The 122,190-nt window shown below is 49.7% G+C and overlaps 1 protein-coding gene, 2 long non-coding RNA genes and 1 pseudogene across 6 annotated transcripts; 3 read left to right on the forward strand and 1 right to left on the reverse strand.

The window, feature by feature from the left end:
* The first annotated feature begins 6,930 nt into the window (after positions 1–6,930).
* LOC308462252 (T-complex protein 1 subunit theta pseudogene) lies at positions 6,931–11,560 on the forward strand (annotated as a pseudogene). 2 transcript variants are annotated; one of them, XR_013991527.1, is made up of 2 exons: positions 6,931–7,127; positions 9,846–11,560. The product of XR_013991527.1 is annotated as a T-complex protein 1 subunit theta pseudogene (transcript). The 2 variants fall into 2 exon arrangements; XR_013991528.1 differs by lacking the exon at positions 6,931–7,127 and adding an exon at positions 7,140–8,156.
* A 38,452-nt stretch (positions 11,561–50,012) lies between these two features.
* EFNB3 (ephrin B3) lies at positions 50,013–121,675 on the reverse strand. 2 transcript variants are annotated; one of them, XM_080979962.1, is made up of 5 exons: positions 121,381–121,675; positions 72,458–72,750; positions 61,110–61,202; positions 57,886–57,990; positions 50,013–53,653 (listed from the first exon to the last, which is right to left on the reverse strand). In XM_080979962.1, the coding sequence occupies exons 1-5, from the start codon at positions 121,497–121,499 to the stop codon at positions 53,253–53,255; spliced, it is 1,011 nt and encodes a 336-aa protein (XP_080836088.1). In that variant the 5' UTR covers positions 121,500–121,675; the 3' UTR covers positions 50,013–53,252. The 2 variants fall into 2 exon arrangements, with proteins under 2 accessions (XP_080836088.1, XP_080836087.1); XM_080979961.1 differs by lacking the exon at positions 57,886–57,990 and having other exon boundaries at positions 121,381–121,635.
* Positions 69,327–72,038, forward strand: LOC308462416. The gene is made up of 3 exons (XR_013979132.1): positions 69,327–69,466; positions 70,041–70,169; positions 71,032–72,038. It is a non-coding gene; the product is annotated as an uncharacterized lncRNA (long non-coding RNA).
* Positions 72,783–78,303, forward strand: LOC308462423. Its single transcript, XR_013979140.1, has 2 exons — positions 72,783–77,453; positions 78,081–78,303. It is a non-coding gene; the product is annotated as an uncharacterized lncRNA (long non-coding RNA).
* Positions 121,676–122,190: the final 515 nt, after the last annotated feature.

The following is a 122,190-nucleotide window of genomic DNA, read 5'->3' on the forward strand; positions in this document are numbered from 1 at the left end:
GGAGACTCTTGAGAGTCCCATGGACTGTAAGAAGATCAAAGCTCTCCATTCTGAAGGAAATCAGCCCTGACTGCTCACTGGAAGGACAGATCCTGAAGCTGAGGCTCCAAGACTTTGGCCACCTCATGAGAAGAGAAGACTCCCTGGAAAAGACCCTGATGTTGGGAAAGATGGAGGGCACAAGGAGAAGGGGACGACAGAGGACGAGATCGTGGGAGAGTGTTTTCGAAGCTACCAGCATGAGTTTGACCAAACTGTGGGAGGCAGTGGAAGACAGGAGTGCCTGGCGTGCTCTGGTCCAGGGGGTCACGAAGAGTTAGACACGACTAAACGACTAAACAACAACAGCAACATACCACAACCTTCCCGACCTGTAAAGCAGACTCATTTTCTCCACCTAGTTTTGTATTATGGCTGCTTACCTGTGAGAAAATGCTCCATATAGTCCATCCCGAGGCAACGTGCCCTTCCTGTTCCGTTCCTCCCCGCCGGCGCCCCCCACCTCCAGCTTTCTTTAAATTGACACTTCTGCTCACTGATGAGACTGCATTTCCCTTCCTTTCCCCATGGTACCCTTTATTGCCAACTCATGTCCATCAAAGGCACACCACCGCCTGAGCAGCTTGTGGTGGCAACCGGAAGATAGGGACTTAATAACAGGGCTCGCTGGGAGCCTGCTGATAATCCAAGACCAGTGGCAGCTCCCGGGCCGATAAGACCTTGCAAAACATCCAGCTAATCTACCTTCCTGGCAGCGGACTGAGGATGCTATGCTACCTGGGAGTCACGGGTGATGCTAATAATGAGACTCCAAATGGATTCTCCTTCTTCCAGGCAGAGGTGGGGGGGGGGTTGGAGAGCAACAAAAGAGGCCTCACACACACTGGCAAGGCTGAGCCCCTTCACCCCAAAACAGCTGAAGGCAGTCAGCATCCCCAAGGCGTCCGCTTCTGTCTTTCAAAGCTCCTGGGGGGGGGGGAATCAAAACATTTAAAGGATGCATTGCAGGTTTATTGCCTCCAACTTGTGCTTTTGCTTAGGGCCGGGGGAGGTCTCTGGCTCTGTGCGAAGGCCTGCATAGCTTACGGCAGGCAGGTTTTCCTTACTTCACTCCATTTTGCTTTGTTTTGTTTTGTTTGCCTTGTTTATTACTCACGCTTTACCTCAAGGTCCCAGGGTGGGTTACAGCATCAAAGGTAGGGGTAAAGGGACCCCTGACCATTAGGTCCAGTCGTGGCCGACTCTGGGGTTGTGGCGCTCATCTCGCTTTATTGGCCGAGGGAGCCGGCGTACAGCTTCCGGGTCATGTGGCCAGCATGACTAAGCCGCTTCTGGCGAACCAGAGCAGTGCACGGAAACGCCATTTACCTTCCCGCCGGAGCAGTACCTATTTATCTACTTGCACTTTGAGGTGCTTTTGAACTGCTAGGTTGGCAGGAGCAGGGACCGAGCAACGGGAGCTCACCCCGTCATGGGGATTCGAACCGCCGACGTTCTGATCGGCAAGTCCTAGGCTCTGTGGTTTAACCCACAGCGCCACCCGTGTCAAAACACAGCATCAAAAGCCATTTAAAACAACTTACAACCATAAAAATAAGGAGGTTCCTACAAACATACCCCTCAAATAACAAAAGCAAAGGTGAAGAGGGGCACCTCGAGCATTCTCCTAAAGCTGTGTAATGAAGGTGCCAAGCGCACCCCTGTGGGGAGGGAGTTCAACAGCTTAGAGGCCACCACAGATAAGGCCCTTTCCCAGGTCAGCACCCACCTCTCTGAGCCTCTCAGGGCAGAACTACTACCAAAAGGACCCCCTATGTCAATCTCAGCACCAGAGAGGGTCTGTAGGGCTGGAGGTGTCTTTTAAGCTGCTGGGGGCCTAGGTCACCTGTTCTCATTTTTCTCATGGGGTATGTCACCTACTCTCACAGTAATGAACATGGCCCTCCATCCAACTTCTACACAACTTGCATTTCTGAATTCTGAGATGGGTGGAAAGAGCCATTGATTCCTGGAGAGCCACCACTGCCAGTCAGTGTAGGCAGCTAATGGATCCCAATGGCCTAAGATGGTATAAGGCAGTTTCTTGTAACAAATAGAGAACTAGCTATCCATTCCTTGCATGTTGCTCTCCTGTCCACCCACCTTGCAATTTCTCTTATAAAAACTCTTTGCCCCCCTCCTGCCCCCCAGTTGTTAGGAGCTGGCAACGCAACTGTGTGATACATTTAAAGCAGCGTCACAGCACTTTCAACAGTCCTGGCTTCCCCAAAATAATCCTGGGAGCTGTCATTTTTTAAGGCGCTGCTCAGAGAACCCTCCCAGGGCTACAATCCCAGAGTCCCTTGGCAAGAGAAATTGACCGTTAAACCACTCCAGGAATTGCGGTTCTCTGATGGGAGTGGGGGCCCCATAAGAACTCTCAGCACTCTCAACAAACCGTCATTCCCAGGATTATTTGGAGGAAGTCATGACTGTTGTAGTAGTACAGTAGTACTTTAAATGTACAGTGCAAGTGGAGCCTAGGTCTCTAGACTGGAAGCTGGAAACATGGGGTGCCCCATTCAGCTCTTTCTTAGCAGCCTGACTAGAGGGGGTTGCTTTGCCCCTGGCTGCAAGATCGGGCTAGCGGTTGCCCATTCTAGTCGCCAGATGTTATGTACTGAAGTTCTCACCCTGGGCCAGCAGGGGGATACTGTAGATAGTTTTCACTCTGGTCCACATATGCAAATAAGGGATTGAAAGTGACATTCAGTGATTGGATAGTTACAGAAAATGGTTACTGTTGCGTTGTACTGGAGCTCTATATAAGCAGGCTGGCTGAACCCTTCAGTTCAGTTCTGGCCTGTGAATAAACAAGAGCTGTTTGAAGAATTGCTGTGTTGTCTGATATGTTCACCCACAACTTAACACCAGAAGCTGCCCATTCTAAGACAGATTGGAGAAAGACATACTCCTGGATACAATCCTTCCTTCACCACCCCTTCAACATTTGGGGAACTCCAAAGCAAGACTCACTCAAAACAAGCCTACTGTGAATGCTGCAAAAATCTCATTTTAATTTTAATTTTAGGTAAGCCCAAAAAGCCACATCACCATTCATTTAGCATCATTTCTCCTGCGCCCAGCCCTGGGAGAGAACACCTCTTTGCAGGCCCAAATCAGTCTTCTCCACAGTCCAAGCAATTTCTCGAGGGCCGAAATCACTATTGCTCGGGATCCCCTGGGAGCAGAAATCTTCCTCCTGTCTTGCTTTCACTCACCCAACACATACACAGCAGCTTTTTTTAATTATTTTGAAATTCACTGCCCAAATATTTCTGGCAAAGGCATTATCATGTGAAAGAGGGAGAGCTACAGGAGGGCTGAGGGAGCGGGGGGGGGGGCGGACGACCGACTGGGACGGAGGGAACCAGAGCGATTAGGAATGCACCAGGGCAACATCTGGAAAGGAAGCAAGGGCATAAAAGAGAAGGCAAAGGTTGCATGGCCCTGGTGGCGCCTTCTAGGAGAGAGGGCCCAGGGTCAGGGGGTCAGATTTCGGGGGCCAGAGCTGCGGCAAGAATTTAAAAAAGCCAGGCCCATGGAGCAGGGGGAAGAACCCTCAGCTGGCGGGGGGGGGGGGGCAGTTGGGATTCCTGTGCCAAGGCTAAATCTGAGGCCACGGTTTCCGTCTAAGCAGGAAGTCTGAAGCTGTGGCTTTTAAGATGCACAGCCCAAGCTTAACCCCAGAAGAATCATAGAATCATAGAGTTGGAAGGGACCATGAGGATTCAATGCGGCATGTAACCCCCCCCCCCAAAAAAAAGGAATCATGGGTGTTAAGTTGTGGGTGAACATATCAGACGACACAGCGATTCTTCAAACAGCTCTTGTTTATTCACAGGCCAGAACAGAACTGAACTGAAGGGTTCAGCCAGCCTGCTTATATAGAGCTCCAGTACAACGCAGCAGTAACCATTTTCTGTAGCTATCCAATCACTGAACGTCACTTTCGATCCCTTATTTGCATATGTGGACCTGAACTATCTACAGTATCCCCCTGCTGGCCCAGGGTGAGATCTTCAGTACATCACAATGGGAACTGTAGTTTCCCCCTTGCAGAGCAAACTGCAGCTCCTGGGATTCTTTTGGGGGGAAGCTGTGTGCTTTAAATGTGCATTGGGTGTGCCCTGAAGGGGTTCAGCCCTCCCCTCAACGCCACCGCAGAACGAAAACAATGGTGCTAAGTTTTCCCAGAGACTTCGGATTCCTTGCCGTCCAAAACCCCCTGCGTTACCAGAAGCCGACTCGCTCTTCCAGCGCAGGGAACACAGGCTGTTAGTTTAGGCGTGCCCAGAAATTTCTCCTTGGACGCTAAAGTCGGTCCGGCTGTCTTGTTGCTACCCAAACAGTCCAGCTGCCGGCTGAGAAATTCACGTGGCCTAGATAAATGAAGGGATTTTTTTTAAAAAACCAAAAAAACCCAAAGTCATTAAAGTCTTCACACGAGGGGCATCATTAGGTAAATTGCCCAGTGATGACTTTCTAAGTACCCCATTACAAGCGGGTGGGAGAATGCCACCCTCTGACAAAATGCCAGGGCACAGCATGCTCTGAGGCCTGTTTGGCACACCCATCTGGCTCACCTCAGGGCGGTGGGAAGGTTCAGAGCAGGCACTGCCACCCAGTTACCCTTGCAGGGTAACATCAGGACCCCAGCGGTGTCTTTGTTCAAATCCATTTTGCTGGACTTTGGACAGATGGCTTGAAAAACAGTTATGAGAAGGAGGCTGAAATATACTCAGAGTCAAGAGTGGATTTCATGCTCTTTATTCAGTTCATAGTGGTGAGGAGGAATGAAAGTTTCCCGAAAGTATCTGCTTTATATACATTATTTACACCATGGGCTGCACGTGATTGGCTAATTCCGGAATTCTCCTGTAGGCCAATCAGGTTGTGGATTCACTTCTATCTGGAGCTGGATTGGGTGGCTCCTGCCGACCAATCATACTGCTGCATTGTTCTAGGACCAATCAGACTGCTGCATTCTGAATCCTATTGTTCTAGGACCAATCAGACTGCTGCATTTTGGATCCTATTGTTCTAGGACCAATCAGACTGCTGCAGTTTGGATCCTATTCAACTCAGTACATAACAGAGGCCATCCCAAACTATGCCTGCCCCACGGCAGAATCAGCACAGTCCCAGAGTCTCGCCATCACACATGCAGAACATCTAATCCAGGCCGTTCCAAAATGGCACCAATTCCTGGGGTGGCTCCATTATTTTCCTTATGGCTCCTCCAAAAAAGGCAATACAGTAGTAACTCTCTCCTCCTCAAACCCTGCCCTAAACCCTCAAAACAGCACCTTCCCCACATTCTATTAAAGACCAGGGATGTGAGAGATCAGCCAGCCCCAACTAGCTAATTCTTCCAGCTGCAAATCCATTTAGACAAATTCACAGAGGAGAGGGCTGTTGATGGCCACTAGCCACAATGGCTTGGCTCTGCCTCTGTGGCTGGAGGCCGCGATCTTCTGGGTACCAGTTGCATACCCTCCAACATTTCTCTGATGAAAATAGGGACGTAAAAAGGAAAAGCGGGACATTCCGGGATCAAATCAGAAACCAGGATGGCTTCTGTAAATCCGGGGCTGTCCCTGGAAAATAGGGACACATGGAGGGTCAGCAGTTGCTGGAGGGAGAGAACGCTGTTGAGCTCGGATTCTGTTTGTGGGTTTCCAGAAAGAGGCTTCAGGCTGGCCACTATGAGACCCCCTATGGCCACGGGCCTGATCCAGCAGCCTTATTTTTACATTCTTACAAGCGGGAACGACAAGCCACAGTCCATTCAACAGGTTTTCCACAGGAGTGTGTCGCAATGCGTTGCACCCCACGTCGTTCGTGAACAAAAGGTTTTCTTTTTTTCCTTTTATGAAATAAATCTTTATTTGATTTTCAAAAATATAAACATACAACAAAACCAATTTCCAAATCCAAATATCAAGATTACTCTGAATTTCCTGACTTCACCCCCCCTTCCATGGGTCCTATTGAGCCCATTTTCCATTGCATATCAATACTTCTCCATTTTTAAAAAATCTTTCTAAATTATCCATCGATTCTGTTAAATTACAAGTGTGTTTAAAACCCTGCCAATGTTTTAACCTGCTTACAATGATTTTGTATATAAATTATGAACTTTTCCCATTCTTTTTTGAAGTTCTTGTCTTCTTGGTTCCTAAGCTCCCCAGTTAATTTTGCCATTTTGGCATAGTCTATCAACTTGGTTTGCCATTCTTCTCTGGTTGGGGTTGTCTCTTCCTTCCATCTCTGGGCTAGTAGCATCCATGCGGCTGTTGTCACGTATGTGAACAGTCTTTTCTGGGTCCTTTAGGATCTCAGTACCTATAATTCCTAATAGAAAAGCTTTTGGGTTTTTTTTAACAAAGGTTATTTTAAACATTTTTTTCCCATTTCATTATATATCATTTCCCAGAATTTTTTTATTACTTTACAGGTCCACCACATATGATAAAAGGTTTTCTTTCTTTTTTTCTGGATCAGGTGCAGAAATGTCTTGGGACAACTCTGCAGCCTGTGACATCAATACAGTGGTACCTTGGGTTACATACGCTTCAGCTTACAGACTCCGCTAACCCAGAAATAGTACCTCGGGTTAAGAACTTTGCTTCAGGATGAGAACAAAAATTGTGCTCCGGCGGCGCGGCGGCAGCGGGAGGCCACATTAGCTAAAGTGGTGCTTCAGGTTAAGAACAGTTTCAGGTTAAGAACGGACCTCCAGAACGAATTAAGTTCTTAACCCAAGGTACCACTATAGATACGAGCGCCTTTGCACCTTTACGTCTTGTTCAGTGGCAGTCTACCCCAGCAGAGACGTGCTTTGTGCATCAGAAGCTGGGCTGGCAGTCGGCAGGGACACTGCACAAGGAGGGTTACTCTGTGCCTGGGTCGCCACATGGCCTCACAGGAAGGTGCTCTGTGCCCGCTGGAATGCGCCACTGTGACATCACCCCCCTCGACCTCCCACCCCAGAAGCAGCCGTTAAACGGCTGATTCTGCCAGCCGAGTCCTGGCACCTCGGAGCTCCCTGGCAATCTCCAGACGTCTCTTCTCGCTTTGCTCCAGTAGGTTGCCTCTTGATGCACGGGCAGAAGGTTGTAGGGGCAAGTGAAGGGTTTTCAGGCTGTCTAAAGCCCCAAGTCCTTAGAGAAAAGGGGGTGGGAATTAACCACTGGCAATCTATTTTCCTTTAAGGGAAAGCAGCCCACGGGGTTAAACTTGAGGCTTGACACAGCCATATTCTTAGCAATTTTGGGACGGCTGGTATAAGACCCACACATCTTAATCTGTATCGTGGCACCTGTGGAAAGTGTGCCGTTGCCAAAAATTAAGCGGGCAGTTCCCTGCCCGCAAGGGACCTACAATACGACAAATAACCCAAAGGAACAGAGGAAGGGGAAGGGAATGCAGGCAGCCATAAACAAGGACGAATCTGCAAGCATTACAGTGAAACTGGCACCAAATTTAGGATGGTTCCCCCATGAAGGACGCCGAGCCGATGGGGTGCAAAATTGAGAAGATCCATAACTGAGGAGATCCATTTGGGGGCGCCCAATTTTGGCCTCGCACAGGGTGCCACAGTACCAAAGTCCACCCCTGGCGAAACAGATGTGTTTTATTTATTAAAACCTTCCATCGGGCTAGATTTCAAGGCAGTCTGTATCAGCAGACACAAAATGAAAGCAGCAGGTAAAGCCTTAGAGCTAAGTGATAATATACATTCTTAGGCTCCATTTCAGGAAGGCATGGGAAGAAAGTGGTGGTGTTAAGGGGCTCATGGAAAAGGTGGGTTTTGAGGGAGGATGTGAAGGGGAAAAGAGGGGACATTGCACAGGGTTCCTGGGAGCCAAAACAGGAGCAGGGGGAAGAAATTCGATCCACTTCACATTAAAAAGGCAAATTTACTTCGTTCGCATTTCCCGAAAAGTGGAAAAAGAAGCCTATTTTCAGCATATGTATGGCCTCAGTACAGAAATTTCAAGATGTCCTTGCGATGACAAAACAAATGGAATCCGTGAAATGCTACAAAGATGGCGCTTACATCATGTTACCGGAAGCTGAATCTGTAGGGTTCACTGTCTGTATTTCATCAGGTGAATTTGCACATAAATGTACAGAAACAAATGCCGTATATATTTGGATTTTTAGAAAATGTTACATACCTTTAAAATAAGATCAAGAGAAGAAGAAGTGGTGGGACAAGTAGAACATATACAGTATATGTGGAAATACACACAAACCAAAACACAAGCCGTGCTTCGCAACGTGCCCTTCTTGGATTTTACCATGCCTTTTTCCAGCCACATAATGCATTTGAAAATTCATATGCTAAGGCAAAGTATCCATATACAGTGGTACCTTGGTTCTCAAACTTAATCTGTTCTGGAAGTCCATTCTAAAAGCAAAGCGTTCCAAAACCAAGGCGTGTTTTCCCATAGGAAGTAATGCAAAATGGCTTAATCCGTTCCAGACTTTTAAAAACAACGCCTAAAACAGCAATTTAACATGAATTTTACTCGCTAACGAAACCATTGATCCATAAAATGAAAGCAATAATCAATGTACTGTACTATAAAATAAATCAGTATTGTAGATGATAATTTTTTTAAAAAAATAATAATCATACGTGCACTGATGATAGTCATTGTTTGGATGAGAGGCTTTTATCCATTTCTGCAGTCGCACAATCAGTCAGTAGCTGACAATTAACCGAAAAAGCTTTAAAAACAAAAACGCCTTTAAAATAAGTAGCAAAAACAAAAGTGCCAAACATAATCCATTCTGGAAGTCCGTTTGACTTACGAAATGTTCAAAAACGAAGGTGCAGGTGCCCCCGAAACAATAGCCGATAGCCCCATCGGATGTTCAGCTTCCGAAAAACATTCAGAAACCGGAACACTTACTTCCGAGTTTTCAGCGTTTGAGAACCAAGGGGTTTGGGAACCAAGGTACCACTGTAAAAGCACAAATGAGTGAAAAAGGCGTACAAGAATGCATTACGTTTGGGAAAATCCGGTATACTGTATTAAGGAAAAGTGCTTTGCAAAAATGGATATGTTAGAAAAAATATTATATGCAAAACTTCATTACATCTGGGAAAATTGCTTTTCAACAGTAGGTGCGTTACTCTGTATAGAAAAATGGGTCTGTTGGGGTAAATTTTCACTAGAATGTTGAAGAATCTTCATGAGGATTTTGGGAGGCTGTGAGAGGTGCAGAGACAGAAGGGAGAAAGGGTGGATGGAAGAGAAGGAGGCAGAATAGTAATAGTAATTTATTATTTGTATCCCGCCCATCTGGCTGGGTTTCCCCAGCCACTCTGGGTAGCTTCCAACAAAGATTTAAAATACATTAAAATGTCACACATTAAAAACTTCCTTGAACAGGGCTGCCTTCAGATGTCTTCTAAATGTCAGGTAGTTGTTTATCTCTTTGACATCTGGTGGGAGGGCGTTCCACAGGGCAGGCGCCACCACCGAGAAGGCCCTTTGCCTGGTTTCCTGTAACTTGGCTTCTCACAGCGAGAGAACCGCCAGAAGGCCCTCGGAGCTGGAGCTCAGTGTCTGGGCTGAACGATGGGGGTGGAGACGCTCCTTCAGGTATACTGGGGTGAGGCCATATACCTGGCTCTGTATTTACAAAATGGCCCTGTATTTACAAAAAGGCTGCCATGGCTGGTTTCCCACATCCCTACATCCTGCCAGGGGCTGGGGATGGCGCTTTCCCATTGCCAGGTGGACTTCCCAAACACTGAAGGCCACCCTGTGCCTCTCCCTCCACAGGTGATGGCTGCCCACGTACCCCAAGCCCCCGGGCTGCCCCAGATGCTAAAGGCGGGCATGAAGTACTTCAGTGGCCTGCAGGAAACCCTCTTCAGCAACCTCACAGCCTGCAAGGCCTTGGTGCGCTCCTTGCGCACCTGCTACGGCCCCCTGGGCCGCAACAAGCTGGTGGTCAACCACCTCGGCAAGAACTTCCACACCTCCCATGCCGCCACCATCCTCCGGGAGCTGGAGCTGGAGAACCCGGTGGCCTGCCTTCTTCGCACCGCGGCCGAGACACAGGACGTGGAGACGGGGGACGGGACCAATTTCGTCATCCTCCTGGCCGGGGCGCTCTTGGAGAACGCCGAAAAGCTCCTGCACTCAGGGCTGCCGGTGGTCCACATCCGGGCCGGCTACGAGATGGCCTGCAAGGAGGTCCTGCGGTTGCTCCCCGGCCTGTCCTGCTACGTCCTGAAGAACCCACGGGACATCGAAGAGGTGTTGTGGGTCCTGCAAGCCGCCGTGGGCAGCAAAGTCTTCGGCCACCAGAAAGCCTTGGCCAAGCTGGTGGCCAAGGCCTGCATCCTGGTGCTGCCGCCGGACCGCGCGGCCTTCAACGCGGACCTCATCCGCGTCTGCAAGATCCTCGGGGGCGGTGTGGCCGACTCCAGCGTGGTGGAAGGGGTGGTCGTCTGTGCGGAGGCCGAAGGGATCGTCCGGCGCATGGAGAGGGCCCGCATCGCGGCCTACTCCTGCTGCTTCGGCCCGTCTGGTTTCGAGGCGAAGAGCACCATCGTCTTCAACAGCGCGTCGGACATCAAGCTCTTCAGCAAAAGCGAAGAGAACATCATCGAGCAGCGGATTCTGGACCTGGCCAGAGCCGGCGTCACCGTGGTAGTGGTCGGGGGCAAGGTACACGAGATGGCGCTCTTTTACGCCAACCGGTACCGGCTGATGGTCGTCCGGCTGCGCTCCCGGATGGAGCTACAGCACCTGTGCAAGGCGGTGGGGGCCACGCTGCTGCTGACCGTGACCCCGCCGGCGCCTGAGGAGCTGGGCCACTGCCGCCGCGTCTACATGAGCGAGATTGGCAGCACCAACGTGGTCGTCTTCAGCCAAGACGGCATCGCTTGCCCTGTGGTCACCATCGTGCTCAGAGGGGCCACCACGGAGATGTTAGACTGTGTGGAGGAGGCCATCCACGATGGCATCAACGTCTACAAGGTCTTGGGCAGCGACGCCCGGCTGCTCCCTGGCGCCGGGGCCACCGAGATGGCGCTGTCGGTGCGGCTGAGTACCTTGGGGATGTACTTCCCCGGATCCGAGCAGTACGGCATCTTGGAGTTCTCCCAGGCCCTGAAGACCCTCCCGGCTACCCTGGCGGAAAACGCAGGCCTGCCGGTCAACGAGGTGATGGCCAAGATTGAGGTTCAGCACCAGCTGGGCACCCAGAACACGGGCCTCAGGCTGGCGAGCGAGGAGGCGGGCACCATTGATGCTGCCAAGGAAGGGCTGTTCGACCCGTTCTTGGTGAAGTACCGAGGCATCACGCTTGCGACCCAGACGGCTGTCACGCTGCTGGGCGTAAGCGAGGTCATGATGGCCAAGAAGAGTGGTGGGCCCAAGCCTAGAGGGGAGAACCCTAACTGGGACCAAGAACCAGACGCGTTGGATTGACGGCTTGGATACTAGCCAATGTCACCTTATCAATAAAGTACAATGGCCATGGTTAACTGGGTCTCTCTCTCTCTCTCACACACACACACACTCACACACACACCCCTCTGGGGTTGCCTATCTGGTTAAGCGGGCAAGAGAAACATTACTGTCCTATTTGCCAAGAATACGCTTTTCACGGACTCATGAAACTGTTGCATCGGAAGAGACCCCATGGGTCATCTGGTCCAACCCCCTACAACAGCAGGTCATCACAGCTGATTTTCTTTCCCGTTGACAAAAATGATAAATATGGATGCTGGGCGAAGGGAGCCCAAATTCTGCTCCATATACAGTGGTACCTCTGGTTACATACCTAATTCGTTCCAGAGGTCCGTTCTGAACCTGAAAGTGTTCTTAATCTGAAGCACCACTTTAGCTCATGGGGCTTCCTGCTGCTTCTGCGCCACCGCTGCACAATTTCTGTTCTCATCCTGAAGCAAAGTTCTTAACCCGAGGTACTATTTCTGGGTTAGCGGAGTCTGTAACCTGAAGTGTATGTAACCTGAAGCGTATGTAACCCAAGGTACCACTGTATTGTGCAAATTAGCTGAGATCAGTGTGTCGTTAAGGGGAGGAGATAAGACTAAGGCATAGCACTGAAGTTCAGCCCATTAGTTGCACAATACCCCGGCTGCTACATGCCCTGGTTGGACAGAGAACTCAGGAGAAAAGTGAGACCAGAATGCTTGGTGCAGAGCTAGAGGTTTTGGACTACAACTCCCATCAAGCCATGCTGCCTAAGGCTGATGGGAGTTGTAGGCCAAAACCTCTGCTTGGGCACCAGGTTCCAGCTGGGAGGATGGAGAGGAAGTTATTCCTGATTGGCTTTTGGCATTTGCACCTCCCACCTCATCCTCAAAACAAACCTGCAAGGGAAGAGGAAGTGGTTGAGCTTCACAAATGACCATGTCAGGATTTGAACCTGGCTCTCCCTGTCCAGCCCATGACAAAAGAAAAGAAAAACACAATTTATAAGTCGCTTGTAATCCGCAGGTCTCTAAGGAACTTGCATTAAAGAAAAATATAGGCCCACGCATAATAGCATAGCAGGAAAAGCAGGGATAATATAATACATTAACATTTCATACAGAATACAACTTACGGGAAAACAAAAGCAGCAAACCAGACCCGTAAACAGTAGCAAACAACATTAGCAGTATTCAAACACCCAGTAATTAGCAGATAAACAAAACCTCACCCTTCCCTTCACATCAAACCAACAATCTGCCCCACTTAACCTCCCACCCCAGATTTAGGGCTGTGCGGGTGGGGTATAGATAATAAAATTGTTGTTGTTATTATTATTATTATTATTATTATTATTAAGCCAAGGTGGCGTGAAATTATAATAAAACCTATATTTATATGAGAAGATCCATTAGAAAGCAGCTGCACCAAAAGGAATTATTGTAAAAATAAGAAATATTGGGGTGGATTTTGTCGTTGCTCAGGACGCCGTTATTACCAAAGTCCATCCCCGCACTCAGAAATCTGGTGTTAGGCCAGCTACTGCAAATCTGCCGTGGGTACGTCCAATGGGATGGTTCAGGGGGGGGGGAGCCTCCAGTGAGCTGTCTGTGCTGGGCCCAGGGGTAACCTGAGTAACGCGGTCCAGTCCCAGATCCAAGGGTTCCACGAGGAGTCAGTCTGACAGGGCTGAGGCAGGACACAAGGCAGGAAACCAGGCAAGGACAGGAACAGGGTCTCAGGCAGGTTCTAGCATACAGCAACATTGCTCCCACAACCTGGGGCGGGGTCCGACAGCCATTTATCTCTGTCGGGGTAACAGCCGGTCCTGATCCCCCAGTGACTCACCTCCCTGTCTCGCCCGAAGGAGAGCACTCCTCCTGCGAGTACTCAGGTCTCTCCTTCTCTCCGACCTCAGTCTCTGCAGCTCAGGAGACGTCGGTGGGTTACTAGACCCAGAGACCGCCTCAGCCTCCCCTGACCCAAGTGGAGCAGCTGTAAGTGATGGCCCAGCTGAAGGCAACGAGGTCATCCCCGCATCTGGAGCCAGGGCAGGATCAGGCCCCTGACTCGGCCCAGCTGGTGCTTGTTGCAGGGGAACCTGGGCAGACTGGGGCTCTTCAGAATCAGGCCCCAGACTAGGTTCGGATGCCGCTTGGGGCAAAGGATCCGGTGCGGACTGAGACTCCTCTGGCTCCGAGGCCGAGCCCGAGTCCCGGGCCAGCACACTGTCAAAAGGAAGAGGGAAGGGAGGAAGGCTGCTGGCAAAGCGGCACGGCTCCACACCTCTGCCCAGGAAGCAGCCCGCCATGGGTGACTCGCTCTGCCCCCATGGCCCCGCCTCTGCCCTGCCCAGCATCCCATTCTCCCAGCAATGCCCCAGGGGGAAGTGCTAAAGCAGGGTCCGAGCACAAGCGTCCTCTGCCCTCCTGCGGCCTCCCACAATTGGTATCTCTAAGCATGGCTGCCTCTGAGTGTGGCGGCAGGGCACAGCCATCGTGGCTGGCAGCCATGAACAGCCCTCTTCTCCAGGAGTTTTTCTAATACGCTTTTAAAGGTGTCCAAGTTGGTAGCCGTCACTGCTTCCTGTGTGAGGGAGTTCCACAGGCCCTGAGCCATGCATATTTCCTCTCTGGGTCTCATAATAATAATAATAATAATAATAATAATAATTTATTAGTTGTACCCCGCCTAACTGGCCGGGCCTCCCCAGCCACTCTGGGTGGCTTCCAACAGGATATTAAAAACACAATAAAACATCAAACATTAAAAACTTCCCTAAACAGGGCTGCCTTCAGATGTCTTCTAAAAGTCAGCTAGTTGTTTATTTCCTTGACATCTGAAGGGAGGGCGTTCCACAGGGCGGGTGCCACCACCAAGAAGGCCCTCTGCCTGGTTCCCTGCAACCTCACTTCTTGCACGGAGGGAACCTCCAGATGGCCCTCGGAGCTCAGTGTCCGTGCTGAACGATGGGGGTGGAGACGCTCCTTCAGTAATTCCCGCCATACCCTTTCTTTCTCTGCCATGCACCCCCCTTCTCCCCCCCCGCCAACAATTGCTCCAGGGGATACAGACCATGCTATCTCTTGTGCACCAACATTACAGCCCAGAGCTCCCCAGTCCCATCGAAGTCCTTTTCCAGAGCCAAACTAGGAAGTCTCCCTAGCTTGAATGTGTATTTACAGTCTTAAGAACATAAGACGAGCCCTGCAGGATCAGGCCCATGGCCCACCTAGTCCACCATCCTGTTCTCACAGTGGCCAACCAATGCCCCAATGGGAAACCCGCAATCAGGATTTGAACGCAAGACCCCTCTCCCCTCCTTCACTCTGCAGCAACTGAAATCCGGAAGCCCCGCTGCCTCCTCTGGGTCTGCTTATTCCCTAGATTTTCCCTGGAGGAGAGGATCTCCTGATTCGTAACGGGGGGGGGGGGGCAGGCGAAGGAGAAGCAGGGCTTCGTTCTGTGGCTCCCAACTCTCTCAGCCGCCGGCGCAAACCAGCCGTTCCAAAGGCTTCCCTGGCATAGCTGCACCTGCATCCGTTTGGCGGCGCCGTCCAAGAGCAGCAATTAGCGAGCGCGCTTCCCCCATCCAGGCGTAATTAACTAAATGGCCCCTGCAAATAAGGCCCGTCTCGCGGTAATCAATTATATTAACGCGCGGCTAACAGAAAAGGCTGCTCCATTTTGGGCGCCGGCCTGGGGACCCAGATGTTGGCTGTTTCGGCTGAGGCCGGGCGTCGGTGAGGCAAGCGCGGATGGAGATGGAAAAAGATGAGCTGCACACAGCAGGATCCCAGCGAGGTTCTCCTGCGCAAGCCCAGTTGAAATGAGGGTGGAAGGGTCTGGAAACCAAGCCCGGTGAGGAACAGTTGCGGTACCCGGGTCTGTTTCGCCCGGAAAAGAAGAGATGGGGGAGCCATCTTAATGTATCTCCCACCATGTGCAAGATGGTGGGCAGGACCCAAAGCGATGGGTTCAAATGACAAGAAAGGAGATTCTGACTTGTTAACAGAGAAATCTGAGGGCCCCAAACTGTTAACGGAGAAATCTGAGGGCTCCCTTGGACAAAAAACAAGGACACCAGCCAGGAATACCACAGTCTTTATTGAAGACTGTCGCGACAGGACTCCCACCTGCCACCAGGTGGAACAAGATGGAAGCCCCAAACAAAAGAGCCCCCCAAACTTTTATTAGCTGCTAATCCCCATGTTACACCCCCCCAAACTACATCACTCATACATCACGGTTACATCATGAAAGGGGAGGTCTGGTGGCAGTAATCTGAGCATCCTGGCCCCTGCCCCCTGGTTCTCCTTGCCCTCCACCAAACACCCATCAAGTGAAACAAAAAAGATATTTACATTTCCCTGTTTCCAAGCCAAGTTAATCCCACCCTTTTGTCTTCATCTGGGTTTGTTATTTCTGGAATGGCACTCAGGTATCAGGATGCCAGGGATTATCACTCAGGCAGAGGGGCTGCTGAGGAGCTGAGCTCACCTGTCTATATGAATTTCTGAAGTTTTCCCAGTGAGCCAGTACATAGATACATTTATCAGTGAATTCTTACATTTGGTATCGTGCAGCAGAAGGCCTTTGAATAGATAGGAAGAAACCGTGATGAAGTGTTTTGTGGGGACAAATCACAAAAGTCACAAAAGCGACTGTGCTGGTTTTGGTAATGGGCTGCATGTGCATGATATCTGCTGGAGGGGCAACATCCCCCCAACCTATACATAAATTCCTGCAACAGACTCAACATTAGGAAGAAATTTCTGAGGGTCAGAGCTGTTCAACAGGATGCCATGGTCCTGAACTGGCAGGCTCTACATTGGTACCTTGGTTCTCAAACGCCTTGGTACTCAAACAACTTGGAACCCAAACACTGCAAACCTGGAAGTGTTCCGGTTTGTGAACTTTTCTCAGAAGCCAAATGTGCTCTGTTTTGAATGCCACACTTCCGTTTTGAGTGTTACGCTGAGGTCTGTCTGTTTTTGCTATTTATTTTGTGTTTTTGTTTTCGCGGCTCTTTTTTTTGTGACTGTGTGGAACCTAGTTCAGCTACTGATTGATTGATTGATTGTGTGACTGCAGTACATTGTTTATTGCTTTCATTTTATGGATCCATGGTCTCGTTAGATAGTAAAATTCATGTTAAAGTAGGGTTACCAGACATCCCCGGTTCCCAGGGACAGTCCCCAGATTTGCAAATCTGTCCCCAGACAAATTCCTTCCCCACAATGTCCCCAGATTTGAAATCTGTCCCCGGGAAACGTGGCAGCAGCAGCCTCAGCAGCCCGGAGCCAGCCTGGTAGTGCAGTTGGCTCTGGCTGCTCGCTGCCGTGGCGCCCGCCATTTTTCCTCGCTGGAAGTCCCATATGATGTGTCTTCTGCCACTGCCAAAGGGGAACCGGGGACGTCCGGCGGTACAGATCTCCTGCCGCCTTCCCCCTTTGTTTTGACTGATTGAGGGAGGCTCAGGAGTTGAGGGCGGCGGGCCGTTTCCCAGTTTTTAAAAAACTCTGCGCATTTATGTTTCACAAAGTGAGAAAGAAGGGCTTTGCGCCTTGCCTGACAGAGAAACCGCGCACCTTGCGCCCCTCCTGGGCAACGCCCACCTGAGACTCCTGAGCCTCCCCCGATCTTTCAAAACAAAATGGAAAGGGGGCAGGAGATTGGCGAAGGCTCGGGAGTCACGGGCGTGTGGCACGCCGTTGCCCAGATTTTTAAAAACTGTGCGCATTTATGTTTCACAGGGTGCGAAAGAAGGGCTTTGCACCTTTATAGAATATGCATGTGTGCTTGGGCCCAGGGCCTTTTGCCTCACCATCCCCACTACTGACTCCCTGTTGCTACTCAGCTTAAAAAGAAAAAAAAAAAGTGTCCCCAATTTCATTGAAAAAAATCTGGTAACCATAGCGCCTGTTTTAGTGGGTGTTTTTAAAAGTCTGGAACAGATTAATCCGTTTGCATTACTTTCTATGGGGAAGTGTGCCTTGGTTTTGGAATGCTTTGGTTTTGGAACGGACTTCCGGAATGGATTAAGTTTGAGAACCAAGGTACCACTGTACTTAGGTTCTTATGCCTACCGTAGCTGGTCCTGGTGCACAGCTGTCAACGTTTTCCTTTTTTTAAGGGAAATTCCCTTATTCGGAATAGGATTCCTCGCAAGAAAAGGGAAAAGTTGAGGGCTATGTCCTGGTGACTTTGCTGGACCTTTTTATTTCCAAGCAGAATTGCTGAAAGTGTGAATGGTTGTAGTAGTCTGAGGTAGGTGTGTGTGTGTGTGTGTGTGTGTGTGTCAGCCTGTGTGTTCACGTGTGAAGTTTTGAATGTCTTGGCGCAGCTAGCTGCGAATGGGCAAGGGACGCAGACTAGTGTGTCCATGGGCTTTGGGGGGAGAATTCCTAAGGAGACAGGAAAAGAAGAACATTAAACGAATCTGCTGGAACAGGCCAATGGCCCATTTAGTCCAACCAGAATAACTTCGTGGCAGTAAGATCTGTTCGACAGTGGGAGAGGGTGGACTCTCCTTCCTTGGAGGTCTTTAACCAGAAGTTGAATGGTCATCTGCCAGGGATGCTTTAATAACAACAACAACAACAACAACAACAACAGAGATTGCTACATTGGGGGGTTGGACTAGATGACCCTTGGGGTCCCTTTCCAGCTTAATAATTCTATTATTCTGGTCCAAAGATCAAGTCATTGCTTACTGGGTTCCATGCTCAGAAAGGCGCCCTCTGGTGGCTGCAGGCAGCAGCTTTTGAGGCAAACCTGAACTTCTGGACCTCTGCCATTTTTGAAAGATGCTTACGAATTCTCTCCTGCTTCCAGATTTAATCTGTCAGGGTGTGGAGGACTGGATTGAGCCACATTTTTGGAACAACGACAAAAGGCGGAATAGGTTGTTTTTGTTTTGTTTTTAAATACATAGCATTTATTCCCCTGCCCCTGCCCCGCCCCAAACCAATTATGAATTTAAGAGAAAGGGGACAGGAATCCCAGAGATCAGCACAAACTCGGAACAAGTATTACTATGGTGGAAGAAGGGGGGGGAGTCTTGCTTCAGAAAGGAAAGGAGGTCCTAAACCTCCGTTACACCCACCCACAAATCCATAAGCACTATCTCACCTTTTAATCTCTTTGCAAATGCCGATTCCTCAATCGGTGCAAAAAATTAAATCAAATTAACTTTGTGTTTCCATGGGGAGCTAAATATAGAGCAGAAGGAAGTGTGTGTATGTTTGGAGTGTGTGTGTGTGTGTGTGTGTGTGTGTGTGAATAAATGAGGGGGGGGGGTTGAGACCAGGCTGGGGTGTGGGGAGGGGGAGGAGGAGGAAGAGGCGGAAGGGGTGAGAAGAGGGAGATGGGAGCACAGAAGAAGGTGTGAGGAGTGAGAGGAGAAAGAAAGAAAGAAAGAAAGAAAGAAAGAGGAGTGCACAGAGAGGTGGCAGGATGCAAAGAAGTGAGAACACCTAAAGAGGAATGGAAGGATGTGCGGGGTCCAGATGTGGAAGCCAGGGGGGCGCTGGGGTGACTTTCCGGCACGGGGAGACACATCTGGGTGGCGGGGAGCTAGGCCTGCAGGAAGAGATCTGGAGAGACAGCACTGGGGAGTTTACCAACTGCACTGGCTCCCGGTGGAGTACAGGGTCAGGTTTAAGGTGCTGGTTTTTACCTTTAAAGCCCTATGCAGCCTAGAACCCACATACCTACGGGACAGCCTCTCCTGGTATGCCCTGCAGAGAGGTCCACAAATGACAACATTTTGGAGGTCCCAGGTCGCAAGGTGGTTAGATTGGTCTCAACTAGGGCCAGGGCCTTTTCAGTACTGGCCCCAACTTGGTGCAACGCTCTGTCACAAGAGACCAGGGCCCTGCGGGACTTGACATCTTTCCGCAGGGCCTGCAAGACAGAGCTCTTCCGCCTGGCCTTTGGTTTGGACTCAGTCTGACCCTTATGTTTCCCTCCCCTTATGGTTTTGATGGGCTACTTTTAAAATGAGGCTGCATTTTAACCTGTATTTTAAATTGCCCCCCCCATTATGTTTTTACTGTAATTTTACTGGTGTTAGCCGTCCTGAGCCTGGCTCTGGCCAGGGAGGGCGGGGTATAAATAAAATTCATTATATTATTATTATTATTATTATTATTATTACTATTACTATTTCCTATCTGGCAAAAGGGGGCGCAGCTCAACAGCAGTGAGGCTGCTTGGCATGTAGAAGGTTCAGTCCCTGGCAGCACCTCCAGGCAGGGCTCTGGAAAAGACACCCCTCCCTGCTGCCTGAGATCTCGCTGAGCTGCTTCCCTGCCTCAAGTGGCGGGGAGTCCCTAAGGAGCAGGGTCCAGAGGTCTCTCCCCCTCTTCCTCTCCCTCCCAGGTAGGCAAGATCCTGCTTAGGTTTGCTCAGAGAGGCCAGGATTCGTTAGAGGCGGGAATGAATTTAGATCCGCTTAGTCCAGAAGTCCTCAGGGCTGGAGTTAAATGCGGCCCTTCAGACCCCCTCCATCAGGCCCCTGGGAGGGACTCTCCACTGGCTCTGCTTCGTGGTTTCGCTTCACCTGAACGGGTCCTCGAACCCTTGCTCAACGCCTCTTGCCGGATGGAGCACAGAGCGTCATGTGGGAACCAGCCTACGGGACTAAGGTAAAACTTGCCTCCGTTGCTCCGCCCACTTTTGCCTCTGGCCCCGCCCACCACGGGCATGTGGCCCCTGGAATATTCTCGCGAAGGGAAAATGGCCCTCAAACTGAAAACACACACAAACCCCCGGCATGCTTGTCTTAGAACAGAGCGGGTGACGGTCAAATCACACCAGGCGCTTTTAAAGTGCCATGACGCCAACTTTAAACTGTCATGGCTTCCTCCCCTCAAAGGATTCTGGGAGGTGTAGTTTGTTCAAGGTGTTGAGAGCTGTGCGGAGGCGTCCTGTTTCCAGAGCTATAATTCCCGATACGGCTTGATTATTAAACCACTCTGGGAATTGTAGCTTGAGGAGGGCAATAGGGGTCTCTGAAAAACCCTCAGCACCCTTAAGGAAACGGTACGAGGGCAAATTTATTCCCCTTCAGTAGTTTGCCACGTGGAACAAGAAGAAATGGGGTTAGGGAGTTAACTCATTGTCTCCCCAAGGGCGCAGTGGTACCACCCCTGGAAGGACAATGGGGTTCCTGGGGGGGGGGACGCTAAGAGGCAAGGGGGGCGGTCAAAGTGACTTTGAAAAGCTGGTGTCACTGGAACAAGTCCCTCCGTTTGGTTGAATCAATCAAACTAATTGCATTTTGAATAAACGCACAATTAATCCTTAACCGTTCTGAATTTTTGTGGCGTCGCCACCTTCCTTCGCGGGTCACACAAATGGCTGTCCGTTTTCGTAGGGTGCGGCGGGAGGCACTGGGAACGACCTCCAGCTGACATCTAACTCTACGGAAAATGTAAACCTGCAGCTTTTTTTGGGGGGGGGGACTAATTTTGGGAGGGGGGTTGGATAATGAACAAAGGCCAGCAGCCAGAGACCAAGTGAGCGATGACCTTTACGTGAGCCTTTGAGATTTGGCGCACCTTTCTGATGCTAAATCAATTCGCAGAGCAGGGGAGACACGCAGATATATATACTTCTTTTTCTATTTTTTTTTGGGGGGGGGTAAACCCTTTTCTTGGCTCATCGGCCCATATCTCATTCCTTTTGTCCTGGCTGCTTTATGTCCAGGCGGCCTTTCGCTTCCCCCGGCTCTGAGACAGGTTCCCACCAGAACTTCCTTTCAGGCTCCGACCTCCAGGAGGGATGACTGATTCTCCCCACTTGTAAGGCTTGAACTTTTCAATCCGTCAATATTTGACTTCTCCGTGGGGGCCGCTCCGTTCCGGCTCCGTCCTTTCTGCCCGTGTGCCAGAGGCTCCCCAAACCACACAGCCTCCCCGCCTGGCCAACACCAAGGTGTCGGCGGCTGGAATGTGGCCGGGTGCCCACGGGAGCCCGCTGGCCAAATGTGAGGAGGGATCGGGGTGTGTGTGTGTGTGTGTGTATGCGCGCATTGGCCTGTCAGACCCAGGACCAGCCTGGCACCGTCAAATGCCCAAGGGGAGGACTGCTGCGCTCCAGAGCGACCTGGCAAAGGAGCTCAAATCCAGGACGCAGAATTGTACCTGCCCTCTCCTCTTGTAGGGTCGATGGGGAAGAGGTTTGGAACAGAGGATGCTGGGAAATTCAGTAGGATTCTGGGAGGGGGCTGCTAATGGCGTCCGAGGAGGAAAGCCGCCTCTCCATTGCCAGTCCCAGGAACACGGGCTAGCAACAGCCACATGAGAAAAACTGCTCCCGTTCCTTTATGGAGTATCCAAGAGCCCATATAAAAGGGACACGGGTGGCGCTGTGGGTTAAACCACAGAGCCTAGGACTTGCCAATCAGAAGGTCGGCGGTTCGAATCCCCGCAACGGGGTGAGCTCCCGTTGCTCGGTCCCAGCTCCTGCCAACCTAGCAGTTCGAAGCACGCTAGTGCAAGTAGATCAATAGGTACCGCTCCAGCGGGAAGGTAAACGGCATTTCTGTGCGCTGCTCTGGTTCGCCAGAAGCGGCTTAGTCATGCTGGCCACATGACCCGGAAGCTGTACGCCAGCTCCCTCGGCCAGTAAAGCGAGATGAGCACCGCAACCCCAGAGTCGGTCACGACTGGACCTAATGGTCAGGGGTACCTTTACCTTACCTTTAAGAGCCCATATAGAGTCCTTAAGTGGGTTCCCTATTGGTAGGAGAAAATAACAGAGGCCAGCCAGAGTATATTGAGGCTGGTAATCCTGATCTTTATTAAACAGTTGCAACAGGGTCCCAACTCACCACACACAGGGAGGGAGGAGAGAACCCAGAACAAGCCCTTATACAGACTCTTGAAATTGCCCACCCTGTAGCCCAAGACCACCCCCCAAAACATCATACATACATCACAGAAGGAGGCAGTCTACAGCAGAAATCCTGCCTGCCAGAATACCTGATAATGGTCACTGACTGCATTACCTGGGCAGCCTGGCCATTCTTTTGTGACGGTTAATACTTTAGTTCCCGAGTCCAGGTCACAGGCTCACCCTATTCACACACAAATATGCCCTTAAGACAGGATTTGTGAGCCAAAAAGACAATGGGAAGGCTTTCCCCATTTGCCTCCCTTACTGCAGAGGAATATTTGAGGTCATTGGGAGAAATCAAAATGGCTTGAGGATTGCTCTTCTGTACTATTTCAGACACATGGTTCGTATATTTAGATATGTGTGCATTAAGGAATATTTATACTACGCTTGAGACTTTAGAATTCTTATAACACCACCACCACCAACTCATCCCAAGTCCGCCATTTTGTACAGGAAATGTACCCAAAGCAAAGCCCTTTGTGTAAGAAGGTCAACTGGAGACAGAAACAGAAGAGGTCTGAATTTGGGAAAAGATGGTCTCTGAATTTCCCCAAAGAAGGACCAGTAGGATGCAAACCACTTTGCCTCAATAAATCCCATTGTTTTGGGTGGGTGTGGTTTTTGTTTTTGTTTGCTTTTGCTTCCAGTTGCAGTTTGGGGTTGGGCAGGGTGAGATCTCATATTTGTTGGGCCTGGAACCAATGGACCAACCTGAATGGAAGTTGGGAGATGGAGCCTGGAGGTGGGAGGAGAGACTTCCTGGCAAGCCAGGGCTGCAGGTGTTGCAGGTAGAAATAAAGAACAGCATAACCTCCAACCTTTCTCCGATCAGAATAGGGACGTTCTGCTCCATAATAACTCCGTATAGTTAAAGCTATGCTTTTCCCAGTAGTGATGTATGGAAGTGAGAGCTGGACCATAAAGAAGGCTGATCGCCGAAGAATGGATGCTTTTGAATTCTGGTGCTGGAGGAGACTCTTGAGAGTCCCATGGACTTCAAGAAGATCCAACCTCTCCATTCTGAAGGAAATCAGCCCTGAGTGCTCACTGGAAGGACAGACCCTGAAGCTGAGGCTCCAAGACTTTGGCCCCCTCATGAGAAGAGAAGACTCCCTGGAAAAGACCCTGATGTTGGGAAAGATGGAGGGCACAAGGAGAAGGGGACGACAGAGGACGAGATGGTGGGACAGTGTTCTCGAAGCTGCCAGCATAAGTTTGACCAAACTGCGGGAGGCAGTGGAAGGCAGGAGTGCCTGGCGTGCTCTGGTCCAGGGGGTCACGAAGAGTCGGACACAACTAAACGACTAAACAACAACAACAGCTCCCTAATGATAATTTTACTATTTATACCCCACACATCTTAACTGGGTTGCCCTACCCACTCTGGGTGGCTTCCAACATACATAAAAACATAATAAAACATTCAACATTTTAAAAACTTCCCTATACAGGATTGCCTTCAAACAACTTGGGGGGTCAGATAACTCCATATCCTCCAACCTTTCTCCAATGAAAATAGGGGCATCCTAAGGAAAAGCAGGACATTCCTGGATCAAATCAGAAACCGGGATGGATGCCCCTGGAAAACAGGGACACTTGGAGGGTCTGGAACAAGAGCAAGGTGAGGTTTTCTCAGGAGAGCTGAGGTGAAAAGGCTGCATCAACTCCTTTTCTTATAAAATCAAAGCATTATCTGCTTCCCTGTTTCTTCCTCACCTAGAGTAAGGTAAAGGTAAAGGGGCCCCTGACCATTAGGTCCAGTCGCGGACGACTCTGGGGTTGTGGCACTCATCTCGCTTTATTGGCCAAGGGAGCCGGTGTACAGCTTCCGGGTCATGTGGCCAGCACAGTGGCGTAGCGTGGGTTGTCAGCACCCGGGGCAAGGCAAGTAATTTGTGCCCCCTAACCCATGGATTTGCACCCCCTAACCCGTGGATTTGCGCCCCCTAACCCTAACCCCCAGATGTTGCGCCCGGTGCGGCCGGCCCCCCCTGCACCCCCCACGCTACGCCACTGGGCCAGCATGACTAAGCCGCTTCTGGTGAACCAGAGCAGCGCACGGAAACGCCGTTTACCTTCCCGCCGGAGCGGTACCTACCAGTATTTATCTACTTGCACTTCATGCTTTCGAACTGCTAGGTTGGCAGGAGCAGGGACTGAGCGATGGGAGCTCACCCCGTCATGGGGATTTGAACCGCCAACCTTCTGATCGGCAAGTCCTAGGCTCTGTGGTTTAACCCACAGCGCCACTTCAAAAACATCCCTTTGCCTTTGTCTAGAACCAAAAAAGCACAAGATAGGAAGGTGCCGTATATGGAGTTGGATCACTGGAACATCTTGCTAATAAGTATTGTCAACAACGAGAACCTTGTTATTACCAACACACTCTTTTGACAGAAAAATAAATTTAAAACTTCATGGAGGCATCCTCGATCAAACCACTGGCACCTCTTAGACTTTGTTATTGTCATAGTTGTCAACGTTACCTTTTTAAAAGGGAATTTCCCTTATTCTGAATAGGATTCCTCGCAAGAAAAGGGAAAAGTTGACAGCTATGGTTATTGTCCATGTTAAAGATCGCTGTGATGTGCTCCTTACCAGAGCTATGATGAGCGCCGACGACTGCTGGACAGATCACCGACTAATATGCTCCATGGTGGCTATCACGATTATACCTCAACGCAGGCTTCAAGGAAGGAAATCAAGGCGCAAAATGAACACTCAAGCCCTTCAAGATCCCATTAAGCGGGATTGCTTCCAAATGACTCTCAAGGCCTATCTGCTTTCAGAATTCCCTGAAAACATTGAGGAACACTGGACCAAGTTAAAAACATCCATTATTGCAGCCTGTGAACAAACTATTGGATACTAAACCAAGAAACACCAAGACTGGTTTGATGAGAATGACACTAAGATTGAACGTATGATAGACAAGAAAAGGAAGGCCTTTCAGATTTGGCAAAGAGATAAAAACTGTGCCACTAAGAAAAAACCCTATGCCAACGCTAAGGCTGAGGTTCGAAGAAGAACCAGAGAACTAAAAAACGCCTGGTGGATTAAAAAAAGCTCAAGAGATCCAGCATTTAGCTGACGCTCATGATGCACAGAGTTTCTTCAAAGCCACAAAGACCATCTATGGGCCAATAAATCATGGCATCTGCCCCCTACGCTCAGCGGACGGCACCACACTTCTAAAAGAAACAGAAGCTATTGCATTGTGCAAAGAACATTACCAACATCTCCTTAACCGCAGCAATGGGTCGCCAGGATTTCAGAGGGGCTCCTCTCCCAACCTGGATATTCCATCAGGGATCGAACCCGCCTCCAAAAGCAGACTCCCTTCCCTCTGAGCTATAGCTCCTTCCCCCCCATCAGTGCGCACACTAAAAAAAAAAACCCGTAGAGAGTTATTTTTAAATTGTGCAGGCAGCATGTGAATCAATGTGCTTGAATCATCGAAAGCACAAGATGGTGGGCTTTCTGGCTGCTGCATCTGGGAAGTCTTCTGAGAGTGGGCTCAGGGGTCCAGAGGACCAGTGCGCCAATCGGGGGCCACATACTTTGTCACGCCGCTCATCCTCGGAGATGCTGTCATGTTGCCACATCACCACCTTGCCGGCTGGAAAAGCGCATTGAGGCAGAGGGAGAGGGCCTTGTGGGGCGTTGGGGAGAGCGAGGCTTTGGGTGGGGAGGAGATGGCAGGGAGCATTCCATGCAAACGAGGTGAGATCAGAGTTTATACATAAAAGGGAAATGTCATTAGCGTTGCTTTAAATGGAAATGCAATCAAAGGTTCTTCCCACTCCTTTTGTCTTAATTAGGGACTATTGATATGTATTCCTTCCTCTCCAAAACCAGGCTGGAAGGTGTCTGGGGATTAATAAAGTTCATCAGAAGAGCTCTCCTCTCCCGCCCCACTGCCAGCCCCCTCCAGCCCCAGTAGGGGGGCCAACTCATGCTTCTCTCCCAGGTAGCTCTGATCCCACCCCCCCTTGCTCTCCAGAGAGGGCAGAGGCCCAGATATAGGGCACCCGCGTCAGGAAGCAGAGCTGTGAAATCGCACAGTCAGGAGCATGGAAGCTGGCACCTCGGTGGGTGACAAATCCACACACACACACACCAGCCAGCCTCCACCTCACCTGCCACCATGCGCGCACACAACACACCCCGGAAGGTGGCACATCTGTCAGGCGCACGGAGGAGAGGTGGCCCTGCAAATGGCACAGACAGATGGGAAGGGGTGGCAGGAGGGGTGTGAAAGAGAGACCTGGGCCCGCGGAGACAGGAAGACACGCAGGCGCCAGGGATGGGAGGAGCACACGGCTCTCCGCTGGTGCATAGAATTTCATGCGCAGAGGGAGAGAGGGGGACATGCGCGCTTGCTCTCAGGCACAGAATAAACGCACGCACAGGTGCAATTCCTGGGGCCAAGAACAGGCAGGCAGGCAGGGCTCACACGGAAATATCACACCCTCGCACTCCTCATTAAGTGATCCAGCCGCTTTGTACTTGCAACCAGCGATGGGAATGTTCAGTCAAGCCAGAGGCCTCCATTTGGGTGGGGGGTTAAAGCATACTGTGGGGTTTCACAGAATTGTGGGATGGTAGAGTTGGAAGGGACCCCAACGGTCATCTAGTCCAATGCAGGAATCTCAACTGAAGTAGCTCTGGCAGGTAAAGGTAAAGGGACCCCTGACCATTAGGTCCAGTCGTGACCGACTCTGGGGTTGCGGCGCTCATCTCACTTTACTGCATGACTAAGCCGACTCTGGCGAACCAGAGCAGTGCATGGAAATGCCGTTTACCTTCCCGCCGGAGCGGTACCTATTTATCTACTTGCACTTTGACGTGCTTTTGAACTGCTAGGTGGGCAGGAGCAGGGACTGAGCAACGGGAGCTCACCTCGTTGCGGGGATTCGAACTGCCGACCTTCTGATCTGCAAGTCCTAGGCTCTGTGGTTTAACCCACAGCGCCACCCGCGTCCCATAGCTCTGGCAGATGGACACCCCAAAAAAGATAAAAAGGTAAAAGGACCCCTGACAATTAAGTCCAGTCGTGGACGACTCTGGGGTTGTGGCGCTCATCTCGCTTTACTGCCGAGGGAGCTGGCGTTTGTCTGCTTCCTCAGACACTTTTTCCGGGTCATGTGGCCAGTATGACTAAGCCGCTTCTGGCGCAATGGAACCCTGAACCAGAGCAGCGCACAGAAATGCCGTTTACCTTCCCGCTGGAGTGGTATCTATTTATCTACTTGCACTTTTTGGCGTGCTTTCAAACTGCTAGGTTGGGACAGAGCAACGGGTGCTTTCGAACAGCAACAGTTAGAGGCAGTAAATGCTTCTGAATGCCAGTTGCTGAACAACGCAGGAGGGAAGAGGGGTCTTGCGTTCAAATCCTGCTTGCGGGTTTCCTTCTGGCCACTGTGAGGACAGAATGCTGGACTAGATGGGGCCATTGGCCTGCTGGTCGTATTTTCTTCTTTTCTGACGTTCTTAGGAAATGGGAGTGATAGGGAGCAGCTTGTGTGTGTGTGTGTGTGTTGTATTTTTCTCCGCAAAGGTGCCCAGCTTGCCTCCACCCCTTTCCCTCAGTTCCACCTCAGCAGGGTCCCTCGTCTTCAATTCAAGCAAGACAAAACCCAGGCCTCTCTCGCGCTCCCCCTTTCGTGGAGGGGAGAGGGCCTTGGATGGGGTGGGGGGAAAGAAATCATGGTGTCATTTCTGCGCACCCTGGCCTGCCATTCTCCACCGCTACAGCTGTTCCACTATTCCTCCTTTCCAAGGACGGAGCTGTGGGAATGGGAAGACATTTGCTGATCTCCTTCCCTGGTGAGTGATTGATGTCGGTTTTAAATTAAAACCCTATATATTTCCCCTTCTTTTAATAAAAGTTGGTTTCTAGGAACCCCCCCTGCCTGTCCGCTCCTCCTGTCCTGACCACGCCACCGCCAGATATTTGATAGACGGGGTCCATTGTTCCCGAGGTTTGCTGAGCACACAGGTTTCCAACAGCGCAGGAGGGACGATTGCAACTCCTCCACCCCAAATGAAACCGCCTTCTGCAATCTGTCACTGCTTCTTTCTCTTTTTCAGGGAGGGAAAATGTGGGCACTTCGAATCAGCTGAAAATTCCCGCAAGCTCCTGGGGACGACGACTAAGACCTGCCTCTGAGAGCTTGGAGGCTGTAGGGAAGGGATAAAATTGTTGTAGATTCAGGAGGGGATCTATCAAGTTCTCTCTCCCTTTCCTGATCTTTTAAATCCAGTTCTTCGTATTTCTTTAGCAACTCGCAACTCTCCGTTAAAATTATCCTCGTGAAAGTTCACCAGCGTTGTTTTAGCGAGACTTTCCCCCATTCGACACCTTTCCGGACGCAGCTTTGAGTTGTGAACGCATTTTTGCAAGCCGTTTCCCCTTGATTTGGTACTTCGCTCTGATGAGTGGGTGTGTTTATTTGCACACTTCTACCCTCGTGTGTGAATTTTTGCACCCATTGCTCAGCTGGAGAACTGAGTTGCAACATTCGGAGAATTTTTTGGAGGGGGCATTCCGGGAAGTGCGAAACGCTTCGGGAAATGTGAATTTTGTAGGTTCCCCCTGTCAAATGCAAACGGAACTTAATCTACCCCCCAATCCCTTCATCAGAAGCCAGTCCTACAAGTGTGGGGTTCACCCCACAGAATTCTGGCTACTAAGGGGGCAGCAGGGGACCCCATTGCCAAGTCCAGATTGAACATAATCGATGGGTTACGGAGGCAGGAGCTGAGATGAAAACCGAAAGGGCCTTGCAACATCACTGTGTTGGGGTGGGATCCAGTCCATAGCTGTCAACTTTTCCCTTTTCTTGTGAGGAATCCTATTCAGAATAAGGGAATTTCCCTTAAAAAAAGGAAAACATTGACAGCTATGATCCACTCACAAATTCAGGGTGTGCAGTTATTGTCAACCAACTGCGTGGGAATTTTCAGAAGCCAAAAAATATTGTGATTTTTAAACATATAGTGCGAATTGTGAGTTTGAACTCATCACGCCAAAAATTGGATAAAGTCACACCAAAGACATGCTTGGTGCCCAACACCCAAACATTGACGAAGACCACTGCCCCCCACCCCCAAACCTCAGGAACCCCCAAGTTTGGCAGCAATCTCTGGAGAGGCGTCTGAACCCCCAGAGGAACAGATGGACGGATGGCGAAACCGCTTTCCAAAACATATAGAAGATTGGGAGGTCTGGTGCTGTGACAAATCAGGATGAATGCTCAATAAACAGGTTCCTTGGAAGCCAGGAGATCGAGATGAACTGAGGATTTGGCAAAGGTGCCCGAGACAGGAGAGGAGAAGCAGAAGAGAGAGCCAGTGTGGTGTAGTGGTTAAGAGCGGTAGTCTCGTAATCTGGTGAACCGGGTTCGCTTCCCCGCTCCTCCACATGCAGCTGCTGGGTGACCTTGGGCCAGTCACGCTTCTCTGAAGTCTCTCAGCCCCACTCACCTTGCAGAGTGTTTGTTGTGGGGGAGGAAGGGAAAGGAGAATGTTAGCCGCTTTGAGACTCCTTAAAGGGAGTGAAAGGCGGGATATCAAATCCAAACTCTTCTTCTTCTTCTTCAGAAGGATTGTGCCTTGCAGATGTGATTTCCCCGAAAGATTTTCAGGACTGGGTTCTGACTGATATATATATATATATATATATATATATATATATATATATCCTCGTGACTTTTATTTTTTATTTTTTGTATATTAAGCAGACCTACTTCATAGTCCAGGGACGTGGGTGGCGCTGTGGGTTAAACCACAGAGCCTAGGACTTGCTGATCAGAAGGTCGGCGGTTCGAATCCCCGTGACGGGGTGAGCTCCCGTTGCTCGGTCCCTGCTCCTGCCAACCTAGCAGTTCGAAAGCACACCATTACAAGTAGATAAACAGGTACCGCTCCGGCGGGAAGGTAAACTGTGTTTCCATGCACTGCTCTGGTTCACCAGAAGCAGCTTAGTCATGCTGGCCACAGGACCCGGAAGCTGGACGCCGGCTCCCTCGGCCAATAAAGCGAGATGAGCGCCACAACCCCAGAGTCGGCCACGACTGGACCTAATGGTCAGGGGTCCCTTTACCTTTACTTCATAGTCCCATCCCTACTTTGCTAATTATGGGGGTGAACCCAGGAACTACGAAAGCCATTGAAGTCACTCCCGGTTTTTTAAAAAAGATTTTTAATTTTATTTTATAATGCATATACACAACAGAGAGAGCAGTTATAACAGTAGGGGTGTGTGTGTGTGTGTGTGTGTGTGTGTGTGTGTGTGTAGGCCGAGGTGGCAACCAATCAGGACCTTAACATCACAAGTAGGCTTTATTTTTTCCCAAAGCATTAAGGCTATTAGGGCAAGCTTGCATTGGAAATTAAGGCAACGGAATAGCTACGCAAATAATTTTTCAAAAAACAAACCAACCGCCTAATTACAAAGAGCGCTCTTCTCGCCAGCACTCAGAAATGCCTGTTGTTATTTTTTAATTAAAAACCACAAAAGTGTCGGAAGATTTGCACGCAGCCGTTGCCGGGTGTCTGGGAAATGAGAGCCCTGCGTCTCAGGGAGTGGCTGTTTCAGATGAAGCGAGCGCTTGTGGGGTTGGTGACATATTTGGGGCAAGCGGGCTAAATAAAAATAAAAACCGGGGTGGGGTTGCACGTGGCAGAAAAGGGAGATAGGCTCTTGAAAGCCCAAATTTCCTTTTCCTGGGCCATTGGGCCCTGTACACATCCGGAAAGCACATTTCTTCCCTCAAAGAATTCTGGGTAATGTAGTTTGCTGCGGGTTGCTGGGAAGTCTAACACTGCGGGGGGCAAACTCCTGTTCCCAGGGTTCTTTGAGGGAAAGATTTTGCTCCAAATGCACTTTAAAGGTGCAGGGTGCGGTGCAATGGTTAGACACCATTTTCCAGCCTCACAAGGTTGTTGAGAGGATGAAATAGCAATGTACAGCAGCAAGAACGTTGATTGCACAAAATTGGAAGACTGGAGATATACCAGTTAAAGAACAATGGCAAGAGAAATTGATGAACTATGCAGAACTGGCAAAAATGACAGAAAGACTAAGAGAAAAAGACAACAGAGGCTTTGAAAAAGACTGGGAACCATTTATATTATATTTGCAGAAACAAATAAAGTCAATAGGCTTGATGGCAGGGTTTAAATAAACATCCACATTATTAGTATGAGAAAATGTTTAGATAATAGTGAAATATTATTGTGTATTTACTTTTATTTTTAGGTTTTTAGGCTTGATGTTATGTTATTAATAACTTTTTCTGTTAGGAGATAGCAAAGTGGGTGAAAACAGAATCAAACCGGAAGCGGAAGTTGAGGGAAGCCCTGGAGGGGAGGGAGGGAGGAATATATAATAAATGCTAAGAAATTGAGATGTATGTAATGAATGAAAGAGAAAAATGAATATTTTTTTATTTTTATTTTTTTAAAAAAGAGAGGATGAAATAGCGGGCGGGGGAGAACCTTGAGCTCCTTGGACTAAAAAGGTGGTATATCGATGTAATAAATAAATAAAATAAAATGTGTACACAGCCTTAATGCTGATCCTGCCATGATTACCTCAGAAGAGACTTCCTGGATCAATCCAGTGGGGCCTGTCTAGTCCAGCATCCTATTTTCCCGGTGGCCGACCAGATCCCTGTGGAAAACCTGAAAGCAGGACCCGGGTGCAAGAACACACTATAGTTCCCAACTACTGGAATACAGAGGCATGACCGACTGGACTTGGGAAGATGTGTTGAGGGTGCAACAATCCTTGTGACTTTTTAAAAAATGCATATTAAGCAGACCTGCTTCATTTGCCTAGTATATCGCCCCTGATTTCCTAGTTATGAGGGTGAGCCCAGGAAGCCATTGAAGTCACTCCTGTTTTTTGTAAAGATTTTTATTTTATTTCATAACGCATACACAACAGAGAGAGAGCAGTTATAACAGCAGGTGGAAATTAGAAGGTAAAGGCAAAACTATGACACGGGCAATAAGCGGTTCCATGTGGGTTAAAGTAAGAAAGTCCAAATAAACAATATTAGCGTTATCCGACTGGGCAGTATACTTCCAGATCTGCCAGGTTTGTGATCAAAAATGATGGTTCCATTGCATCTTACTTCTTTCCGCAGGGCGTGTAAGACAGAGTTGTTCCGCCTGGCCTTTGCCTTGGAATCAACTTGATCCCCTCCCCGTCTTTCCTTTCTTCTTCTGTGATGGAACTCCTATTTGGGGACTTCCCTGGCTTTTTTCTGGCCCACGTAGGACCAGTCTGGATAGTCGTCCTTGGTGAAGATTTGACGTTTTCATCCCCAAAAAGTTTTGAGTTTCTACTGAAATGAGGATGCATTTTAATGTTGTATTTTAATCTTGTTTTTAAGTTGTATTTTAATCAATTGTTTTTATACCTGGTGTTGGCCGCCCTGAGCCCGGTCTTGGCTGGGGAGGGCGGGGTATAAATAAAACTACTTCTTCTTCTTCTTCTTCTTCTTCTTCTTCTTCTTCTTCTTCTTCTTCACAACAAAGGAATGCCAAACTGCATTAAAAGTGCCTGGAGATTCTAGATATCCCAAATTATGCTCAATTCTCTCCATTTTAGCTCAGTGAGCGGCGCCAAGCATCCAGCTGGAAGTTTCATCCGGAAAATCAAAGAAACCCATATAAAGGTAAAGGGACCCCTGACCATTAGGTCCAGTCGTGGCCGACTCTGGGGTTGCGGCGCTCATCTCGCTTTATTGGCCAAGGGAGCCAGTGTACAGCTTCCGGTTCCTGTGGCCAGCATGACTAAGCCGCTTCTGGCAAACCAGAGCAGCGCACAGAAACGCCATTTACCTTCCCGCCGGAACGGTACCTCTTTATCTACTTGCACTTGGACGTGCTTTCGAACTGCTAGGTTGGCAGGAGCAGGGACTGAGCAACGGGAGCTCACCCCGTCACAGGGATTCGAACTGCCGACCTTCTGATCGGCAAGCCCTAGGCTCTGTGGTTTAACCCACAGCACCACCTGCGTCCAGCTCCCCATATACCTGCACGCTTTTTAAGCCACCACTTCCAGTCCTGAGGACTAGCAACTGGAATACACGTTGTCGGGGCTGGGTTAGATGGTCTTTGGGTAACCTCTGACTCAGTAGCTCTGTGGCACACACACAACCCCCCCCCAACACATCGCTGAGCTCAGGTGCTGCTTCCTGTGCACTGGCTGTCCCCGTCACCCGCACCCGGTCCCCTCCCTCCAGTTCCTGGCGTCATTTCTCACTTCTGTTCTTCTGCCAGCTGCTCCAGTCCTTACCCAGAGAGAGGCAGGCAGTCGCAACCCCTCTCCGTCCCAATTAACACCTCAGAGAAAGAGGTGGCAAAGGATGGCTTCGCTGACTGCGCCACCGGTGTGCAGAGACGCATGGCGAGGTCGTCTTTCAGCTTTCTCAATCATTCCCTGGCGGCGCACACAATGGGGTCTTTCCCCCCTCCCTCGCTTCCTCTGAAGAAAACCCCTCCGCTGAGGAAACGAGAGGCAGATTCGTTGGCTGTGGGCCTGTATCCAAGGGCCTCACAGCTGGATGGAGGACTCGAACTCCTAGCCCTGGGAGGACCCTGGGTGTCTGCTGAGGTCTTTAAACCAGAGCAATACTTAGGTCACAAAGGGTGTCCAAGAGGACTAAGTAAAGGTAAAGGGATCCCTGACCATTAGGTCCAGTCGTGACCGACTCTGGGGCTCATCTCGCTTTATTGGCCGAGGGAGCCGGCGTACAGCTTCTGGGTCATGTGGCCAGCATGACTAAGCCACTTCTGGCGAACCAGAGCAGCGCACGGAAACGCCATTTACCTTCCCGCCAGAGCGGTACCTATTTATCTACTTGCACTTTGACGTGCTTTCAAACTGCTAGGTTGGCAGGAGCAGGGACCGAGCAACGGGAGCTCACCTCATCGCGGGGATTCGAACCGCCGACCTTCTGATCAGCAAGTCCTAGGCTCTGTGGTTTAACCCACAGCGCTACCCGCCAAAAGCTAAAACATTCTCCCCACAAGCGACACCCTCCTGCACCTTCTGTTCCACTGGTTCCCAAACTTTTTCAGGCCCCGACTTGGTACCGTGGACCTAACCTACCCTATGAAAAGCACTTTTATTCTGAATCGCAGTTTGCATGACTCGCCGAGGAAAATAACAACAAGCAGTAATGAGCAGTTGCACATTTGTTCAGAATCCGATCAAAACTGTTTAGTTTAATTGAGTCGGAAAATTTAAAGAAATTGATCCGGCGATACCAGCTTTTCAAAGAAACATCTCCGGCGACTCAATGCTGGCTGTCCCTTTGCATTCCCCGACTGCCCTTCCCGGGAACGGCACCACCTCAGATGATGTGCCAGAGGACTAGGAATATGGCTAGGCCAAAGCGAAGATGTTGACCCAAGAAGCAACAGGCCCCCTGCCCCCGCGGGGTGAAGACATCTCTGAATGAGGCAAGCCGCCAGAGTCCATTTGGTGGGCCTGAAAGGGTCTGTCCATGCCAGCCTTGGCATCTCCTGGGAGATGGAGGTTGTCCGAAGAGACAATGTCCGTGCCAACTCAACATCTGGCTTATCCTTAGTCGTGCTTCCTGCCCAAAGACAAGGCTGCTTGTGGATGGGACGGGGTGCCCTGTCTGGGGCATCTGAAGACACAGGGCTGGACCAGCCTAGTTCCTCTCCTGAATCCCATCTCTCCGTTCCCAAGACTACAGCCTCCTTTTCCCCAGGCTCAGATGTATCTTGGGGTCCTTCAGACATTTCCCCAACCCCTCTGACCCTCTCCTGGGCACTCCAACTCCAGTTCCCAGAGCATCTCTCATAACTTAAAAAGGTGAAGGGACCCCTGACCACTAGGTCCGGTCGTTGCCGACTCTGGGGTTGCGGCGTTCATCTCGCTTTATTGGCCGAGGGAGCCGGCGTACAGCTTCCGGGAGGTCATGTGGCCAGCATGACTAAGCCGCTTCTGGCGAATCAGAGCAGCGCACGGAAACACCGTTTACCTTCCCGCCAGAAGGCACTTTGACGTGCTTTCGAACTGCTAGGTTGGCAGGAGCAGGGACCGAGCAACGGGAGCTCACCACATCACGGGGATTCGAACCGTCGACCTTCTGATCGGCAAGTCCTAGGCTCTGTGGTTTAACCCACCGCGCTTAGAAGGGCTTGTTTTAAAGATCTAGCAGCCTGTATTTCCATGCTTTCCTTTGCTGCGTATTATGTGGTTTTAAATCTCTGCTGGGGTCCTCTCACCAACGAGTACTTGCCCCAGTCTTGGATCTTGGCATCCAGGAATTCTCCTTTCTATCTTCATCTTCTTTGGCGATCCCTCGTAGCCGAGTAAGATTGTCTTCCATAAACACGGTTTTAACAGTGAGTCCGTAAGTGACTGTGGAGGCCAATTCTGGATCCGCCCGTCCTTCCACAGTGGGGACATTGGTTTCCGGGCGGGAGTTGATCACGGTGTGGATTTGCCAAGCGTGCCTTCCTCTTAGCATGTTTCTCCCTTGCGTCCTGAGTTCGAGTGTCTTCAAAGCCCACAACACTGTTCTCCAATTGGAGCGCTCGCAGGCAAGTGTTTCCCAATTGTAGGTGTTTATACTACATTTTTTTAGATTTGCCTTGAGACAGTCTTTCAACCTCTTTTGTTGACCACCAGCATTACACTTTCCATTTTTAAGTTTGGAATAGAGTAGTTGCTTTGGAAGACGATCATCAGGCATCCGCACAACATGACCAGTCCAGTGAAGTTGATGTTGAAGAATCACTGCTTTGACACTGGTGATTTTTGCTTCTTCCACTACACTGATATTAGTTCGACTGTCTTCCCAAGCGATGTCTAAAGTTTTTCGGAGACACCGCTGATGGAATCTTTCGAGGAGTTGGAGATGGCGTTTATAAGTGGTCCACGTTTCACAAGCATACAGTAAGGTTGGTAGTACAATAGCTTCGTAAACAAGCATTTTGGCCTCCTTTCTGTATACAGGTGGCGACCATTTTGCGCAGGGGTTCTGTTCCTGGCCCCCTCATGCGTCGGCTGTGCGCACATAAGCCCGCTCCACCCTGCCCCCATTCTGCCCTGTTCTGGGTCCAAAAGGACCTGCGTGTCGGTGGCCGCGCATCAATTGGACGTGCGCAAAATGGCCACCGCCATTTCCTTGTGTTTTTTTCCTTGCCAGTGGCACAAGCACTTACCCAGTGAGGGTTTCTGGCAGGTTCCGGCACCTTCCGCCCTGGCATTAAGCACCACTCTCACCCCAGAGGGAACCAGGGCGCATGAAAAGGGTGCCCACCTCACCCTCGACCAGAGTTGCTGCCATCTAGTCCTGGCCAAGAGGATCTCAACTGTGGCGTGTAGTGGTTAATGTGTTGGGGACCAGAACCTCAGGAACCAGGGTTCGAATTCTCTCTCGGCCATGAAACTCGCTGGGTGACCTTGAGGGCCAGTCATAGCCTCTCTCAGCTTAACGTACCTCAAAGGGCTGTTGCGAGGATAAAATTGGGGGGGGGGGGGAGAACTGTGTATGCCACCTCAAGCTCCTAGAAGGAAAGTTTGGATGTAAACGTAGCAAAATAAATAAAATAAATAGTATAAACCCCAATAGAAGGTTCCCTTCAGGAGCCTCCGTTTCCCACGCGCCGAAATCCAGGCACCTTGTTCTCTTTTCTGCAGCAAAGCGCACTAGGTTTGGGGGGCGCAGATCACTTTGAGGGGACAGATCCCGCGGGTAATGCACCGGGGGTCCTTGACGGTGGCCTGCCCCTCACCTCGGCCTTTTGTGGACTGGCAAAATGCGCTCAAATAAATCAATCTACCAACGCGGCAACAGCGCATGAAAGCAAAGAGAGCATCTTCCGCCTGCCGCCGAGGCCCTTTTCAAAGCAATTTCCTTGGCTAATTTTGAGTCCCTGTGGTATTTTGGATCTCTTCCCCCGTCACCGTAGCAAAACCCAAATAAGAGATGGTTATTTCTGATCCGTCTGACAAGCAGCTGCCTGACCTTTTGGGGAAACGAACTCGCTTCTGAAATGACAGAAATTCGTCAAGATTTCCCCCCCTCTCCTCCTCTGCCTCAGAGCTGGGGGGTGGGAAAGAGATGCAGGCTTGGCTCTCGCACAAGTACCCCATAATATCACTTCTCCCAAGTTTGAGGTGGGGGGCCCTGGGGGAAATGTATTATGGTGACCCCCAGGTGTTGTCCCTGCACCCTGGTGGGCTTATCTGGCTGAACTAGCAGAGCTGAGATGGGGTCTTTCTGAATTACCCACAATGCCCCAGTCTTCCCCAACCTGTCGCTCTCTGGATGGTTTGGACTCCAACTCCCATCAGCCCCAGCCAGCGCAGCCATTTTGGCCTGATGGGAGTTGCAGTCCAAAATAGCTATGTTGGCCTGGGGCCGATGAGAGTTGGGCCCAAGGGCCACATGAGCTGAAGTTACAGGGAGTTATAGTCCAAAATGGCCGCACTGGCTGGGGCTGATGGGAATTGGAGTTCCCAATGGCCATATGAGCTGGTTACAGGGAGTTATGGTCCAAAATGGCGGCACTGGCTGGGGCTGATGGGAGTTGGAGTCCCCAATAGCCACATGAGCTGAAGTTAATGGGAGTTATGGTCCAAAATGGCTGCACTGGTTGGAGCTGATGGGAGTTGGAGTCTCCAATAGCCACATGAGCTGAAGTTAATGGGAGTTATGGTCCAAAATGGCTGCACTGGCTGGGGCTGATGGGAGTTGGAGTCCCCAATGGCCACACGGGCTGAAGCTAATTGGAGTTATGGTTCAAAATGGCTGCATTGGCTGGGGTTGATGGGAGTTGAGAGTCCCCAATGGCCACACTACCTGGGGCTGATGGGAGCTGTAGCTCAAAATGTAGTCGTTTATTTATGGTGGAAGTATTTCCAATCCACACTTTTCATAATACTGTACCAAGGCAAGGAGCGTGACATGTGAATTGATCGTAAAATCAGCAAAAGCTTTCCATAAAACATCGTTAAAACATAGTTTAAACGGCCATGATGGCTAGGCCTGAGGGGAGTTGTAGTCCTGAAATATACTCGGAGTCGAGAGTGGATTTCATGCTCTTTATTCAGCTCATAGTAGGAATGGAAGTTCCCCGAAATGTCTGCTTTATATACATTATTTACACAATGGGCCCCACGTGATTGGCTAATTCTGGGATTCTCCTGTAGGCCAATCAGGTTGCGGATTCACTTCCACCTGGAGTTGGATTGGGTGGCTCCTGCGGACCAATCAGACTGCTGCATTCTGGATCCTATTGTTCTAGGACCAATCAGACTGCTGCAATTTGGATCCTATTCAACTCAGTACTTAACAAGTCCAAAACAGGCTGGTGCGCACCAGGTGTGCCCCACAGCAACACAAGGTTAAAAAATCTTCTCCTGATCTTACTTTTCGTAAGACCTTGCCTTTGATCGATCGATTGGTTTTTCAACTGATCGCTGCTCTCTTGGTTTGCTTTCCAATGGAGCCTGAGTTTTAATGCTTTCCTTTCTCTTTCTTTCTTACGAACAACGGTTCCACCGCTGCGTATTTCTGGCTCGTTCTAAAACAACAACAAAAGTTGACTCTTTAACACTGTAAATGTTTAATTTTGTTGGTACTTTCTGTGCTTCCCTTTGGCGACATTTGCAGGAAAGCGACGAACGGATGCTGTAAATAAAACAATGTGAGATTTCTGTTCAAATACCTACAATGGTGGCCCCCCCCATATGCCCCCTTAACTTGGGGGCATCAGGATAAAAAATGCTCCGGCGTGGAGTTGTTTCCCTTTTCCAGGATACTCTATTCCGTGCACCCTGCCACACCCCTCCCCAAGCAGACAGTTTTCTGTGGCTGCTGAGAATGGTCAAGGCACACTGTGTTTCCCCCCATCCTGTAGAGTTTTCTCTCTCTCTCAAATTCCCCAAACTTCATGGTCTAGCCCCCCGATGTCTCCTCCCTGGTACATGGGATGCTGCTAATTTAGAGTCATAGAACAGGGACTCCTAAAAGCCATCCAGTCCAGCATCATAGCTAAATAATCCCTGACAGATGGCCGTCCAACTTCTGCTTAAAAGCCTCCAAGGAAGGAGAACCCACCACGTCGCAAGGTAGTCCGTTCCATGGTCAAACAGCTCTTACTGTCAGAAAGGTCTCCCTGATGGTTTGTCGGAATCTCCTTTATTGTAACTTGAAGCCGTGGGTTCGAGTCCTACCCTCCGGAGCAGGAGAAAACAAGCTTCCACAGGACATCCTTTAAGATGTTTGATCTCCTCTCTCAGTCTCCTTTTCCCCAGACTAAGCATACCCAGCTCCCTCAACCGTTCCTCATCAGGCTTGGTTTCCAGGCACGGCCGCCTCCTCTGCGCACCTTCCAGCTTCTCAATACCCGTCTTAAATTGTGGTGCCCAGAACCGGACACAGGATTCCCGGTGTGTTTGGACACATGGGATGTGGGACGCGGGTGGTGCTGTGGGTTAAACCACAGAGCCTAGGGCTTGCCGATCAGAAGGTCGGCGGTTCGGATCCCCACGACTGAGTGAGCTCCCGTGGCTCGGTCCCTGCTCCTGCCAACCTAGCAGTTCGAAAGCACACCAGTGCAAGTAGATAAATAGGTACTGCTCAGGCAGGAAGGTAAACAGCATTTCCATGCGCTGCTCTGGTTCGCCAGAAGCGGCTTAGTCATGCTGGCCACATGACCCGGAAGCTGGACGCCGGCTCCCTTGGCCTGTAAAGTGAGATGAGCGCCGCAACCCCAGAGTCGGCCACGACTGGACCTAATGGTCAGGGGTCCTTGGACACATGGAGGAGAGAGCTATCAAGAGCTACTAGCCATGACAGTTATGTTCTGCTGTCACAGTCAGAGACAGCAAACTGCTGCGAGATCCAGAGGCCGGACTAGGCCTGATCCAGCGGGTCTGTTCTGATGTACTTAGATAGATGGGTGGCTGGATGGATGGCTTTGACCCAGATGGACTTCAACAGACTGTCTTCCCCATACCCCATGACTTATGAAGGCACATCACACTCCAAAATCACACATCCCCAAAGGATTTTCCCAGTTTTCCTGATCTTCTCCGTCCATTGCTCATTGCAGGTTCCCCCCCCCCATCCCAGATCCAGGAATAAAACCTTTGCACAAGGGTATCTGGTTCCCTCTCCCCTCCCTTGGGGTGTGGATTCTTAAGCCCTGCTTTCTCGCCTAGGGAACCCAGGCGTCCGGGCTGCCAGTCAACGCCTTCCTGGCGCTCCCTCTAAGAGGGCAGCCGTGATCCTCCCCGGCGGCTGGGAGGGTGTGAGTTGCGGAGGGAGGCAGCTAGTAAAATACAGCCACCCTCTTCCTCTCCAAGAGGGAGCCTGGGGGTCAGGGCATCTTGCTTGGCACAGTGTGCTTCCTGTCGCTGGGCAACAGGTTGCCATGGTTACAGTTGCTGTTGCCCAGGGCGATGGCCAGCAATAGGAACACCTCCCTGTGGGGTGTGGTGGTGGTGAATGGAGATGTAAAATTTCTTAAGGGGGGGTGGGAAGAGATGGAAGCATGTGAGGGAAAAAAACACTCCCTTTTCTTTGGTCTCTCAACGCCACCCCCCCACTTTCCCCAGGGGGTAACCCAATGGTGGTGGCTATATAAATAATAATAAAAAATTAAATATTTGGCGTATTTGCTTGGCTCTCCACCCCGAGCCAGGGTTATAGCTTCCAGGCTCAGAAATAATATCGAAAATGAACCCATCTTGACATTCTGATGTGTACAAAGGGAAACTGGTGTTTGCAGAGAGGCCAGGGAGGAATTAATATATTCAGGACTTTATTGTGGGAGAAAAAATTTGTCTCTTTCCCCCCCTTCCACATTTCCAACCAACCAGCATTTCCTCACCAGACTCTCTCTGCCTCTTTGTCTGCATGTCTCTCTCTCTCTCTCCCACCCCTTTGTCTAAAAGTCCCGTGCAAAAAAGAAAGAAAAAATAAGTATTATTTCCATTGCGTTTCATCCCTATTCTATATCATAATTTGTGAAGTTGGGGCGGACGGTGCATGTGAGTGGCATTATCCTGTTGGCTTTCTCCCGCACCCCCTGATTCCCCAACCTGGTGCCCTCAATATCTTTTGGGGGTGCAACACTCACAAGCCTCTTTCTGCCCCTTAACAAATTTCCCACTTTCCCCCAACCCACCTCGTTAAAAAAGGGGGAAACGAACAAACAAACCTGGAGCCTCAGCCACACCTCCGGGGGGGCAAGAATGAGCAAACCTTGCCCAGCTCTAACCCTTAGGCCTCGCTCCATCTTTGAGATCTGACGTTGTACCTCAGGGAACCACCAGGGGTCAGTGCGCTGTCACGGGGATTGCCATGCAGTTCCTGCAGCAGGCACCAGAGGGCGGTGCGTTCATCCCAGGCTTTAGAGTTTGGGGTGGTTGTTGTGGGGAGAGTCTTTTGGGAAAGGGGGGGGGGCATTGCAGAGGAGGAAGCGTGGGGGAATCCTGCTCCCCCTTGGCTGCTTCAGGCCTACCCTGCCCCATCCCTCTTTCTCTCTCCTCCTTGCATCCTCCAACCTCCCTGTCCCATTCTCTGGTTTGGGGGGTGGGCCCCATTGTTCCTCTGCCTCAAAAGCAGCCCTGACCCTCCCCAGCTGCAGTGGGGCAGGAGCAAGGCGGAGGGGGACGTTGATTGATGAGGGTCCTTTCTCCCCCCTGACAGCGCCGGCCCGGCAGCTGCCGCATGTTCCTTTCGAGAGAGGAGCCCCCCCGTCTGTCAGGACAGGAGGGGACCCCCTCCCCAACCCCCCCATCATGTGTTTGAGAGGACTGGGAGGTGATGGGAGGGACTGGGAGGCGATGGGAACAGGAAAGTTGACAGGAGGAGGAAGGAGGCTGAGGAGAGGCGATGGATGGGCCGCAGAGACCCACCACGGGCAAAGATGCTCCAGCAAAGCGGATCTCAAGCTTTCGGTGGCACATGGGTATAAGACAAGGCAGGGGGTGAAGAAAGAGGGCAGAGGGAGTGTGTGTGGGGGAATGCAGCCCCCTTTCAGGTGTCCCCCCCAGCCCTATAAGCTTGACGGATATTTTAATAACCTGCAATGCCTACGTATGCTCAGCTGTGGTTTTAATTTGTTTAGGGGTGTACTATGGTGATATTTAATTTGTTTAGGGGTGTACTATGGTGATATAAGGGACGCAGGTGGCGCTGTGGGTTAAACCACAGAACCTAGGACTTGCCGATCAGAAGGTCGGCGGTTCGAATCCCCGCGCCGGGGTGAGCTCCCGTTGCTCGGTCCCAGCTCCTGCCAACCTAGCAGTCTGAAAGCACATCAAAGTGCAAGTAGATAAATAGGTACCACTCTGGCAGGAAGGTAAACGGTGTTTCCGTGTGCTGCTCTGGTTCACCAGAAGCGGCTTAGTCATGCTGTATGCCGGCTCCCTCGGTCAATAAAGCGAGATGAGTGCCGCAACCCCAGAGTCGGCCACAACTGGACCTAATGGTCAGGGGTCCCTTTACCTTTACCTTATGGTGATATTATACTTGATTGCGCTCTTGAATTTAGAGAAGTTTTCCAGGTGATCTGCTTTGAGGGCAGGGGACTCCTGCGCGACAGCGTCTTCTCCCGTAAAAAATGAAACTGGGTGAAATGGGTGTTGCAGGGAAAGCGGCAGCAACCTCGCTTGCTCCGCAAGGAAATCAGCTGTGGGACCCCTGGTAAGACTTAGGAAGCATTGAAAGAGGTCCGTTCGTTCATTTTCACGGAGGATAAGGTTATTATTGATAGCTACTCGTCGTGATGTCTCAATGCTTCCTCCAGGATGAGAGGCGGCCCGTCTCCCAGGAGCTTGGGAGGGCGATGGTGTCCGCGACCCACCTGAGAGATTCCCACCGGCTGCCGTAGACTCTCCATCACGGGGAGTTTTCAAACGGATGGCCGTCTGTCAGGGCTTCCTCAGCTGCGACGCAGCAATAAAACTGCCGGCGCATTTGCAAAGCTAAGCGGGGTCCGAGGTGGTTTCAAATTGGATGGGGGACCGCAGGCCAAGATTCCTGCATTGCAAGGGGGTTGGACGGGATGACGACTGCGGTCCCTTCCACCTCTAGGATTCTAGATACGCGATTCCTGCTTTGCAGGGGGTGGACTAGATGCCTCCTGGGACCCACAGAATCCACCACCAGCCCAACCTTGCAAAGGGGGCCTGTCCTTGGTCGGGAGCCAGCTGTTGCCTTTAGGGAGATTCGGTCTGCTAGGGCGGATCTTGTTGGGGGGGGGGGGCTTCATAAGCTCTGTGACAGCCCACCCCCAGGATTAGTCTGGATCGGATCAGTCTGAAACCCACTAAATTAGAGAGGATGAATCTCTTAATGGTTGCATTAGGAGAAGGCCGCCCTGGAATCAATCTTCAGCGAAGGGCGGTGTGTAAATAATTTCCACAAATGAGCGAGGTAAAATGCACAGAGTTGTGCTAGGAAAATGGACAGATGGAGCGGTCAACAGAAAGAGGAGAGCTGCCAGCATATATATATATATTTGGCATTTTCCCTTTGAGCCCGAGTATGGGGGGGGGGTCCATTTCCCCAAACAGGAGGCAGGCCTTTGGGATCTACTTTGGGGTTTGTTTTTGCTAGAACCAGGCCCCAAAGAGGGCAGGGCCAGAAACAAAATGGCGGCTCCATGGCCCACGCAAGGAGGAATCGAGGCCTTGGACTGCGAGAGAACAGAGGTCCCAAGAGCCAAAATTGTGGCGAGGCATTGTGAGGGAGCCTCTCTCTTTTTTGCTGCTGCTGCTGTTACACAATCTGGCAAACGCATGCCAGGAAAGCACCCAACCCATCGCTACGGCGAAGGCAGGGTTGCACCGCGGCAGCGCAGCAGGAGCTTTTGGGCGCGGCGATGGCAGACGGATGCCGTCTCCTCTCCGCCCTGCGGGGCCTGCGTGGGAGGAGAGTGACAGGGCCTCGCTCCGTCCCGTCTTGCCCTCCTGCCTGCCTTGTTCCTCCGACAGGCCCTGCGCCTTGTCAGGGACAAAGGGCAGGCGAGGCCCTCCGCCCACGCCAGGGCAGTGCCACGTGGCCGCTGCAAAGGGCCGGCTCGGGCGCCGTGACCCATACCCGTCTGGGGCAGGCTCAGGAATCCAGTCGCCCGCCGACGGCGCAAGCCGTCCAGGCATTGGACTTTTTGCTGGAGTGCGACGGGACAGCCTTTCCTCTGAAATTGACCGTCGGTTTAGGCCAAAAGGGCTCCAATTTGGGGAAGGACAGCACTTGGACGGTGCTTGTTTTCCTATCCGTTACTCTCAGGCTCCCCCAGACGTATACAACCCCGAAGTTTGCAGAATCATAGCATTGGAAGGGACCCCCAAGAGCATCTAGTCCAACCCCCTTGCAATCACAGCCAAATTCAGCTGATTCAGCAGGAATCACAGCTGAAGAACCATTGGCAGATGGCCATCAGATCTCCGTTTTAAAACTGCCACTGTAGGAGAATCCACCTTCTGAGGGAACCCGTTCCACTGTTGAGTGGCTTCTACTCTCAGAAAATTCTTCCTAATACAGTGGTACCTCGGGTTAAGTACTTAATTTGTTCCGGAGGTCTGTTCATAACCTGAAACTGTTCTTAACCTGAAGCACCACTTTAGCTCATGGGGCCTCCCACTGCTGCCGCACCGCCGGAGCACGATTTCTGTTCTCATCCTGAAGCAAAGTTCTTAACTTGAAGCACTATTTCTGGGTTAGCGGAGTCTGTAACCTGAAGCGTATGTAACCTGAAGCGTATGTAACCTGAGGTACCACTGTATTTAGTTGGATTGGCCTTCTTATCTCTGGAGTCCACTGGTTCAGGTCCTCTCCTTCAGAGCTCGCTCCATCTTCCACGTGGAAGTATTTGCAGATAGCCATCATGAAACCTCTCCCTCTCCTCTTCTCCAGGCTAAACATACCCGACTCCCTCAACTCACTGTTCCTTGTAAGGCTTGCTTTCCAGACCCTTCTATCATCTTGGCCGCCTTCCTCTGCACACATTCGACCTTGTCGATGTCCAGGAGAGAATTCAGGAGTTCTGGCTGCCTGGTGCTCCCCGTCTGGGAGTTGTGGCTGTTACCCAGCTTCAGGCATTAGGCCGTAAGGCCCAGAGGACCCAGGCGTCCTGGCCCCCTTCCTCCATTTCCCCAGCCCCTCTTCTCCCCCTCCCCTCTTCTCTCTCCAGCCAACCGCCTAGGAGGTCCAGGTGCAGAATTCTGGCAGATACAGCTTCTCTCACCCTGCAACACTGACAAGCGGCACCTGCCAAATTCATTTTCTCCCCTAAAGGTACGGGAGAGAGCCATGCGGCAAGCAGCTGGTCAGCGATGTCCATGGAGCTCAGGTCGAAAGTTGTGCACAGAGCTCAGGATTGAACCCAGGGTGGTGGGAGCATCCGCCTGACCTTCTCCTCCCCTCCCCAATTCAGGCCTTATGGTTTCCCGTTTCCACTAATAGGGCCGGGGTTCAGGGGAAGAGATTTAGAGGGGCAGCGTCGCAGCAGGGATCGCTCTGGCCACATAGCAACACCTGCATTGTTGTTTGCTTCTGACAAATTTAGCGCTTCTTCTCTTCTTTCCTCTTCCCTCCCCTCCCTTTTTCCTCTTGTGCCGTGTCTCCCGAGATTGCAAGCCCACAAGCAATGAACCGTATGCCAGGCTCCTCTGGGAGCCTTTCTGGGTAAAAATGCTCTAACAAACCTGTAAATTAATCTGCCCATCCTGCGGGGGCATTTGCCATGGAGGACTGGCAGCAACAGCGATGGAGTGGTACCCCATCTTCTACTTTGTGTGCCAAGTTCCGCCAAGAAGCTTTGTGTAGTTTTTTTTTAAGCGCACACTACGGCGCAGGTTCTGGGTAGCTGCCTGACTTGTCGCTCACGCTCACCGGCTGAGAACTGACAGCCGCCCGGGAGCGCAATTCTCTGACCTTAATTTGAGAAGCGCGGCGTGGGCTTCTGCTACTCGGCAGCAAGGTAAGGGCGCTTTGCATATGCTCGGGGGTACTGCGGCACTCCCCTAGCGCGGCACAGGGCTGGACCCCAAAGCTGATGGCTGCGCCCAGGCCTGCGCTCCGATCGGGCCCTGACCTCCGGCGCAACCTGGGGCACCTAAAAGTCTTCATCGCTCCCATTCTTGGGTTCGCCAGATGTTGCTGAACTCCAGCACCCGGCTGACGCAGGCTGCTTTCTACCATTTTTGCTTCGAAACCCGAAGCGTAACCAAGGGGTGCTTTTTTCCCCTTTTGTAGAAAAGGAAAACACAGAGATCCAAGCGAGGCCGCTTTCCCTCCTTTGATATCCCTCCTTCCAGGGGTCCGGTGCGACTCTCAGACCTCCCCAAACTGGAGGGATTCTGGCAAAGGGGGCCTCTTTGATTAATTCCCTTTTGTTGCCGGGAAAACGGCTCTCCCCCTTTGCCCTTCCTCTGGGCCTCAGCAAGGTAAACTCGGAGAGAAGCAAGGGGGAAGCCCATCTGTGTGTCCCTCCCCCCATTAGGCCACGCTGCCCATTCCGGGGCTAGGATGGAGAGCGTCGTTTCCCCCCCCCCCCCAGGTCTCTCTCAACTCCCCAAGCGCACATTTAATCCAGTCGATCCCACCCACCCCCCACCCCAAGACAGGAACCCCGCAAACGCAGCCGGCCTCGTTAGCGGCGGCTCGTTCCAGGAGTGGAGACAGGAGGAAAAATGTGACCTAATTGGGGAGTGACCCCAGGCGACCCCTGGCTCCCAGCCAAGCGGCTCAGCTCGCTGAGCTAATGGGCCTCTCCCCCTCCTCTCCTGCCCCACTGAACAGTGTGGGCCCCCCCCCACTCCTCCTTGGCGCCCGGCACAGGATTTGGGCACAAGAGGCCTTCCCACGGCGGGCTGGGAGCTGGAAGAGGGGGAGCCATGAAAGGCCACCCCCAGCCCCTTTCACCTGACCCCGGAGCAGTTTTCCTGCCGGCAACGAAGACCTTGGCGTTTGGCAGCGAGGCCACGGTTTTGCAAACCCGCATTTTGGAAAGGCCGCGGCTTCGACCCCGCCAAAGGCCCACTTCGAAGTCAAACTTCCAAGGCTATTCTTCTTCTTAATTCCCAAACACCAATTTAGCACCGGCAGCCTGCAGCGCGGAACAAATCTTCAGCTTCGTTTGCAGGTTTTGAAGTGATAACGTCGAGCGTCGACTCGACGCACCTTTATTTTTAAATGCGGTGCGATCCGCGGCTTGATTAAAAAATTAAGTGTGTGTGAAAGAAGGCCAAAGCTGGAGCCCACACCCTGTTTTGAAAGCACATTTGACTCATGCTTAAAGCGCAGGGCTTCTCCTGAAGGATCCTGGGAACCGTAGTTCACCCATTCCAAGCAGCCCTTGGCAAACTACGGCTCCCAGGATCCTTTGGGAGCAAGCAATGTGCATTCAGGGTGCTTTGAATGTATGGTGTGAACATGAATCGTGGCAGAGTCGGGAGGGAGTCCTAGTCCAACCCTCTGCAAGGCAAGAATCCCTGACGCATGGCCACACAACCTCTGCTTAAAAATCTCCAAGGGAGTCTGCCATCTTCCAGGAACTTGACCGAGAATTTCTTAGCCTCCAATACAGCCTGGGCCAGGGCTAATAATAAACTATAGTTGGAGCGTACCAGAAGATGCAGCAGGGCAGCTTCCTCAGAGCGCCGCCCTTGTGGCTGCTGGCAGAAGTGCCTTTCCCGCACCCTGAAAAGGCTTCCTTTCTCAAAGCAAAAGACACCCTTTCGAATGGGTTCTGCGGCCCTCTGCAATGCGCCGGGACGCACCGAGAGATTGGGCACAGCTTCTTAAGGCGCCGCCAGTGCCCGCTGCTGCCCCCACGCTTCCAGGCCGCTCTCCCCCTACCCTCCCACCCCCCGTCCGTCTGTCCGTGTCGGGGCACGTCAGGGCTGGCGTCGCTCCCGTTTGCTCTGCCCCCGATTCGCGCTGCCATTCCCAAAACAACCTACGCCAGCCGTTGTCTTCTCTGAACAAACTGACAAGGTGTCTGGATGTGGCAGGAGGCAGGCCTAGGACACATAGGTCTGAGGTTTCGTTTTGGGGAGGGGAACGGGCGCAAGAGAGAGAGGGAGGGAGGCAGATTGCGGAGGGGGGGGACCTGTCACTGGTGCAGAACGTAGCGGCCTGCTGTGATCTGAGCGAAGATGAGTGAGAGAGGGAGGGAGGGAGGGGGAGCGCGCCCCACTTTGGAGATCTGCCTGCTTACGTGGCAAATCTCCTGCCCGACCCTCACGGAAACTCTCGCCCTGTTTTGAGCTCCCTTTGGGTGCCGTTTACTTAAGGACTCTGTGTGTGTGTGTGTGTTGGGGAAGAGTCCTCAATTAGATCTCTGGTACATGGGACAGACACAGCCCTGGGGGTGCTGAACGCTGTCAGACTTCATCAGGGAGAAAAGGCGAGGTTTGCTGATGCAACTGCCCAAAATGGGGATGTCGTTGGGGAGGGGGTGACGCAAGGTCAGGGGTGGGGGGCACAGCACTGGCAGGCCGTCCGGCCCCCTTCTGGGACAGCAGGAGGAGACGATTAAAGGACACAGCCTCTGATCCTGGCCTGTACCCCAAGCTCAAAGAACGGCTGGCTCCCATTTATAGGATGAGCCGGTTTGGGGGTACGGCGGGGGGTTAACAGGATAGGAGGCCAACTCCTACCCCCAGTTTACTTCATTGGAAGTCTTCTGCCTTGAGAATTTATTCCCCCACTAGCCCCGAGCGATGGGACGCGTGTGGCGCTGTGGGTTAAACCACAGAGCCTAGGACTTGCTGATCAGAAGGTTGGCGGTTCGAATCCCCCGGACGGGGTGAGCTCCCGTTGCTCGGTCCCTGCTCCTGCCAACCTAGCAGTTCGAAAGCACCTCAAAGTGCAAGTAGATAAATAGGTACCGCTCTGGCGGGAAGGTAAACGGCGTTTCCGTGCGCTGCTCTGGTTCGCCAGAAGCGGCTTAGTCCTGCTGGCCACATGACCCGGAAGCTGTATGCCGGCTCCCTTGGCCAATAAAGCGAGATGAGCGCCGCAACCCCCGAGTCAGTCATGACTGGACCTAATGCCCAGGGGTCCCTTTACCTAGCCCCAAGCCAGCTAGGAAGACTGCTTTCTGGCCCTTGGCCTCTGAGCGCGTACAGAGTGACGTCAGATAACTGAAAACCCACCCTGTGCGATGAGCAGGTGGTGGCTAGTGGTGGTTTTCTCCACATTTTGGGTTGTGGGGGGCGTTTTCCTCCCACTGGGTGGATTTGGGGCACGTATGAACCCCCTGCGGAAAACACGTGAAACCAGGAAGTGCCGATGACCATATTTTGGGTGGCTGCAAGATGAGGGAATGCCAATAGCAGGGTGGGCAACCGTGTGGGTTTTTTGTGCCCCTCGTGTGGCACATTAGTCACAATCCATTTCCTCCCCCCAACCATTGCTGCCTCCATAAATATGTCGCAGCCCCCCCCCTTTAACGCCCCGATGTCATGGCTGTCGACATGCAACCTCCAGCAATCGGCTGGCTTTTTTGGGGGGTGGGTTTCTCTGGGTGGTTCGGAAGGAAATAAGCAGAGAAGAGTCCAAAAGCCCAGCTGCACAAGAACTTCTATAATCAACAATGTCCAACAGTAAAATTCCACCGACAAAGCTAAGAAACTCTCAGATAAAAAAAACAACCACCTCTGTTAAAGCTGAAAAAAGACCACATTTTTCTTTTTTTTGTTTCGTTCCGTTTCCCCTGCCAAAGGCAGGAAGGGCCCAGACCACAATCCCCAAGTCCAACACACACAAAAGTCCCTCCTCTCTCGGAGCCCCGTGAAAAAATCTCCACACACACAAAATACGCGGCTTCCAAAGGCCAGCCAGATGTTGGCCGTGGAGGGAGGGGGAAAACCAGTCTTTCAGTCTCCTCCCCAAATGGGGGCAACGCGAAGACCCTCAGAGAACAGCCCCACAACCTTACCCCCCCACCGCTGCCACCCTGCCCAGTCGTCATCTCAGATGAGGAAGGGTGGCCATTTTGTGTGACTTTTCTTCTTCTAACAACTAAACAACGAAAAAGCTGAACAAAACGGCCGCCGGACGGCTAAGCAACCGGTCCTCTTTCCAAGTCATCCCGAGTCCGATCCGTGGATTCCGCCAGCGTCTCTCTGACCCCCAAACTCCGGCAGAGAAATGGCCTCCTTCATTTTTTTGTGATCTGCGGAAGTGTATGGGGTTAAAGGCCAAGGGGATGAACATGTTTTTTTTGGGGGGGGGGTGTATGTGACGGGGGTGTCAGAAAGGGAAGGAAGGTTTCCTCAGGTGTGAGCAATGGCATGACTGTGTCTTCTTAAGCCGGCCTCCCCTAGCCTGGCGCCCTCCAGATGTTTCGAACTACAACTCCCTGTGCTGGCTTGACTCTCAAATTCGTGGACAATCATGAAGCAGAACGTTGGAAGATTCAGGACAGATATAAGTCCCTTCTTCAGGCACATTCGAACTGTGGAACTCCCTGCCACAGGAGGCAGTGACAGCCACCAACCTTAGATGGCTTTAAAAGAGCTTTAGGCAAATTCATGGAGGTGTAAGGCTATTATTGTTGGCTCCTAGCCAGGATGGCTGTGCTCTCTGGGTACCAGTTGCTGGAAACTACAGGAGGGGAGAGGTCTGCTCTTGAACTCAGCTCCCACTTGAGGCACCCGGTTGGTCCCTGTGAGGATAGGAAACTGGGCTAGAAGGGGTATTGGCCTGACTTAGCTGCAAGGAGGCAGACGGGTGTGGAGGTCTCCCTGGTCCTGAATGGGGTAACTGTGCCCCTGAAGGACCATGTGCGTAGCCTGGGAGTCATTTTGGACTCACCGTTGTCCATGGAGGCGCAGGTCAATTCTGTGTCCAGGGCAGCTGTCTGCCAGCTCCATCTGGTACGCAGGATGAGACCCTCCCTGCCTGCGGACTGCCTCGCCAGAGTGGTGCATGCTCTGGTTATCTCCCGCTTGGACTACTGCAATGCGCTCTATGTGGGGCTACCTTTGAAGGTGACCCGGAAACTGCAATTAATCCAGAATGCGGCAGCTAGACTGGTGACTGGGAGCAGCAGCCGAGACCACATAACACTGGTCCTGGAAGACCTACATTGGCTCCCAGTACGTTTCCAAGCACAATTCAAAGTGTTGATGCTGACCTTTAAAGCCCTAAATGGCCTCGGTCCAGTATATCTGAAGGAGCGTCTCCACCCCCATCGTTCTACCCGGACACTGAGGTCCAGCTCCGAGGGCCTTCTGGCGGTTCCCTCACTGCGAGAAGCCAAGTTACAGGGAACCAGGCTGAGGGCCTTCTTGGTGGTGGCTCCCGCCTTGTGGAACACCCTCCCACAAGATATCAAAGAGAACAACAACTACCAGACTTTTAGAAGACATCTGAAGGCAGCCCTGTTTAGGGAAGCTTTTAATGTTTGATGCATTACTGTATTTTAATATTTTGTTGGAAGCCGCCCAGAGTGGCTGGGGAAGGCCAGCTAGATGGGCGGGGTATAAATAATAAATTATTATTATTATTTATGGGCTGAAATTGTAGTCCAAAACATATGCGGGCTGGGAAAGGGCGCCTCAACTCTTTCCCTAGCGGAACCTAAAATGGGGGGAAACAAAATGGGACAGGCAAAATGGCTCCCCTACCCCTGCCCTGGCCTTGTGCTTTTCTTGGGCGGGGAGAGAGTTGGGTAATGGAGTTTGCCGCCGAATTATCTCCTCACAGAAACTGAGAGGAACGGGGCAGGTTCCACAGAGCCAAAAGGTAACTTGGCAGAAGAAACCCTACAAACCTTCAAGATTCTCAGATTTAATACTTGAAATGTCAGTTTTGAGGGACATATCCGGGGTGGGAATGGCAAGGTAGCTATTAAGTCTCGGTAGGGTGTTTTCACTGGGGGGGGGGGGGGGATAGCAACAACATTATGCTTAACCCGTTGCTGCTTCCCCCAAAACCATCTGACCACAACAGCGTGACCCTTGAGGATGTTGTCAAAAAGAATTTGAAATTGTGCAAGGAAATTTGTGCGTGTTTTTTCTTTCAAAAAAGAGAAGCACCGCCCCACTTTAATTCATTTTGGCCGATGGGTGGATGTTTATAAGTAAGGGCTCGTCCACAATTCCGCTCGTCCTTTGCCTAGAAAGCCTTTCCCTCACTGCGTTCCCCCGGGGGGGGGAAATGTGCTTTATTGCTAAATCGGAACAAACAGCCATTTGTGGAAAACCCAGTTGCTGTTTGTTCCGATTCAGCGCTAAAGATTGGGTTTCCCCGGGGCAAACGGAAGTGCATATGGGCCCTAAGTCACCTTTATTTGTTGAACAGGGGTGAGAGATCCATTGAAACTGGATTGTGGGACGCACCGCAGGAGAGAAATGGAGGGATTTGTGTGTGTGTGTCCCTATCTGGAAAGAAATCAGCCGACGTGGAAGCCCAGTCCTTCCCCCCTCGCACCCGGAAGTGGGGCGAGAGGGGGTCTTGTCTCTGTTAAACTCTCTGGCGCCTGGCGGAAAGGGAGTCGATTCTCTCGGCCTGTCCATCTGAGCCAGGCCCAAATCCACGGAGAGAGGAGGAGAAGGAGGAGACAGCAAGGTGGAGGGTCCTTCCCTCTGGCCAAGTCCAAATCCTGGGAACCCCCCTTGAATGCCGTAGAGGGGGGGTCCCCGCAGCTGTGCACGGACCCCAGTATCCAGGCCGGGCTAGAGGGGCGGCAACGTCCCCCTGGTCCGTGCTGAGGTTCCTCCCCGCCGTTGGGGGGTGTGGTGGTGATGGCCGGGGGGCGCAGCCTCCGCCAGGAGGGAGCCGTGCTGCCCACCCCCCCTCATACTTTGTAGTAGATGTTGGCAGGGCTCTGGGGGGGCATCTCCTGAACGATGTAGACTGGGTGGCCGTAGTCCCCGCTGACCTTCTCGTAGTGGGGGCAGAAGGCGCTGTCTGAAGTCCGGAGCGGGATGATGATGTCGCTGGGCTCCGAGCCGTTGTTGTTGCCCCCGCCGCCCCCCCGCTTGGGGCTGGTCAGGGTGCTGAGCGAGAGTGGCGGGTGGTGGGACTCGCTGTGCTTGGCCCGGCGCCGGCGGTAGCAGAGGGCGCCCGTCACGGCGGCCGCCACCAGCAGGACGAAGGCGGCCCCTCCGGCGGCCCCCGCGATGATCGGGACGCTGGACTGGGGCAGGGGGCCATTCTCGCCTCCCACCTTCCCGGTGGCGTTTCCAGTCGGGGGTCCTGGTTTTTTTAGGGGGGGGGAGGGAAAAAGAAGAAGAGTGTTTAGGGAGATGCTTGATTCACCAAGTGTCAGTATAAACCAGGCATAGGCAAACTTGGCCCTCCAGCTGTTTGGGGACTACAACTCCCATCATCCCTGACCACTGGTCCTGTTAGCTAGGGATGATGGGAGTTGTAGTCCCCAAAAAGCTGGAGGGCCAAGTTGGGGGGGGGGGTGCCTGGAATAAGCAAATGGCTCCCTGCTTGTCCATGGCATCGCCTGCCCCACAGACCGAGGCCTCACTGACATTAAGGGTGGGCAGCACCCACCCCTGCAGTCCGGGGCCTCCTCTGTGATGGCCCCAAAACCGTGGACCTCTCTTCCAACAGAGGTGCGTTGACACAACTCTCGAGTCTGTCCTCTGACTGACACTGGCGGGATTCGGGCTTTCAGATTTCAGTGGCGCTAAAATTCAGCACCCCTCCCTCTTCCGTTCTACATCTTTGTTGCAGTGCTCCCTTGGCTCAGCGCCCCATGTGGGCGAACGGATCGCGCTTCCCTAAATCTACTAAGGTGTTTCCTGTCGTGGGACCCTGGAGCTGAATTTGCACAGGTCTGTTCTGTTCGAATGGCTTTATAATTAGAATCACAGAAGTTGGAAAGGACCATGAGAGTCATCTAGTCTAACCCCTTGCAAGGCAGGAAGGTTTAATTTAATTTAATTTAATTTTAATTGTGTGAGTTTTACTTATTTTTTTTATAAGGCAGGTAAAACATTCGAAAGAAAATGGTGCCAAAGGCTGTTTCTAGGTCACAACCCTGCAGAACGAGTCTTTGGGTCTCTGCAAATGCCCCTCGCTCATCTGAGAGGAGGGGAGAGATGGCGCTGGAGCAGTTGTGCAAGCTGGCCTAGTGCGCAAAGACAACATCTGCATCCATTGCCCCGCCTACTTTTGTCCCTGGCCCCGCCCACCACTGGAAGTGGCCAATGGGTGGCTCCCCAGAAGGAAATCTGCCTCTCGGGCTGTAAAAAAAGAAAGAAAGAAAAGATTCCCATAGCTGTGCTCTGGATTATATCATGTCAGCGGCGGAGGGTGATGGGTCCCCTCTGTGGGGAAAGTCTCCCTGCTTGCAGAAATCTAGCATGACAAGGAGATGTCTGGGCTGACCTGTTTTCCTGACAAGCTAGCTTTTTAGTCTATTTTGGGCACGATCCAGCACCGCAGGAGAGCCAAGCAAGCACCTCGCTCACCCCCACCCCACCCTGACATGTTCAATCCAGGAAAAAGCCCTTGATTTCCTCCTCCGAACTGGAGTTTTCTTCCCCTGTGAAAAGGAGATTTGAGTTACACTGTTTGCCTTTCCCCCCTCGCCAGTATCGCCCAAAGTGTTTCTTTTGGGTTATGTTTCCTAAGCCACTTCCTGCCGGCAGCCAAGACAGGCAGGAGGAGCTCTGCTTCTTTCGCTTCGGCGTGAACCAGGCCGTGGGGGGAAGACGCAGCCTCAAAACGAGAGGCTGGCTTCTCCCTACAGCGGCCCCCAAGTTCACCCCCCTGGCCCCAGTGAAAAGATCTCCACGTGGGGAGGTGTGGTGGAGCTTGGACTGCACCCCCCCCATACGTGTGCACAACACATGGCTTCCCGCAAAGAAGCCTGGGAACTGTAGTTTGCTACTGGCGCTGGGAATCGTAGTTCTGCTAGAGGGGAACAGCGGGGCCCAGGACGCTTGGGTGGAGGTCATGTGCCTTAAATGCATGGTGCGCATGCACCCTTTGGAAAACCTTGGGCCGCTCTCAGAATGCAATTCCTGCTTAATAATAATAATAATAATAATAATAATAATAATTTATTTATACCCTGCCCATCTGGCTGGGTTTCCCCAGCCACTCTGGGCAGCTTCCAACATAATATTAAAAACACAATAAAACATTCAAAACTTCCCTAAACAGGGCTGCATTCAGATGTCTTCTAAAAGTCAGATACAGTGGTACCTCAGGTTAAGTACTTACTTCGTTCCGGAGGTCCGTTCTTAACCTGAAACTGTTCTTAACCTGAAGCACCACTTTAGCTAATGGGGCCTCCTGCCACCGCTGCGCGATTTCTGTTCTCATCCTGAAGCAAAGTTCTTAACCTGAAGCACTATTTCTGGGTTAGCAGAGTGTGTAACCTGAAGCGTATGTAACCCAAGGTACCACTGTAGTTGTTTATTTCCTTGACATCTGCTGGGAGGGCGTTCCACAGGGCGGGCACCACCACCAAGAAAGCCCTCTGCCTGGTTCCCTGTAACCTCACTTCTCGCAGGGAGGGAACTGCCAGAAGGCCCTCGGAGCTGGACCTCAGTGTCCAGGCTGAACGATGGGGGTGGAGACGCTCCTTCAGGTCTACTGGGCCTTTGAGGCTGTTTAGGGCTTTCAAGGTCCACACCAGAATTTTGAATTGTTCTCGGAAACATACGTTTCCGAGCATTAATGTAAAAAAATTATTGTTGTTATTATTATTGCAGGGGGTTGGACTGAATGACTCTTTGGGTCCCTTCTGGTCATAGCTGTCAACTTTTCCCTTTTCTCGTGAGGAATCCTATTTGGAATAACTGAATTTCCCTTTAAAAAAGGGAAACATTGACAGCTGTGCTTCTGGTTCTACAGCTCTAGGAAAAAGGCAGACCTGCTCCGTTGCCCCACTCAGAGGTTATACTTGCGTGGGGGAAGGCTGGTGTGTGAGCAGGGGGCGAGGCCTTGCCAAACAGCCATGCGCCTCCCTGGCGGCCACACAAGATGGCCAGAGCCTTCATGCGCAGAGCTGCACAATGCATGCAGGAAGGCTTCCAGGCTGCGCAAGATTCTAGCTCTCAGTGAGGTCTTACTGCATGCAGCTGTGCCTCCCTCGCATGGGCATCTGTTCTGTACGGAAAGTGGGCACCAAGGGGGCAGGCCTAGCTGGCATGACCCATCCAGGGGGTGGCTGCCCCACACGGCCTGGCTCAAGCAGCAGCCTGCAACTTCCGAAACAGGCCTTTTTCAATAATAATAATGGTCCGATTCGGTATACGGAGAGCGGAGGAATAACTGGAAACCTGTTGGTTGGCGGAGAGGCGCTCAAATAGCAAAGCGGGGCCTGCCTGGAGAGGGAAGGTCCTCGTTAGTGTCTGTCGACTCTGGTTAATGGAGCTAATTGCCTCCTCGATACCTCCCCCCAGCCTGGCTCGGCAGGGTTCATTTCAGCCATCACTATCAATAAACCTCAAGCCCGGGGGCCCCCTCTCCCGGCTCCCAGTTCTGTCCCCGACACGGAAGACAGGCAGAACAAAACACTTTGCAAGGAGCTAGTCCCCCCCGCCGCAAAGCCTCGTCTTCAGTCCCCCCCCCCCCGGTCTGAGCCTGTCAGGGCCGGACGTGGACTGATCCCGGGGAGAAGGGGGAAGCAGAGAAGGAGGTGCGCCCCAAACGCTGACCCCCGGGGCCCCTGTCCTGGTCTCCTTCCCCCCTCCCCTCAAAGATGTGAGCAGAGCTGGGAGCCAGGACTCCTGGGCTCTCCGAGGAGAGGTTGGAAGAGGAGGAGGGGCAGGAGCCAGGACTCCGGGGTTCTCTCGGAAATGGGGTACGAGAAGCCATCTCATTCCATTGCAGCAGAATCGGGGGTCATGGGTCATCTTTTTTTATTATTTTTGCATTTTTTCTGCCTTCTTTCAATTTGTGTAAGCCAGTCCATGAAAATAATAATAATAATAAAATAATAATAATGGCTTCCCCCGCATGCTTTGGACCAGAACTCATCCCAACCCCAGCCAACGATGCCTGCCATCTTGAGCTGGATTCTTGTGGGGGGAGGAGGGTGCCTAATGCCTTAAAGCAGGGGATTCTGGGAACTCGGACTCCTGGGTCCTGCGCCTACTCGCCAGGAGGCTGCAGGCTTCTCTTCCCTTAACAATGGACTCTGGGGCAAAGGCCCTTCTCTGCTCAGGCCTCAGGATCCTACACACCAAAAGGAGAAGGCATTTGTGGAATGCAGGATGCTGCCCCAAATCTCGCTCCCCGGACCCTCAAGTCCATGGGAGCCTCTTGGGAAAGGAGGGCACTGGGGCTATTGTGCCTTGGGGCAAGAGGGAGGGAGGGGGGTTAGGGAGTGAGAAACGTGGAGGGAAAACATGGGGCGGTGTGTGGGGTATGTGCGCCAGGGTTTTGGTGCAGGGGGGCTCCCTCCTCTCGTGGCTGCGCTTGGGGGGCAGAGAGGGAGTTGTAGGGTCGGGGCATACCTGGGTTCACCTCCTTGCTGGGCTCGGCTGCCCCAGACGTCCCTCTCTCCTTCTCGGTAGGCGTGTCTGGAACGGACTTCGGGGTTTTGGAGCCCGTGTTGGGATCTGGGGGGGGGCAAGGGCGCACAGTTAAAACTACGGAACCCGGTTCCTGCGGGGGGGGGGGGGGAGAGGCGGTGGCAGCCGCCATCTTGGAATGAGGACTGGAAAGAGGACTAGGCAAATTCATGGGGGCGGAGAGTGCTCTCGATGGCTCCTAGCCACATTGACTATGCTCTGTCCTCCGCACTTGGGGGGCAGCAATGGATACCAGCAGATGGGTCCCTGGTCTGATCCAGCAAGCTCTTTTTACGTTCTGAAGGGCCAAGAGATGGCAAGTGGGGGTGGGAGCTGGGGGAGGGTGGGGCAGAGACCCAGGTAGGGGCAGACACATTCAGTCCCCCAATTTATGGGGGCGAAGTGGCAAAAACAGAGCACAAACGCACAAACCTAAGAATAAAATAATAAAATCAACGCGCTCTTTAGCAGTGCGGCGTGGTAAAAACAGAGCAAAAACACACAAACTTAAGAAGAATGAAATGAACGACAACAAGGAAACGATCCCCACGGACTCCAAAAACAGTGAAACAATTTCGTCAGATGTCAGCCACCTCCCTGCCCTTCTCGTGTGGCAATTAGGAAACACAACTGAGACTCTGTTCCTTTTATGGCGCCACTCTGGGGCAAAAGGGGGGCGGATTTTAGGGTTGTCTTTGTTTTGATTATGTATGCTGTGTTTTTAATATTGCAGTTTTATTTTGTGAACTGCCCCGATATCAATGAGTATAGGGCGGTATACAAACTGAGCAAATAAATAAAATATATAAATAAGCAGGCCAGCTTCCGAGCCACACAGAATTCCGCAACCAGGCGGAAAAGGAGCATAGGGAGTTCTGTGTGCTTCGGGTGCCTGCATGCCTCTGCAGCTCAAAAAAAAAAATAAAAAAAAAAAATGAAAAAAATTGCCAGAGTTAAAAGTAAGGGGGGGAAAGGGCTTCACATTCTCTTCGGGGTTTTAATCTTACAAAGCAGGAGGGCGTGGGGTGTGGTGGAAGGGAACCTGCAGTACCACACAGGAACCACTAGGTTGTGCTCTCAACACTGATGCTCAGCAGCCGGTGAGGTCACCTGTGGGCGGAGCCTGAGCTCACACCTGGCGAGGGAGGCAGCCAGGTGGAAGTACCTGCCCAGCCGCTGCCAGAAACAGCCAGCACACCTGCGGGGTTTTTTTTGCCAATAATAAGGCTTTTTAAAAACACCTGCGTTAGGTGACCTGACATTACGGGCACCTTCGTGGCTACAGGACAGACCCTGACCTTTATCTCCCCTCTCCCTCCAAAAGTGAAGATTCTTTCCAATCCCATCCCACCCTAATTTTGTTTTAGTTCTGCCTTCCCCTGCATCCCCTCTCCCAGTCTTGGTATGTGGCAACGTTCTGTCTCGGGCATCCCCACCGATTTAATTTAATCTACATTTAAATCACTTTCCCGCCACAACTTCAGAAACGAGGGCAGTTTAACCTATTCATTTAAGCTTGTTTCCCTTTTGGGAGTGGGCTGATGAGCTGCCTGGCAGCATTTATTTTTTTTAATAAACCCGAAACCAAATTTCTGAACTGTGGTATTTTAAAATTCAGATTTTTATTAAATAGCTAGAGAGCAATGCAAGATTGGGTTTAAAATATCAAGTTAATGAGCAAACGAAACCCTCCCAGATGGGGGGTGGGGGTTTGCTTGAGAAAACCTCACCCCCAAATTCATTTCGCTTCTCTGTTTTTGATCTCACAACGGCCCTGCGAGGCGTGCTTAGGGGCTGAAAGAGAGAGGAAAGCTTAGCCCCAGGCCACAGGCAGGCAACTTCATGGCCAAAGTGGTGTTCAAAGTCAGGACTCCGGGCTCCAAACTCCTCCTGCTGCCGCCCTGGAATCCTCACATTTATTCTGCTCGTTTGTGTGATTTAATCTGAGGGGCAGGATCCGTGAGAGGCGGGCTGAGCGACCTTGGGCATCAAGGGGCACATTTGCCCGGGTAGGACAGGGGGTGAGAAACAGTCAGGGGTGGGAGAAAAGAAGGGGAAAGCAAGAGGGGCTGACATTCAGGATGGTAGGATCAACTCCCCCTCCTCTCCCTTGCTCCCACCCCAATCTACTCCTGCCCCCCATATCCCCATTTACTGGACGGTCAAGAGCTCATCCGAGTTCCAGCAGGAGCTGTGGGTCTGACTCATGCCATGTTCCCAAATCTAGAGGGTTTTGCAGAGGGACCGAGGAACGGGCCCAAGTGCCCAGGAGTCCTGGCTGTTGCAGCGGTGGCAGTGAAGGGGTGGGCACTAGGTCAGTCTTTGCCAACCCGGCACAGCTCAGATGTTTTAATAATAAATAATAATATACTTTTCTTTTATACCCCGCCCTTCCCGGTTCAAAAACTGGGCTCCGGGCGGCTAACAACAAATTTAAAACACTTAAGCGATGCAACAAAAAACAGTATAAAACGTGAATAACGATAAGTTCAGAATTCAAAAATCAATTTAGGGGGGGAAATCCATCCAATAAACATTAGATGATCACCAGGGCTAGCTGGCTAAATTAGTCCTATTTGGGCCAGTGATGAGACCAAGGGAGAATTAGCTGTGGGATCCCAGAGCGGGTAATCTTCATAAAAAGGGGAAGGGGGAGGGAAGGAAGGGGAATAAAAGATCAGGCTAATTCAATTTGAAAGCCAGGTGGAGTAGCTCTGTCTTACAGGCCCTGCGGAAGGAAGTTAAATCCTGCAGGGCCCTGGTCTCATGGGACAGAGCATTCCACCAGGTCGGAGCCATCACTGAGAAGGCCCTGGCCCTGGTGGAGGATAATCTGACTTCCTTAGGGCCCGGGACCTTTAAACTAGGATCATTCATCCAGCTAGCATGCGGTCCAAAACATCTGGAGGGCACCAGGTTGGCGAAGGCTAGCCCTGGCACTCTCCCCCACCCTTCTCCCGGGGGACGGGGGTCTCCACATTCCCAGGATTCCCCGTTCTAACCCGCTCTCTTCCGGAAGAGGTTCTGGCTCCCAGAATGCTCTGCTCTCATGCAACGGACCCCCATTCCCCTCCCAGGGACATCTGGGTCATCTCCCCACACCCAGATCTTCTCCCACAAAGATGCACTTTCTGGATTCTTCTTTCTCCCTGCCCCCGACGACTTACGCTGCCCGACTTTCAAGACGACTTTCATGCCTTTGGAGAGGCAGGCACCGCCCTTCATGTTCTCAAGCCCTTCCTTGGTACCATCTGAAGTTGCTGTGGGGCAGGAGAGAGAGAGAGAGAGAGAGAGAGAGAGAAATTAGCCGTAGTTATGGGTTACAGCCAGACTGCTGTAATGTACAGTATGCGGGGCTGCCCTTGGAGACATCTCCCCAGCGGGGCTTCCTGGCATCTCTAACTTGGTTATCTTTTCAGAGCTAGGCGAATATACCTTTCTAAAAAATTCATTTCCCCAAGTCTTTAATTGCTAGAAACGGCGGTGACGGCTGCCAGGTTGCAGTTGTTTTTATTCTACCATTTTATTCCCTTCTGAGTTTTGCTACCAACTCGTGACGATGCTTGCTTCTGTTTTTCTCGTGCACGGCGCCCAGAGAATACTGATGGGTGGCATGGGTGTTAAATAATAAATTCATGGGCCGGCTGCGAGGGAAAGCTCAGGAGGCCTTGGACAGAGACCGGAAGAGGTGGAAGATGGGAGGCTTTTCCTGCCTGGGGTGCAGGGAGGGGCCCTAGGCTTCAAAAAGGGCCATTTTGAATTCCTTTCATCGCCCAAGACTTTGTGGTATTAAAGAGCTGATGTGGGGGGTCCAGTAAAAGGTAAAGGTAAAGGGACCCCTGACCATTAGGTCCAGTCGTGGCCGACTCTGGGGTTGCGGAGCTCATCTCGCTTTATTGGCCGAGGGAGCCAGCGTCCAGCTTCTGGGTCATGTGGTCAGCATGACTAAGCCGCTTCTGGCGAACCAGAGCAGTGCACGGAAATGCCGTTTACCTTCCCGCCGGAGCGGTACCTATTTATCTACTTGCACTTGATGTACTTTCGAACTGCTAGGTGGGCAGGAGCAGGGACCGAGCAACAGGAGCTCACCCCCCTAGGCTCTGTGGTTTAACCCACAGCACCACCCACGTCCCTGGGGGTTCCAGTGGTGTCCCCCAATTAATTATAATTATTAAATTATTATAATTATTATTTATTATTTATACCCCGCCCATCCGGCCGGGCTTCCCCAGCCACTCTGAGCGGCTTCCAGCAAAATATTAAAATACAGTAATGCATCAAACATTAAAAGCTTCCCTAAACAGGGCTGCCTTCAGATGTCTTCTAAAAGTCTGGTAGTTGTTGTTCTCTTTGACATCTGGTGGGAGGGCGTTCCACAGGGAGGGCGCCACCACCAAGAAGGCCCTCTGCCTGGTTCCCTGTAACTTGGCTTCTTGCAGTGAGGGAACCGCCAGAAGGCCCTTGGAGCTGGACCTCAGTGTCCGGGTAGAACGATGGGGGTGGAGATGCTCCTTCAGGTCTACTGGACCGAGGCTGTTTAGGGCTTTCAAGATCAGCACCAACACTTTGAATTGTGCTTGGAAACGTACTGGGAGCCAATGTAGGTCTTTCAAGACTGGTGTTATGTGGTCTCGGCGGCCGCTCCCCAACCTTCCTACCCAGCAACTCAGACCCCCCCCCCCACCTAACCCGGCAGCCCCCTCAGCACTCTCAGACAAACCCGACGCAGCCCTGCCTTTCCAAAGGATGCTCTGCTGGGTCACTTAATATTTAAACAAGATGTTTAATGTTTGCACAGACAAAAGTTCCCCTCGTGATCCGTTAATAAGCCAGAGGCTGCGGAGACGGGTGGGCCGTTTTGACGCACCTGCTCTGCCAAAGCCTGATGGGGATGGAGAGAAAGAGAGAGAAAGAGAGAGAGAGAGAGAGAGCGGCCATCTTGGCAAGCAGGCAGCCTCCCTGGGTGCCCCACAACCACTGGTATGGGGCAGCCAAACCCACAGTTCAGGCTTGCCCAGAATAGCAGAAGGAGAAATTACTGTATTTTTTGCTCTATAAGACTCACTTTTTCCCTCCTAAAAAGTAAGGGGAAATGTGTGTGCATCTTAAGGAGCGAATGCAGGCTGCGCAGCTATCCCAGAAGCCAGACCAGCAAGAGGGATTGCTGCTTTCACTGCGCAGCGATCCCTCTTGCTGTTCTGGCTTCTGAGATTCAGAAATTTTTTTTTCTTGTTTTCCTCCTCCAAAAACTAGGTGCGTCTTGTGGTCTGGTGCGTCTTATAGAGCGAAAAATACGGTAAATTCTGCTCGCGATCCAAGGCAAACCTCACAAACCTCTCCAAATTCTCCATCCAATGTTGACAAAAATGCGCCGATTATTGTTTATTGCATTTATATCCCATCCTTTTTCCTCCAAGGAGCGCAAAGTGGTGCACATGGCTCTCGTCCTCCTTATTTACTCCCCACAACAACCCCGTGAGGTAGGTTGGGCCGAGAGAGGCAGCGACCGGCCCCCCAAGGTCACCCAGTGAGTTTTGTGGCCAAGTGGGGGGATTTGAACCCGAGTCTTTCCCAGGCCTGAGTCCGACTCTCTAACCACTACGCCACACTCGGTAATATGCGTAAAAATACACATATTGACAAAAAAACAACATGCAAAAATGTGCTTCCTTGGGGTAAATTGCTTGCAAAACTAGTCAAAACTGCATGTATTAGGAAAAATTCACACAAAAATGCTGGTCAATTTTCATTAGGTTTTCTTAAAAAAAATAAATCCGCAAATTGCTGCAGAAACGGGGAGAACCAGATATAAGATTGAAAGAATGAGAAACTGAGAGAACCGGAACTGACAAATCCATCCGTCTCTCCTCGCAACCGACCCAGATCTGTCCCAATTGCACAAGAGCATCGTCTTGTTCTTATGTCTGCGTTGAGGATTGCTTTTAATCTTCCAGGCTTGCCTTTTGTGTGCATTTTATGAAAACGTTTTTTCCCCCCCTGCGATGGCGATTTTAATTTACGTAAGCCGCCTCAAGTGGGGCATAAGCCCCTGAAAGGCAGAGAAGAAATCTCAGGAACATTTTAAAAAAATAAATAAAAAAATAGAATTAGATGTGGAGTCCTCCGCTTTAAACTCAGCCCACAAACTCGCTGTTCTGTGAAAAATACCAGTCAAGGGTGCCTGTGTTAGCAAGATAAACCGTGAGAAGGACTGGCAGCTGAAACCTAACTAAATTATCGTGAGGTTAAATCATGCTGCTGTTGTTGTTGTAGTAGGTGAATTCCTCACAGCTTTCCTTTCACAGAATTGCAAGCACGGGAGAAAAACCCAGAGGCCGCCTAGATCAGCTTTCCCCAGATATTTCAGACTAAAACTCCCACCAGCCGCAGCCAGCAGGGCCACTGGGCATGGGAGTTGTGGTCCAAAATATATAGAGGGCGCCAGGTTGGGGGACGCTGATTTAGATCGACCCCTGGCCGAGGGTAGGAGCACCTATCAGCCCCACCCTTACCCGCTCTGATCAGGCGGTTTAATCCGAATTATGGCGCAGGGCCGGCTCAAGCATTGGGCAGATTGGAGCAGCTGCCGCAGCCTCAATGCCTGGGATGGGGGAAGACGCCATCTTGCCCTCTGCCTCAGGCGGCAAAATGTCTTGGGCCGGCTCCTATGCAATGTGTGGCTAGGGTTGACCAATCCCCCCATTTGTGGAATGCTCTCCCCAGGGAGGTTCAGTTGGCATCTTCATTATACACTTTTACGTGCCCTGCAAAAACATTCCTCTTCAACCAGACCTTGGGCTGATTGACATCCGATTCAGTTTTAAACGTGTCTTTGGTACGGGTGGAGAGTTACTGCTTTGCTTCTGTTCGAGTTTTCATTATGTATTTTGTGTTTTTTAGCTTGTGTTTTAATGCTGTGAACAGCCCTGGGATCTACGGATGAAGGGTGGTATACAAATATTATCAATAATGTCAACAACAACAACAACAACAGGGCCTTCTCGGTAGTGGCCCCTACCCTGTGGAATGCCTTCCCAAGATGCGGGTGGCGCTGTGGGTTAAACCACAGAGCCTGGGACTTGCCGATCAGAAGGTCGGCGGTTCAAATCCCCTTGACGGGGTGAGCTCCCGTTGCTCGGTCCCTGCTCCTGCCAACCTAGCAGTTTGAAAGCACGTCAAAGTGCAAGTAGATAAATAGGTACCGCTCCGGCGGGAAGGTAAACGGCGTTTCCGTGCGCTGCTCTGGTTCGCCAGAAGCGGCTTAGTCCTGCTGGCCACATGACCCAGAAGCTGTACGCCGGCTCCCTCGGCCAATAAAGCGAGATGAGTGCCGCAACCCCAGAGTCGGTCACGACTGGACCTAATGGTCAGGGGTCCCTTTACCTTTTTAAATAATATAACATTTAGTAAATGTCTGAAGGCAGCCCCGTATTAAGGTTTTACGGTGTTTAAGGTTTAACGTTATGTGCTGGAAGCCGCCCGGAGTGGCTGGGTACAAATAATGAGTTGTTGTTGTTGCAGGGCCAACCAGCCCCAGGTAGTTGGGCCCAGCAGCCGCCATTTTGATTTCCCAACATGACCCCAACAGAGCATCACTCCAAAGCCCTGTGGGAAAGTAAAATGGTGGCTGGAGCCCTGTTACCTGGTGCTACCTGCAGAACAAAAATGAAATTTAAAAAGGTAGCAAGGCGGCTGTCTCAGCAGGCCCTGACTGGGCGTGGGGCACATCAGTCGCACAAAAGATGTCACGCTTTGGATGTTGGGGCCGGCAAAATAATAATAAAAAAATATTCGTTTGTTACATTTCTATATCGCCTTTGCCTTCCAAGGATCTCAAAGTGGTGCACATGGTTCTCTTGCTCCCCATTTCATCCTCACCTGTGAGGTAGGTTAAGTGACTGACTACAAGGTCCAGGGTCGGATTTAGGTTTGATGAGGCCCTAAGCAAGGTATTGGGGCCCTTTATATGTCCAGCTGTCCTTTGTCAACAACAAATTGTCGCTGTTTGTTGTGATGAATATATGTTATATGGTCATTTATGGACCTCATAGGTATCTCAAGGCATTTGCTCAAGTTGCCCTGCAACCAGTCCATGCAGAATGTAGGCACCCTATATATAGAAAGGAGCAAACCTGTGATATTTTAGGGAGCAGGCGAGCAGGCGGGGCCCGTGACTTACATCACAGGAGCCTACATAACACAAAACACTGTTGCTGTCTGTAGGTTTTATTTTATTTGTTTTGTAACTTATATTTTGGAAATGTACAGGTGAAACTCGAAAAATTAGAATATCGTGGAATTTCAGGAATTCAACTTCAAAGGTGAAACTAATATATGAGATCGACTCATGACATGCAAAGCGAGACATGCTTCTACTTCTCAGAGGTCCAATCTTGCTCGATTTGCAATCCTTGTTTTGCTGATTTCCTTGAATATTCTAATTTTCTGAGATTGTTAATTTGGGGTTTTCATAAGCTGGAACGCCATGATCATCGCAACGATAACAAATCAAGGTTTGACATATCTTGCTTTGCATGTCACGAGTAATCTCATATATTAGTTTCACCTTTCAAGCTGAATTATGAAAATAAAGGAACTTTTCTACGAGATTCTAATTTTTCGAGTTTCGAGAACAAATCAAGGCTTGACATATCTCGCTTTGCATGTCACGAATCTATCTCATATATTAGTTTCACCTTTGAAGTTGAATTAGTGAAATAAAGGAACTTTTCCACGATATTCGAATTTTTCGAGATTCACCTGCATATCCAAGGTTTTTTTCGTTTAATTTTTTGGGGAGGCCCCAAGAGAGTGGGGCCTAAGCTACAGCTTGTTTAGCTTATACAGTGGTACCTCGGGTTAAGTATTTAATTCGTTTTGGAGGTCCGTTCTTAACCTGAAACTGTTCTTAACCTGAAGCACCACTTTAGCTCATGGGGCCTCCTGCTGCTGCCGCGCGATTTCTGTTCTCATCCTGAAGCAAAGTTCTTAACCTGAAGCTCTATTTCTGGGTTAGCGGAGTCTGTAACCTGAAGCGTATGTAACCCGAGGTACCACTGTACGTAAATCCGGCAATGCCAAGGTCACTCAGGGCGCTTCATGGCCAAGTGGGGATTCGAACCCTGTCCTCTCAGGCCCTAGTCCGACACTCTATTGCGCCACATTATGCTCTCTTCCCCAGTCCTGCGGTTTCCAGCAACTGGTATAAGGCCACAGGCTGAAGTCCGCCACACGCAGATCCGTTACTCCTGGACCGGGCACTCTCATGTGTTCACAGGGTGGGACTTTGCCCACCCTACTGAGACCTGATGAAGCGGGGACTCTGACCGGGTGCTTTTCCGGAAGGTTCCAAGCTGCCGATGCCACGCGGCATCCCGAAGCCTTCGGGTTCTCTCGTTCCGCCTCTGCGAGGGAAACGGGGGACCCTAATGGATTTTTAAAAAGAAGAAAGAGAGAGATTTGGGGGGGGGGTTTCGCGTGCAGTGCGCGGCGTGGGACTCTCTCTCGCTGGCAGCTGCCGGGGGCTCTGGGAAGCTGGGCCCGTCGGTTCAGTTTAGACTCGCTCGGCTGAGCCCTCACAAAGAACACGCCTGGCCGGTGGGGGGCCACCCTTCGCGAGGCTGCAGACGCAGGACAGGCGTGAGAGACGGCCGTGCCCACCCCCCTCTCGGTGCCCACCTCCCCGCCAAACGGCCGGGGCCTGCTTGCTTGCCCAAGCCCCTCTCCGGAGGGAGACACAAGCTAGTCCACGGGCTCCTGGCAATTGAGGGCATCCTGCGATTTCTTTAAAAGGACAACACATCCTTTTTGACTTTTTGCAGCTGCACTCTCCAAAATTAAAAGTTTCAAAAAAGAAAGAAATAAAAAAGACAAGTCAGGGTTTGGCTCTCGGCGACCACTGCACCTTTCGGCCTAGTGGGTGCCCGCCTTCTAACCTTAGGCATATTGAGAGGGTGTGTGTGTGGCCAGTATATGGATATGCATTTAAAAATATTAAACTGCTTTCCCTGATACTTGCATGGGAAATAATATCTGAGCGAATGGAATGATTTACAAGGGCTGCCCAGGGTGGAGGGAGCTGGGGGCTGGCACCGTCGTGAAGCTGTGCCCTCGGGCTTGTTAGTCCTTGGAGGGAGGAGATTTGTGGCAGCCCCCCCCCCGGCACCCGCGAGAGCGATGCGCCCCATTTCCTCATGGCACTGGAAACGCGGCCATCACCGTTTGATTATTTCTGCCCAAGCTTTCTAGGGAAAGTGATGGAAAAAATGTTGTGGTTCCTGCACTTGGGGGTTGGTCTGGATGACCCTCGGGGTCCCGTCCAGCTCTGTCGTTCTGTGATTCTACGGTGGCTGGGCTTTGTGGCGCCAATTAAGGCAGGCAAAACGTGCTGAGATGCAGCCACTTTTTTTGGGCGGGGGGGCTTTAAATGAGTGGCTTGCCGTTTCCTCTTCCATCACTTCCTGTCCTAGATGGTGCCACCACCTTCCCTGCCCCCAGCCAGCCGATTTCCTTCTTCTCTTCCCTCCTTCCACTCAGCTGTCTCGTGCTCTACCTCATGCTTGGCTGGGCATAAATTCATTTGAAGGGGGAGGAAAAACTGGGTCAACGACGCCTTGCCACCACCACTGGAAAAAAACCCACTATGTCCGCCCTGATGCTCCCATCACCTGGCTTTGAGGGAGGGGGGCGGCGGGAAGTGTCAGTGTCTGGGGTGGGGGAAAGTGGTGGAAAAGCTGGTGGCTGTCTTGCCCGGTGGGTAGAGCAATGACCTTGATTTGTAAATATATATATATAAATATAAAAAATAAGGTGAAAACAACGGCAACTGTAGAGATCTGGATTCCCTCGCTTGCCCCCCCCCCCCCGGTTGGGCGGAGGAGGAGGGGGAGACGCAGGGTGGTCAAGTGGGTTTCTTTCAACATTCGTCTGCTTGCCCAGGGGCGCAACCCAGGCTGCAAAGCAGAGAGAAGGGAAGAAAAGGCAGAAAGAGGAAGATATATATATATCTGTATCTATATAAATTGTGTGTGTGCGTCTTTGAGAGGAGAGGGAACGGGAAACTGCTATCCACCATCCTTGGCAGCCATGCAAACCCCGTACGTCTGGGCCCGCGTGGCCCTAAACAACAACCCCACAGATATCGCTTGCACGCCCTGGGGCAGGAAACGGGACTTTGCGTTAAACAGAGTCCCTGGTGTACACCCCCCCCTTCAGAAACAGTCGCATCTCAGAAATGGTCGACACGGGAATAGGGAGGGCGCTTTATGCTCGCAAGAGGAAGGGGGCGAGTTGAGTTACACACACACACACCATGGAAAGAGCAGACAAATTGGTGTGTGTGTGTGTGTGCGCGTGTGTCCGGGCTGGGGGCTGGGGGGGTGGAGATTGGCTGGTTACCCCAAAGTGGCTGCTGTGGTACAGCCAAGTGGCTGGCTCATACAGGTTTGCCAGGAGACAGTTGCCATGGCGATGGCTGAAGGGCCACCCCAGGCAGCCGGAGCTGATGAGACAGGGATGCTGAGGGGTGGGGAGAGGAAAGGGGAGGGGGGGTTAAAGGACTTGGTCCCTCTCCTCTTCCTTAAAAGATCAGGGGACGCTCACCAGCCGTGCCCCAAAATGTATCCCTCTTCCTTTGCCCCAAGGACTGAGATGGGCTAGAATAAGGCCTTAGGACAGCCTAGTCAGCCTCAAATTCCCCCCAAAGGCCTAGTCCCTTTAAATGCCGAACTCCCAGCCTCCCTCACACGGTATCATTGGTTTCCAACAAGATAAACCCTGGGCAACAGCCACGCATTGCAGGTGGGGCTGCCCATGAAAAGAAAAAAAGATGGCGGTGAAACTACTGTGGTCGCCACATTTCCCTACTTTCTTGGAAGAGGCGCAAAGCCTGCCTTTTCTGCGAAGCCACCAACAGAATCAGCTTGCCTCCGTGCCCAAGCGGCGCCCTCCAGGCGTTTCGAACTACAACTCCCATCGGTCCCAGCCAGCCGCAATGAACCCCAGTATCCGAAACAAACGCACACATCCTTCTCTGCCCTCACCCTGCTATTCCCCCTGCCCACCTCTCTCCCTTTGTTTCCCTTCTGTTTGTCTCCTAGGATGTTTGCCCCTTGGGGGCAGAGACCCGAGCTTTCCTTCTTTGTAATTCGCCGTGTACACGGATGGCGCCACATCACCATCACCAACAGCGGCAGCAGCTACGGATGTTGCAAGTCGTTAAGGAAAAGGTGACTGATTATTCACGGAGTAGGTGTGGGCGCTCCTTGGCAGCAATGGGCGCATTTAATGTTCTGCTCTCCACCGCTGTGCCAGGGAATAGGCGCCTTCCGCCTTCCAAGAAGCGCACGTTCCCGCTTTTCCTGCCTCCCACTTCTCCTGCCCCAGGTATGCCTGGGGGCCCATGGGAAGCAGGCAGTTAAAGCACCCCCAGCTGTGCTTTGTGGACGTGCCACTTGGACCTTGTGCAAAAACATCGATCCTGTCAGGATGGAAGAATGTCTCAGTGCTGTTTCCCCCCGTTTTCCAACCTTGTATTCAATGCATCCAATTTCTGCCCCCATTTGTACATTTTTCTTTGCAAATGGTTCACACAAAAATCTGTGTTTTCACGCACATTTCCCGATACATCTCCATTTTGGTACACCTTTTTTCTTCTTCTAAGACTTTGGAGCACATTTTTGGGTGGCTGGAGAACAGCGTCGCGACATCCAGAGACGTGCACAGTTTTTAAGGATGTTTGGGTTTGCTTATTGGCCCGGGCAGTGTGAATTACCATATTTTTCGCTCTATAAGACGCACCAGACCATAAGACGCACCTAGTTTTTGGAGGAGGAAAACAAGAAAAAAAATATTCTGAATCTCAGAAGCCAGAACAGCAAGAGGGATCGCTGCGCAGTGAAAGCAGCAATCCCTCTTGCTGTTCTGGCTTCTGGGATAGCTGCGCAGCCTGCATTCGCTCCATAAGACACACACACATTTCCCCTTACTTTTTAGGAGGGAAAAAGTGAGTCTTATAGAGCAAAAAAATACGGTAAGTAAATTCACTTTCGAATGCAATCCAAACCAATTTCTCCCCCATTCTGTTCTTAGGGCATACATGCAAAGGAATTGACGCCCTTTCGGAACAAATAAAGGGCTGCTCGTTCATCCCTAGCCACCAACGTCATTGACTTCTGGGTGCAATTCAAAGGACTGGTTGTGCCCTAAAAACAGCCCTATGTGGCCAGGGACAAGAATATCTGAAGGATGGTCACCATCTCTTGTCTCCCCGTATAACTGAGATCTATCTCTGGTTGATTTGTATCCCATCTTTCCAGCAGCAGTGCAAATACAAAGATGCCATAAGATGCAACAACATCAATCTCTTTAGTGTTGTTTTTAAACAGGCACCCATGTTGTGCTTTAATTTGGTTTTATTGTTTCATTCTGATTGTTTTTAATTTTTGCTGACTGCCTTCCTCTTTAGTCTGTTGGAAAGTTGCAATGATAAATAGGTGCATTCCATATACTACGCGGGGGGTGCGGGTGGCACTGTGGGTTAAACCACAGAGACTAGGGCTTGCCGATCAGAAGGTTGGCGGTTCGAATGCCCGTGATGGGGTGAGCTCCTGTTGCTCAGTCCCTGCTCCTGTCAACCTAGCAGTTCGAAAGCATGAAGTGCAAGTAGATAAATTGGTACCACTCCGGCAGGAAGGTAAACGGCGTTTCCGTGCGCTGCTCTGGTTCGCCAGAAGCGGCTAAGTCATGCTGGCCACATGACCCGGAAGCTGGACGCCGGCTCCCTCGGCCAATAAAGCAAGATGATCATCGCAACCCCAGAGTCGGCCACGACTGGACCCAACGGTCAGACGTCCCTTTACCTTTACCTATATACTACGCATTAGATAGAAGCACACAAGCCCTGCTCCCACAGGTACATACACACGATACCCTTAAAGAACATTGGAAACACATTCTTACCCTCAAAAGATTCTGGAGACTATAGTTTACCCCTCAAGAGTTCCAATCCCTAGCAACCCTCAAACTACAGTGCCCAGAATTCCTTTCGGTAAATAATATGCTTTAAAGCAGGGTTTCCCAAAATTGGGCCTCCAGCTATTTTTGGACTACATTTCCCATCATCCCTAACCACTGGTCCTACTAGCTAGGGATGATGGGAGTTGTAGTCCAAGAACAGCTAAGGACCCAAGTTTGGGAAACCTTGCTTTAAAGGCACAATGTGTATGCAGCCACAATTCCTCTCAGCTACCTCTGATCTGAACATTATTTTTAAGGATCTCTTACACTCTCTCTCTCTCTTTCTCAATATCCTGTGTGGTGCATGGGTTTTTACCACGATTTCCTGTTCCTTCAGCCGCATCTACCGCCTGCCAGACTGGCGGCGGCACCTATCGACGGCTACAGACGTCTCAAGGCCTCGCAATTCTGTGCAAGCGTGGGATTTGGTCTGCGGAGGGGACGCGCAGAAAGAAAAGGAAGTTTCCCTACCCCCCTTCCCCAGGGTGTTAAAACTTACTGATGATGTAATAGTCTTGGTTGGTCTTGAACTCGTGGCCCCAGAGGTTGGGGCTGTACTCCTGGAACTTGATTGTGAAGCGCATGTCTTGCTCGGGCCGGTCGCAGGTGAGCAGCAGGTTGGGGGTGCGGAGGATCTCGCAGCGCTCGGCCTGCTCCGTCTGGACCAGGTACAGCTTGTAATATTCATAGTCCTCTGTGGAAAAAGGGCCCAGCGGCACAGAGCGAGGGCAGATGAGGTCCAGGCGGTCGCCAATCTGGGGGTACAAAACGTAGCCCTCCTCGTTCTGGAACCTGAGGAAGCAATGGATAAAATCGGCTCAGTGGAGCACACTTGAGAGCCAAGATCCTTTCATTCTTTCTTTTCAAGTACTTTTTATTGAGATTTAAGAACACCACCACCAACCAACAAAAACATCAAGTCTTGTTACAGATATCCTACTTTATGCTCCATAGAGCTGTTGACTTCCGTCCTTCCCTTCCGCAAGTTTTCTCATTCCAGTCTATAATTCACAGTTTCACTGACTAAAAATTACACCATGACATAAGAATTAATTCAATCCTGCCAACGTTTTCATATTTCTACAGTTCTCACTTATATAAACCATGAATTTAATCCATTCTTTTTGGTACTTCGTCTCCTCCTGATTGCGAATTCTGTGTGTCAATTTTGCCATTTCAGCGTATTCAACCAACTTTATCTGCCATTCCCTTACAGTCGGAATCTCCTGTGACTTCCACTTTGGGGCTATCAAAACTCTAGCTGCTGTTGTTGCATACAAATATAATCTTTGGTCTGTCTTCTTAATATCTTCTCCCACCAAGCCTAGCAAAAATTCTTCCGGCTTTTTTGGAAAAGTATATTTAAACGTCTTTTTTAACTCATTAAAGATCGATTCCCAAAACTCTTTTATTTTGTTACATGACCACCACATATGGTAAAAATCGCCATCCTTTTCCTTACATTTCCAGCAATTTTTGCTACTTGTCCCATACATAGGACCCTGCATTCTTTCAACCAGCCTCCCTAGTAACAACAAAACCCAGTGGCCCCAGCGCCTGGGGAAGTTTGCTTGATGTCCATTTCCAGGACGGTTCGAAGGTCCAGCCAGGTTCCCTTCAAAGCACCTGGGATCTTGTTCTCTAGGAAGAGAGTGGCCTAGCACCCTGGGTTAAAGGATGCGAAGAACCAGGGTGCCCGAGGGAGAAGGGGACCCCGCGGTGCTTAATTACGAAACCAACGTTAAATAAGTTGGAGTTCTTGTTATTAAATATACCAAGAAAAAAGCACACCAAGAACTCAGGCCAATATAAGTTTCAGTAGTGGGAGTGGTCCCTACTCGCAAATCAATAGTCAATTGTAACAAAAACTAATCCATTCAAAAGTATGTACAGTGGTGCCTCGCAAGACGAAATTAATCCGTTCCGCGAGTCTCTTCGTCTTGCGGTTTTTTTCGTCTTGCGAAGCACGGCTATTAGCGGCTTAGTGGCTTAGCGGCTATTAACGGCTTAGCGGCTTTAAGAAAAAGGAAACAAACTCGCAAGAACTCGCAAGACGTTTCGTCTTGCGAAGCAAGCCCATAGGGAAATCCGTCTTGCGGAACGACTCAAAAAATGCAAAACTCTTTCGTCTTGCGCGTTTTTCGTCTTGCGAGGCATTCGTCTTGCGAGGCACCACTGTATTCTGACAAAGATTACAAACTCAAATCACTGACTTCTGCTCAATGATTGAAACTAAGACCTTCACGTCAAATCTAACTAAGGACTAATATGAACTTATCTCTCCTCTACTTAGAGATAAACTCTTATCTCTAATTCTGTAACGAATTATTGTGTTATGGTTCCTTATGAGTTTGTAATCTCTGTTTGAGTTTGTAATCCTTGTCAGAATACATACTTTTGAATGGGTTAGTTTTTGTTACACCTGGCTACTGATTTGTGATTAGAGACCACTCTCAATATTGAAACTTATATTGGCCTGAGTTATTGGTGTAATTACGAAAGCAAAGCAACAGGTGTTGCTAGCAGTGAGAAGCAAGATCGAAAACACAGTCGTGTTGGGGCTGGTTTGTGGAAGGGACATTTCTCCGCGGAAAGGCTTTCTGCAGATGCTCAGAGACACCAGCCTTTTAATGCTCAACGGGCTGAGCCCAGACGTTGGAAGAAACTACTGGTATTAAATTAAGCCAGGAAGGTTTAAGGCTCTCTGTAACCGGAAATTTGGTGGACACCTTCCAATATCATTGGAAACATGTCAGTTTCCCCATTACACGCCCAGCTGCAAACAGCTTCTCATGGCAAGCAGTGGGGTGAGGTGGTTAAGAGTCTTGGACTAGCAACTGGGAAAGACCAGGGCTCCAGTCCCCATCCGGCCATATGGAGCTTGCTGGATGACCCCTGTCTCTTGGCCTATCCTACCTCACAGGGCTTTTGCGATGCTAAAATGGGGCTTGAGAGAAGCATTATTTACATTGGTGTATGCAACATTTGAGAGGCACGCGGGTGGTGCTGTGGGTTAAACCACAGAGCCTAGGACTTGCCGATCAGAAGGTCGGCGGTTCGAATCCCCGCGACGGGGTGAGCTCCCGTTGCTCAGTCCCAGCTCCTGCCAACCTAGCAGTTCGAAAGCACGTCAAAGTGCAAGTAGATAAATAGGTACCGCTCCGGCGGGAAGGTAAACGGCGTTTCCGTGCGCTGCTCTGGTTCGCCAGAAGCGGTTTAGTCATGCCGGCTACATGACCCGGAAGCTGTACACCGGCTCCCTTGGCAATAAAGCGAGATGAGCGCCACAACCCCAGAGTCGGCCACGACTGGACCTAACGGTCCGGGGTCCCTTTACCTTTACCTTATGCAACATTTGCAGACATCGGCACCTTTCAGGAGCTTTGTACTACAACTCACAGTTGGTCCCAGGTTTTGGAAGGCAGGTCTACACACACACACACACACACACACACACACACAAAATACTTTTTGCTTCACTCTCACCCCAGGACAAACAGGTGCCCTTTCTCAAGAGAACAAAAGCCCTATACTGACTCCGTTCACCAGAGGCACAGGCAGGACCGGTGAATACACCACGATGACCTGCCACCCTGGCCCACTTTGCGTTTTTGCAAATCTCCTTCTAGGTTTATAAATCAGGGCTGCAAATTTTAATTCACTGATTGGTTCGGCTAATCAATTTCAGAAGCCTTTTAAAAGTTTGCTGGGGAAGAACGTCTCCACAACATGCGGGAACCATTCGTCCCTAGTGAAAGTGTAAGGAGCTGGGCTGCTGTAGGGTTGCTGGTGGTGAAAAAAAATTAAATAAGCGTAGCATTTTGACTAAAAGTCATCACGAGAGCTTTTTGTTGTTTTTGGTGTAGTTTGGAGTGTTGTAACCTTTTGCCATGTCTTCCTAGATTGCCCCCGCCTGCCAAAATTGTTTGTATTTTGCAATCAACTGAAAATAACGCCCATATTTGACAAGTCATTTTGGCTCACCTGCCAAAATCAGACAAAAACTGTGCATAGTGAGCACTTTCTCTACAGAGGCGACTACCACCAGACATTTCAGGTATTTGACCAGAAGTCTCTAAGATAATGTCTGCTATGACAATAATAATAATAATATAATAATAATTTATTATTTATACCCTGCCCATCTGGCTGGGTTTCCCCAGCCACTCTGGGCGGCTTTCAACAGAATATTAAAATACAAAATGCAGGAATCATAAAACACAGACAAGAGACCATGTTTCCTCGCTTCAGAACGACTGTTTTTGCCCATATGCAAATTATGCAAATTTAATCAACTGATTAACTGACAAAAACTCCCGCGATTGAAAAACGAAGGTTTCTGCAACTGGCTTGGCAGCCCTACTTATAAATGCCCTGACATTTGGAGGCGTTTAGCACATCCCTTTAAATAATAATAATATTAATAATAATGACGCAAAATCCTATTTTAAAAGCAACTGATTGAACTTGCCTCAAAGACCGCAAAATATAAAGCCCAGAAGTTCTGTGTTTTTCCACCTCCAGGGTGAAGTTCTTTGCATCTGTCTTTAATTTGCATTTCTTGGTCTATCCTCCGCGCCATCCTTCCCGAAAACAGCAGGACACCCCCCCACTCTCCCTGCTCTATCAGTTGGTCCCACATGCCCTCGGAGCATCATGCGCCGCCCCCCAAACCCATGCAAGGAACCATCAGAGAACCGACCCAAGAATTCCAACCCTGTATTCAAACCTGTTGACATTTGACCCCAGAGCCGCCTGTCCCCAGCCCCCTGGGACAGATCAGCTGCCAAATGAGATAATAGCCCAGGAGGAGAAGAGGCCAGGGGGGGGGGTGTGTGGTTAGCAGAGCAGTGGATAAAAGACTCCTGGGTCCTACCCCTTGCTCAAAAAAGGAGGGGAGTGGCAGCCGTAGGGATTCCTAGGATCTACCCTCCAGCCTTAAGTCATTTGGCCCTGCAAATGTCTCGGCCGAGGGGTGACCTGGGACAGGGGCAGCTCAGTCCGAGCCAGACCTTCACCAAAATCTGCAAAAAAAAAGTGAATATTAACTGGGCAGCAGTGTTTGAAGAGGGGCAGGAGAATTGCCACAAACCAGCAATAAGGAAAGAGCCAAAGTTGGCTTGCAGCTGGGTATACCGTATTTTTTGCTCTATATGACTCACTTTTTCCCTCCTAAAAAGTAAGGGGAAATGTGTGTGCGTCTTATGGAGCGAATGCAGGCTGCGCAGCTATCCCAGAAGCCAGAACAGCAAGAGGGATCGCTGCTTTCTCTGCGCAGCGATCCCTCTTGCTGTTCTGGCTTCTGAGATTCAGAATATTTTTTTCCCTTGTTTTCCTCCTCCAAAAACTAGGTGCGTCTTGTGGTCTGGTGCATCCTATAGAGCGAAAAATACGGTAATTCAGAGGCCAAATGGAGCACTTCTGAGAAGGGCCACGTCACACAAGGCCTCAGGGTTGGGTTGCCATGCAGCTGGTGGGCAGCAGGTACAGTACAGGCCTTCTCTTTTTTTTTTTTAATAATTTTTTATTAAGGTTTTAAACAAAGAAAAAAGAAAAACAACACACACAAAAAACAATACAAAACTTAACAATAAAAACACAAAACATAACAATTAAAAACAAACTCTCTTTTCCATTTCCAATTTTAAATTACTTATTTTCTGGACTTCCTCATACCTCCCTCTTTTGTATTCCAATCCACATTATTTGTCCAGCAGTTTCTTTTCCACTTTTTTAATCCCAATCTTTAATTTAATAAAATGTTAAAATATATAACTTCAACTTTTTTAAACCTAATCCTTGCTCTTAATGTCATATAGCTTTAAAATTTTCCCTTTTATTATCAAATTTCCATTTCTTTAAACATCTTTAATCTTAATCTTTAATCTTAATCTATCCTTAACTTTAACCTGTACAGCTGGAAACCACTTATTTTCAATCCAACATCACTATAACATTCCTTAATTTTGCAGTGTTTCTGAAGATAGTCTTTGAATTTCTTCCAGTCTTCCTCCATCGACTCTTCTCCCTGGTCACAGATTCTACCAGTCATTTCCGCCAATTCCATATAGTCCATAAGTTTCATCTGCCATTCCTCCAGCGTGGGAAGTTCTTGTGTACAGGCCTTCTCAGGCTTGCTTAAGGGATGGCATTATTTAAAGCACCCTGACTCCGTTCCCCCAACATCCCAAATCAAACATACATCTACAGAACCCAGTCAGTTCCACTAATCCCCCATCTTCCATTCTACATGCTGAACAGAGCAATGCAACTAGAGAAGATACTGTGAAAATACAAAGCTAGATGGACCAAAGCGGTTTCCCGAGTTTCCAAGCATTCCCCTGGGGGGAAAAAAATCACATTCTCCCTCCTAGAAAAATGTGATTTCCCCAAATAATGCAGAATGCAGTTCGTGAATCGTATGTGGCTGGCACCTACTGGCCAGTGCCAATGCCGCCGCGTTGCTTCAATTTTGTTTTTGCTTCCTCAAAAGCGTAGCACTCCTCACACAACTTTTGGAATGAATCGACAGGAAACATAGGCACAGCTGCCCTTTCTGTATCAACAATGCCCACTACTTTTCCTTCTCCCATACAGTGGTACCTCAGGTTAAGTACTTAATTCGTTCCGGAGGTCCATTCTTAACCTGAAACTGTTCTTAACCTGAAGCACCACTTTAGCTAATGGGGCCTCCTGCTGCCGCTGCACGATTTCTGTTCTCATCCTGAAGCAAAGTTCTTAACCTGAAGCACTATTTCTGGGTTAGCGGAGTCTGTAACCTGAAGCGTATGTAACCCGAGGTACCACTGTACTTTAAAGTCAGCCTTCTCCAACCCGGGCTGCTCTTTGGACCCGCTGATGGGAATTGTAGTCCGAAACATCCAGAGCAACCTAGGTTGCAGAAAGCTTTTCTTTTTTTTAAAGTAGTTCTTTCAAAGCTCATTTATTTTTCTCGCTTGGGGATGGGTTGCCTCGATCTAGCGCCGACAGAGCACTAAAAATAAAAGTCATTTTATTTCGCTGTGCGGAAAGTCGCCGGGAAACACATGATGAAATAGGGCCTTGACGGGAAAAATGACGACTTTTCCGCGCCGCAAGACAGGGATATGGCAAAGTCACTTACACGTGTTAACGGACACGCCCTGACCTGCCAGTATAACCACACACACTTGAACCTTTGGCCAAACGGATACTCAAAATGCCAAGCCCATTACACAGCTCCGGCAGGCAAGGGGAGAAAGGCAAACTTCGGAAACAGCTGATCTAGCAGCCTTGCATACCAGTCTCCTACCCCAGCCGTCTTGTTCCTGGAGGGCAAGAGCAGAGCAGCTGCTCTCTGCATGCAAAAGGTCCTGGGTTCAAATCCCAGCAGCTCCGGGTATGGCCGGAAGCCCTGCCTGAAATCCTGGCAAGCCTCTGTCAGTCAGTGTAGACATTATGGGGTTAGATGGCTCCAGGATTTGACTTGGCACAGGGCAACGGCCTATGCTTCTAAGCTGGAGAGGAGAGAACCCAGGAGTCCTAGCTCTGGGGCTACAATCAGCACACACCTTGTTTTCCTTTTATAGAACTGAAGGGGGGGGTGTACGGATGACTTCATTAGGGGGGAACCTGGCTCTCATTCCTGGCGCCCGAGTACTTTCTGTTCCAAAACGTTAAAGAAACAAAGACACAAAAACAAACGCAGCACACACACGCTCCGCCTTCACACCCCCCCGCAGTGGGACCCAGGCATCCGGGCCCTCCTCAGCGCCCTCTCTCCCACACCCCAGGGAAACCAGCTCCCTAAGAGAATGAACTAGGCTCAGCTGCAATCGCTTCTGAAGGAACCCAGGCGTCCTGACACAGGCGTCCCCTTCGCCCTCCCCAACACAGAACCCCGGAGTCCTGGCTGCGAGGCCTGCCCCAAGCACAGGCCTAATTCCGCCCCCCCCGAGGATCCAAGAGGGATCCTTACCTGCCCCACATCTCCAAAACAACAACAGCGGCCTATGGTAGGCCCCGTCGCCCAACTCTTTTCCAGAGGTGCCCCCCCATCCCTTGAAAAAACAAGCTCAGGCATTGGGGCCCCCAGTACAAGATGCTCCACTCAGGGAGCCCAAGAACGGCGGCCATGTGCCCCTCATCCTAGATTTCCCCCCCCCATGCAAAAACCAAGCCCCAATCCTTTCCCCCAGGGGTGTTCCTGGTAGGAAGGGTACAATGGCTACCGTTGCCGTGGCAACACATGCCAACTAGTGATGGAGGGGCGTAGCAGGAAGTGGGTGCCTACCTCTCTAGGGTCACGAGAGGGGGCAAAGTGTGTGTGTGTGTGTTTGTGTGTGTGTCCATGAGTGTGCATGCATTAATTTTTTTGGGGGGGGGGGCTCCTCATTCTTTCCAACCAGATGTCACTCTTTTGTGGTCCAGACCAAAACTTGGGGCCTGGTAGCAGGTCTCTCTCTCTGCCTCGCCCAATTCATGGAAATGGGTCTGGAACCATTTTTGGGGGGGCAGTAGGACCTGTTGCTTCTTCTTGCCCCCCCTCCCCTCGCACCCCCCTCCCCTTCCCCGCTGCCCCTCCTCCCCTCCCGTAACGGGGTCATGGGCTCAGCTGGAATTGGGGAGGGCGAGGGCGAGGAGATGAAATGGAAAGTGACAGCTCAGGAAAGGAGCTAACGAGAAAATGGAAAAAAGGGGGAGAAAGAGAGGGCGGGAGCGAAAGAGAGAGAGAGAGAGAGGAGAGGGGAGATCCTCCACCCATCGCTGGGGACTCAGGAGTCCTGGAATATAATTCCACGTCTGCGATGACCCACTGGGCCTCCCCTTCCCCCTACGCCACTGGAGGGAACCCAGGAGTCCTGGCTGACAGCAGTCTAGGCTATAAAGTCTCCCTTTCCCCCACCTCTTCCTGGTCAAACTCATTATGATCCAGTTTCCAGAATACCCAGAATTCTTGGCTCCCAACCATTAGGCAATAATCTCTTTCTCCCACCCCACGCTTTGCAGAAACTACCTCTCCCCTTCTTGCTTGGCTGCTCCAATTGGGAACCCCCAATTCAAGAGAGCCCAGGCCTGTGTACACACCATATATTTAAAAGCGCATTCTCCAACACCACCCCAAAGAATCTTGGTGGTTTGCTCCCAAGTAGAGCTACAATGCAAAGCACCATTAACAAACTACAGTTCCCAGGATATTTTTTTTCCGGGGGGGGGGGATCTGCTTTCAATGTATGGTGCCCCATCACCCAGCATGCCCCTCTTTAGCCCCCCCTCCTTGTTTCTTCGTCAAGCAGGAATGTAATCTCTGTACTCCTGGTTAAATATTAGAGACCCCACTGCTCTCCGCTCTCCTTCTCTGCCTGTGTGACCCCTGCGGCTTACACTGCATGTCCTGTTCCAGCTCGTTGGAGGGAGAAGCTTTCTGATTCCTATCGGCTGTGGGGTTGGGGGGGTGGCCAGACCTGATTGCCTCAGCCACCTTGCCCTTAATGAAATAATTAACTCCTCCTGACCTCCCCTGCCCCGATACAGAAAAAGACCCACATCACACACAGAGCCCCCCCTTGTTCAGAGGGGATACACAGCTGCTGCAAAGCGGGTGGGGTGCTGGGGAGGCACCCGCAAAAAGTTGCAGCTGCCTCTGGGGTGGACCAGTTGGTGAGGCGCCGACCCTGAGATTGCAGCCGCTTCTGGGGAAAGGCGGAGAAGAGCTTTCGCTATTTTGAACGGGGAACCGTGCAGCCAGACTGATGTCTGCCTTCAAGTCACTTCATTCGAGTCTCTTTCGCCCCACAGAAAACCTGAATTGCTATTTGTTCCGATTCAGCATTAAAGAGCGGGTTTTGAAGGCAAAAATATATTTTTTTTAAAAAGTGGTCAGATGCAGCGATTTAAAGACAGCACAAAAGGAAGTCTGGAGGAACCGGCGGTCTTTTCCCCGGAACGCTGTCTGAGATGCGTGTGGGCTGGTTGCTGTGAGCCACAGGGCACACTGCACGTGCTCAGAGGCACACTTACTGCTTCATTAATGTTGTATTTTAATCTTTTTTTTAAGTTGTATTCCAATCATTTTGTTTTTATATCGGATGTTAGCTGCCCTGAGCCCGGTCTTGGCTGGGGAGGGCGGGGTATAAATAAAATTTATTATTATTATTATTATTATTATTATTATTATCCATGTTCCCAGGGCCCAACAGAGTGGCTTTGGATGCAGACAGATAGGCCTGCGAAGGCAGCTATTTGCTGACATCGCAGGTGTGCTTATACAGCGCCATCCATGTGCGTGGTCGGGTTTGCAGAGCCTAACAGGTAAAAAAAAGGCAGGTCTCTGCTGCCAGGCGCTTACAATCGCCGGTAGGCGTGGGAGCGAACAAAGGAAGAGGCTGGAAGTGATGGGCAAAGGCAGTTAAAACACAGTTAAAATTTGGTAAGAGTCCTGAATGCGGGCAGCTGAGGATATACGATTCCTTGCCCGAGGCTCTGCTACAGCTGCCTCTGGAGAGGAGCACATAAGTGTTTGAAAAAGGAGGGAAGGGAGGGTGACCGAGCGAGTGTGTATGTGTGCATTTTTTCCAGGACTCCTGGGTCCTCGGAGCTGGAGTTTTCTCCGAGCTGCTTTCAAGTCTCTTCCAAGCCACTGACTTTAGGCCTTGGTGAGGTTTGCATCTTCTGGCAATAATTAACGGGGGTGGGAATGGAGAGAAAGACCCGGGTCCTTGGCCCCCCCCCCCCCGTTTTCCCTGGATGGGAGGAGAAGGATCAAGAATTGACAAGCGTCTGGGCTGGATGTGGGGAGAGAGAGGACTCCCTGTTTTCAGTCCAAAGGGGAATATTTGCAGCTCTTCGCACCTGAAAGGCAGGAACCAAGGTCCCAAAGGAACCCCCAAGTTAACTGCAAGCTGTCTTAAAATCATTGTGACAAGAATTTTGGCCTTTTCCCCAGCATAAACCCAGTATTGATGCCACTCTGCTTGAGAACTTGTCTGCCTTATTCTCTGTCGTGGTTAGCGAATGCACCAGGTCTATGAGCGACGAGTCTTGCGTTCAAATTCTCCCTCTCAGCCTAACCTGCCTCACAAGTTTGTTGTAAGGAGAAAATGAGGAAAGGCAGGGTGGATGAAGGAAGAAGCAATAAATAACCCCTTGAAGCAGCCGGGACCCCCGAGACACAGGCAACTCTCAATGGCCGTCACAGAGAACCCTAAAACTCTTGGCCTTCCCCAGCCTGACTTGATTCTCTAGGCTGCACACTGCGCTTCCTCTTCCGATTATTATTTATGGATCGCTTCCTATGAAGCGTCTCAAAGCGATTTCACAATACAATACAAAGACTCGTGTGTGCGTGTATATAAAATATATATATACAGTGGTACCTCGGGTTAAGTACTTAATTCGTTCCAGAGGTCCGATCTTAACCTGAAACTGTTCTTAACCTGAAGCACCACTTTAGCTAATAGGGCCTCCTGCTGCTGCCGCGCCGCCGGAGCACGATTTCTGTTCTCATCCTGAAGCAAAGTTCTTAACCCGAGGTAGTATTTCTGGGTTAGCGGAGTCTGTAACCTAAAGCGTATGTAACCTGAAGCGTATGTAACCCGAGGTACCACTGTACAGCTACAGCGATGGCACCTATAAAAAACAATTGCAGATTTCAAAAACTACAGATTTGTTTTTTTGTAAAGAAAACCCCAATTGCATAGATTTAAAAAAACAATTCCAAATAAATTCAGAAGCACTGACTGGGGAAAAAATATACACGGTATATAATCTGCACTTAGAGGGCTGGTTATGAAGTCGGAAACACGACACTTCAGCAGTTTCGTTGCCAACTTTTCTTGCGCAGTCTGGGAAGGCCAGTGAATAAAGAGGGGGGTGGCAGATAGGAAGATAGCATCACCCCCTTTCTTGCTTTGTTCTTTTGCATATTTTCATATCCTCCGTGTCTCTCTCTCACACACGCACCAACGTTCACACCTGCGCTAAATCCCTGGGATTTCCCTAGCCCGAACTTGCCTTCCCCAACCCCTTCCCGAGTCCTCGGGCTACATTCCCAACATTTCTGCTGTGCAGTTCCCTTATTCCACAGAGCCTTCGGATGGGAAAGGCAGATGGGCTTAGCTGGTGCGTCCTGCACTTGCGCACAGCAGCCCAAAGTTTTTCCCCCCTCCCCTCAACCCACGCCTCCGCCATCGCTGCCACCCTCCCCTCTTACACCCCGGTTGCGCTTTCTTCTCCAAAGCATGCAAAACACACCCAGCTAGGCAGCTTCCCAAGGCCTCCTCAGCCTTCTCCCTTCGGCGCTCTGGGAAAAGGGAAAAAAAGAAAAATCGCTGGACCACCCAACCCAAAACAAGGGTGCGTCTGGAAGCCGCGCGGGACTTGTCCTTGCATATTCCCCACAGATACGCACGCTCTGCCCCATCTCGGAAGCGCAAACTCTTTGGCAAGCATTATTTAACATCTGTAAAACTCCGGCAGGGCGAGGTGCATTATTTAACGAAGGCGGGCGTGGCCTGGATCCGGCCCCAAGGTGTAGGTAGGGATGGCGAGGAGACTGGCACCTGCTCAAATGTTTCAATGTTGTATTTTAATCTTGGTTTTAAGTTGTATTCATTCAACTTGTTTTTATTATTGCTTGTTAGCCGCCCTGGGCCCGGCCTTGGCTGGGGAGGGCAGGGTATAAATAAAATTTATTATTATAATTATTAGTATTAGTATTATCAAAGGCAGCAGGCTGGCCAGAATTCTTGCGGGCACAACATCCACCAGGGCATCAGGAATCGGCCTGACACCAAGTCTGACCGCTGGCGGCTCTGACGGCTCAGTATTGTCGACACTGGCTGGCAGCCGTTGTTCTCCAGATGAGGCTATGGGTGTCCTGACTCAGAGCCTGGGCATGGCAGTGGACCGGGTGAGGGGTACTAAAACTGAGCCTCGCATTTATTTTCTAAAAATAAAATAAAGAGAGAGGTACAGTTGTGGGGTGGTCTGTCCACCAAGGCAAATGGAGCAGCCTGCTGGGGCTGGTGGAAGACGGAAGCCAACAACATGTGAGGATATACAGGTCTCCCACCTTTCCTAACGGACCAGTATCACCAGTATTATTGATCCAGCACATGCGACAGAGGCTCAGGCGGTCTCTGAGCCTCGAAGAACCTTCTGGAAGCTTCAGCCAATATGCCAGATTGGATACCGTTCCCCGTGCTCCAATTACTGCCAGATCTGGGCTACTGCGGTGCATGGGGCTTCCCCTGAATGTGGTACGGTTGTTCTTTTAATTCTTGTGAGCCCTGCCCAGATTCTGGGCAGTGAAGTTACAGGGAACCAGGCAGAGGGCCTTCTCAGTAGTGGCTCCTGCCCTGTGAAACACGCCCTCCCATCAGATGTCAAGGAGCTAAATGGCTATACAGTGGTGCCCCGCAAGACGAATGCCTCGCAAGACGAAAAACTCGCTAGACGAAAGGGTTTTGCATTTTTTGAGTCGTTCCGCAGGATGAATTTCCCTATGGGCTTGCTTCGCAAGACAAAACGTCTTGCGAGTTCTTGCGAGTTTGTTTCCTTTTTCTTAAAGCCGCTAAGCCATTAATAGCCGCTAAGCCGCTAATAGCCGTGCTTCGCAAGACGAAAAAACCGCAAGACGAAGAGACTCGCGGAACGGATTAATTTCGTCTTGCGAGGCACCACTGTACAGTCTTACCTCAGGTTGAAGTTGCTTCAGGTTGAGCGCTTTTGGGTTGCGCTCCGTGGTGACCCGGAAGTAACGCGTTTCACCGCTCGTGCATGCGCAAACGGTCAAAATGATGTCACACGAATGCGCAGAAGCGACGAATCGTGACCCGTGCACATGCGCAGATGCAGGTTGCGTTTACTTCAGGATGTGAACGGGGCTCCGGAACGGATCCCGTTTGTATCCAGAGGTACCACTGTATAACATTCAGAAGACATCTGAATTTTTATATTGTTGGAAGCTGCCCACGGTGGCTGGGGTGGTATTATTATTATTATTATTATTATTATTATTATTACAGTGGTATCTCGGTTTAAGAACAGTCCTGTTTATGAACGATTTGGTTTACAAACTCTGCAAAACCGGAGATTGTGTCCTGGTTTGTGAACTTTACCTCGGTCTAAGAACGGAAGCCGAACGGTGGAAGTCCTCATTAGGGAAAGGACGCCTCGGTTTAAGAACGGTTTTGGTTTAAGAACAGAGTTCTGGAACGGATTAAGTTCATAAACCAAGGTACCACTTTATTATTATTATTATTGCCTTCTCACATAAATGCCGATCCTGTGCAAACCTTCAAAGTATTTGCTCTGTGTGCCTCTGTCCAGTGAAGCAACGCAGGTAGCAACTAAGGAAGGGCCTTTTTAGTGGTGGCTCCCAAATGATGGAATAGGCTCCCCAAATTGGCTTGCCTGGCCTTTGTAGCAAGCGGGTGAAAGACCTTTCCATCCTCCCAATAATTTGCGGTCTCAAAATCGGAGTGTTTGAACACCTGCCGTGGGTTTTTATCTCTTGCTGTGTGGGGTTGAAGATTTTACTCTGCAATTCTGTTCTATTTTGTGTTTTAACGCAGCAACTTTCTCTTTTAATTCCCGCGAGCCCTGCCCAGTGCACAAGGGATGCAGGGCAGCCTATACCAAGGCAGTAAATAAATAAAAGCCAGAAAGCACTGAGGTGTCTTGGCCTGGGTCCCAATTAAACGAAAGCCAAAGGAGCCTTCGGACAAGCAGCTGGGAGAGGCGCCAGGCGGCGGAAAAGGAGCAGCAAGAAGCAATCAAGACGGCTTGAGGGAAATCTCTGCTGAACAAAAATGGGCCCGGATTCAGGGTTCGAAGATTTCCCCTTGCAAAAATAAAAATAAAAATAAAAATTTCTGGCAATTTTGAGCCCTAGGGACCAAACCTAAGATGGAGGTGGCTAAAGGCTGCTTGGGTGGCAAGCCCAGCCCACACTATTCCTCACTTTCTGTGTGGTTTTAAGCCCTTAAGAGGTTAAAAGCGATGATGAAGGCCTTTGTGGAGGCAAGACTAGGGGTGGGAAGGCAGACAAGCTGGGTCTTGTGAGCAGCAGCAGCAGCAGCAGTAGCAGCAAGCACATCTCAGGGGCCGAGATGCAATGATAACACTTTGCAAAATGTACAGATAGTGTCAGGCTGGGAGGGGGGAAAAAAACAAGGCAGTTAGTTCTCCTGGCAACTGGGCGGGGGAGTCAGGAGAGAAGGAAAATGGGGTAACATTGCCCAGAGGCAGAAATGACACTTTGCAAAGCAGAAAAGCTCAAAAACACTTGGAGAAAACTTCAGACCAGCTCCCAAAATGTAGCTGAGCGCAGAATAATGGAAGGGTTCTCCTTCATAAAAATAAAAATAAAAAGTAGCTAATTTTCTAGTAACTCTCCGGGGCATCAGAGTTTTCCTTTGAGAAATAAATAAAGGATGGAAGGCCAGTAAGTCCGCTTGCTACTAAAACCAGCAAAGCACGTACACAACACCAGTGCAGTTACGGAAAATGTACAAAACTAGTTCAAATATATGTTGGAAGTGTAAGGAAAAGGAGGGGACATTTTATCATATGTGGTGGGATTGTAAGGTAATTAAAAAATTTTGGGAAATGATATACAACGAATTGAAGAAAATGTTCCATTTAACATTTGTTAAAAAACCTGAAGCATTTTTATTAGGGATTGTAGGGAAAGATCTGCCAAAAAAGCTGAAAAACATCTTCATGTATGCGACAACGGCCCCGAGAGTCCTAATAGCACAAGGATGGAAGACTGAAGAAACCCAAACTAAAGAATCATGGCCAGAAAAATGGATGGACTAGGCAGAACTGGCAAAACTGACATACAAGCTACGGGACAAGAAATAACTGTGACTTTAAGGAAAAATGGGAACCCTTTACAAAGTATTTGAAGATACAACAAAGCGAACAGGACTCCTTGGCTGGTTTTGAATAAACATTCACAAACTTTTCATTGATAAGAATCAGCTAAATAGTTTAAGGATTTATACAACTGTGTAACATGCAGAAAACAGCATTTTTAGAGAAATCAAAGACTGGAACTGAGGGAAGTCGGGGGGAGGGAGGAAAAATGGGGGGGGGAAATAAGGATGATATGTTTCTGGATAATATGTTTTGTTTTAATTTTGAATAAAAGTTATTTTAAAAAAAACAAAAAACCAGCAAATCACAGAATCACCTAGTCCAACCCTGCTGCAATGACAGGAATCGCAGTGAAATCACCCACGACGTTTCTCCCTTGGGAATCAGAACGTGGCATGGAGCGTGGCAACGTATGCCACCACGAAATGCCCAGCAGACAGGCTGGCAGCTGTGGGTAAAACACTCCACTAAGATATCTAGATTCCGAACCGAAAGCTGAATTTAGCATTTAACGGAACCTTAACATTCCCCCCGTTGCATATATTTGCAAGTCCTCAAGGCCATCCCTGCGAGCGAAAATGTCTAGAAACTCGTTTAAAAAGGGGGGGAGTGAGCGGAGAGGAAGAGTCTCTGGGTGCGAAATAATTGCTAATTCTGCGCCCGTCACCAGACCCGACAAGTGTACGCGACACAGAAAGAGAAGACTGGGATGTCTGTGTGCGCAAGCATCTCTGGACGCTGTGCAAAGAAAGTCAAGGCCAGCCCAACGCATTTTGCTGCCTGAGGCAAAGGACAAACGATGGGACAAACACACGTACCCATTCCAGATAACGTGGCAAATCCTGCTTCGGTACTTGCAACTGCCATGCCCCGAAGGGTGTCAGCAGGGTAGCTATAAATGTGGAGGACGAGGGCTGTGAGACACAGCTCTCTTCTTCAAGGAGAGGGTCGGGGAGCTCAGGATGAAGAGCTATGGGGCACCACCGCCTCCCAGAATGTGGCCGCCTGAGGCAGCCACCTGTCTAATGGCAGGGCCGGCCCCAAACACAGAAACGTGTTTAGAGCTGGGCAGCTGGCAGCCTCTCTCTAGGAGTGGCAAGTTGGCAATTCACAAAGGCCTGAGGACGATCGGCGGCCACGTTCACATTCCAGCCTATTTGCAATAAACGCAGACTTGAGGGGGTCTGTCGCAGGCCACGCCTGTGCCACAGACTCAAAGCATTTTGACAGCCCTTTAAGTAGCCATTTATTTATCTTATTAAATTTGTATAGCACCCTTCATTGCAAGGCGGTTCGCGACATAAAAGTACAAAACGAGAACACAAAATACGCAATAAAACAAAACGAAGCCAGCTACCACAAACAACTATTATCAGTTGCGCAACCATTGTCAAGTTTCTAACAGGGGCTGATTTCAGCTTTTCACAAATTTCCACACATTCCCAGACTACAAGTCGCAAATCAGTGGGGAAATTGCCTCATTATACCGTGAGCTATTGATTCATCGTCTCCCCGATTGCTTCTATTTCACAAAATGGTAGTCAACACAAATCACAGCCCCAATCCTACGCACTTAACTTAGAAAGCGAGCGTATCACAGAGCACACAAAAGGTAAGCTGTGCTTAGTCCTAGGTTGAGCCTTGCCCGCGTTTATTATTACACATTATTATTTCATCGCCGGATGAAATCAACGTCGTAGAATATGCTCGCCTGCAGAATCCTGAGCATGCAACATTTGCGCCAGCTTTTTGCACATACACCATCTAGGTCATCTTCCGCAGCGACACTGTGCAATAATGTCTGACCAAACATGTCTCTTCTATTGATTTCTGAGGGTGAAATATAGTTCTATGAGGACTCGCAGGGACCATTCTTAGTGGCTTCCGTTCTTCGCAATCCTTTTTCTTCTCACGTGCTCGACTTTGGTATTCGTCTCCATAGATGGGAACTAGCATAACCCGGTTCCCACCTGTGAGCTTCCCCCCAAAGGATTCTGGGAGCTGTAGTTTTATTAGGGTGCCAGGGGTCGCTCGGAGACCCCCGTATTCCCCTCCCAGAACTACAATTCCCAGAGTTCCCCGTGAAGAGGGACTGGATTGTTAAACTATTCTGGGAATTGTAGCTTTGGGGGGGGGGGTCTCAGCACCCTAAACTACAGCACCCAGAATTTTTTTTGGGGGGGTGGCTGCAGCGACTGTCTCAAGTGGTTTCATAGCGCTTTAAATGCATGGTGCCAAAGACAAGGTAAAAAGATTCTGGGAGTTAATCTATAATGAACTTAAAAAGATATTTAAGTATACTTTTCCTAAAAGACCAGAGGCATTTTTGCTTGGTCTGGTGGGAAAAGAAATTAAAATAAAAGATCAGAACTTGTTCATGTATGCCACAGCCGCCGCAAGAACTTTACTGGCCCAAAGATGGAAAACACAACCATCCTGGAGTGGCAGGTAAAGATGATAGATTTTGTGGAACTTGCCAAATTGACAGGAAGGATCCGGGACCAAGAGGACCAGAGATACAATAACAATTGGAATAAATTTATTGAATATATAAAGGAGAACAACATATTAAGACACTAGCAGGACTGGAATAACACCTCCAATATAAAACAGTAGTTATGACAATAATATACGCAAAAAATATGTGATGTATATACCAGCGGTCGGGAGGGAGGGAAGTCAGGACTCGGCAGAGTCAAAGGGATTATAATGTGACAATAAGGATTGTTGGGAAAAGAATTACATGTTGAAAACAATGAAAATTTATTTGAAAAAATAAAGAAATGCATGGTGCCAAAGAGGCCTCTGACAGACACCTTCAAGTCCGTGTTTATTGCACAAAAGAGGCAGGAAAGTTTTTAAACCTGCTGTTACCCTGCTACTTAGGTTTACAGCTGGAATTGCTCCAATCTGTATTTTAAAATTGTGTTCTTAGTGATTTCTGCGGCGTCTCTTATTGCTGTATCGACTTATTAATTTCCTGGGAGCACCGGGCATCTGGAAGGGAGATGCTTACTAGATATATAACAAAACACGGCAGCCATTCGTCCTCAGACTCTCTCTCTCAGCTGCGCACAAACCCCTTCCTTCTTCCTCCTGAGATCTTCTGAACTATTCAAACTCTGCCAAATTCCAGGGTGGAGGAATGCCGGTTCAGCCCTGGAACAAAAACCGAGGGCTACCGTAGATGTACTCTTCTCTCGTCCCTCCTCCTCCTCCTCCTTTACTTTTTTTTGGGGGTAAACTAGAAAAGGTAATTTCTCTTCACCTGCCAACCACCCGCCCCCTCCGCAAACACATTTGCTGAAATGGGGCTGCCATCGGAGGTACCTGAGAGCGCAGATCCCTATCGATTCCGCAGGAAAATTATTGGTCACCGCCTGCCCGTTTAAGATAGGTTGGGGGGGGGCGCAGAGCGAGCGAGATGCCTTTTAGAGTGGAAATAAATGGACCGTTTCAAATCTGTAATCCGAATTCAGAGCTCGGTTTAAGAGAGCGGGTTGGTGAATTCCAATGTGTGAGTCCTGTCCCGACTCTCTCTCTCACACCCCCCCCCCCCCAATTCTGCTTTGCCATCATACCATCATAAACTAGCCCACACAGGTCATTGGGGAGGCGGGTTCGAATCAGGCCACCTGTCTGGTCCTGGAACAGAAACCAAAATAAATAAATCCCGCTCCCTTTCTTGCATCGTAGAAGCTTAAGAATTAATATGATTTGCCATCTTGAGGACCTTGAGGGCCAGGAAGAATCTTGCCCCTCCCCCCCCCCAATTTTTGGTTGTATTCAACGAAGTCCTACTCTGAGTAAGCCCACCGAAATGAATGAGCCTGCAACAGTCAAGTCTATTAACTTCAGTGGGTCTGTTTTGCACAGGGCCAATGCTGGATACAAGGGACGCGGGTGGCGCTGTGGGTTAAACCACAGAGCCTAGGACTTGCAGATCAGAAGGTCGGCGGTTCGAATCCCCGTGATGGGGTGAGCTCCCGTTGCTCAGTCCCTGCTCCTGTCAACCTAGCAGTTCGAAAGCACAAGTAGATTCAAAAGTGCAAGTAGATAAATAGGTACCACTCCGGCGGGAAGGTAAATGGAGTTTCCGTGCGCTGCTCTGGTTCGCCAGAAGCGGCTTAGTCATGCTGGCCACATGACCCGGAAGCTATACACCGGCTCCCTCGGCCAATAAAGCGAGATGAGCGCCGCAACCCCAGAGTCAGCCACGACTGGACCTAATGGTCAGGGGTCCCTTTACCTTTACCTTTAATGCTGGATACAAACGCCCTTTTGCATTGGGTCACTCTTTCCTTGCATGCGCCTTGATTGCTGTCTGCTGCCTTGACCACAGTTTGGTGGAAAGGCAGAATACACATTTGATGAATAAAACAAAATAGCACTGATAATAATAATAATAATAATTTATTACTTGTAACCCCGCCCATCTGGCCGGGCCTCCCCAGCCACTCTGGGTGGCTTCCAACAAGATATTGACAACACAATAAAACATCAAACATTAAAAGCTTCCCTAAACAGGGCTGCCTTCAGATGTCTTCTAAAAGTCAGATAGTTGTTTATTTCCTTGACATCTGGTGGGAGGGCGTTCCACAGGGAGGGCGCCACCACCGAGAAAGCCCTCTGCCTGGTTCCCTGTAGCTTTGCTTCTCACAGTGAGGGAACCACCAGAAGGCCCTCAGAGCTGGACCTCAGTGTCCGGGCAGAACAATGGGGGTGGAGACGCTCCTTCAGGTCTACTGGGCCTTTGAGGCCGTTTAGGGCTTTCAAGGTCAGCACCAACACTTTGAATTGTGCTCGGAAACGTACTGGGAGCTAACGCAGGTCTCTCAAGATTGGTGTTATATGGTCCCGGTGGCCGCTCCCAGTTCCCAGCCTGGCTGCCGCATTCTGGATTAGTTGTAGTTTCCGGGTCACCTTCAAAGGTAGCCCCACGTAGAGCACACTGCAGTAGTCCAAGCGGGAGATAACCAGAGCATGCGCCACTTTGGCAAGACAGTCTGTGGGCAGGGAGGGTCTCCTACGTACCAGGTGGAGCTGGTAGACAGCTGCCCTGGACACAGAATTGACCTGCACCTCCATGGACAGTGGTGAGTCCAAAATGACTCCCAGGCTGCGCACCTGCTCCATTCAGGACCAGGACTTAGCACCGAGGCCCCTTACTCTACGAGGAGGGCAACTCCACCCAAAGTATTTCATTGCATGCAATGTAAGACCTACAAGACCGTCTTGCCCTGTATGTGCCCACTTTGATTGGCAGAACTGGCACTGCTACAGGTCCCAGATAAGACCCTTTCCATGTTCGCAAGAACTCGGTCTTCTAGTGTAGCAGCAGAAATTATCCTTTGGAACTCCCTGCCCATTGATAGCAGGCAGGCGCCTTTGCTGTACTCTGTTTGGCACCTGCTAAAATACATTTTTGTTTAGACAAGCCTACCCAGATGTTTAGAGAGTTGGTTTTGAGTCTCAGTCTGCTTTCGGTTGAATCTATTGTTGTACATTTTACTGTTTCATCTTTTTTGTAAACCGCTTTGCTTTTTTTTTTACGATCAAGCGGTATATAGATTTTATGAAATAAATCTGAAACTTAATCCAAATTAAAGACAAAAAGGACTGCTGGCTGGAGGATCGCTTTGTCCAGGGTTGGGTGTATAGCACGTGCAGGATGAGGCCTGCTATTCCTCCTTAAGAGGCAAGTTTGCCTTGATCACATCTACAGTGGTACCTCAGGTTACATACGCTTCAGGTTACATATGCTTCAGGTTACATACGCTTCAGGTTACACACTCTGCTAACCCAGAAATAATGCTTCAGGTTAAGAACTTTGCTTCAGGATGAGAATAGAAATCGCGTGGTGGCAGCAGGAGGCCCCATGAGCTAAAGTGGTGCTTCAGGTTAAGAACAGTTTCAGGTTAAGAACAGACCTCCAGAACGAATTAAGAACTTAACCTGAGGTACCACTATAGAGGCTTTTTCAGAGACTCAAGGGTTTATCCACATTTAGCTTTTGCCCCGCCTTTTTCAGGCTTTAACGCCCTTTTTTCTCGCCCCAGAGAAAACCCCACTCTCGAAAGCTCAATCGGAGCAAACATCAATTCAGATTTTGTGTGGATTCCCGTTTGCTCCGATTGAGCTCTAAAGAGTGGGTTTTTGCAGGGAAAGCTCTGGAGCAAAAGAGAAAATTAAGAAAAAGGATGCTCCGACGTGGAGCTTTGAATCGCGGACCATTTCTGGAACAGCGGAGAAAAGGTATGTGGGAATAAGCCATCAGGTAGCAGTTCTGGTTGCTCAAGAGCACAGTTTACAAGCTATGCCCATTCTTTGGGGCAGACACGATCATGGCTGTCCATGCGCTAGTAGCCTCCAGGCTCGACTACTGCAACACTTTGCACATGCCTTGGGGAAGACTTAGGGGCTCATCCAGAGGCGCGACTGTTTGCCTGGAACTTGTTCAGATTAAACATGCAAATTACTCCCGTCTCCATGTTCTTTCGCCTTTTATACCCTCATTATTGCACCAAATGCTATCACTCGTTTAGGCGAAATGTGCTAGCTAGGCTGGTCAAGCCATTTATCCTGCCCTAATACATTCCCTTGTTTCCCATAAATGATGCAGATCGATTGTCAACTGTCTAGCCTAAATTCCTATTATTTTGGCCACAAGCCCAGCACAAACTGTTGACTTCTGCCTTTCAGACCTCTGCTGCCTAGACCACTCGCTTTTTGCTGTGCTGAATGACTTGGCTTAGAATAAATGCCTACAATTTTCTGAATTTTACAGTAGTGAGCGATGGGCTCGTCCCCGGTTCCGCTTGTGCAGTGCCTAATAAGCACGGGTCCAAGCGGTTTCCCCCTTGCACCAATCCTTTCCCAGGGAAAACCTACCACTTAGCTTTAAATTGGAACAAACTGCAAACCATGGCAAACCAAATTGCTCTTTGCTCCAAATGAGCACCAAAGAGCGGTTTTCCCCAGGGGGAAAGAAGCAGAGCAGGAGGAAGAGTTAGGCCTTAACTAACTTAAACCACAGAGCCTAGCACTTGCCGATCTGAAGGTCAGCGGTTCGAATCCCCGCAACGGGGTGAGCTCCCGTTGCTCAGTCCCTGCTCCTGCCAACCTAGCAGTTCGAAAGCATGTCAAAGTGCAAGTAGATCAATAGGTACCATTCTGGTGGAAAGGTAAACGGCGTTTCCATGCGCTGCTCTGGTTTGCCAGAAGCGGCTTAGTCATTCTGGCCACATGACCCGGAAGCTGTACGCCGGCTCCCTCGGCCAATAAAGCGAGATGAACGCCGCAACCCCGGAGTCGGCCACGACTGGACCTAATGGTCAGGGGTCCCTTTACCTTTACTTTAGACCTAACTCACGTCAAGAATCCAGAACTAAAGTGTTTCAAACAGCAATCCGACTTAAAACAGCCCTACGGAAAGAAGCATTTACAGTGGTACCTCTCAGGTTACATACACTTCAGGTTACATATGCTTCAGGTTACAGACTCCGCTAATCCAGAAATCGTGCTTCAGGATAAGAACAGAAATCGTGCTCTGGCGGCGCGGCAGCAGCAGGAGGCCCCATTAGCTAAAGTGGTGCTTCAGGTTAAGAACCGTTTCAGGTTAAGAACGGACCTCCGGAACAAATTAAGTCCTTACCCTGAGGTACCACTGTACAGACTTTATTTTTAGTTCCCATATACAGTATATATGGGGCAACCTAGTATATGAGGTGGGGTACAAATATTATTATTATTATTATTATTATTAGCACTGAAACCTGTTTCCACACAACTGATAAATTAAAAAACCTAACAAACGCTGGTCCTATTTGATCTGTACTCAGTGCAAGATTCTGGTTGTTGCTTTTAAGGTCCTAAATCGATCAAGACTTTGGTACCTAAGGGTCTTCCTCCGAGGGGGGTCTGTTCCCCACTCTTCAATGACCCCTCGCTTTGCATTTCTGGGATTGATATCTGGGGAAGGTCAAAAGTCGGCCTCCCAAGACCAGATGAAGGTTCAGCTAGTTAAAGAACTAAATGGAGATTTCTTTTGTTTGCTTTTTAACCGCTGATAAGCTGGGTTTTCCTTGCCAAATGCAATCTGTTCTGTCTGCTGATTTTGCTGTTGCCTTATTTTGATATTTATTGCTACGCTGTTTGCCTTTAAGAGTTCCCTGCTGGAACGACACCGAGAGAGACATTTTAAAAATAAAAGAATGACAGGAGGCTGAGGCATGTTAGATGCACCCTAGAAAACGCACTTCTTTGATGCATTTCATTTTTCATTAAAAAGAAAACCAGTAATTGGAGGATTTATTTCCGCACTTAAAATATTTTTGGAAGCACGTCCTGGTCTCCAAAACCTCTGAGGCTGTGTGTGTGTGTGTGTGGTCAGAATACTGTAACATTTCAGAAGTCTATTTCTTGGGTAGGCAAACTAAGGCCCAGGGGCCACATCCGGCCCAATCGCCTTCTCAATCCGGCCCGCGGATGGTCCGGGAATCAGCGTGTTTTTACATGAGTTTTAATTAAAAATGCATCTCTGGGTTATTTGTGGGGCATAGGAATTCATTCTCTCCCCCCAAAAAATAAATATAGCCCGGCCCCCCACAAGGTCTGAGGGACAGTGGACCGGCCCCCTGCTGAAAAAGTTTGCTGACCCCTGCTTTATTTAAACTACTTTTGCTTTTCTTTTTTTTCAAAGGACTGTTAAGTTTAAATAATGGCACCACCACCTAGCAAAACCTCTCAAGGCCCTTGATTTTGGTGCTATGCGCCCTAGAAACCGTAAGAAAAAGGTTAGCGCCCCCCAAAAATAAACTTGGGACCAAGAGTTTTTCCAACTCTGGAAGGGGAAAAAAATAATAACATGCAAAACCACAAACAAATAAATACAAAAGGGGATATCTTTCCCCTAAAGGGAAACACAGCATATAAGGTACAGAATAGAATTGCTGAGATTCACATTTTGTAAGCTGCCCTCCTCGCCGAAGAGTTTAAAAACTCCTTTCAAACAGTCTGGGGCATAACATTATTTTTATTTTAGCATCAAACTGCTCCAAATTGTTCGTGACCTAATTAAGGAGAGCAGCACCAGCTACTCTCGTCTGCTCCTCAGCAAAATAACCTCAGGAACGCTTGCTGCGTAGCCTCCGGCCTAACTCCCGAGGGCTGGCCAGCGCCACAGCCCTGCGTTTCGGTGCCCTAGGGAGAAAATCCAAATAGCAACCCCAAACTCTTTAAAAAATGAAGCTGCAGTGGCTGTGAAATCCACCAGCCTCTGCCAACCCGGCGCCCTCCAGCTGCTTTGAACTACAACTCCCGTCGACGGGCGTTGTAGTGCAAAGCAGCTGCAAGGCGCTGGGTTGGCAAAGGCTGAGCTAAATTACCATTTTAACTATATCCCCTAAGCATGTCACCTCTCCCCAATGGTAGAGCCGATTCTAGAAAGCAGGAGGTGATTGTTTGTGTACACACACACACACACACACACACAGACTCCAGAATTCAAAGATGCATAACCAAAACTGATATGTAAAATTATGACCATGTAGACATTAGAATAGAATAGAATAGAATTTATTATTTATACCCCACCCATCTGGCTGGGTTTCCCCAGCCACTCTGAGCGGCTTCCAACTAAAATACAGTGATCCGTTAAACATTAAAAGCTTCCCTAAAGAGGACTGCCTTCTGATGTCATCCAAGTCTGGTAGTTGTTCTTCTCTTTGACATCTGGTGGGAGGGCGTTCCACAGGGCAGGCGCCACCACTGAGAAGGCCCTCTGCCTGGTTCACTGCAACCTCACTTCTCGCAGGGAGGGAACTGCCAGAAGGCCCTCAGAGCTGGACCTCAGTGTCCGGGCTGAACAATGGGGGTGGAGACGCTCCTTCATGTATACTGGGCCTTTGAGGCCATTTAGGGCTTTCAAGGTCAGCACCAACACTTTGAATTGTGCTCGGAAACGTACTGGGAGCCAATGTAGGTCTTTCTGGACCGGTGTTATGTTTCGGCGGCCGTCACCGGTCTAGCTGCCGCATTCTGGATTAGTTGTAGTTTCCAGGTCACCTTCAAAGGTAGCCCCACATAGAGCGCATGGCAGTAGTCCAAGCGGGAGATAACTAGAGCATGCACCACTCTGGGGAGACAGTCCGCAGGCAGGGAAGGTCTCATCCTGTGTACCAGATGGAGCTGGTAGACAGCTGCCCTGGACACAGAATTGACCTGCACCTAAATGGACAGCGGTGAGTCCAAAATGACTCCCAGGCTGCGCACCTGGTCCTTCAGGGGCACAGTTGCCCCATTCAGGACCAGGGAGTCCTCCACACCTGCCCACCCCCTGTCCCCCCAAAACAGTACTTCTGTCTTGTCAGGATTCAACCTCAATCTGTTAGCCTCCATCCATCCTCCATTCATTATGTCTCCGCCAAGCCGCCACAGCCAAACCAGGATGGTTGGCGACTCTGCGGCCATGTTTCGAGAGTCACACCTTGTTTGCATTTCATCCCGTCTCGCCATTCAAGGCTGAAAACGGACAAGGACAAGGAATGCCAAATCAGGGGCATCCCAGATTTCACGGCCCAAACCTGAGACCTGGAGGCAGCTGCTTGTGATGTCATGGGACGGGCCCAAGTGATGTCACAGGGCAGACCCTAGCGATGTCATGAACCACAGTTGCCGAGAGCATGTCATTCAAATAAAAAACTAGGCCTGAGCCGTGGAAATGGGGGTTAATTGGGAGAGGGGAGGAGGGAGAATTGGAGGGCCTCCTCTACCCTCCCAAGTTTATACTATTATTTGCAGCCAGCTCCTGCTGGGCTGAAGTTTGAAAGCTGCATGCACAATCTTAATTTAAAAATAACAATAATTAAAGGCACTCTCACTCGCTGGGAGATTCAGACCCTCCTCCTGCCCCCATGAGAGGGGCACCAGCCCAGCCTGGAGACTTCAGAGGCCTTCTACTTTCTGCCCCACGCCAACAATGCCCATAAGTGATGCATTGTGGGCAAATTGCTTCCACCTCACTGCTACCTGTGTGTGTGCGTGTGTGTGTGTGTATGTAGAAAGCATTGCACTGTTTCCTGTTCCCTGCTCAAAAAAAAGCGTCTTTCCACGCTCACGGTTTCGCAAGGGCGCCCATAGATCTGTTGCCGGCACTCGCGCAGCCCCATATAGATTAGTGCGGCAAATTACCCGCCGGCTGAACAGTTGCCTGTTGATTTAACAAGAGGGGACTGATTTTTAAGTGCCTCGGGAACATCGATCGGCGGCTGGGCCTCTGCTCTTTTGCTAGATGCACGGAGGCCAGGTGACACGATGGCACTTCACCAACGAACGCCCCCCCGTCCCCCGTCCTCCCTGCTCTGGTTTCCAAGGGGCTCTTGAATCACACAAAGGGCTGGAAGGACGGGAGAGCAAGAAGTCAAAACAGGAGCCAAAGAAAAGCCAGGAGGAGACGGAGGAGGGAGGAAAATTATGCCACAAATAAAGGTCCCCTTTCCCACCATTCGACGTTCACAATAGATGATGATTTGACCAATTGGACACAATGCCGAGATGATTTGCCCAAAGAATCACGACCAGGAAAGTGGAAGGGGCAGGAGCTGGTATTACGGCTAGCTAATCACCCTCCCATCACAGTGGGCCGCTGAAGGGTTTAATTTGAGCCCTCGCTTTCCACCAGAGTTCCTGGAAATGGACACGATTCAGTTCCTCCCCTCGGTGGGTATCAAGAATGGCCGCAGCCAGGCGTCCGAGATGGAGACGCCCTCGCCCAGCCGAGTTTCCCTTCCGATGGATAACTCCAGCTTAATCCTCCATCAACAAGCTTTCAGATATTATTTTCAGCTTTTAAGGGAAGGCCCTCGGCGGCTGGCTGTGATTGATAACCGCCGTTATCGCCTTGGTTTTAAAAATAACAGCAACATGTACACGGCCTCGTTTTCCCCCTTCCGTGCGCAGTGTGTGTGTGTGTGTTTTCGGTTGCACATTTTGCACTAAAGCAGCACTCGAGGGGGGAAACGACGCTCCCTTCCGGGGGGCGAGGGCTGCCAGGACTTGGGCTTCGAGAAGGAAAATTATTTCCCGAGTCAAATTAGGCAGCAACATAAGACGATAAGAATCGCTGTCTCAGGTCAGAGGGAAGAGCAATGTAGTTTGGCACTCCGGGTCGGCTAACAGTGGCCGGCCAGATGTCTCCGGAAAACTGAGGAGCGGGGAAGGCATGGTAGCAACTGCTAGGCCTTCTCCTGCCCCCCACATCTGGCGATCGGGGAGATACGCTGCCAGGGACAGAGAGAGGTTCCGGAGTTGTTCACCATTACCTATCTCCCCCTCCATTTGCCTAATCCGGCCTTCCCAATCCTGGTGCCCCCCCTCCAGATGTTCTGTTTTCTGACGGGAGCTGCAGCCCAGGCCATCTGGTGAGCGCCGGGTTGGGGAACGCTCGCCTCGTCCTGTTAAAAGCTCGTGATCCCCTCCGCCCAAACGTGGCAATAAATTTCTGAAGTTAATTGTGTGCAGCCGAGAAGGAATTTCCTTTCCTTTCCACCCCCCCACCCTCGCAGCATGTGGCTTTGCTCTCTCGCACCCATAACAACATTAGGAGAGGTTCCTGGATCAGGCCAGTGCCCCACCTTCCTGTTCTCACAGAGGAAAACCAGATGCCCCCATTGGAAACACGCAAGCAGGATTCAAGCACAATATCAACTCACCTCTCCCAGTAGCTTCCAAAAACTGGTACCCGAAAGCATCGCTGCCTCTGACCACAGATAACCATCATGGCCTGTTGCCACTGGAAGCTTTTTCTCCCAGAATCCTCTTTCAAAGTCAAGTTGGCGCCATTCGCTTCTGCCTTTGGGAGCGAGTTCCAGAGTTTCATGTGGGCTGCATGAAGAAGCCCTTCTTTTTATGCGCCCTGAATCTTCCAACTTTCAGCCTCCTTTGTTATGGCCACGAATTCTAGCGTTGCGAGAGAGGGAGACAATCCGTTTCCTCTATGTCGGGCTTAAGTGGGGCTACCTTTGAAGGGGACTTGGAAACTGCAATTAATCCAGAATGAGGCAGCTAGACTGGTAACTGGGAGCAGCCGCTGAGACCACATAACACCTGTCTTGAAAGACCTACATTGGCTCCCAGTATGTTTTCGAGCTCAATTCAAAGTGTTGGTGCTGATCTTTAAAGCCCTAAATGGCCTCAAAGGCCCAGGATACCTGAAGGAGCATCTCCACCCCCATTGTTCACTGAGATCCAGCTCCGAGGGCCTTCTGGCGGTTCCCTCATTGCGAGAAGTGAGGTTACAGGGAACCAGGCAGAGGGCCTTCTCAGTGGTGGCACCCACCCTGTGGAACACCCTCCCAGCAGATGTCAAGGCAATAAACAACTATTTTACTTTTAAAAGACAACTGAAGGCGGCCCTGTTTAGGGAAGTTTTTAATGTCTGATGCTGTATTGTTTTTAATATTCAGTTGGAAGCCGCCCAGAGTGGCTGGGGAAACCCAGCTAGATGGGCAGGGTATAAATATATCATCATCATTGTCAGAGCTGGAAAGACTCGGAGATCTCGGGTCGTCGTCATCACTCATCTTTTCTTCTGCCTCCTCCCCCTCGCTCTCTGTTTCCTCCCTTGCCCTTGCCTCTGCTCCTGAACCCCTGACAATCATCATCATCATTAAGTTTGCCCACACCACTAAAGTAAGGTTACCAGACGTCCCCGTTTCCCGGGGACGGTCCCCGGATTTACACATCAGTCCCCATACAAAATCCACTGAAGTTGAAAAGTGTCCCCAGACTCATTGGGGGGGAAATCTGAGAGAAAAACCCCAATTTGGCTCTCCTTTAATGACAAGCTCACACACTTCCAAAACAATATGCGAACCGAACGACGGCCGTCCACCGAAATCCACACCTCTCCAGATTTTGCAATGCTGTTCTCGAGCCGTGTACCGAAAGGCGTACACAGGGAAAGTGCCTCCCAGTCTTACTGATTTTTCCACTCACTCGCTTTCCTCTGTTGTTGCTGCCTCCTCCTCCATCTCCACCCCCAGGGATGCTGGAATACTCCTGAGGATCTTGTGGCCGCCCAAAAGCGTGGGAACATGGTCCAGTGGCTTACGGTCTGTGGCCTTCCTGCTTTTTCCTTTGTTGGTGTTTGGCGCAAGGCATACACACAACAGACTGGCGGCAAATCCCAGGGACATGGACTTCCCAACGTTGTCCCCGGTGTGTGTGTGCCTGGCGTGTTTTGGTTTCTTATGTCTTGTGCACAGACAGGGTTTTCCCCCCAAAGGGTACTGGCGCCTTTTTTTGTCGTTAAAAAGCGTGGTACTTCCTGCAACAACTTCACGGTGTTACACCGCACACACAGAGATTTATCGTTTTGATTTTTGTGGACCGTTGTCGGGCTTTCCCCCTCCTAATCCTTATCAGACAATAAATATAAGTAAGATAGAATCGATTTAGCTGTACACATAAATAGCTTTACTGACAGGGGTTGGGGATTTCATTGAACTATACAGCCGGCAGTCCTCTGCGTGGGAATATGTAACATTAGTGGCAATTACAGTTTTCATTTTAATTCTCTCGGGGGTTGCTTCAACCCGGTTCACTTGGAAATAAATAAATAAATTTGTATTTTAGTTCAGTCTGATCGATTAGTTGGGCTGCTGATCACTGGGTACCCCGGGAAAACGGATGAAGGAATTTATTTATGGCTATAAATAAAGTTATCTTTCATACATTTCTGAATTAACTAATGGGATTGATCAGTAATTATACTGGGAAAATGAATGAATGAATGAATTCATATTTAGGAATAAATAAATTCATATTTAATACCTTTTGGAACTAAACGCTTGGTTTGCTGGCCGCCGGGTGCATGGAGGAAATAAATAAATGTTTACTGCTTTCTTTGACTTTGGCACAGTTGCAAATGAGGTTTTTTGTCGTTTGGTTTCGTTATTTAGCGGAGCCTAAAATAAACAACAATTAGGGCAAGGGTGCTGGGGGTGTCTTCAGGGAAATGTCTTGAGGTTAAAAATGGGTCTATGTACCCATAAAAGTTGGGAGCCGCTACACTAGCACAAAGTGTGCATATAAATGCGTAAATTTATAAACCCAAAATAATTATTTTTTATTTTTTTATTTAATTATTTTTGTAAACCCAAAATAATATATATATATACCGTATTTTTTGCTCTATAAGACTCACTTTTTCCCTCCTAAAAAGTAAGGGGAAATGTGTGTGCGTCTTATGGAGCGAATGCAGGCTGCGCAACTATCCCAGAGGCCAGAACAGCAAAAGGGATTGCTGCTTTCACTGCGCAGCGATCCCTCTTGCTGTTCTGGCTTCTGAGATTCAGAATATTTTTTTTCTTGTTTTCCTCCTCCAAAAACTAGGTGTGTCTTGTGGTCTGGTGCGTCTTATAGAGCGAAAAATACGGTACATTATATTGCATTAAATAAATGCATTAGGGCAAATGACTCGTATCGGAAGAAATCAGCGCTAAAACACCTCGGTTGAATTTATTTATTTTTTAAAGTTGCATACTGATTTGGAAATGTGGAGATCTGAGACTCAGAAACTTAGGAGCCTGAGAGAAACTGAAAATGACCGATCAGCCCATCTTGATCCCCAAGTCAAGACTTTTTATTTATTTTCAGGAGAGGAGTTACCACTTGGGACCTTGCCTGGCCAACAGCTATGCTAGATCAGGTTCAAAGAGGATGGAGACCTGGTACAAGGGAGGTTTCCTTCTTCGCCGGCAGTCCGGCCATCGCTGCACGGCGTGAAGGTCACACCGGCGACACCCTTGCGGAGCCCGATTAGGGGCGTGCAATTATTTGCTCCTTAATTTTATCGGGAATTTCGACGTCGTAAGCAGAGGAGTCTTTGGAGACTTCGCCGCCAAGGCAGCTGAGCCTGTCCACAGAACTGTCGATTTTAATAAAAGGAGAAAGCTGGGATTTACTGGGCCGCATCAGCAGATATTTAAGTGCGCACACGGCAGTGGAAAGGACATGAGAGTCGCTCGCACAAAGGAGAAAAAGATGACCCCCCCCCTTTTAAAAAAAACCAAACCCAAAACTCTTTGTAGATTGTCTATAGTCATCACAATTTCCATTCGGTGCCTAGCCAAAAAACACCGACGAGAACCAAAAATGTTAGCCCCATAAACCAAATCTGTACCATGGAACAACAAAAAAAGCAGCGTCTGAAAGAACCACAATACAAAAAAGGACTTTGTAGATTCCCCCCCCCCCGGTTCTTTTTCTGTTTTTTTTCACCGTTTGTGTGCACGGGGGTGGGCTGGGGAGGAATTAATGTAATGCGGTTTTCAATATGGGCAGGAAACCAGTTTTTAAAAGCAGTCGAGGGCCGAACAGGAAGGTGGATTTACGGTCACATGCCGAAGCTTCATGCGCTATCCTGCAACACCTGTAAGCAGATGTGCCCCACCTGAAAAGCGCCTTATTGCTCTCCCCAGCCATCATTAACCACCACAGAGCTCATTGCGCTACGAGCTTTTAAAAGGTCTCGTTCGGTGGGGAGCGGTGCGGATTGGGGGGGTTGCAAACTCAATTTAGGGGAAGAAGAAAAAAGGGGGAGAAACCTAAATTCAGGGGTATTGCAAGAGAGATTCTGGGACTTATCAGGTGCAATGTGGTGCTATGCACCATCACAGCTGTGGGTGCCACAAAGGGAACATCCCTGGTCAAGAGATTAGGACCCTGCGGGACTTTACATCTTTCCGCAGGGCCTGCAAGACAGAGCTCTTCCACCAGGCCTTTGGCCAGGGCACAGCCTGACTCCCTCCCTCGGCAATCTTCGCGGAGCTCTGGCCCAATGGTTGCCATCAATTTGATTTGAAGTAATTTTTTAATGAAATGATTTTAAAATGTTGTCTTATTTTATTGTTGTTAGCCATCCTGAGCCCGGCTTTGGCTGGGGAGGGCGGGATATAAATAAAAAAAATATATTATTATTATTATTATTATTATTATTATTATTATTATTATTACCCCCCCCCCAAAAAAAGCAGAAGTAAATTTTTTGAGACTTTATTTTGGAAAACCAAAATATTTATAACGAAATTCAGTCAAGGGAATTTGAGGAAGTCATTTAACAATGTTACTAAGACTGGACCAAGTTCAGTTATGATTCATGTTTGTTTGTTTGTTTGTTTAAAATTTTGGAAAATCAGTAAATTTGGGGGGGGGGGACAAAAAACGCAGAGTGGGGAGATGGCAAACGATCTTTTTCACAGGAGGAAATGTTGCGCTTCTGAACAGAGTTAATGCAATATTATGGCACTGAAGGTTCTTGCCAGGCCCTTCATGGAAGTTTTTCACGGACTCACGATCAACATCCAATGCCCTTTTATAAATATGTTGCGGGCAGCATCAAAATCTCAAGTATATAAGCCGACTGCCAAACGACACCTTAAATTTAGGTTTCGGCCGCCACAGTGTGCTGTCTAGGCACCGTTTTCTCCCCCCCCCCCAACTAAATTTGTCGTTTGTTGCTATTCATTTCTATACCGCTTTAAAAAGACACAAACCTCAAAGCGGTTTACAACACGGAGGAACATCAAATAAAAGAACACAGAATAAAACAAATCCAAACTTCCAAGGGAAATATTTCAGAGCTTTCTCTTAAGGGACATTTTGCTTTGCCCAGCTGCCAACCTGGTATCCAGGGATCTCTATGTGGTCGCAAATGGACCCATTTGCCCCTGGAGCTTGGGCTAATTTCTATCCCTGGTTGCAGGGAAGGGTATTGGTTTGTTGTTGCTCTTGCTGCTGCTGCTGTTATTTCTACAATGCATTTTGTGGTTTTCGTTTGGAATTTTAATTGTGAACCACCCTGAGATATGTGGTATACCAACAGATTATTATTATTAATAATAATAATAATAATAATAATGGACTGTTCTGCTTATGCATGCAAGTAGTTCTCAATGTCTGCATAACACTGTCCTCATCCGAAGGCCCCTTCCCGTATTCTCTGCCCCCAGTTTAAACCAGACTGATGGTTTCTGAAGGGCCTTAAGCTTTGTTTAACTTATTGGATGATTTTCCATGGAAGTGGTAAGTAAATGAGAATGAACTGAACTTAGAAATGGAAAGCGTAATGGTCAACAAAAGAGGTTCAAAGACTGCCTCAAAGCAAACCTTAAAAAATGGAGTATAAACAATGACAACTGGGAAACACTGGCCTGCGAGTGCTCCAGTTGGAGAACAGCCTTGACCAAAGGTGTCCTGGGCTTTGAAGACACTCGAACTCAGGACGCAAGGGAGAAACGGGCTAAGAGGAAGGCAAGCTTGGCAAATCCACACCGTGATCAACTCCCGCCCGGGAACCAATGTCCCCACTGTGGAAGGATGTGTGGGTCCAGAATTGGCCTCCACAGTCACTTATGGACTCATTGTTAAAACCGTGTTTGTGGAAGACAATCTTACTGGAAGAAGGAATGAGAAGATGAGACAGGTCTGGCATTCGGATGAGGATCGTGTCATGTGGATACTGCCCTAAATTTGTATGAAGGACCGACCTGACCGGAAGAGTCCGCGACCAGAAGGAGGAGGAGTATCAAGAGGAATGGAAGAAATTCAAAGACTATATTTAGTTAAATATGTTAAGATAACTTAAATAGAATTACTTGCGAGATTGGCCTAGGATTTAAAATATGTGATGTTGTAGAATACTATGGATAAAAGTTAAAATGAAAAGAAAGATAGATGTTAATGGACTAAGTAAATTTTATGCGAAATCGGTTTTGGAAAACTGATACAATGATTTATATGGAAACTCAGCCAGGGGGGTTTGAGGAAGTCACTTAACAATGATAACAAATTTCTACAGTCAGGATATATGTTTGTTTGTTTGATGTTTTCTTTTTATGTTTGTGGATATGTTTGTTATAAATTTGGAAAACTAATATTTTTTTTTTGAAAAAATTAAAATAAAATAAATAAATTTGTATGAAGGAACAGTACCAAGGGTCGTATCCAGTGTTAAACCTGCTCAGAGGATTAACTGTGTTAAACTATTGGACTCACTCATACAGGAAGTAGCAGCGAGAAACAAACCGGCTAGCTTTTACAGAGGATTTTACAAATTCATGGAAGAGAGGGCTACGGGGGACTACAAGCCATGGAGGCAGCAAATCTTCTGAACAGCAGTTTCTGGAAACTGCAGGAAGAGAGAGGGGTCTTGCGTTCGAATCCTGATTGTGGGGTTCCCACCACAGACACCTGGTTGGCCACTGTGAGAGACAGGATGCTGGACTATGATGGGTCATTGGCTTGCTCTTCTTATGTTCTGAGGTTTATAGCAAAACTGCCCTGTGGAAGCTGCCACAAAACCACATGCACACTTTTTACAAAAATCCGCCGGAATACATCGGGTCGATTTCCAAAAATCCCAAAAAACCCAGAAAGCTGCTTTATCTCTTGAAAGCAGTAAGAATTTAATTCCACTAGCCCCGCCATGAAAAACATCTGCAAAAGACTTGCCCCAGCCGGCAAACTGCCCTCTCTCCCAAGATAACGCCCTCGCTTACGATCCCTTGTGAAAAATACTGGGGGAGATCCTAGACGCCCCAAAATGCTTTTTGAGGCCTGGGGAAGAAAATATCTAGGAAAGTTCAAAGGAGCTGGAGTGGTTTAGTTTGGGGTTGGGAAGGCCGAAAGGGAACACGATAGCAATCTTCGCAAACACGAAAGGTCTCGTCTTAAAGGAAGATGCGGTTGGTCTCCAGGTCTGCAGGGTGAAGGATAATGGCAAACCCCCAAATTTCAGATGGACGAGAGGCAGGATTTTCCAAGGATCTCGGTGGACCAGTTAATGATTTCTCCCCTCTTTCCCTCTGTGCCAGATACTTCCGGGTTTCCGATTGAACATTCATCGCTTCCTTTATTTCTTATCCATTGCATTTTACTGCGTTAAGAACAAGTCTACGGAATTCAAGCTGAAGTACAGTGAAATGCAACGGATGGGGGGGGGAGGAGAAAGGAGCAATGAAAATACAATTAAAAATCATACGGCATCAAGATGGAACCAAGACTGGACTTCTGGGTACCAGGCTGCCTCCTCCCCATCACTTCTGGCCCACCCTGCTCACCTAAGAACAATCACAGACACACCTGGATGAACTTCGGTCCATGGGAACCCTTGCCCAAAATATAATCAGGATCCTGAGGTATTGCACCTCCTGGGTTTCCTAGCTGGGTGTGTTTTTTTTGGGAGCCTGATGATCAGTCAGAACCAAGAAAGACAACCAGAGGCCTTGTGTACAATAAATCACTTCCAGAGCCTTGTTTACAACCCATATCCCTGTCTGCACAGAAGATGATCAAACAAGGTGTTTTGCAGTTGTTGTTGTTGTTTAAAAAGTAAATTTAGGCTTATCTAGCTTTCGATTTGAGGAGGAATTAAAGAACCTCTTAATGAGGGTGAAAGAGGAGAGCACAAAATATGGTCTGAAGCTCAACATAAAAAAAAAAAAAACTACCGTAAGATCATGGCCACTGGTCCCATCAGCTCCTGGCAAATAGAAGGGGAAGAAATGGAGGCAGTAAGAGATTTTACTTTCTTGGGCTCCATGATCACTGCAGATGGTGACAGCAGTGACGAAATTAAAAGACGCCTGCTTCTTGGGAGAAAAGCGATGACAAACCTAGACAGCATCTTAGAAAGCAGAGACATCACCTTGCCAACAAAGGTCCATATAGTTAAAGCTATGGTTTTCCCAGTAGTGATGTATGGAAGTGAGAGCTGGACCATAAAGAAGGCTGATGGCCGAAGAATGGATGCTTTTGAATTCTGGTGCTGGAGGACAGTCTTAAGAGTCCCATGGACTGCAAGAAGATCAAACCTCTCCATTCTGAAGGAAATCAGCCCTGAGTGCTCACTGGAAGGACGGATCCTGAAGCTGAGGCTCCAAGACTTTGGCCACCTCATGAGAAGAGAAGACTCCCTGGAAAAGACGCTGATGTTGGGAAAGATGGAGGGCACAAGGAGAAGGGGACGACGGAGGACGAGATGGTGGGACAGTGTTCTCGAAGCTACCAGCATGAGTTTGACCAAACTGCGGGAGGCAGTGGAAGACAGGAGGGCCTGGCGTGCTCTGGTCCAGGGGGTCACGAAGAGTCAGACAAGACTCAACAACAACAACCAAGCTTTTGATTGATTAGCTAATAGAACTATCCGGCAGCAAAGTTTTAACCCGTGATTAAAACATTCGTTGATTAATCGTACTGCCTCACTGATCAGAGCTGGTGAAAAATATCTGGGAATCTGGGTATCAGAATCAGCAACGTAGCTGTCAACACCACCCCCATCTGAATTCGCATGGGTTTCAAGACGGATGGATTTTTTCTGGGCTGGGGCAGCTGCGCAATCGTTAACACTTTGTTCCAATGTAATATTTGGCAATGGCACATATGCATATGCATACCGGGATCTGCCCCTCAATGTTGCAACCGTTAATAAGCAATGTGGAAATATGAATTTGTAAAAGATGTTTCCTTACGCCTACAACAAAACGGAACCTTCCGGAAGGCACTCGGAGGGCCTGCAAAACAACAGCAACTTTTCTGCCGCATAAACATCTGTGCATCCGCCCCAAAGACGCATTTGAGAGATTCAGTGTCGAAATTCGGGAGATTTGTTTATTTGTTTAAAACGAGGAGGCAGAAAACCCCGGTTTCGTTCGGTTTGTTGCTCCAGAGAGAGAAAAGGCATCACTTTAATTTTAAAATATCTCGTTTATCCCAAACGGCCTGAGGGACTTGAAGGCGGCTGTGGTGATGGTGTTGAGGCAGTGGGTCTGAAGTGCATAAAACCGGGAATGGTTTTGGAATAATTCCAGACTTCTGAGAGACAAGAGAGGAAATCAGGCTGGGCTTCAGAGTTCAGCATTATTCCTTGTGGCATCACGCACCATTCGTGAAAACCGGTCGCGAGGAAAAGGCACTTTGCACATGATCAAAGGGACTCTTGTGCCATCCATCTGCATGGTCTTGAAATCACCCCCGGGCAGAGCGGACTTGGCAGCCAAGTTTGAATCCCCGCTCAGCCATAAGGCTCACTGGATGACCTTGGGCCACTCACGGCCTCTCGGCTTGACCTACGTTGCAGGGTTGATGTGAAGAGAAAATGCAGAGGAGGAAAACCAGGTGAACCTCCTTGGAAGTAAAAGTGGAATACAGTGGTACCTCTGGATGCGAACATAAGACGTGACTGTGTGTCTGCGGGTCGTGTTTCACCGCTTCTGCGCATGCGCGTGACGTCATTTTGAGCGTCTGCGCATGCGCGAGTGGCGAAACCCGGAAGTAACGCGCTCCGTTACTTCTGGGTCGCCGCGGAGCGCAACCCGAAAATATTTAAGCTGAAGCGAATTCCTCCCGAGGTATGACTATATAGACACATACACACACACACACACACACACACACAATACCATTAAAGTGTGTCTTTCCCTCAGGGAATCCTGGAAACTATAGTTTACACCTCACAGAGCTACATTTCCCAAGATTCTTTGCAAAGGAGCGGGGACGTGCTTTAAATGTACGGTGCGTACACACACACACAAGTCTCTCTTTTTTCCAAAGGAAGGGAAAAGAAATCACTAGCACACAATGCCTCCTCTGAAATGATAGGCTTCTGAAGGAAAAGTACCGCGTTATGCAATTACATCTCTGCAAAAGACCATCAAGGTCATCCAACCGGACCTTGCCGCAGACGAGAGGGCAGGACCCCTCACGCCCCGAATCCTCTCCACAAGATTACTCGGCAAGACAAAAGAGTATAAAGGCTACAATCAGAAACAGATTACAGTTTGCCACACACGGTTTGGGGGGGGGGACGAAGACCAAGGACCATCAATGCCAGAAGCCCCCGTAAGGGACAATGTCAAGTGACTTCAGATCGGCTGGTTTTTCATTTGCAAGGAAGGATAAAACCTGGATGCACCAGTTTAAAAAAAACAGGGGGGGGGGGAGACAGAAAAATCAGAACGAGTGCCAGACTAGCTCCACAGAAGCACTCGAGATGTGAGATTCTTACCTATCATAAATGTCACATTTTCGGCAAAGGGGTGGCGTTTCCTAGTGGCAAACGGGAAGAATATATTCTTCATGCCGAATTGCCTGACAGGAGATAAAGACAAAAAACGCCTTAAACAATTTGACATCTGTTTGCCAAGGAATCACAGGCAACTCCCCAGGTGTCAAGAGGAAGAAAATATTTTACAAGGAGCCGAGCCGTCAAAGCTACACCCAGATTGACTGCTGGTTTTTACAGCTGCCAAACCGAAACAGGTAAGCGGATCGCTTTTATTGGGTCAGCTTCGGCAAGGGGGCTTGCGGGTTACGCAGGAAGGCCGCGGCGGGGCCGGAAAATCTCCGCATAAAACTTGCAAGCGGACTCCTTTCCATGCGGAGAGGTTAGGAAACATTGCCGGCATTTGTCGCAAGAGGCAACACCCCTGAGATGAAGGCTGCGGTTGTTTCCTGCGGGGGAAACCAAGGCAAAGGCAGACAGGCTGACGGGAACATGTGCCGTTTCCGCCAGGACATGCCCCAGAGTCCGCGGCTCGAGTTAGACCCCCTTAGTATCCGTCCGCAGCATGACACAAGCATCTCAAGTGTTGGCGTGCATGTGTGAACGTAAGCAGAAAGCCCTGCTGGGTCAGGGCCAAGGTCCATCGAGCCCAGCGTCCTGTTCTGACGGCCACCTCTTTGGAAGACCGCAAGCAGGACTCTCCCCTCTCGAGGTTTCCAACAAACGATGGAGGGAAAACACGGCCTAGCAACCACAGACAGCCTCCGTCCTCCGGGAACCCGCCTAATCCTCTTGCAAAGCCTTCCAAGATGGCGCCTGTCACTTGCAGGAGTGTAGCCCACCGTTTGGACGACGCGGTGTGACAAGGACTTTCTTTCCCCTTCCCCTACCCAGCTGCACCAAACGGCCCTGGGTTCTACGATTGTGAGAGAGGAAGGAAACTTTTCTCTGGGGTGACCAGAACTATACATGGCGTCCCAAGCGCGGTCATCCCATAGGTTCGCACGTGACGGCATTATGCTCTATTATTGGTTTTATTTGCAGATCGCGATTCCTCGCGCCGAATTTGCTTCTTCCCTAGCTGCCGCCACGCAGAGCGTTGGCGTCTTCACGGAGCTACCCGCTAGGACCCAAAGGCCTCGCTCCTCAGCCGCCGCCAACGTGGCTTCCAAACCGCCTTAAAACAGAGATGGACACTGCTCACAATTCACACGGACGGTTATGAGTTATAAATCCCTATCTGGCTTAGGCGCTGACTGTCTCAAGGGCCGTATTCTCCCCTTTGAATCTGCCTGGGCTTTGGGATCTTTGGGGCAGGCTTTTCTCTCGCTCCCGCCACCCTCACAGGGACGCGGGGCAGGGCCTTCTTGGTGATGGCTGCTCCCAGGCAACTTTGGAACTCCCTGCTTAGAGAAGCCAGACTGGCTCCCTCTTTGCTGCCCTTCCGCCGGCAGGACAACAAAAGACTTTTATTCTGACTGGCTTTGGGGGACTGACAGTTTTGTTTTTTAAAGGAAAGGGCTTTTAAAGAGTGCTGTGCTGTTTTTTTACTATTTGTAGTTTAATAAATTCATTTTTATTTTATTATTGTTTCTTTGCCTTTTAACTATTATCTTTTATACGTTCATAGCCTTCTGTGTTTTATCTGTGTTTTGATTTGCGTAAGACGCCTTGAGTCCCACCCTAGGGAAAGGGCAGGATATAATTAAAAACAACAACAACAACACCACCACAGCGGAGATTCATTAGTCATCCTCACCTCTGACTTTTGGGTATCTCATGAATACCTTTTTATGCCAACGGGCCTGATCTGTTTAATTTTTCTTATGACTGGCCCGTCATTCTAAATGATCGTTTGGAACTGTCTAATGTCTGTATGGTATTTTGTCTTTTTTATTATATTAAAGTATCCATTGTCTTACACCCCACTGATATTGGACACGAGATGGTATATAAATACTTTTGTGAATAAATGAGCAGCCCTGCAGCAGGGCTTATTCTCAGATAACCAACGGGGAGAAAACATTTTAATGCAAAATCTCAAATCCTCCCAGATCTTTTACACATCTACCGATGCCCTCCTATAGGCCAAAAAAACAGACTCCGCGTTGGGTCAGGCTAGCAGCCTTTTGCTGTCTGACACTCCGGCTGAATCCATCTGCACGCAACAGCTTTCAAAATGGTTCAGGGGTCAGGCGTTCTCTCCAGGAAACTGTGCGAAGGAGGCTGAGAATTTCTTTGAGGTCTTGGCGTCGCCACCAAAACTACAGTTCCCAAGATCCTTTCAGGGTGGGCAGGAGGAAAACCAAGCAGGCAAAAACTGGTAACCAAAAACAGATATGCAAGTTTGTTGCGTAGATTAGGGGTGGATAGAATTTAAGTCTGTCAGATCTACTTTGCTTTTTACGGGGACCCAAAGATCTGCCAACCAGAGTCACATGCAAAAAGCAAAATTCAGAGCACATTTGAATCTTACAGGAGCCTCCCTTTTATTTAGCATTCATCACAATCTGTTTTCAGGGAGGTTAGACCATGTGGCATCGGAGCAAGTGTTATTATCCGACACTTTCCAGTATAACTTTCCTTATCGCTAAAAAGTCTGGTCTTCTGGGGAAGAGAATTTGTTGCACAGCACATCCCAGGCAACTGCAACTCCTAGGCCTGAATTTCCGGAATTAAATCCCACCTGGAAATAGCGAGAACCTGGGAGCACATTTGTTCTCAGCACCGGAACAGAACCGAGCTCACATAACAAAAGTCCACTCTTGGCTCTTCCCAAGTTTTCAACGTTTCAGCAGCTTCGTTTAAGGCAGAAAAGGTGTTCCTCAGTTGCTGAGAAGCATTAAACAGGGAGTCAAAAACCCCGGACGATCTACTATAAATCATTCGGAGACGATTTACCAGTAGATCCTGAACAACCGCCCGCCCGCTTCTGATGTGGATCTGCCCTACCTGTGATAACAGGAAAGAAGAGGGAAGCCAACACAATCTTTTCAGAAAGAAATATCATTGCCAGATAGGATGAGCAGACCGAACGACTTCTCAGTGTGTACACACTTCTGGGGTGCAGGCTAAAGTTGACACAACTGAGCAGAGCGTCACATGAGACACTCCCCCAGGGCAAGGGGTACGAGAACTCCTGCAAAGTTTTTAATCCAAATTAGCGCGCCAGAGCTCAGATAAATCCACAGCACCATACGACTACCACTAACGCACATTTTAAACTTGCGCAATTTCAACCTTGTGCAGCTGATGGAAACAGCGCAAGTCAAATCCAAGCAAAGCAGAGAACTTAAAAATTATTTTTGTACGGGGTCGTCCCCTTGGGTTACCAAGCACAAAAAGAGCTTTTAAGATCTCTGCCTTGCTTGCTAGGCAAGTCCCTCTCTCCTTCCCATACCTGTTAGCTGCAGGAGAGCTCCAAGTGCAAATTGGGTGCACGCAATTTTCATGTATACATGGAACCATTGGAACTGAACCCATGCGCAAGATGCAGCCGTACTGTATAAGTTGATCGCGGCTTGTGGCCCAAAAAGCCACACAACTTTTCTCACCGGGGGTGAGACAGTCGTATCAGACAGCTACCCTGTCGCAAAAACACAGCTTGCAACGTAAAGCAACGTCCCAAACGTGAGGCGCACGTCCCAAAAGAAGTGTGCCCCGCAAGTATTTTTATTTATTAAATACGTATACTGCCCTTCATCCACAGATCTCAGGAATCGCCTTCAACCAGGCCAGTTTTCTATGTGGAAAAACTGCCTTATACACAGAGTTAGACCTTAGCTCAGTCATTGCCTGGCAAGGTTTCAGGAAGGAGACATTCCCAGCCCTACCTGCCGGGGATTGAATCCAGCAACTTTTGCAGACGAAAAACAGATGTTCTTCGTCAGGGCAACCCCTTCCCTATCGAGCCCAGTGGTCTGCCAGGGTCTTGGACCGAGAAAGGTCTTTTGCATCGCTTGCTTTCTGATCAGAGATTTAATGTCTGAGTTTTCTGTACTGCCACAGAGCATGGGTAGGCAAACTAAGGCCCGGAGGCCGGATCCAGCCCAATCGCCTTCTAAATCCAGTGTGCGGACGGTCTGGGAATCAGCTTGTTTTTACATGAGTAGAATATGTCCTTTTATTTAAAATGCATCTCTGGGTTATTTGTGGGGCCTGCCTGGTGTTTTTACATGAGTAGAATGTGTGCTTTTATTTAAAAGGCATCTCTGGGTTATTTGTGGGGCATAGAAATTCATTCTTTTTTTTTCCCAAAATACAGTCCGGCCCCCCAGAAGGTCTGAGGGACAGTGGACCGGCCCCTGCTGACAAAGTTTGCTGACCCCTGGCCATAGAGCCACGGTCTTTCCTATTGCTGCAATTGCAGAATCCGGCCTGTAAAAAGTGAAGAAACCTGCAGTTCCCAGGCTGTTTGTGCCATCATGTTGTGTCATGAGGGCAGGACTTTGGGGGGGGGGGTCCCCAACCGCAGCAGAGCGGGGCTCACTATGTTATGAAAGAGGTGGAAACAACCCCCAATCTAAAGAGGGGAGCTTTCCATTAAAACAGAACCTAAAAAAACTAGTTAACTGCTCCACTGGGCAGTGAGTCGAAACATGGGACAAGCTGTGGCCATGACAGAGAAATCAACACCAGGACAACTTTGCTTGAAAGCGTTTTGGACATTGATGCGACTAATGTGCTGGTCTCACACACACAGACACAGACACACACCCAAAATTTGCCCGCTGCCTTTCAGGTCCTAAGGCCTCCCAAAGCAGCCCTCTTCAATAAATAAAAGAACGAAACAATTCTTTTCGGGAAATATAGAAATCCGTTGCCCAAACACATCCGAGCCGCAGATTAGAACGATGCACAGCCTCCCACTGCAATGCACACAGAACGTCTCTGCGTACTTTCGCCGGCTTAAATATTCATTGTTGGGGCAGCCAAAGGGCTTTTCCCCATTCACAATGCTCCCATCGCTCACGCTTCCGGGGGAAGTGAGGGTTTTGATCCATGGAAATGGCGGAACCACCGAGTTAGAGCTGGAAGACTAAAATCCAGAGCTGAAAAGGGGAGAGGGCGATGGACTTAGAATCACAGAGGGACCCTGAGCATCCTCTGGTCCAGGCATCCCCAACCTGCGGCCCTCCAGATGTTTTGGCCTACAACTCCCACGATCCCTAGCTAACAGGACCAGTGCTCAGGGATGATGGGAACTGTAGTCCAAAACATCTGGAGGGCCGAAGGTTGGGACTGCCTGCTATAGTCCAACCGCAGACTGCCTCGCCAGAGTGGCGCATGCTCTGGTTATCTCCCGCTTGGACTTCTGCAATGCGCTCTACGTGGGGCTACCTTTGAAGGTGACCCAGAAACTACAACTAATCCAGAATGCAGCAGCTAGACTGGTGACTGGGAGTGGCCGCCGAGACCATATAACACCGGTCTTGAAAGACCTACACTGGCTCCCAGGACGTTTCCGAGCACAATTCGAAGTGTTGGTGCTGACCTTGAAAGCCCTAAACGGCCTCAAAGGCCCAGTAGACCTGAAGGAGCGTCTCCACCCCCATCGTTCTGCCCGGACACTGAGGTCCAGCTCTGAGGGCCTTCTGGCGGTTCCCTCACTGTGAGAAGCAAAGCTACAGGGAACCAGGCAGAGGGTCTTCTTGGTGGTGGTGCCCTCCCTGTGGAACGCCCTCCCACCAGATGTCAAAGAGAAAAACAACTACCAGACTTTTAGAAGACATCTGAAGGCAGCCCTGTTTAGGGAAGCTTAATAGGTTATTTTAATATTCTGTTGGAAGCTGCCCAGAGTGGCTGGAGAAACCCAGCCAGACGGGTGGGGTATAATTATTATATTATTATTATTATTATTATTATTATTATTATTATCATTATCACCCCCTGCAAGGCAGGAATGTGCAGCTGTCCCATACGGGGATCAAACCTGCAACCTTGGCATTATCAGCACCCTGCTCTAACCAACCAAGCTGTCCAACCTGACATCTTTCACGGCTGGGGCATGAAAGCACCTTCTGCACAAGGCAAGTAAGTGATGGAGCTTCTCTTCGGATGTTTTCTGGACTGCTAACCCACAGCAGTTCCTTCCAGCATGGCTAGTGGTGACGGATGATGAGAGTTACAGTTGAACATGATCTGGAAGGTCACACACCTCGTCCACCCGACACGGAGGCAGGGCGTAAGTCTGTGGTCATGTGTGATGGCATGCACCTCTGGATCGCTGTGCCTGCACAGATACGACAACTGGTGTCAAACGTCTTGCTCTCTGCTTCCCTTTGGACCACATCAGTGAAGCCAAGAGAGGGGTCTTGTCACCTGGGCAGCCCAGGACCTCCAGACGCACCTCCCAGGATTGCGCCCCGGGGACAAGCAAACGTAGCCGTTTGACTTCACCCCCGGAGGCACACTCCATTGACTCTCGGGGCAAGATGGGTGCCAACAAAGATGAACATCGAGGGCAGGTGTAGAAACATAGCTGATCAAAACCAGGCTGCAGGAGATTCTACGTTTACGGGATTCACACTGGCACCTGAAAGAGATTAAGGGCCCCGTCCACATCTTGGCTTAATATCTCCTCCAACTCCTGCCGTCCAACACTGTCCCGCTATCTAAATCCAGAGATCTCCCTACGTTTTGAAAAATCCAAATAGCAGAGAGCCACAACGGTCGCATGGGTAATCTGGATTTAGGGGAAAGGGAAGTTGCGGGAACAGCGGGATTTCGAGGAGAAAGCCGAGTGGACGAAGGGGAATTAAAGGAGATACCCGTGGGTTCGCAATCCACAATGAGATGTAGTGTCACAGAGGCACCAGGACACTTGAGAGCCATCTCAGTCAAGTCTACAGGGTGTGGCAGAATTTCAAATAGGGCTGGGTTGCGAGAAACGAGAAGAGGACGAATTCAGATCCCTTGGAGGACAAGACATCCCATCTCTCGGGCTAAAATGTTTGCCATCTGATCGCAAAGGCAAAAAATGCAAAGCACACTCTCCTTTTTTTCACTGGGAAAGAAAGATGATAATAATAAAGAATAGATGAGCAACTCCAGGGAGGGGGAGATATTGCATTTAACTCTCACATCCTTTTAGACGTACGCGATTAATTTATTTATTTTTGCCACAATAACCATCACAGGTGGGTGTTTTTTCCCCTCTCCCTCCACAAACACCCTTCCGGCTGAGACAGACCCCAGGATGGAAGAATCGCAACCTTTACTTTTGAAAAGACGCCTCACCTTTTTTGATACGGCGGTCAACCAATTTATTGACTCATTAACTCGTCGCATTTAAATAAATTTGCACATTACGGGAACCTCAGCTCGCTGAGATATGGGAGGAAAACGCAAGGACGCAACTATTTAAAAATCAAAAGCTGTTGCCGGAAGGAAAGCCTGCCTTTAATGTATCTGCGTGACCTTTGCAGCAGTCATACGCCGGGACCAATATCACCTCCTCACAAACAAACATGCGCCATTAAGACAGCCGAGGCAGCAGATCAATCAACTTTTAAAAAAAGCTTTCTAAGTTGATTAATCTATTGCAGCCATCTGGCTTGGGAGGGGAACAAAACAGGTACGCACAACAGACACAAACACAAATATTCCAGTTCACACCAAACTCGCACGCCAGAAGTGGCGGCTGCAGGAGTCACAAAAAAAAGATGCACAACTCATGCTAAACTCTCTCTTTCTTCTGAGGGGGCCTGAGATGAGTTAAGAGAGTGGGGAGGACAAACCCCCAGCCACAAAATGGATAGGAAAGATATACGCTCAAGCTACACAATCTTTGCTGAGTTGGGCAGAACAATTTAAAAAGCGATTGCTCTGTGTGGGTTCTCAGGAAACAACAACTTTTTCCTCTGAGAAACAACCTTTGCTTGCTTGGTTTTAAACAATCGCGGGCCGCCCACATGCCAGAGCTTCTTGAGGATATGCCCCCCCTTTGCCCACAATTTTTCCAGTGGAGAGAAGTGCTCCCCCTTCCCTAATTTTTTTACGCCACTCTAACTAGCTGAAGCTGCCTGGACCACTCTTTCCTCTGGCCCATCCTTCCCCTTTCAGACCTAAATCTGCAGGAAAATAACTACAAGAAAGCAGCAGTTGTATGTTGGAATTTATTTTGCAAAGTTCTGCTGTGGGAGCCCCACCGGCATGAATGTGGCCTTGGGCAGGAGGCAGTCTGTGTTCTTGCCAAACCCATTCATTCCTATGGGGCTTCAACGCTGGAGAAAATTCCCACTGAATTGTGGCCACAAAACCAAGAGAAAAGAGAGAGTCTGGAGGCCTCCTCTGCTCAGGTTTGCAATTTTTAAATAAGTAAATGTCCCTTTTGATTGTTTCCAACAGAGTTTTGATGATCAGATGTGCACATTTATCAAGGAGTGGGCGAGGGGGGAGGAAATGTGTGATGTTTTAAAAAACATAATTTCCCCTCCTCCCTTTGAAGGAGATTTCTAAGGTGAGAGAAAAGGTAGAAAGAAAGAGAAAAACGCACATGCACACACGCACACACACCATGATTTAGGCAAATAGGCCTATTAAGTTCTAATATATATTTCTGTTGCTAGGAAGCGTTGCCTCGCATGGCGACAGAGCGCAAATTGTAGCACTTATGAATCACAGGTTTTTTTCCCCCAAGTGCGAGAGAGATTTTTCTGACAAACAACCGCCTTGCTTTCCTCTCTCTCTCCCCCCCCCCAGTTCCCTCCCCAATTCCCCAACACTGTGTTTTTTTTCTTTTTTCAAAAATAAGAAATAAAAATGATGTGATGCTGAATCTCAGTTCCTATGTAAATTATTCCAATCCAACCTCCTCTTTGCTTAAGGAGAAGGGGGGGAAATGTGCAAGGAGGACTAGGGTTTCAGAAGTTATTGGGGGTTTAGCCACAATTGTTAACAGATGGGAGTCAGTTTCTGGGACTCAAGCAGCAGTGTGTGTGTGTGTGTGTGTGTGTGTGTGTGTGTTAAGAGAGAGAGAGGGGGAGAGAAAGTATTCATCCCATCTCAAGAGCTCAAGGGGGAAACTGACCAGTTTTGGAAACTCAGAGAAAAGAGGAGCAAGAAATAAAAGTATGTTTTTAGTCTGACCTATTAAAGCTGTGATCTGGGAGGGAGAGAGTGTGTCTGCATGTGAGCACATGCATTTTACAAAAATGGGCAGCGCATAAGAACTTCCTGTCCTGCCCATTCATTTCAATGCACCGCAGAACAACTTCCCAAGCGGGGGGGGAGTGCCCCCCACCCGCCCCCCAAAAAAGGATTTGTGCGTTTTGAACATTTAATCCACACATACAAAGAGAAAGAGAGACAGAGACAGGAGTGGATGTGAGCACACAAAAAAGGAACACAGATAATTACAGAACCCAGTCGGCACAGACCCACCCAAATCGCCAAAAAAAGTTGAAAGCACCAAGTCTTGCACACCAACACACCTCCACACGCCCCAGTGCCTTTTCAACAACCATTATGGAACCAAACATCAAGTGCGCAGAAAATCTCTTGCAGCAGCTGCTTTGCAAAAAGAAAAAGAAGGCCATCGCAGCAACATATACAAGCTCATCATTCAATCTTTAGATTACAGATGAGCATGGTTTTTAAGTTATCCCCGGCCCACAGGGGGTGCAAACCCTCCTGGATTGCTGACATTCCATATTTAATTAGGGGAGTTCCACTGAAATTAACTTCCAGGAGCAAATGTGTTTCAGCATCAGGGTGTTAAGAACACAAAACACACACACACCGACACAGCTGACAACTCTTTGGTAGTGCTATTTTGCAGAGAGGGGTGGCTGGAACTTTCAAATGCGAGTTATCTTTCCAAACCCTGTGGAGTCAGGGATAAACCTCCCCTAACTAGCTGGAGTCAGTTATCAAAATAAACTCTTCAGGGCTAAGAGGGGAGGGAGAGAGAAGGAAACCACGCTTGAAGGAGAGGAAGACACTGGAATCAAAACTTGCCTCAATCTGGATATACTGTATATATATATATTTTAAACAAACAGCTCTTGATGCAAACCCAAGAATCAAATTCTCACCCGGTTCCAAGTCTTTTCCTCTTAACCCGGCCGGATGAAACCCACAGGAGTAGGAAATGGACGATCCCGAAGTTTGCAAAAGGGGAATGTATTAAAAATGTGAAGGAGCTGGAGCGAAACTGGTGTGAAACTAGCCTTCTGTAGAAGTACTCCCTTGAAATCTGACCACCAGAACTACCCGCACCAAAGCACAAGGGATATTGCATTTCCCTAGATTCTCTGGTTTTTGAGTCCAGGATTTTGCCAACTCAAGAATCCAAGTAAGATTTCATTTCTTTAAAAAAATAAAATGATGCACACATAGATCCCCCCCCCACCCTGTGCCAAACTTGTGCGCGCACACCCCACCAGGAGAATTTGCACAGTGCAATACCCCCCCACGCCATCCCAGCACACGACATACTTTGGACCCGGTGCAGGGAACACAACCCACAGATACACACACTCCAAAATACTTACTTTTTGTTCGAGGTGTTCCAATAGATTGGTTCCAAGCTGAGCCCTTCTATAAACCAGAGTTCTAGCAGAGCGAACAGGAGACCTGTATAAAATCCAACCCATGAGATTCCTGGGGCCATTACTGCGAGAGAAGCACAACTCCTTTTTTTGTGGAGGAAGGGGGGCACCAAATCCCCTTCAGTCTTTTTCCTCTCCCCCCCCCTTTTTCTCTCTTTCTTCTCCTTTGTTTTCTTTCTTTGACAATCTCTCTGTCTCGCGCGCACACACACACAAAAATCCAAGAACGGAGAGACAGAGAACAGCGCTCCTCTTTTTTTTTTGCAAACAGACCGGGGCTAAAAGCGCAGACGCACGCAAAAGAGAATACTAATAATATTGTTATTTTGCATGTTTTTAAAAAAAGAGATCGAGAGAGAAAGGGAGAGAGAGGTTGTTGTTTTTAAAAAAAGGATGGGTCTATCGAGGTCTGTCTAAATCCCCTCGGTCAGTAAAGTTTTATAAATCCTCGCCTTGGCACCAGCTTTTCGGCAGATCCGGAAAGTTTGAGGCGCCTGCCCAGATCCAGAGGAGAAGATTGAGACAGTAATCTGGGGAGAAAGAAACGCATCTTTTTTGGAGGGGTGGGAAGGAAAGAAAGAAGGGGGAAGGGGGGGATCGGGAAGGGGGGGAAACGCACACACACACAGAGAGAAAGAGAGAGGCACACACACACATATACACACACACCCAAGAATAACAACGCAGGAACGCAAGAGAAATCCTATCCTCTTCTGCTTTTCCGGATTGTGCGCTGAGCTCCTTTGGTGCTGG

Source organism: Podarcis pityusensis (genome assembly GCF_964106645.2).
Source record: "Podarcis pityusensis genome assembly, chromosome: 13".
In the NCBI taxonomy this organism is placed as follows: domain Eukaryota; kingdom Metazoa; phylum Chordata; class Lepidosauria; order Squamata; family Lacertidae; genus Podarcis; species Podarcis pityusensis.

Bases quoted from the DNA above. Each gene is read 5' to 3' on its own strand.
- EFNB3 (XM_080979962.1), bottom strand. From the start codon at position 121,499: ATGGCCCCAGGAATCTCATGGGTTGGATTTTATACAGGTCTCCTGTTC. The intron at 61,203-72,457 runs GTAAGTTTTAAC...CCTGCCCCACAG, and splicing joins CCAAGACTATTACATCATCA to CAACTTCAGATGGTACCAAG. The intron at 57,991-61,109 runs GTAAGTCGTCGG...GCCCCCCCCCAG, and splicing joins CGTCTTGAAAGTCGGGCAGC to ATCCCAACACGGGCTCCAAA.